This window comes from Pristis pectinata, chromosome 14 (genome assembly GCF_009764475.1).
Source record: "Pristis pectinata isolate sPriPec2 chromosome 14, sPriPec2.1.pri, whole genome shotgun sequence".
NCBI classification, from domain to species: domain Eukaryota; kingdom Metazoa; phylum Chordata; class Chondrichthyes; order Rhinopristiformes; family Pristidae; genus Pristis; species Pristis pectinata.
The window spans coordinates 43739890-43861785 of record NC_067418.1 but is presented as its reverse complement, the minus strand read 5'-3'; the positions used below and the strand labels follow the sequence as shown (position 1 = coordinate 43861785).

The following is a 121896-nucleotide window of genomic DNA, read 5'->3' as shown; positions in this document are numbered from 1 at the left end:
TACTGATTTGAGAGGTGCTGCAGAAGAAGTCTTGGCAAACTGTAACAGTGCATCCTGTAACTAGAACACCCTGTAGTTGTTGCTGGTAGAGGGATTCTATGCTTGAAAGAGTTCTGCAGAACCTGTCCTAACCGTGCCAAGCATGGCTTTGAAATGCTTCTTCCAAGATACTGTAAAATCTAAGTACATTAAACACTTTTTCAACCTGCTGTGAAGCAAACTTTGGGTTTGCTCCATTATCAGGACTTACTATTGATGAATTAAGCAACAGATAATGGAGCTGACAATACTTTATATGTTCAAGCTATACTCAAGAGTTTAAGAACATTATCCATACCTGACACTCCATTGGGGGAGTGTTGCATTTTCAAAAGTGCCGTACGTTCAGATGAGACGTTAAACCAAGTCCTTGCATGACCCCTGATGTGGGTGTCTAAGATCACACAGCACTATTTTGAAAAAGGGAATTTTTTATTGGCAAATATCTACTTCCCAACCAATACTATGAAGAGCAGAAGATCTGGTTAATATCTCAGGGGTCTGTAGAACTTGTTCTGTGCCAAGTGGCTGCCATATTTCCTACATCACAAATAATAACATCGGACAAACACTTCATCGGGAAAGTCATTTGGGAATCCAGAAGGTGTGAAAATTGCTATAAAAATGAAAGTCCTTCCATTTTTTTCTACACAGTCAATTAATTAAACCAAACTCCTAAATATTTTAAAAACAAACAGAAAATGCTGGAAACACTCAGCAGGTCAGGCAGCATCTTTGGAGAGAGAAACAGAGTATACATTTCAGATGAATGACCTTTCATCTGAACCCCTAAAGATTTTACCCTTGGATTTGGGATATATTTGGAACAGGTCTCCAAGACCATAGTCCAAGCCCAATTTCCAGCTGAGCTGCACGCAGATGTAAAACCCACCCTACACGATTGAATCAGTTGAGTAATTTTCCTGGGTCGGGTTCAATGGAATGTGAACAGGTGGATGTGTAAAGTGAGACTGATCCAAACCAGTCTGTTTTCTGCAATGCATTCGTTTAAAATTACCTACCTGTTGGAGCTGGATTCATCCAGGCATGTGGAGAATATTCCATGACTAAGGCATAAACCAGGAGCTTGACACAACCCAGGACAAAGCAGTCCACTCAATTCACAGCCTGTCAAGCATCATATGCATTCACTCACTGACCCATACAGCTGCAGTATGTCCACAGTGGCGCAGATAGATAGAGCTACTGCCTCGCGACACCAGGGATCTGCGTTCAATCCCAACTTTGGGTGCTGTGTGTGAGTGTGTGTGGGGTTTGCGTGTTCTTTCTTGACCACGCGGGTTTCCCCTGGGTGCTCCGGTTTCTCCTACATCCCAAAGTTGTGCTGGTTGTTAGATTAATTGACCACTGTAAACTGCCGTTAGTGTATAGGTGACCAGTAGAATCTGTGGGGGGAGTTAGTGGTTTTGTAGGAAGAGTAAAAAAATGGGATTAATTTAGGATTAGTGTAAATGGGTGATTGATGGTCAGCACGGACCCGGTGGGCTGAAGGGCCTGTCTCTGTTTTGTATCTCACTGTGACACTGTGACTCCATGAGTTACTTGTCCAGGGTATTCTGACAACACCTCCAAAACATGTGACAAGAGCTTCAGAGACACAGTTGTGCCACCACGTGCAGTGTCCCCCTCCATGTCCTGCACCACCCTGACTTGGAAATACATCACCGTTCATCCACCAGCACTGGAGCTCCCTCCCCAATAACTGCGTGAGCCCCTTCACCAGAAGGACTGCAGTTGTTCACCACCATTTTCTCAAAGACACTTAAGGATGGCCAATAAATGCTGCCTTCACTAACAAAGCCTAGATGGCAAAAAATGAATTAAAAATAAATCAGCAATAACTGATCCCTCAGCAAAATATACAACTAAGTCCTTAATGTTTAAATGAAATTACACAAACTTTATTGAAATAAACCCTGAGTACTTTAAATTCTGTTACCTTTTTCTTTCACTCAGCTTTGTGGGCTGAATGGCCTGAATTGTGCTGTAATTATTCTATGTTCTAACATTGTTTCTCTTTTGGCTGCACTTGGCAATTTTTGCACAACAGTCACATAACTTCATGTGGGAGGGAGATCTCCCACTTAACGTCACAAAATTTGACCCTCACAACATTACCTAAAGGCCCAATACTGACTCTGTTGTGATCACTCATCAACTTGATTTCCTGTTTTACAGACACCATCTGAAAGCACATTTTGTTCTTATTTTGTTTGCAAGCCCTAGCCAAGTAAATGCCCTTTCTTTCACTGTGTATGTAATGTCGCTCTGCACTTTGCTGTAATTGTTCTGAGTCTTTTCTTCTGCACTTATGGAGAAAGACGAAGGCAAGATGCATACTTTGGCTTCGGTTGAAGTTCTATGCTCATCAAAACAAGACATGTCAGCCCTGTGGATTGAAATGAACTTCCCATTTATTGTTCCTAGTGTCAGCAGTGGGCACTGACAGGTCAGGATCAGGGTAACCAGATGCAAAGTAGAGATCCCCCTACTCTCCCATCAGTGCTGTGGCTCTGCATAGTTCTCAGTCTTGCTTGAACAACGTTGAAGGGAAACTTCCTTCCATCCTGACTTTTCCCTGTTCATTGTACCAGGCACACTTTCAGTAAGTAAAGTTTCAATTTGCTCTCAGTGGTACTGCACCAATGGCTGGTGACCTCTGTGATACTTCCCAGGAGGCGAGAGGTGCACTGATATGATGAGGTCCATACAGCCACCAGAGTCATTAATATACAAGATGCATTTCAGGTGTCTGGGGCCATTAATGCTCATGGCAATCTTGAAGACCAATAATTTTTTTACTGTATATTGCACAACTAAGAAGTGTCACCATAGAGGTCCTAGAAGAGGAACACCATCAGGCTTAGCAAGTGGATCATCAGCCTGAAGTGGATGCAAGAAGTAACCCATTGCTGCCCAATGCAGAAATTTGTTTGTCTAGCATGGTGGAGATCTCCTGACAATGTTTGCAAAGCTCCGTCCTCGGCATTCCCTTTCGGCATAGTACGATTAACTACATACTGCTCCATGCTCAACAAAATCCAAAGCTTTCAATCACATTACCTGATTTAGTCACTTATTTATTTCGGCACAGAAGGAGGCCAATCAGCCCATTGGGCCCTTGCTGGCTCCCAGCAAAGCAATCCCATCAGTCGCATTCCCCCTGTTGAACACCGGGAAAGCAGACACCTCAGGACAGTAACTGTCACATATTTCCAAAAGCAGTGTGGTGTTTTCAAGATATTTGCATCAGCCTGTTCTCTGTGTTTGTGTGTGTGTGTGCGTGCGTGCGTGCGTGTGTGTGTGTGTGCGCGCGTGCGCGCGTGCGGCTTCAGGTATGGAATGAACCAGAGTCAGTTCTGTTGCTTCTTTAACATGCTTTGAATGTCTGTCGCAATTGCGAACTATGAAGAGGCATTCCTTACAAACCAGGACCAACAGGGAGAGAGAAAGGAGACTTCTCCTCATTGTCTCTGGGTTAGATTCAATGTCAAGTACCCACACACAGTTCCATTGTGACACACTCTGTCATGCATTCTTTGTTAAAGCATATCCAAGTATATTTGCTGTGATTGAAATTTGATGCAAGTTATAGGACATTGATGGCTCTGACCTGACCTTTACCCAAAAGAAAGATCATGGGAAACAGGGAAGGAAATTTGTACCTTCAGGGCAAGGCTAGATTTCAACCGTTTCGCCATCCTTGCCCCAGCTCTGACCCAGAAAACTATCGTGAAAATTTCCTGGGTCAGGGCTCACTGGATATGCACAGCAGGCTGCTGATAGGATTCTTCCCATCAGAAGCAAGCCTGCTACAGTAACAACATGGATTTTGTCAATGCTGTCTCAGAAACATCATGGCAGGAAGAGGAAATCCAGAAATATTGTAAAAGCACCAAATAGATTAGAAAAACTGTCCCATGGGAGCCCTTCTATAAATGCAGGACACTCTACAGTTCATGACTCCAATGGCAGTCAACCCAGCTTCAATGGTCTATGGGGATAAAGTGGGACTTATTGGATCATTCTTATAGAGAACCAGTACAGGCTCCCTGGCCTGAATGTCCTCCTCCTGTGCTGTATGAATCAATGAAATCTTAGCTCCAATTTCCTGAAATAAAATGTTCGGCAAAAATAAAAAAGGATGATTTATATACCTAAGAGGGCTGAAAAACTAATCAGAGTAATTTAAACATATATAATCTTTGAGAATATCCAACTAAATTGCTTTCATCGTAAAATGGGAAGTGCTGGTAAACTGACCAAGTTCAACAGCGATGTAACAATCCTGTAATATTAGCCAATAGATGAAGAACAGCGGCAAAATTCAGAATACAAACCTTGCAGAATTGGCTCCCTGAAGTGAGCAGGCTGGTGGAAACGATTCAAAGGAAGACAATGAATCAAAGCAGGCATACAGAAAAGCAAGGAACACTTGTAGGCAGGGAGTCATTTTCAGATAGTTTTGGTCAGAAAGCAACATTCTCGTTCGACAATTTCCATGTTATGAGCCAATTGCAAATTGGCTTGCTTGCTCCCTTCATTCTTTGTGTGTAGAACATAAACTTTATTGCTTCTTAACTTGAGCCAGCACCCTGTATGTGGTAGCTGCATTTGCTGCTGAAACATTTATACCTCTTTGTTACTTCTAGTCTCACCTTTATCAAAGCTCCCACGACCATAATCTCAGTGCACTATTCAGAACTTGAGCTCATCCAAAACTCGACCCTAAGTAGCACCAGGTTCTGTTCACCTTTTATCTAGTTCTTCCTGTGCTACATTGATTCCCAATCAATCGCCACCTCAGTTTTTAAATTCTAGCCTTGTTTTCAGACCCCTCCAGTGGTTTAGTCCTCCATCTCACTCCTACCCTGCTTCAGCCCAACAACTGTCTAACATTGATGAAGACAAAGAGACTGCAGATGCTTGAATCTGGAACAAAACCAGGATGCTGGAAGAAACATTGATTTACACCTTTTGTCTCCATAGATGCTGCTGACTCGTTGAGTTCTCCCTGTTTTTTGAACCATCTGAAATCTTCATGCATAACCGATTCTTGCATCTTAAAATTCCCAGATTTGGGATTGCTCCAGCACTGGTACTCTCCTTTCAACTGTCTGAGCTCTGGAATTCCCTCCCTAAATCTCTCCACTTTAGAGCTCTTTTCAAGTGCTCCTAAAACCTACCTCTTTGGCTAAGCTCTTGGTTATCTCTCTAACTGTTGTGTATTGTCACGGTTTGTCAGCTATCACTCCTGCAAAAAGCACTGCAATGTTTTGCTCCATTAGTTGGGCTGGAAAACACAGGATGTTTACTTGAAATAATAAGCTTCCATTTAATTTGCCACTTATATGCAATAGTTAAGGTCACAGTCGTCTTGGTGTTTTGATATCTTCTTCTGCGTTATACATTTTCTTATCTTCCTTAATGCCAGTAAGGCTGAAACTGCTCGGCTCTTCTTCTTTGGATTGACGATGACTTACTTCCACTCTAGAACTGTGGGTTCTGAGGTGACTGATGAGGTCAATGTGGGAACTGCAGACTTTTCCCCAGATGGGATGGGGTAAGTGGTTTGTGAGGGTGGTGCACTTCTTTTAATTGGGGCCTCTGTCTGCTCCTTAAGCCAGGGACTGAAATTTCTGAATACCATCCTGAATGCTTCTTCCCTGCTTTGACTGGGCATGGGCCAGGGAACCCCTTGGGATTGTTGCAATTCTTTCAAGGAAGCTTTGAGAACATCCTTGATTTTTTGTGCTCTGCCCACATGGTGATCTGTTCCTGTGACAGAGCTCAGAATACAGTATCTGTTTCAGAAGTCTGGTGTCAAGTACGTAAATGATGTGACTTGTGCAGCTCGCTGAGTGTAACCCAGACTTCAGTGCTCTGAGGTAGCATGGGCAATGGTTCAGTTATCTGTCCAATGAATTTGGAGGATTTTGCACCAGCAGTGTTGGTGATATCTTTCCAGTGCTTTGAGGCGCCTTCTGCAGGAAATCAAGGTCTCAGAAATGTATAGTAGAGCAGAGGTCATGGTACCTGGTAGACCAAGAGTTTTGTGGTCTAGGTCTTCAAGCACCCTTATTCTTGGCTGTCCAAAGTCTGTGCTGGTGTACTGAAGGTGAATGGTGAATTGCATTACTGAGATCTGCTTGACTGAGAGGTGGCTCCTGAGATATGAGAAGTTGGCCCTGTTTTCGTGACTTGGATCTTGAAAGAACGATGGGAGCAGATTCAAGAGCAGCTTCCAAAAGGGAGCTGGATCAATACCTGAAGTGGTGAAGTTAACAAGGCGATGGGGAAAGAGCAGAGGGGTGGGATTAATTGGAGAGCTCTTTCAGACACTGATCTCTTCCTGTGCTCAATGATTCCATTCATCGAAATCTGAAACCTTAACCCGAAGTGCAGGCACAGAATATCTGAATGTGATGGATTGGGAAAGATCAGCTTTTCCATCAAATACGGTCACAGTCAGAATCCATGCATACCATGACTTCCTTTAAGCCCCTGTCCACCTACCAGCTATCCCGCCTCTTTGGAATGGTGAAGGAAGACCACAGTGAATTTAGTGGGAAAAGAAACGGGGAAATTTCCTAAGATTGCAGGTTTAAAGGAAAAGGTGTCTTCAGGCATTTCAGCAAAATGCAAAGACAAAAATGGCAGGAGGGTAGGGGAGGTGGTCAAGGAGAACAGGTTCTCGGAGAAGGATTGAGATGCGTCAGAAGCGAATTGCAGATTGTGAAGATTAGGTTTTGAAATGACAGTCTGTACGGAAGGAAGGTGGCACTGCAGACCAGAGGTCATAGAGTCATAGAGTCATACAGCAAGGAAACAGGCCCTTCGGCCCATCTGGTCCATGCCGACCAAGTGCCCATCCAAGCTAGTCCCTTTTGCCCACGTTTAGCCCGTATCTTCCTGAACCTTTCCTATCCATGCACCTGTCCAACTGTCTTTTAAAAGTAGATGAAGAGATTGGAAGGGTTGACAGGATTGGAAGCTCTGGGTGAACGAGAAGAAAACTTCTCTGCATATCTTACTCCCTTTTCAGAAGGAGCATTGACAAATTGCACTTACCTGAAGACTGAAGATACTGAAGGTGAATCCATGCTCTTTGTTTTTGAGTAAGTTGGCTGAAAACTGCAATGGCATTAGGATAGTGATGATCTCATTTCACAGTCAGATAACAGCAAGGATGAGAACAGGCTGGTTCAGCCTCGGAGCGCTGCCAGTGCCAAGAAATGAGTCAGGGTGAGGGTGACCTTTTCAAACAAAAAAGATCCTAAGCACAGATGTTGAGATGTTTTCATTTGTGGGAGAGTCACGAACGAGGGGACATGGCTCCAAAATAAGGGGCCGGTCATTTAAAACTGAGGTGTGTAGAAATTTCTCCTCTCAGAGATATTGGTTTATTATTGCCACTTGTACCGGGGTACAGTGACAAACTTGTCTTGCGTACTGTTTGTACAGGTCAATTCATTACACAGTGCAGTTACATTGAGTTAGTACAGAGTGCATTGATGTAGTACGGTAAGAACAATAACAGTGCAGAGTAAAGTGTCACATCTACAGAGAAAGTGCAGTGCAATAAGGTGCAAGGTCACAACAAGGTAGATCGTGAGGTCAACCCTCTGGAATTCTCTGCCCCCAAGGGTGGTGAAGGCCAGATCATTGGATGTATTTAAGGTGGAGGTAGATAAATATCTTGAAAGATTGAGGTACTGAGGGTAATGGGGAACTGTCACAGAAGAGGAGTTGAGGCCAGCATTGACCTACTATAATATTGAATGGTAGAGAAGTGTGGAAGGGCTGAGTGGCCTACTCCTGCTCCTATTTTGTTGTGTCCTTGTGGACTCAGGACTGGAGTTTGTGAAGGGACCAAGGACTGTGGTTTCTGATTCTCCAATGTTAAGCTGGAGGAAATGTTTCCTCCCCCAAAATTAATGTCTGTAAAACAGTGAGGAGGTCGAAGAGAGCTGAGATAACACATGGTGTGGTCATGTGGAGACTGTCACTGTTTTTGGTTGATGTTGCTAGGAGACAGGACATCAATGAAAAATAAGAGGTGGGGGAACTAATTATTCCTTGGGAGACACCAGATGTCAGTGTGGTGTGGATGGAGAAACCGTTATATGAGATGTAGGTACAAAGGCCATTTCATCACTAAATATTCTTTTCATTTCCATCATTAAGGAAATATGTATAAAAGGAAGGAGGTGATGTTAAGTCTTAATGAAACACCCATTTATGCTCAGGTGTATTATTGTGCACCATGCCTTCGGAAGAATGTCTAAGGAAGATCTCTCAGTGGGATGTAACTTGGAACGAGAACACCACTTGTGTGGAAAGACTGGAGAGCTGGAGGAATTCTAAGTGCTGTAAACTTATGGGGAAATTTATAAGAGGTGTGTAGGACAGAGGAGATTCTGCTGAAGCAACTAAGGAGATTGTAGGAAGACAGAAGAGACGGCAGATGCTGAAATCTGGAGCAACAAACAATCTGCTGAAGGAACCCAGTAGGTCGAGCAGCATCTGTGGGAGACGGAAGGAACTGTCGCTGTCTCGGGACATCAGGATTGTAGGAAGGTTGGGTATCAGAGGGGAGAGATTTCAGGGAATTTGCAAAAGAACTAAAGTGAAGGGAATTTTGTTATTTGTAAAACTAGAAGGTGGAGTGAATTGTTAAGAGGAAGCAAAGAATGTGTAAAGGGATTGAGGAAGGTTAAGCCACAGGGCAAGAAGGTGACAGATATAATGCTGAAGAATGTGAGGTTGTTCACCTTGGTAGGGAACATAGAAAAACAGAGTATTTTTAAACAGTAAGAAACCAGTAAAGGTGGAATCTACACATAGGTAGAAGAAGCAACTCGGAAGGAATGGAATTGTATTTCCCACTTTCCACAAGCTTGCAGTGTTCCTGTTTGAAGGGAAGTGCAAGCACCCTGCATTCCATCAAACCTGGCAGACTCATCGCAGTCCATCCAAGTTCCTCAATCTCCATTACGAAAAGGAACAACCTTGCAAGTTGATGGTGCCATTCATAACCTCACAATGTTCCCAAATATCTTGCATCCAATAAAGAAACTGATTTGGTGATGGCACTGACAGATAAACACAAGACACAAGAGAGACAGCAGATGCTGAAATCTGGATCAATGCACACAAAATGCCGGAGGAACTCTGTGGGTTCAGGCAGCATCTATGGTGGGAATTGGACCATTTTCCTCCATAGATACTGCCTGACCTGCTGAGTTCCTCCGCCATTTTGTTTGTGTTACTGACAGATAAACATTGGCCAGGATACTGGGATGAACTTTATTCTTCCATGTGATCGTGTGACCTTTTACATCGATCTGAAGGGCAAGGAAAATAGGGCCTCGGATTAATGGCCCGTCCTGAAAACTGCTCCTCCAAGACAGCAGCATTCTCTCAGTGTTTGGAGAGAGAGGCAGAGAGGTTGTCCTATCATGGGTGGCTAAAGAAATTAAATCTATATTCTTTGGTGTTGAAAAGAATGAGGGCTGATGTTATTGAAACATATAAGATCCTGAGGGGTCATGACAGGGTAGATGTCGAGGTGCTTCCAGTCATGGGAGAAACTCGAATAAGATGACATAGTTATAAGTTTAGGGGGCAGTCACTTAAAACTGAGTGGGAACTTATTCTGCTGGTGAATCTCCGGAATTCTTTACCCCAGGGAGTTGTGGAGGCTGGATCGTTGGACGTATTTAAAGAGGCAGTGGATGAAGTTTTGAAAGATCAGCAAATTGTCGATTATTAGGAACTGGGACGGAAGAGATGAGGCATGGGGGTGATGATCAGTGAAAGGATTGAGGGCCTGGGTGGCCTACTCCAGCTCCTTTTTATGCATTGTGCTGGAATATAGGCTCTAACCCACTACCCCAAGGGCATAGAAGTCCTCCCCACTGAATCCAGGAGATCATCCACTGGTTCATGCCTTGCTGCTCTGGGGGAAAACCTTGTAATTAGTGCCCCAGCGGATAACCAAGGTATTTTACACGCTACTAGGACTCTCTTACCCCCACTGGTAATGGTTGGTAATTATTCTTATCTGGGTATTAGAGAAAGAAAGAAGAAAGGGGACCTGGTCGGACGCAATATCGATCGACGCAGTTGTCAGAATATCAAGAGGTGCAAGGTGGCCGAGAACAAAGGGAGTGCTTTCTGCCATTAGTTACTCCCAAAGCTTTTACCCAATTTAACACTTTTCAGTCGGTTGTTTTGAAAGGTAAGTTTCTATCACGTGAGCGTGACGTCGCTGTCGGGGTAATGTAAATGTTTTTTTCCAGCTCCAACTAGTTTCAAAAGACTAAGAGAGCGTGAAGAGGAGGTGGAGAGACCGAGAGAGAGAGATCGATCACTGGGAGTCTGAACTGAGGCAAGACACCACATTATCCTCCAAGTAAGTCAGCATTGGGATGGATGGCTCTGCGGTGTGAAAGAAATGATGAATGTTCAGCTCTCAAAGAGAATATTGAGCGGGGAGGGATCGCACGGGTTGCATTGTGTGGGGTGCAGTGAATCAGGGAGTCGGTGCTCGCTAGGGTTATCATTGAAGAGCGCACTGTTTGCCGCCGGAGTCGAATACAAGAGTTCAGACTCTTGCTGGGATTGGAAATTTGAATGGGAATCTGTCCGGGGAGAAGTTCTCTCTCACAGGGGACTGTCTAATGGGAATGCAACGTCCCCACCCCCCCCCCCCTTGTTTTCCCAAGGGGGTTCCTGTTGCAAGGGGTGGGAGTTCGGTGAGCAAGTGGGGGGAAGTGACTGGGGGAAGAGCTTTGGTTTTGGTTTTCGCGGGTTCGGTGCGCGGAATCTCATTCGAGAGCTCCTCTTAGTTGGCTGGAGCGGAAAGTTGCCGGTGCTGGGTCAGGACACGGCCCCGGGGGTCGGGGGTGTCAGCAGTGTGGATGGGTCCAAGAGACGAGTGGAGACTGGGGGAAGAGTGTGCTGGCGGGATGATGCTTGGGCTTGTTTAACCAACGCTGGCGTTACAATGCAGAGTAGTAGTTCGCAATACTCCGAGTGTGGGGTCTGATAGCCACGGCTGAGCCCAGTCCTCTCCTCCAGGTCCGGGAACATAGGGAGAGTGTTGGGACATTGGAGGGGGCGATTTCACTTGGAGGCAATGGCTGAGATGAATTGGGAGAGAAATTGAATGGGCGGGTCTTGGGGCTTTGAATGGGAGGATGGTTCAGCGTTGGATGGGAATATCTTGGCGGAGGATCTCTGGGGTGATACCAGGTGGGGAGTGAGGCAGGGGAACATCGGATGGGAAGGTCGAGTTCGGTGGATGGGAAGATCTGGGCGGATTGGACGGAGTCCATGGGGGGATTAGATGGGAAGAAAGTTATGGAGAAGTTAGTGGACGTGTGTGGACGGAGGAGTGACTGGGAAGATAAGGGGGTAAGATACAAGAGGGGATTCATGGTGAAGTGAGTTCCGCACAGCCCTATCCCCCTCCTGGCCAGTTCACTGTGGCTTGCTGTAAATCCCATGTAATCTCTTCAAAAGCCTTTAGGTTGGCTGGTGTTGGAGGGGGACCTTAGACTCTGAGTTTATCTGAGATGCGGTGAGGTTGCGTTAAAGCGGTCCTCAATATTACCAGTGCGGGGTTCTGGCTGAGGCCAGTCCTCTCCCCCCGAACCCTCCCCAGCGACAGTGGGATCCTCACCAAAACCTGGAGAGACGGGGGAGGGGGAGGAGATTGGGGAAACAAATGGAGGGGGGCGCGGCGAGGGAAGGTCATTGGATAGGGGACCGGAGAGTGTGGAAATCGATGGGAGAGGGCGAGGGAAGGACTTAAAATGCAAATTGGAGGGGGAACTTTTGGGGATTGGGAAGTGAGAAGGACCAGAGGGGAATGTCCAGCACACTGAGCCGACTCAGCCCTGGGCTGGGTATGGCTCTAGAGTTTGGGATTATTGAAAGTTGGGAGTTATCTCACCCGGTAGGGTTAGGAACTGGAGAAAGAGAATGGGCTTCTGTAAATGCTGGATTTGGGGATTTGGTTTCACACAAATGGATGACTTGAGATGCTGTTGGTTTAGATTAAGAGTTATTAATTACCTCAGCCACCGACAGACACCATAATGCCACCCCATTGGCAGTCCTTGGAGAAAAATATTCAACCTTCTGCTAATCAGAAACCAGTTACTTGCTCCCATTGCCGATTTTAGCACCAGCCTGTGAGGAATTTGCCTTCTGAACTTCCCTGTGTAGACACCATCTCTAGTTTGCAGATTCTAATAAACCAAACATGCATTGAAAGAACTAGTAAGCTGACAAATAAATCATTCTTGCTTATTGTCTTCCTTCCAACCCCAGAAATTAGTTTGCCCTCCTCCCCATTACTGGCTCCCAGTAACGTAAGGGCCAAATCATTTTGCCCAGTGACAAAGTGTGTGCAGTGAAGTCCTGTACTCTGTGGGTGGTGATCAATAGGAGCCTCTCTCATTCCATCCTCATGGTTGAATAGAGTATTTCTACCCCTGCACTAGAGACCAGCAGTGAATACTTCTCGGGAGTGTCATTGCCAATGACAAGGGAGATCTATATGAAAATTGGAGCAATTTTTATTTTAGGAATACATGGCTTAAACTTATTTCCAGTCAGTTGGAATTCATTCATGTTTAGGTACTATAAAGAATTTGGTTTTAGAAAGCATCAATTTCACAATCTTAGGATGTCTTGAAGCACTCCTTTAGTTCTATCACTGTAGTAAAGTAGGATATAATTGTGTTCCTTTGTGAGTTTTCCTCCACTGTTGAGGAGGGTGATTGAGAGTATTTTGGCTTTGTTTCAGCTTCAAAGAAAATCTCCCACTGTGTTGAGAAACACTATATTTTCAAAAAGTGCAAGCTGTAAAGTTATGATCTTTTCACTAAAGGCAAGTAAGCAGTAATAAAATATGTGGATGTCACAATTAATTTAGTGAGTAACTCTGAACAGCCTGCTTTGAAATAACACTTTGTGTCAAATTAAACTCATGGACCTGTGGTTAATTAAAGACTGAGGAACATTTTAAATCGTTGATGTACATTTTCTCCCCAGGTTCAACTGAGGGGGTGGACAAAATTGCTCTAAGAATTGGATTCAGGTCATTTGGAGGCGTCTGAGGGAGGCAGATTTTGACACCTTGTTTTTTACCCCTGTGGGGATCCTTGACCTTACACGGGCTTGGTTGTAATTGGGAGCTTGCTGTTAAACAGAGATAACTGCATAAATAGCTCTCACGAATCCTAAATTCTCTACCAAATTTGCTGAATTTCTAATGTTTGAAATGTTCATACAAAATGTGAATATGGAATCCATTTGTATTTGAAATGTTCTTACAATATCTTACAAATTCTCATTAAAGTTTGATGTTTTGCACTTCTCAAGTTGGGAAAAATGCAGGAGAATTAACTTGCTAACTGTATTAGGTTGTTTGGGAATGTGCTGGACAGCTAAAGCAGTGCTTCAGCTGCACATAGGAAATGCAAGTTAGAACTGGATTGAAGCAGAATCAACTGCATCCTTTGCATCAAAGTGTGTGCCAGCCAGCAAACTGTTTCTTCTCCTCCCCCCTCACCGTCCCCCACCATTTGAATGTAACTCTAAACCCTTCACTCAAATAACCCAAGCATTCCATACACTGTGGAGAGTATAGTTTTCTTCACATACTTTACAGAAGTTTATGGCACTACTGCAGGTTCAGTCCAACTGGTCTGTGGTGGAACCTGTGCTGTTGAGTTTAACCCCTCTATTATACGGTGTTGGGAGCCAACCAACAAAGATAACTTTGCTGGCAACTTTGAAATGGATGGCATTTAGTTCAGAAAATATTTTATTGCTTCCTGCACTGTACAGTACCTGGGAATTGCTGTTCATTGAAGTACGCTTAAGAGAAAAATAAAACTGTACAGCTTTGAAACTGTGCTGAGTATCCATTACCTCCCTGTGGTTAACACGAGTTGAAATTCTTTGGTGTGCAAAATGGCTATAGTTCTTTTTGAATTTGTGGGCTGAGTCTTTGTCTCAATTACATCTATCCTTTGCATGTAGTAATTTATCAATGAGAGGTACTTCCATTTGTTCTGCCCGAGATTTACAATCCATATTTTTGTTGTTTGGGGTATTGGTGATGGCCTGGTGTTTGAGGGCGGGGCACATTTGATGGTGGGAATCAGATGTGTCGAAAGAACAACAATAAGAAATTCTTTTGCAGGCCATTAACGGTAATCTTCCAGATATGCAGGACGAGAAAACTGGTTTCCAGTTTTGAAACTAAGTCTAATTGACCAGCCACTTAGGACGGACAAATGTTTCCAATTTTCTGCAAGTTGGGAGATAATTGTGTGATATGACTACAGTGGGATAGAATGTAATTTGGCAAAGCCTACCCTCTTTCTCCTAGAGGCTGTTGAGTGTTCCTTAAGAGCTCCTTGAACTGCAAACCTGAATTGTCAGCAATCAAATTAATCCCTGCTCTTTACAACTCCCTTGACTGATTGCTGAGAGGCATATGCATGAGTAGGCTAAAGATTTTTCTCTTCCAGTTGGATAACACATAGAAATGTGCTGAATGAAGTGCATGGAGAATGCTGAGCTTCTTCCTGGGATTGCACAGCCAAGATTGGAAGAATTGCAATTACAGCGTAAAATCTTTCCTCCCTGGAACCCTGCGTTGGAATCTCTCTCCTGGCTGTGACTTGATGTAGTTTACAGAACCCCTCCCTCAAAAGGGCTGAACTCTTTCACTCAGTGCTGCAGCAGCTCAGAGGTTAACCCGCTGATGATTGAGTAGACACTATGCTCCAGATCTAATCTGCTGCCTTTCTGTTTTGAGCTGCACTAAGTTCGTCTTTCATTTTTTCTACTGATCTCCCTTTGGTCTTCTTTGTATTAACTGACATTATGTTGAATTTTGGGGGTTAATATTTGCAGCTTAAACCAAGTTGCTGGCCAAAATTTAATGCATGAAGATGCTGTAACATCTAGTCCGGACCCAACCAATTACTTAGGAGTAAGACCTCCCTGGTGAAGTACTCCATTTTCCCCTGTGAAAGCCATGCCTTGGCTGCATGCCCTGTGCTCATTTTTTCTGAGAAAGTGCACTCAGGTGGGAAGGATGGCTGCAGTCCTCTGATAGTTTGGTGCTGTTGTGTTTCACATAGTAGTAGAGATTTAACCAATGTGCATGTTGCAAACTTTTTGAACTAAAAGCCATCTCATCCCATCAAGCGAAGAAAAGATGGAGTCTTAACTTGCCAGGTGAAGGGGACCAAAGGATCCCCTGGACCGATGCATATAGCAAAAAGTGTTAACTTGGCCAAGAGTGTCTCTGTGGATCTTGCTTGTAACTGCATATGACGACAAACCAGCAGGGGATCACACACACATTTAATATCCTAACTCTTCGATGAACTTTGTCTTGGTTTATGTATCCTCAAAAGATTGTGCAGTTGCAATTAATTTGGCAAGTCTCCTCAATAATAGGGCTAAGCCCCTCTGCAGTGTGTCAGCCCACATTGTTATAATAAGTTCTGTGTGAAAGAATGTTGCTGACATAGAGTTTTCTGGGGTCCATCTAAGCCCTTGGGGTAATCCGCATTCGGCTTGATGCAGAAATGTCAGAGTGTCACAGCTGTTTGTGGTATATTTTTGTAAATGCCTGATGCATGCTGGCGATCCATTCTATTGTCAGAATACAAGTCTCAGTATTTATGAATTGGCAAGCTGCCTTGTAAGAGATTTTCGATCTGATCGTGGCCCCTTTAAAATTCTGTTCCCTTTAGCACTGGCACTTTCACACTGCTGATCTGTAATTCTTTCTTCAAGCCCTTTTGTTTATATCTATCCTGGAACCAAAGTGCTTTCAATCACTGAGCCAGGATTAAGGTTGAAAGGTTGGCATTGACATCACTGGCACACTGGGGGTTTGCTTTTTCTTTAAAAAAAGAATAAAATCAACTCTCCCGGGAGAATTATCGATCCTTGCTGGGAAAATCCAATTGCTGTTTAGAAGGATTAAGGTCAGTAAAACTCTTCAGAATGAAGAGCTGCAAAAGGTTTCTAAATGGAAGGTTTGATCTTATAATATTCATCGGTTCTCCAAAAGAAGTTGGATTCAAAGTGCAGCTGCAAATTTTTAATCATGTAATTTAGTTTTAAAAACATGGTACTTCCAGAAGTGCTAGAATCAGGAGTTTTTGAGAAAATGTAGCAGCTGCTTGTTAGAAATCTTTAAACTGAAGCTGCTTGAAATGGTATCAAGTGGATGGAGAGTGGCTTCATCTAATGTGTGTCACACTCTTATCCGTTTCAGCAACTTATGTAGTCCCTAACTCAATGAATACCAGATCAGTAGAACTCATAAGTAGGTAATTTCTCCTGCCAGCCCTTGGTGCAGAAGCAAACAGTTAAGACTGAGTATGTTATCTCACATTGCGGTTCAAGCTGCCCTATTGACTTTTTGCAAAGTATTAAACTGGAGAATCACGCCATTTGGTCACACACTTGCCTGCTGATGTTTATGCTGTGCCTGAGCTTTCTCTCACTTTATTCCACCCTTTCTGTGTCCTGCCTCATGTGTGACCTTGTCTGCCCTTAAATGCAACAGTGCTGGGCACCTCAATCACTCATTTGGTGGTACAGTCTGTGCCCAAACATTCTTTTGATAAAGATATTTCTCCCGAAGTTCCTGTTAAAATGTGGGTTCCACTGTTGGTCAGCAGTGGATCAGTAAAGCTTCCAGTTTACCTCTTGGTATTACTGCTATTCAGTTTGTCTCTTAAATCTGTCAAGATTTTAAACAGAACTGGCGGCTAGGAAGACCAGTGGTAAGGTGCAGGTGGGGTACATGTGTATTTTTGCTTAACCCATTGTTGGGCAAGACAAATGATGGACAACCAGCCATGTGTGCTCATCTCAATACAGGTGGATACACTTCACGTGTTTATTTATTTACCAGATTTCCAGCACCATTCTGCAACCAGGGAAGTAAAACAGTCTAAAATAAAAAAAACATTCACACATTCATTTTGTCATCATTTTCACTAATCTAGAGGCAAAGTGGTTGAAGTCCACATGCAGATGATAATTCAAAGAGTGGATTGGGGTCACATGAATAACAATGCACTCTATTACTCTTTTTATGTTTACTCATCAAAAATGCAATTAAACACATTCAGATTCCCAGTTAGCAGATGTTTAATGCATCAGATGGGACTGAAAGATTGTGACTAAGTAGATTTGAATCTCGCTTTTTGTGTTTAATTTGTCTTTCAGTTGCCAAGCAAGAAAAGCGTTAAAATGACATGATGGATGAGCTTTGTTGAAAGCTTTTTTTGTTATATGAAGTGGCTGGTAAAAGGGTCTTATGCTCCTATGTATCCAAGAGTCATGCTCCCCACCAGCCCCCACAACTCCCAAGAGACTCTGATATGTAACAGAAACTTGTCTAGCGACTCTATATGGAATTCCTCCTACATTAGACAGGTTAATCCCAAGGAGTAAGGATGAGGACAGACTTCGTTTTTAATGATTTCTTCTAAAAATATTTCTTTAAGGGTTAGGATTAGGCTAGATGTTTTATTCTTGGTGGATTTTTTCAGCGGGGGGTGGGGGTGGGGATTGCGGATAGGCAGATATTAACAACTGTTGGTTCCTAACCTGTGGCAGAAGATTAAAACACCACCCTGCAGAAATAAAGCCAGGTTAATCACTTCTATACAAAAACAGTTCCTTTGAGATCAGTTTAATTGTTGCCTGATTTTTGACTTTCAGGGTCTCCATCTAATTCTTGAAACTAGTTAACCTTGTTTCATTTGTGAGGCACTTGTTTGTGTCTTGCAGTGAGCAGCATTGTGATGTCCAACGCTTTCATTCTGTAGTCAAGAGTGGACCCCAGAACTAAAGGTACATTGTTATTGTCTTATGGGGAGAAATGTTGTTTGACCTTTGGCCTTCTTCTGTAAACAGCTCAGTAATTTGGCTGCGAAATTACATAAAAAGAACTGGGTATCCTGGCTGACTCATTATGTTGCAGTTGAATTCCTTTGTCTTCACTAGGTCTGAATCCTAGAACTCCTTCTCCAGCAGCACTGTGGGAGAGCCTTCTCCATCATTGGTTTAAGGGGGCTGTTCATTATCAACTTCTCAGGGGCAATTAGAAATGGGCATAAAATGCTGGCCTTGTGAGGTAGCAAATAAGTAAAAGGGTTTTGGTGAAAGAAGTTCAGGGGGGTGGGGGGTGGGGGGTGGGGGGAACACTGCTACAATATGTGGGTGACCAAAGTGCGTATTGTTTACAAAGTGGTATTAAAACCACTGGAAGGTTGAATTTATTGTTCACTTTCAACAAGGGACCTGCTCAACCATTTCAGAAATCGTTTAAGGGTCAACTGATAGGAATGTAGGACCACAGTAATATATTAGCCAGAGTCAATGAGGGCAGAAGATTTGCCTCCCTGAACAACATCAGTGATTTAATTGGGTTTTTAACAATCATCTCAACACCTTCATGGCCAATACTACCAAAACCTGCAATGTTTTTTGTTCCTACTTTTTTTGAATTAAAGTTAAAATTCTGAAACTGCAACGATGGGATTTGAACTCGCCATTATAAATACATCAGGAAAGCTCTAGCACTGTCCAGGAACATAAGCACCTCACCACCCATATTCATGCATTAACAGTGACGTGTGCTAGGCATCTGCTGCTAAAGCAGTGTTCTTTTTGTGAAGTATGTGGATCTATCAGTGGGAGAGAGGTGGATCTGTGCCTGTCTGAAAGGAAATGCTTGTTCATAAGAAGAGTGTGAAATGATTTTATGTACCTTGGAGGAATTTGCAAGGAAACTGGCACAGAACATGTGTACACGCTTACATGTTGGAGTTAATGTAGTAGAAGTTGTTAACATCACCTTTCCCACGGTTCATACATACTTGGAAAGGTGAACTATTTCCAGTCCATTTAAACTGCAGACATGTTGCTCAGGTCTTCCCAAGGAGGTTCTGGAATTTTGAGGTAATTTCTTGGCTTGGAGCCACCATCTGCACAAGATCATTGGGGAGTGCTGATGTATTAGCGAGAAAGCTTACTCCATCGATGATCTTTTCATTGAGATTGTTGGTGTTGAGAGTTCAAAGGCCGGCCTGAAATTTTGTGGGGACAAGAGGGGAAACATTTTATCTATATTGTCCCGATCGTGGAATGACTGTTCCACCATCTTAACTGGGAGCTGGAAAATGTATTGGCCTGGCTGTCAAGTGCCACCGTTGGGCCAGAGCACGCTGTGGCGACTCACCTTACTGGTATCGAACCGCCTCCCGAGATCGCGAGCGTCGTCGGAGGCCCCGACACAAGATGGCGCTGGGCCCTCTTTCTTCTCCATCGTTGGGCTAGGAAAGCCCATGCGTGGTAAGGTCAGGTGACCCACGCGTGACGTCAGAGCGGGAACTGAAGCGCGGGAAGAGTTTCGGTATTAAAAGGCGCACCGTGCCCCTGTCGAGCAATCGACTTCTGACTCCAAGCAACAGAATCCGTGTCTTTATTCTATAGTAGTGTAGCTAGCTGCTACAATGCATTCTCCTAACTGCAGTCCAACAACAATCAACAAAAGGCTTTTTCCAACTTAATGAGGCAAGGGACAAAGTAAAATAAGCACCCAAATATTGAAGATCTGACCATTGATCATTTTTTTCATGGAACAGATACAGAGAAACTGTACCGTCCAGTGAGTGAATCAAGGAGGGACACTCATAAAATGGAATCTGGACATCTGGGAGGGAAGTCAGGAAGCATTTTGCAACAGAAGAGTTATTGGAAGTCGATACCCAGTCAGTCAGTCTTTTAAAACTGATGGAGACTTTTGTTAGGTTGGGAGAGTGAGGAGATATAGAGGGTGGTAAAGAGGCTCAGATCACAACTGGTCTAATTCAGAGCTGCTCAAACTTTTGTGCTTGGAAGCCATTTTCAGAAAACTACAAACTAAAATTGTTAACCATGCATCTGTGCGCCAAACATGCAATCCACAATGGCTTCTAGATGTGTGCAATGATACCATCTGGTGTACAGTATCGTTACAAGCACAAAATCCTACCGTGAATTTAAGAGCCATGAGCACTGAAGCAACCCTTGGCCAGAGGTACAAGATCTGCTTCGGTGTAAGTTAAAGGCCTGGAACTTGCCTGGACAGTTGCTGGAAAATCTGGCGAGTCCATCATCCACCAGGTAGGTGCCTTCTTTAACTTTCTTCATTGGAGATCTCTTCCCACCTTCCCTTCCCTTTGACGCCAATATCGTCAGTGCCAATACGACCCCACCCTTTCCAATCCTCTCTCCAAACCTCCCCCCAGGTCTTGGTCCTCCCACACCCACCAGCAAGCCTTTCCCTAATCTCCATGATCCATTTCGTGTTACTTTCTCCATTGTCTCCGATCTCCACTTACTGCACTAATGGCAGATCATGCACGATGCCTTGGACCTTGTCCATGATAGAAATACCCAAGTAAGAATTATTCAGCAGGCCGAGCCAAGAGATGGCACCTTAGTATGGGCATCCTTGGGCAGCACAGTGGCGCAACTAGTGAAGTTGCTACCTCAAAGCTCCAGTGACCCAGGTTCGACCTTGACCTCCAGCACTGTGTGTATCGAATTTACCTGCTCTACTGGCGAGTTAACTCTGGGTGCTCTGGTTTCCTCCTACGTCCCAAAAACCTTCAGGTTGGTAGATCCATTGCCCACTGTAAATTGCCCTGAGTATGTAAGTGAGTGGTTGAATCTGGGGTAGTTGATGGGAACATGGGGAGAATAAAATGGGATTAGTGTAGGATTAGTGTAAAATGGGTATTTGATTAAGACATGGATTCGATGAGCCAAGGGGCCTGTTTCCATGCTGTATTACTCTGTGTCTATCTGAATGGCAGGAAAGGCGACAGTGGTAGTGTTGTACCTATGTTGCTGTTCTTTTTGAAAGGGACGGCAGATTTTTTTATAAAACCAACCAACCTTTTCTGGGGGGAGTTGATGGGAATGTGGAGAGTAATAAATTGGGATTATTGTAATGGGTGCTTGATGGTTGTTGTGGAATCGGTGGGCCCAAGGGATGTCTAGAACATTCTTTATATTCGCAACATTTTCTTTCTCTTTTAAGATTAATACTTGATGAAAATAAGGAGGTCTAGCTCTTACTACCATGGAGGAGTGCCTGGTCAGCGGAAAGGTTTTGTGAATTGACTTTCAGTGACTGTATTGGTATTGGTTTATTATTGTCACTTGTACCGAGGTGCAGTGAAAAACTTGTCTTGCATACTGATTGTACAGATCAATTCATTACACAGTGCAGTTACATTGAGGTAGTACAGGTAAAAACCATAACTGTACAGAATAAAGTGTCACAGCTACAGAGAAAGTGCAGTGCAATAAGGTGTGAGGTCACAACAAGGTAGATCGTGAGGTCAGTGTCCATTTCATTGTATAAGTGAAAGCACTGTGACAAAATTAGTGAAATTCTGGCCTTTGTTCTCTCTCTCTGTCTGCCTTCCCTCAAAAATGGTGTCGACGGTTTTAATGCCTCAAATATAATGCAGTCCTTGAGTCTGAAATCAACTTGCACAGTCCAGTACTGAGGCTGTATAAATGCCAGCAATGTTTATTAGGTTGGGATCCAGAATTAATCTTTACTTGCCTCTTGTTCGACAATCATGCATTCTTTCTGTTTTGAGGCTAATGCAAAGTACTAATTCAGTATTTCTTCTCTTCCCTCACTCTCTGTGACCAGCATGCTTCCTTTATCTCTCAGCTGCTCCATCCCATTATGGACCCTCTTGCTGGCAAACTTGACCATTTTCAGTAGAATGTGATAGAAGTTCGATTTTGCCCTAAGTAAATGGAAATTGTGCCTGTCATGTAATTGGATGGGCATTTCCAGATGCCATTTACAGTAACATGCCCAACCTTTTCCCTCAGGACATGTGCATCTAATGATGTCGTTATTCATACCACACCCATTTCCAGCTTTCCTGATATCGACTGGATCTCAGAAGCTCCACCTACGACTGTTGTGGAACAGTTTTGGCACAACAAGGAGTGCATCGCACTTGTTGGTTGCTCTTCTCTGTATCTAAGGAGATGCAGTGCTGACACTGGGACTCCAGACTGGGCAGCTTCACCAGTGTCAGCAGGCAGATCAGGCACTTTCCAAGGTCTACAGTGTGGACTAACAGGGAGTGTTGTCTCCAACATTTCACTCATTCTGTGGTGACATCACTGGCAGCTCTCCATTACTAAAGGTGTTGTTATGGCCATAGCTGATGACTCAGGGTGGGACGAGGACCTCAGGAGAGGAGGCAAGACACCATTTCGTTCTCCGATGAGCATGCTCAGGTTCACCAAGGCTGCCGTCACTGAGATCTATGACTTTCTCCTGGAAGACCTCCATCCACGCTGTCGTGTCTGGCTTGCTCTCTCCATGGAAGCCAAAGTCACGTTGACTATGATTTTCCTCGGTGGAGAATCTTTCCGTTGTGGCCGCAGCAGATCCCTCTCATTCTCCCGATCTGCTCACTGCTGCTCTGGCGAGACCTCCCAGGCACAGGGAGCTGACTTCATCTGCTTTGTTTGCGCTGAGTCGCCTAAGCATTGGGGCTTACCAGCATTGCTGGCTTCCCTTGAATGCAGGCAGGCACTGACTGCACGCAAAGTCTCCCATAAATAAACCGGACCTTCCGTCAGCAGGGAAGGTTGTCACTCGGTCAATGTGGTGGATCACCAGAAGGGTTTCTGGATGGTCAGTGTCATGTTATCCAGAAGCATACATGACCTCTTTATGCTGAGGGAGCCCGTATTGCCTGCTTATGTTCTGAGGGCTGGATTATGGGAGACAAGGGCTACCTTTAGCTCCCATGGCTGCCCACGGCAGCTGAGAGCAGGATACAAGAAACACCAAGGTCCCAGGAGGCACTGGTGTCCTTGAGATGAGATGTTGTTGCCTGCGTCAAGGTGTGGAGACTTCATCGTGGTGCGCTCCCGTACTGCACAGTCTCACACAGCGGCCCTTGCTGGGAAAAGAGCAGCATGGCGTCCTGAAGCCTGGACACCACAATGCAGAACCTAGAGAGCAGCAGGAGTGAAAGGAGGTAGAGGGAGAACGGAGCCCACCATCCTCGTTCAGAAACAACGGGCTCATCTCCCAGCAGAGGAGGCAGGCACTGTCACCAGGGCATGTATGGATTTCACTGATACAGAGATGTTTCTCCGAAGGAGCCTAAAACTCATAATTCCTGGTGTAAGAATAGTTACCCTTCCCACTCTCCAATCAATATTGTGCACCAATAATTAGGCAAGGGTGCCCATATCAGAGACTGGAGTAGAGAAAGCTATGAGGGGGATTAAAGTGTTTGTTGTAATTATGTGGTGTTTCCTTAGTGGGATTTCTTGCGTAGGGCAGTCAATAACAAAGTTATAAATTCAAATGTTGCTTGTATCGAACCACAAGCTTAGCGTGCGGCAGGTTTGTGGGCGAGGTTTCCAAAGAGTGTAATTGAATCGGGACTGAGTGAGAGGGAAAACTGAATAAATATCTGAAGCTGAGGTATTGGGGAACGTGTGGGGAGTGGATTTTAGTTTGCAACAAAGACCGACACCTGCAGAGTGGAACCATGAGCTCTCATCCCTCCTGCTAACTTTTACAGTGAAAGAAGGGAACTATTGTATGACATAAACAAACAGGTAAATTGCACTGTAAATACGAAACCATGAAATTAATGTACCATGTCACTTTACTCTGTAAATTAAACAATACCCAGTCACTTCCTAATTTATTACCCATATTACCAATGGAACTTTCTTAGTATGAGGTTATTGAAATGACAGTTGTGGGCTACATTTTATACTCTGGCAGATGTAACAGTCTGCTAGTCTCTAGGAAGCAGTTTAGTGTCACATTTTCTTTGCTCAGCCATATCACTAAAGTTACTTTTAAAAATAGGCAGTGGAAAAATGTGATTTGCTTGCATGGCTGTAGAGATTACAGACCTCAATCAAACATTCATATCCTATCTGCTTTGGTCCTATAGACTGAAGGAATTGAAATAAAGAACAGTTATATTTTTAGGGTGCAGAGGAGATTCACCAGGATGTTGCTGGATTAGAGGACTTCAGTTATGGGGAGAAATTGGATAGGCTGAGTTTGTTTTTCCCTGGAGCGAAGGAGGCTGAGGGGTGACCTGATAGAAGTGTGTCAAATTATGAGAAGCATAGATAGGGTGGAGAGTCAGAATCTTTTTCATGTGGTAGAGGGGTCAAAAGACAAGGGGGCACAGGTTTAAGGTGAGAGGAAGGAGTTTTAAAACGGACCTTAAGGGGAAGTTTCATACACAGAGGGTGGTTGATATGGAACATGCTGCCAGGGGAGGTGATGGAATCAGATACAGTCACTACATTTAAGAGGCACTTAGACAGGTACTTAAATAGACAAGGCAGACAGACCTAATGCAGGCAAATGGGATTGGTATAGATGGGCAAAGAGGTCAGCAGGGTCAGTGGACTGAAGGGCCTGTTTCTCTGCTGTATATAACTCTTATGATAAGATAAGATTTCTTTATTAGTCACATGTACATTGAAACACACAGTGAAATACATCTTTTGCGTAGAGTGTTCTAGGGCAGCCCGCAAGTGTCGTCACGCTTCCGGCGCCAACATAACACGCCCACAACTTCCTAACCTGTACGTCTTTGGAATGTGGGAGGAAACCGGAGCACCCGGAGGAAACCCACGCAGACACGGGGAGAACGTACAAACTCCTTACAGACAGCAGCTGGAATTGAACCTGGATCGCTGGCACTGTAATAGTGTTACACCAACCGCTACACTACCGTGTTGCTGCTATATAACTCTTATGACTGTATACTTTTCCTGTTAACCAAGGAAATTGCAAGTGTTGCCATCAGGTGATCTAAATCTGATGTAAGCACAGGATCTGAAAGAGCACTGTGGCATGAAGTCCCAGCTGACTGGTTATATTTTGCAGATAAATGTTTGGACACAGGCTGCCACATTGACCTGTATGGAGTTAATGACACAGGGCAAAAAGGAACTGGAGGTTCTGTGAATAGATGTACATTTTTCTCTTGGCTGAATTCAATTATTCATTGTTTCCTGTTCTCTGGCTTTTGATGCTCTGTATATCACTCCAAGCAATTCACCACCAAATGTTTCCCTAGGGAGACAGCAGGATGCTTTAGAAATCCAAGCACTTGGCTTAATGTACGGTCTGTTTTCTTCGGTTTGATTTTTTTCAGTGAATGATTAACCAGGACCTGTATTTGAAGTCTTGATTTAAACATAATCTAAATTTGCTTTGTCAAGATGACAGATGTAGCACAACCCATAACGGGCCATGGGTGTTTAGATCTGAAATCTAATTTCCCCTTCATGTGTGTGACAATGGAAGCCTTGCTTGGTGAGGTGTGACACTGCTAGGCAGTGGGTCTGGTATCTGCTCTGTAAATGCTGCGATTGAGTGGGGAAAGGCAGAGGGTAGATGGAACCAATGATCACGTTGACTGGGGCGGCACATTGGCGCAGACAATAGAGCTGTTGACTCGCAGTTTCAGGGACCCAGGTTCAATCCTGACCTCAGGTGCTGTCTGTGTGGAGTTTGTACGTTCTCTCTGTGACTGCGTGGGCTCCCCCCGGGCAAGCCGGTTTCCTCCCACATCTCAAAGACGTGCGGGTTGGTAGGTTAATTGCCTGCTGTAGATTGTCCCCTAGTGTGTAAGTAAGTGGTAGAACCTGAGGGAATTGATGAGAATGGAGGCGGGGGGGTTGGGGGGGAACAGGTTACAGGGAAAATTAGTGGGGAATGGGATTATTCTGTGAGCCAGAATTGACATCTGGCTTTCTTTTATGCCATGAGGAAATATGAAATATGGACTGTAGGACAAATGAAAGGAGTTGACGTTGACACCAATTGTCCCCTTGTCTCTCGGGCACCATGCTGCCAGGATTGATTTGTAATCCCCAAGCACCAGAGATTAATATCCCACATATTGTTGTGAGTATCTAGGGAGTTGTCACATTTGAATAAAATATGTGCTTATCTTCCTTCTTTCAACAATTTTGTGTATTAGTTATACACATTTAGAAGGAGAGATAGGTTTTACGTGATGGGAGCCTTGGAGGTGGAGGTCATGTGATGACACCTACAGCACCACAGCCAGAGTTTATATCATCTGCTGCTCAATGTAAGGTCACATAGAATGGAAGTGTCATAGTGTCCTACAGCACTGGAATAGGCCCTTTAGCTCACCCAGTCCACACCCACCATCAAGCACCCACTTGCAAAAATCCTCCTCTAATTCCATTCAATTTCCATTTCACGCTTCTCACATTTCATTCAATTCCCCCAGATTCTATAATTCACCTACGCACTGGGGATAATTTACAGTGGCCAATTTACCCACCTGCAGCTGTATAAAACTTTGGTTCGGCCACATTTGGAGTATTGCGTGCAGTTCTGGTCACCCCAGCACAGGAAGGATGTGGAGGCTTTGGAGAGGGTGCAGAAGAGGTTTACCAGGATGTTTCCTGGATTGGAGTGTATAAGCTATAAGGAGTGGTTGGACAAACTTGGGTTGTTTTCTCTGGATCATTGGAGGCTGAGGGGGAGACCTGATAGAAGTTTATGAAATTATGAGAGGCATAGATAGAGTAGATAGTCAGAGTCTTTTCCCCAGGGTGGAAATATCAAATACCAGAGGGCACAGGTTTACAGTGAGAGGGGGAAAGTTTAAAGGTGCAGGGCATGTTTTTTTTACACAGATTGGTAGGTGCCAGAACATGGCTGCCAGGGGATGGGGTAGGAGCAGATACGATAGCAATGCTTAAGAGGCATTTGGACAGATATGTGAACAAGCAGGGAATAGAAGAGTATGGACCATGTGCCGGCAGATGGGATTAGTTTAGATTAGTTTAACATTTGGCAAGTGGGAAGAAACTAGAGCACGCAGTCAAAGGGAGAACGTGCAAACTCCACACAAACAGCACCGGAGGTCAGTATTGAACTTGGGTCTCTGGAGCTGTGAGGCAGCAGTTGTACTAGCAGTGCCACAGTGTTGCCTGTGATTCAGTGATATTCAGCCTTTATAATTCAGTCATTTTTCATGCTGCTTTTGGTGTGGGGTAACATGATTTTCTGCTTCATGAAGAGAGTTTTTGCTATTGGTTTATGTCACTGAAAATAATCATGGACACTTGCAAAGATTCTCCCAACCTCCTTTTATAATGCTATTGTGGTGTGCATCTCCATTGTCATTATGCTAGATATTGGCAAGATGCTGTGGAAATACTGCCTTCGAGCCCTTGTACTTTATGACCTCTTGTCAATAAAGGCCCAAGTGTGGACCCTATGCAGAGGAACATTTCTGCTGCAACGGGGAGTCTCTTGGCAAGGTTCTACCCTGAATAAAAAAAATTCAGATGCTAGAAATCTGAAATAAACACAGGAAATGCTGGAAAACACTCAGCTGGTCAGGCAGTATCTGTGGAAAGAGAAACAGTGTCAATGTTTCAGGTCCCTAGACTCTTTATCAGAAGTTCGGAAGAAGGGTCACCAGACATGAAACATTAACTGTTTCTCTTTCCACAGAAGCTGCCTGAGCTGCTGAGTGTTTTCCAGTATTTTATACTTTTGTTTTCTCTGCCCATAATAAGTCTGCTGCTTTTAAAAAAAAGTTGCACATTCTATCGTGAAGGTTTTGACTTCACTCACTCCCCAATCTGGCAATAGATTTGATCCATTAACAATTCATAAATGTCCTTGCATACAGTCCTTTGAATACCATAATGCAGCGGGCTGTACACTATTCCCTATCCTGGTGGTCAATGGGGAAGCTTGTGTTCTCCCCCTCTTTAATCCAGTTGTATTTGGATGATTTTCCCCTGACACACCAGCTTGAAATACTGCCTGCTGACCCCACCCCCTCACCCAAGGATCAGTTACTGCTCTGTGCTTATTTCATTTGCAACTCTTGTTTTTCACACAAAGTAAGAATAACAATTTACCATCCCAATGAAATCTGGCCCTGTTGGAAAAGCCTGGCATGATTAATTCTGAACCTTGTATAGAACTGAAAGGGTTGAATGTCATTTTGGACGATTGGGTCTGAAGTTAATTAAATGTGACTATTGTAATATAATTGACTGTGCGCTTGAATATACTCTGACAGTCTCCAGATTAGAAAAGTCCTTTGAGCGTGAAATGGTTTTCATCTGTCTTCAAGTTTCCCTGGTGCTGGTTCCCAAACTCTTGGAAGTTGATGGTACTGTCAGGGGCCCAATGGTTAAAAGCAGCTTTTCCATCTTGGTGCTGTCACATTGTATCTAAGGAAAAGTTTGACACTGCTGTTCTTTTGCAGGCCCAAGACCAGCTGATTGATCTGCAGCTATGTGAAATAAAAGGAGCTTCTCTGGGGTTTATTAAGAGAAACAAATGCAAAGTTGTAGCTTCTTGCATGAAGGGGTTGGATGTGTGGGGGGGGTGGGGTGGGAGGCAGTAGGAGGATGGGAAAGTTGCATTAAGGAATATGGGAATGTTTTAATTGATGAACAATGCAAATATGTGGAATGCATTAAAAGTTCTTGTCGAGAATCTGCAGCATTTTACAATGAGGCCAAGCTTTCTTCCTATTAAAATTGAAGGGAGTCAAGGAAGCTGCTGATTCATTGTATGCTGGGTTTGTGCGATTGATGTCATCAAGTTTCACCCTTGTGCCCCCCTCCCCACTCCCCCCCCCCCCCCCGCTCCCCATCAAGGAGTGCTGTGGCTTCGATCCTAAGCATGCAGCACCACTTGGTGATGTCCAGGTTGACATTTCTGTTGGATTAATCCTTAAGACTGAAAACAATTTAGCATTTGGATTACATCAATAATTTTAAATCGAATAATGTGAATATGTCAGGAAGCTTCTTGATGTGTTGCTCAGGTGGCTTTGTTGTAATGACTGTTTTGAATGACTTAACTATCTAATTTACTAGCATTCTTGATATTAAAGTGAATGGCTCAGTGAAAGGGGTCCTTACTGTTCAGTTTCATTACAAGCTTGTTTGGACAGTGTAGAATATACTTCATGTACTTGTTGTGAGGAGGAAATTTTTGTTGCATCTGTCCTTCAATTCTTTTTATCAAAATTATTTAGGAATTTTGCCCGTTTCTTTACTTGATGCCGATGCTAAGAAGTATCATTTTATGGAATAAAATAATTCAGTTTCTTGTGGATTTCTCTATGTGAAAGTGACCTTAAAGGTGAACTGAAGATAGAGTGATGGAGAACTAATCTCAAGGTTTTCATTTGAAATGAAAGCTCACAACAGACTTCAAAGGTCCTGAACTTAAAGGGTGAGTTCGCTCCAAATGGTCAGAAGAATCCTTTAAGGAAAAGGTGGATGATATTGGACTAATCCTGTTCCTTCACCAAGGGCTTTTTGACTGAAGTGAGTGGATCTGTTTTTCACTTTAGAAAAACTTGCATTGAGAGCAGGGTCTTCAAATCTCAGATCAGTGCACACAGCTCATTTCCTCCTGCAAGGGTACAGTGTAAAAACATGTGGAGGGTATTAACCTTAGAACACTTGTACCATGCTGTGCTTTGTGAAGCTGGATTTGTAATGCTGTGATAATGTAGATGGGTCCTGTGACCTGTAGTCAGATTGAATCAAGGAAGCAACAACGTGCGAAGGTAAATTGGCACTGACCGGGTTATTTTTGTTTAAACCCTAATACTTGGACCAGCTCTACAGAATCAGAATTTTCTACCAACTTTAGAAATCCTCCTGGTGTTTCGGTGCTCATCAAATTCCCGTGTTAATAAATAGTGTAATTGTCTCTTCCACACGCCTCCCCCACTCCCTGCCATACTTCCAGAGCTAATAGAAGAGAAATAAATCCTTATCAAGCTGTTTGTGCAAATACCTTCTTTTTATTAATTCTTAAGATATTGGCATCGTTTGAGAAGGCTTAATCCCCAGCATTAAGTCACCCTGATTATCAACTGAATATCTTGCCTGATTACTCCAGAATCAGTCACTCAGACTATGGTTAACTGGAGACAAGACTGGATGAAGATAGTGTTTGTCCTTCCCTGAAGAATGTTAGTGAATCCCCTGAGCTTTCATAACAATCAGAACTTGTTGCATGGATCTAAAGAAACAAACTGATTTCAAATTCTCAGACTATGCTAGTAGAACTGTGGATTCTCATACTTGGAAGTACAATTCCAAGCCTCCACTAACATAGTCAATACACTATTACACCTGTAGTATGTCATAGAGAATAGTTACTTATGAGCAAGAAGGATGAGTTGATATTTGTTCTCGAAAATAATTGGTCTTGGGTTGCAGACAGCATTGACAAGGCTACATTTATTGCCCAACCCTGGGTACCCTGAGGGAATTTCAGGAACACAGAAAGATTACAGCATGGAGGGAGTCTGTTTGGCCCATCATCCTTGTGTGGTCTCTATGCAAGAGTGGTACAGCTAGTCCCACTCCCCAGAAATCCTATAGACCAGCTCCCTTTTGAAAACCATGGTTGAATCTGCCTCCACTACTACCCATGGTGGTGAATTCTGGAGCCTGAGCCATTTGCTGCATAAAAGGTTTTCCCCATGCCACTTCTGTCTTTTCTTCCCCAGTTGCCTCTTTTTAATGGTTCTTGACTCGTTCGCCGATGAGAAAAGTTTCTCTCTTATTTACTCTGTATGGACCCTTCATGAATTTAAATACCTCTGTCAGATTACCTTGCAACCACTTCTATTCCAAGGAGAACAACACCGGCTTCTTCAGTTTATCCGCAAAACTAAAGTCCCTCATCCTTGTAGTTACTCTAGTGAAACTATTCTACACCATATTTAAGACGTTCATGCCTTTCCAAAGGTGTGGTGTCCAGAATTTGATGCAACACTTCAGTTGTAGTCAAACCAGCATCTTATAAAAGTTCATCGTGATTCCCTTGTTTTACCCACTGAAATGTAACACTTAACATTTTTCTGCATTGTTTCTTCTGTCACGTTTTGTCCATTTTGTATCATATCCACTTTGCCATTCATAATACTTCCAAATGTTGTGTCATCTGCAAATTTGGTGATTAGAGGCAAGTCCAAGTTGCTATATCAATAAAAGCAGTGGGCCAGGAACACCACAATACATTTCCCTCCAGTCTCCCAAAACGCTGTCTGTTTCCTGTCACTTGGCACATTTTCAATCAATGCTGTTGTCTTCCTACTTCATGGGCTTCAGTCTTAGTAAGTGGCACTTTATCAAGCGCCTTTGGAGAGTCCATCAAGGACAGATCGCTTCCCTATTGACCCGTTCATTCATCTCATCAAAAAACTTCCAATTAGTTAAACATGATTCGCCTTTAGCAAGTACATGGCAGCTTTCCCCAATCAATCCATTTATATGTCCAAATGATTGCAAATTTGTCTTGATTGTTTTTAATAATTTATTGGCATTGGTATTATCTTGTTCTCTCTCTTTGGCCCTCCTTCCTTTCTCACTTCCCCTCTGAGCTACCTGCAGTAGCCTGGTTCTCATGTGTTCAGAACCTGGTATATGTCATATGCATTGTTTTTATTCTACTTTCTGCGAAGCTTGGGCTTTAATTGCCCTACCTCTCCCCGGACCTAAACTGTACCTGAACCATTTACTCCTTAAAGGCCTTCCATTGTTGAATACAGTTTTTCCTGTCAATACTCGTAACAAATTTATCTAGGTCAGGTATGATCTCATCCCATTGAGATTGGTCCCTCTCCAGTGACTAATTTTACCTTAGAGAGGACCATGTATTCTTCCATTGTTCTTCTAAACTCTATGATAGTATAGTCATGATTCTGCAACTGTTCCCCATTGACATTCATTCCCCATAAACAAGGGAAGCAATGCTTCCTTCCTTGTTGAGCTGGAAATGTACCCATCAAGAAAGTTTAACAGGACACGCATCAAAAATTCCTCCCACCACCCTCACCAACCCTTGCGTTCATTCTGTTATTTCTCTCCCAGTCAATATTTGGATGGTTGAAGTCCCCCATCATTCATGATTCTTAAGCTTTTGCACATTTCAGCAATGTTGCTGCAAATTTGCTCCTCCTATGCTTTCCACTGATTCAGAATAGTGTCATGGAGAGATGCATATTTTTATTCTCTCCACATTCTCATCAACCTCCCCTCCTGGATTCTACCACTCACCTACACACTAGGGGCAGTTTAAAGAGGCCAATTAACCTACCAATCTGCACATCTTTGGGATGTGGGAGGAAACTGGAGCAACCAGGCCACGGGGAGAACATACAAACCCCACACAGACAGCACCTGAGGTCAGTATTGAACCCCAGTCTCTGGCACTGTGAGGCTGTTCCACTGTGCTGCACAACAGTTCCAGCACAGTAATTACACCTCTGTTATTCCTTATGTCTAATACTAGATGGCATGCATTTAAGGTGAGAGGGGGTAAGTTCAAAGGAGGTGTGCGGGTCAAGGTTTTTTTACACAGAGGGTAGTGAGTGCCTGGAATGCCCTGCCGGGGTGGTGCTGGAGGCAAATACAATAGAGACATGTAAGAGGCTCTTACATAGGCACATGAATGTGCAGAGAATGGAGGGATATGGATATTGTGTAGGCAGAAGAGATTAGCAAGGTGTTTAACTACTAGTTTAATTAGTTTGGCATAACATCGTGGGCCGAAGGACATGTTCCTGTGCTGTACTGTCCTATGTTCTATGTCTAAACAGAGAGATACACTGTCCTTGATCATTCCAGCACATCGTCTCTCTGGAGCACCGCCATATTCCCCTTAATCAACACTGCCACTCCCACAACCCTCCTTTCGTTCTTCCCCACCCTGCCTTCCATGAACATCTTGCGCCTAGTAATCCGTAGAACCCAATCCTGTTCTCTTTCACCCAAGTCTCCTGTATTGACGCAGCATTATAATCCCATGTGGTTAATTATGCCTGGAGCTCTCCAGATTGGTTAATGCACGTCGTATGTTTACATACATTCACTCTAACCTTATCATAGACCTTCTTGTCGTCTCCCTTAGTCTGGTCCTAACTAAAACAGAATTATTTCTTGCTCTGGTCTTAAGTGTCTCTCCCATTCCTTTATCCAGCCTTCTTTTCAATGTTGCCTGGTGTCCATACCCCTGTCAAATTAATTTAAATAGTGCTCTCCTTCATTCCCCCCCATACCCATGCCTACCCTCCCCACCACCAGAGCACTGAACCTACCTGCAGGGACATTAGTCTCAGTTCTATGGAGGTGCAACCAATCTGGCCCATATCGGGCGCCTCGAACTGGTCCCAGCCATCCCTCCCGCACCATCTAACCAGCAGCACACCTATCAGCATTACTTCCCTCTTTCCTGCTCGATGGAGTGTGGTGCTGAGAATCTTCACGTCCTTCCTAGCAATCCGACAGGGTCAGAGATGACTCGCTTCCACCTCTTGCGCCCGTGTGGAATTTGACAGTTTCATAGATTTCACCACTAATTTTCACCCTGCTCGCCAATTTACTCGGACTATCTCTGACACCTCTCTCTCCTTCCTCGATCTTTCCATCTCCATCTCAGGGGATCCCTTATCCACCGACATCTTCGACAAACCCACTGACGCCCACAGCTACCTCAATTATAGCTCCTCCCACCCTGTCTCTTGCAAGGACCCTATCCCTTTTTCTCAATTTCTCTGCCTCCGCCGCATCTGCTCCCATGATGAGGCTTTCCACTCCAGGACACCCGAGATGTCCAACTTCTTTACTAACCGTGGCTTCCCCCCTGCTGTGGTTGAGAGAGCTCACACCCTCATCTCTGCCATTTCCCGCACCTCTGCTCTCACTGCCGCCCCTCCCAGACCCAACAGGGATCGTGTACCCCTTGTCCTCACATTACATCCTACCAGCATATGTATCCGACACATCATTCTGCGCCACTTCTGTCATCTCCAATGGGACCCCACCACCAAGCATATCTTCCCCTCCCCACCCCTTTCTGCCTTTTGCAGGGACCACTTCTCTGCCACTCCCTAGTTTACTCCTCCCACCCCCGTCCATCCCTCTCCCTCCCCAGGAACTTTCCACTGCCCCCGCCATAGGTTCCCCAACACCACCTCCATCACGGACCCAAACAGTCCTTTCAGGTGAGACAGAGATTCACCTGCACCTCCCTTAATATCATCTACTGCATTTGATGCTCCAAGTGTGGCGTCCTCTACATTGGTGAGACCAAACGCAGACGAGGTGACCATTTCGCAGAACACCTGCACTCCATCCGTAACCGCGATCTGCATCTCCCCGTTGCCAGTCACTTCAACTCCCCCTCCCACTCCATCACAGGTATGTCAGTCCTCGGTCTCCTCCATTGCCAGGAGAATTCCAAGCGCAAGCTGGAGGAACAGCACCTCATTTTCTGTCCTGGAACCTTGTAGCCTAATGGCATGAACATTGAATTCTCCCACTTTAAGTCATCCCCACAAACCCCCCCCAACCATACTTCTTCTTTTCTTCCTTTTCCTAGCCTCTCTCTCTTTTTCTACCCCCTTTTTTACCTCCTTACCTTTGACCCATCCCCCGGTGGATCTGCTCTCCCCTCCTCCCCCGCACCTGCCTATCACTATCTCTTACCTGCATCTACCTCTCACCAGCCTGTGCCCACCCCGCCTCCCCTCTTCTGTCCACCTATCACTGCTCTGCTTTTCCCCCCTATATATTGTGCTTCCCCTTTTCCAATCTTCAGTCCTGAAGAAGGGTCCTGACCTGAAATGTTGACCGCCTGCTTTTCTCATGGATACTGCCTGGCCTGCTGAGTTCCTCCAGCATCATCGTGTTTTTCATCCAGATTCTAGATTTCTTTTAAAGCGGAGTGCTTACAATCTGAACATTACCACCTTTGAGGTTCAAGGTCTTAAACTCTTTCCAGACTCCTTAAAATCTATCCGCAGGATTCATCCTTTTTTTTGTTACTTATGCCATTAATACTGATGTGCGCTGCAGCTTCTGACCCTGCACCCTCTCAGTGATGTTCTAGGGTGGACACATACCTCATGCAGGTGATTGACAGCTGCAGAATCGCCTACCTGCATTAAGTGTTAGCTCCTCGTATTCAAGCCAGAGCAGGTAGGGGTGGCACTGGGGAACCAGATGAAAATTTCGGCAGCTTTATTGACTTTATAGCATTGAACTTCATGAACCTTTGGATTGCTGCTCCAGTTTATAACATGTGGTTAATTGGGCAGATTTTTAAACCTTATCATTGTCTTATCAGTGGCAGCAGGCAACGTGGTCGGTCTTGGAGTGACAGCAGTGAGCTGAAGTAGTAACTGAAGGAAGCAAGGAGGGATGCATGTGGCTTGCAGGCATTGCAGTGGATGTTGGGACCATTTGACCTATTCCTGTTTATAGTCTTGTGGCCTGTTCTGACATTCAGTGAGATTGTGGGTGAACAATGTTCCCCATATCCCTTTTTAGATTTTGTTATCACATATCTATGAATCTCACAGTGCAAATTCACAATTGACTGAGCCTCATATACTGTTTGAAGAAGAGTATCTCAAATTTCTCCCACCTTCAGTGTGTGGATGTGTTTCCAAGCTTCATTCCTGCAAAGCCTGCCTCTTTTGTTTTGGACTGTGCCTCGACTCCTGGGCCTTTCATCTCAGCACTCCAGTCACCGGCACCCAATGCCTGCCTTGCCCAACCAGCGGAAATAGTTTTATTTCTATCTACGTCCCCTGTTCTCTTTAGTAATATCATGAAAACTTCACATACATTGCTCTAAGTTTCAGGGAACAGAACCCTACTTCTCCTCATAACTTAACCCTTGTAATCCAGATATCAATTTGGGAAATCTATATTTGTTCCATCAGAATATCTTTCCGAGGAGTGCTGCCTCAAGCTGCTTTAGGGATGGTGTAAACAGGTCTTTGTGTAATCCTAGCATAACACTTACTCCTTTATCCTGGGTTCTGTAAAGTACAACTTCTTGAGCACAATGTACATTAAGATATCTTTATTGGTCACATGTACATCAAAACACACAGTGAAATGCATCTTTTTGCGTAGAGTGTTCTGGGGGCGGCCCACAAGTGTCGCCACGCTTCTGGCAGCAACATAGCATGCCCACAGCTTCCTAATCTGTACGTCTTTGGAAAGTGGGAGGAAACCGGAGCACCCGGAGGAAACCCACGCAGACACCAGGAGAACGTACAAACTCCTTACAGACAGCGGCCGGAATCGAACCTGGGTCGCTGCCGCTGTAATAGTGTTACGCCATTTTGCAAAGTACAATCTTTGATGGAACCACCCTAATCTGAGCCTGCATGAACCTACTGAATGTAGTGTCGTGGTTAGCGTAACACTATTACAGCGGCGGCGACCCAGGTTCGATTCCGGCCGCTGTCTGTAAGGAGTTTGTACGTTCTCCTGGTGTCTGCGTGGGTTTCCTCCGGGTGCTCCGGTTTCCTCCCACTTTCCAAAGACGTACAGATTAGGAAGCTGTGGGCATGCTATGTTGGTGCCAGAAGCGTGGCCCCCAGAACACTCTACGCAAAAAGAGGCATTTCACTGTGTGTTTCGATGTACATGTGACCAATAAAGATATCTTGATGTACATTGTGCTCAAGAAGTTGTACTTTACATTGTAAACAACCTTGCCCCTTAGGAAGCTACCATACACCCTTCCCTCACAAGTTTTGGATGAAAAATGCTCATACACTTCTGAATTGTGTATGGATGCAAATTTTTTTTTGGGTCTGCATTCAGCACATTGGTTAATGATAAATCTTCCTGGTTTGTGCAGTGAAGCCTGTCTCCTTTCTTCGCTCTATTTATGTCTTCTCCCATTTCAGCACTCTCAGTCACAGTTAGTCAGTGGAGATTGCTTTGAAGGATGCGATATGGAATTGCTACCCTGCCCACTGGTTGATTAGCAGGAGAAAGAGTACATTCTGACAAGCCAACATTTAAAAAGCCTCCTGGTGTTTCCAAAGCCGGGTATTGCTTGGTTAGTAAGTTTAGCTTTCAGTGAGTTTTGCTAAGATGCTGGGGCTTCCTCTCATTGAAGGAGCCCGTTTCCTAAGATCATTTGTTCTGTTCCCATCTGTCCCAATGCATTCACTAAAGTTCATGCAGTGATGTACAAACCCTTCAATGACTGTGTGTTCCTTTAAATCCAGCTATCGCATCACTGCTGAGAGATTAAGGCTAGATCTTCTCAGCAGGGGCACAATTCTTCTGTGTGAATGGCCTCGCCATCAGTAATAGGGGAAGATTATTCGTGGTTCTCCCCCGCCCAGCTGATCTGATTACGCAGGAAGTGCTTTTGAGTACTTGATCTGGCCCTGTGGATAAAATGAATCCCTGGTTATTCTACACAGTCTTTAAATCTTCATACATGGAAACATCCCTTCATTTCTATGTCTTAAGCAGGAGGCTGAAAGAAAATCACTTGCAGTTGCATCTAAGTAATAAACTTTATATCTTCAACAACTTTATCCTTCTAAAAGCACAGAACAATGATTAAGGTGGCGGTTTGTCATTCAGACTTCCAGGAAGAAGAAATTGTGTCTGAATATTTTAGACACAAAAGAGATATCCAAGATGAGGTCTTTAGTTCACTATCAGCCATTAGTACTCAATATTGAATTTAGCATTTCCACTTTGTGTCAGAACCATTCAGTTCTAATGTAAGGTCATCTATCTTAACTCAGTCTTAACGAACCTCCGCTTTGTTAGGAATTTGAGGAGATTCAGTATGTCATCAAAGACTCCTACAGATTTCTATAGATGTACGGTGGAGATCATTCTGACTGGTTGCATGACAGCCTGGTATGGAGGTTCCAATGCACAGGATCGCAAGAGTCTGCGGCGGGTTGTAGACTCAGCCAGCTCCATCACGGGCACAACCCTCCCCACCATCGAGGACATCTTCAAGAGGCGGTGCCTCAAGAAGGCGGCATCCATCACTAAGGACCCTCACCACCCGGCACATGCCCTCTTCTCGTAACTACCATCGGGGAAGAGGTACAGGAACCTGAAGACCCAAACTCAACGATTCAGGAACAGCTTCTTCCCCTCCACCATCAAATTTCTGAACGGTCCCTTAACCCATGAACACTACCTTCTTATTCCTCTGTTTTTCACTATTATTTATTTTTGTATTTTATAGTAATTTTATGTCTTTGCACTGTACTACTACTGCAAAACAACAAATTTCATGTCATATAAGTCAGTGATAATAAATCTGATTCTGATTCTCCCTCCACAGATGCTGTTTGATCTGCTGGATACTTGCAGCATTATCTTTTGTTTCAGATTTCCAGCATATGCTGTCTGCACCTTACAGTTCCAGCATGTTTAGTTTCTTATTGTCCGTTTTTCATTTATTAAGTAGATGGCTGCAGTTGTATAAGTCATTGGTGAGGCTGCACTTGGAGCACTGTGTACAATTTTGGTCAGCCTGCTATAGGAAAGACATGGTTAAACTGGAAAGAGTGCAGAAAAGGTTTATGAAGGTGTTGCCAGGACCAGAGGGCCTGAGTTATAGGGAGAGGTTGGCCAGGCTAGGTCTTTATTCCTTGGAACATAGGAGAATGAGGGGTGACCTTACAGAAGTGTTTAAAATTATGAGAGGCATAGATAAGATGGACGGTAACAGTCTTTTCCCCAGGGTAGGGGAGTCCAAAACTAGGGGGCATAAATTTAGGGTAAGAGAGGAAAGATTTAAAAGGGACCTGAGGGGCAACTTTTTCATGCAGAGGGTGGTGAGTATATGGAACGAGCTGCCAGAGGAAATGGTTGAGGCAGGTACATTTAAGAAGCACCTGGATAGGTGCATGGAGGGGCGGGTATTAGAGGGATATGGGCCAAACGCAGGAAATTGGGACTAACTGGGTGGGCACTGTTGTTGGCATGGACTGGTTGGACCAATGGGCCTGTCTCCATGTTGTTTTGCTCTATGATTCTATGGCTCCAAAAGATGGAGAAGGGCTGTTTCTTCTGGCCAGGAATTTGAATGCAAGTGAGGAAAGAGGTTACATGATTCCTTTTAAGCAGTGAAGTGTTTTGTCACAAGGAGCCCCTTTCAAGGGAAGAATACATATAATAAAAGGAAGGGCAAGTTGTGGTTTCATTGGCTGTGGAATAACTCCCAAGTTGTACACATCTTTGGTGGGATTCTGTGTGTAGATATAATTCTCCTGAGGTATGCAATCCATTCACCTGAAACCTCAGCCCAGACCATCTGGGTGATTTGGAAACAAAACATTGTTTTATTAGCGGTAATCTATGGGAAGCCGGGGAGCTGGGAAAAACGGAGGAAGTTCACAGACCGTCAGCAGGAGAAACAAAGCAAATGGGTTCATGAAGAAATACTTCCTTTGTCAGCCATTGTTTGTTCATGGGTTGGGTACTGTGAATGAGGTAGAGCACCAGTTGGGGTTCAATAAATTAAAATCCATGGCAGCTCTACTCAGTGTGAACAGAAATCCAGAGCCCGTTGAGTTACAAAAAGCTTTTATATCGTCTCTGCGCCATAAACCACTTCAGATCCAGGGCTGTGCTGTTTAAACAGAATAAATATGGACTAATGTCATACCTTTTGTGCTGAGTGCTGCTGGTATTCAGTCAAGCTCACAATGGGCATAATGTACAGTTAATCTTAAATCAAAGCGTTCTTTTTTTTAAGAGACTTTAGAAGAAACTTTGCTTAATTTCATAGTCTGCATTTTTTGAGATGAATGCAGCATGGAATGTATACATTGTTTACAGATTTCCTCAGATCTTTGTGAGATTTAATGCTGACAGGTCACTCCTTTACAAGAAGGCAAAACTGACATCTGAAAATTGGACTTTAGAGAGAAGTAAGCCTTAGCAGGATCTTGTCAAAGTTTAGTAAGTGGCATATGCTGTCTGCAGTATGTTTAGCACCGGACTCTATTGCCATTCAAACTCATTTGCTGAAGGAGAATAGCCCTTTCTTAGTAAATGAAAACACTAGACACCATTACTGGAAACAAGTCAGCGGGGTTTTCTTTAAGAAAAATATACTTGTTGAAGAAACAAAGCTGAAATTTGGCTTCTATGTGGGATCACTTTCTCAACACAGCTTCCCATTTTGTTTCATTTGAACCATTTGTAAGCGACAGGGCTCAGGAATTGTTTTTCAATGCACCACAATTGTTCAGTCCTCTGAACTGAACATTTAAAATAAATAAATAACTTGAGGCCTCGTGGTGGGGCTTATTAAATAACTCAATTCATGAGACTGTGGTGAGTTGCTTCAAGCCTGTGGTGCTGGACAACCGTCTGCCCCATCAATTCTTATAATATATCTTCTGGGTTGGGGGAAGGGGAGGAACATTTCTATTGCAGAAGTGAGGTGGTGCAGAAAGTTGCCTGCACATTAGCATTATTTCAGAGTGTGACATGTCCTTTGTTTTAAATAGGAGTGTTAAGATTAGTGGTGGGTGGGTCTTTGTCCAGGCCACCTGGGAGTCTGCCAGTTGTTTCCAGTGAGTGACTCCATTGAGCGCTGAAGGTTTACTTTGCTGTTGAAATGTCTGAAGACCTCATAGTTCGAAGTGTGTTGGCGGGCAGCTACAAAAAGTTCACATAGATCAAATGGGAGGTGGACACTTAAATTTACATTCCTTAAGCTCATTCAATTTTTGTTACTTTGGTTATTAACAAATATAAATCAATTTGATTACCATGTCATTATATTACTCTGTTTTTTAACATACCCCAAATTTCTATTTGGACATTAATTTCAGAGCCTTAAGTAATTGTAGCCTGCTATTGTGTTTTCTTCTAATTAAACCATCATTTCAATGGATCCAATCCCTCTCTTGTATGGACTTACATTCAACGGAGACTTGCATGTTCTCAAATTGTTGATGTGTTCACATTTTCTTTCCCAGCAGAAATCTTCTATCTGTGCAGGCTGCAAATATTGACTGATGGCTTTTTGAATAAAAGCTGCCCCATGCCCCCGAAATAGCTGATCACGGAAAAGCCAAGCCTTCATTGTAAGCTTAAGACATGAGGCAACATGTCATTACCTGGACTTTGCCGTTTATGCAACATTCCTGGAGGGAGACCATGCCTGAAGGCAGAATCCAAATGATGGAAGGAACAAAACAGGCTGTCAGTTTCCAAAGGTAGGGGTCAAGTATGTGTGCCCCGCCAGTAAAGTTTATGTTAAAAAATAATTCATTTAGGTTAATTTGTAACTATTCTAAATCTCACAATTATGATAAAACACAACATTTGAATTTGCATTTGATTTGCTTCCTCAAAACTAAGTCCAGATCAACCATTCCAGATGCAACCAGCTCCCTATCTTTTTAAAGGAGTGCTCTTTGTCCATCACTTTGGCCTCCCAGTTCACATGGACGCTCCTTTCCCTGCTCAGTGCCTCCTGGCAGTTGTCCCCACCGTGTTCAACAGAACAGCTCCCTATTCTTTTCCTTCCCATTGGCTACCCAGCCCCTTCCTCTCCCACAGTTTGCCCTCAGCACTACTGTCACTGTCCTACAGTGCAGTTCACTGAATGTCACAAGCACTTAGATGTTTCTGAAAGCAGCTTTAGTTCTGTCACCTTGACTGCTATGTGAGCCATTGGGGGTTTTTTGTTCGGAAAGTAGTTGAATTCTTAGAAACGATTTAGTGGGTGTGCCTGAAGTAGTTTCCCACTCCTCCAAAGTTCCATTTTAATTGGTCTGCCAAAGATGACTCCGTAACCAGCTGCTCTTCTGCTTATCTATATGTAAATCTTGAGGTCCCAGGTCCTTGTAATCCCCCTGATGCTGGAGCTATCCAGCCAGTATAGCTGATACTAACTGTCATTACAGCAAGTTAACCTGTTATAGGGAGGGACCAGTGAACCTGATGATTTAATAGAAGGCTTTGGATTAGATTCTCTACTCCAATGAGATCGTTCTTGGCTATAGAGGCGTCTGCCTTGAAGCATCCGTTCCACGTGCATTAATCTCTACCTCTGCCACCTTCATTGGAAGCTCTGTCTGATTAAAAGACTGAACGTTGACCCCAAAGGCTGGCTTGGGACAGACATCCATACTTGATGAAGAGACACTAGTCTACAGGGTGTCTAGCTCTATATTCAACACAAAAGGACTTCTACAGATGTGTGCATGCGATTGAATGCAGAAAGGAAGGCTAATGTTATGATGTCCAATGGATATAAAAGTGTCCCTTTCATTTCTACTTTCCACCCTTTGCCATGTTTCTCCTTGCTCTAGACTGGTTCTTAACGTGAAGGCACTCCATCTGATGATGTTACTGTATGATCAGGACTGATAGGAGCCTCTGGTTTCAATTCAACCGTGGAAGTTTGGATTGGAGGGCTTTAGTTATGGGGAGGGATTGGATAGACTGGGCTTGTTTTCCCTGGAGTGAAAGAGCCTGAGGGGTGACCTGATAGAGGTATACAAAATTACGAGAGACATAGATCAAGTAGCTAGTCAGAATCTTTTTCCCATGTTCGGAGTTTTAAGGAGGGTCTAAGGGGGAACGTTTGTTTACATGGAGAGTTGATGTGGAAAACGCTGGTAGAGAAGGAGGTAGAATCAGATGCAATTGCTGTGTTTTAAGAGGCGTTTAGACAGGCACTTAAATCAGCAAGGCACAGAAGATAAGATCTTTTTATCAGTCACATGTACATCGAAACACACAGTGAAATACATCTTTTGCGTTGTGATTTTTCTGGGGGGCAGCCCACAAGTGTCTCCACGCTTCTGGCTCCAACATAGCATGCCCATAACTTCCTAACCTGTACGTCTTTGGAATGTGGGAGGAAACCGGAGCACCCGGAGGAAACCCCGCAGGCACGGGGAGAACATACAAACTCCTTACAGAGAGTGGCCGGATTTGAACCCGGGTCGCTGGCGCTGTAAAGCATTACGCTAACCACTATGCTACCATGCCTGCCACCCTAATGTGGGTAAATAGGTTGACGTGGACATGGTGGACCGAAGGGCCTGTACTGTGCTGTACGTCTCCATGGCTCTATAGCAGTTGCCTAATGAGTGTGTTAAATAGTTATAGCACAGTGCCCAAGTGCCCACTTCTGACATGTACTACTGCAGACTTTGGTAGCGCCAGGTCTGGGGGCAGATGGTGGGGAGAGAGGGTTGAGTGTGGAGACCCTGAATGGCACCTGATGGAACAGGTTGGGTGGGTCAGATGGGTGATCAGACAGGCAGCCAGGAGGAATGGGGTTGGTGGGTGTTGACAGAGCAATGGCAGTTAGGATGGGGCCAATCTGGGACAGGGTTCTGGCAGGTCAAGGGGCCAGAAATGGAGCTTGGATGGGGAGTGGGCTGGCTTTCAGGGGTGATGGCACTGCCTGTCATCGTCAGAGTGTGGTCAGGCTCTTTGAATCAGTGCCTGGGGGCTGGTGGTTGGCTTTCAGTATTGGGCCCTGGAATGGATTGGGGTAGGGAAACCAGTCAGTTCGGGCCTGGGATGGGGATGGGTTCACGGTCATGTGAATGGCCTGTAGAGGGGGAGATGAAGGTCCAACTCAGCAGACCTCCTAGAAGGAAAGACCTTTCGTGCACTCTGTCGGGATTTGTCACAGTGAGGGGTGAAGTAGAAGGGGTTCTCTTGGGAGGGAAACTTGGAGTTGGGAAAGGGTTAAGGGTTTGAAGGGAGTTTGCTGATCAATAGGTAAAGGGGTCAGGCCTGCCGTTGGGAAAAAAGGATCCAGTAGGGTGTTTGGCTAATGGGTATGACTGAGGATTGGTCCCTGTGGATCACTGAAGGGATTGGAGGGGGAATGAGGGAAAAACTATTAATTGGGAAGTGGAGGCAATGTCAGTCATAAATCTATAGGATAGGGTAGATCGTTGCCAAGGGCTGTTAATTGGTTGGGTGGGTTTGGTTGTCGGGTTGGGGACTAAATATCGATGGTTCATGGTCTGTATCATTAGTGCTGAGACAGAGATGGTTGAGAGCATCAAACTGTAAATATCACCAACAATCTGTCCTTGTCCAGCCACATGGATGCTATGGCCAAAAAAGCACACCAACATCTCTATTTCCTCAGAAGGCTAAGGAAATTCAGCATGACCCCGATGAGTCTTACCAAATATTATAGATGCACCATAAAAAGCATCCTATCCAGATGCATCACAGCTTGGTATGGCAACTGCTCTGCCCAGGACCACAAGAAATTGCAGAGAGTTGTGAACGCAGCCCAGTCCATCGCACAAGCCAACCTCCCATCCATTGACTCCTTCTACACTTGCTGCTGTCTCGGGAAAGCAGCCAACATAGTCAAAGACCCCAACCACCCCAGTCATACTTTCTCCTCCCCTCTCCCATCAGGGCAGAAGATACAAAATCCTGACAGTACAAGCCACCAGGCTCAAGGACAGCTTCTATCCCACCGTTACCAGACTCTTGAACAGACCTCGTACGTGGCAGGATGAACTTTTGAACTCTTGATCTCCCAATCTACCTCGTCGTAGCCCTTGCACTTGTCTGCCTGCACTGCACTTTCTCTGTAACTGTAACACTATATTTCGCATTCTGTTTTCTTTTTACTACCTTGATGTAATTATGTTTGGCATGATCTGTCTGGGTGGCATGCGTAACAAAAGCTTTTCACTGTATCTCGGTGTATGTGACAATAATGAACTGATACCAATAATTGGTGGGCGAGCTGGGATCTGGTCAGCAGACCATTGTATAGGATGTGGTGAGGGGCACTATTTGGGGTCGAGCTGCTAAGGCACATTTCTTACAGAGGATCTACCTGTGTGGGTTCACAATGCTGGGCTTGCTCAGTTGGTGATGAAGCAAGACTCGTGTGTACCGAGGAAGCCCGGTTCTGCAAGAACACCCCAGAGGACACAGGTCAGTTGTGTACAGATAGAAGCCTGAGCTGCGGACTCTGAGCCTGCAGAGCCCTTTGTTGGACACTATTAGATAAGATAAGATCTTTATTAGTCACATGTTTGTTTACATGGAGAGTTGATCTGGAAAACACTGGTAGAGAAGGAGGTAGAATCAGATGCGATTGCTGTGTTTTGAGAGGCGTTTAGACAGGCACTTAAATCAGCAAGGCACAGAAGATAAGATAAGATCTTTTTGTCAGTCACATGTACATCGAAACACACAGTGAAATACATCTTTTGCATAGTGATTTTTTTTGGGAGGCAGCCCGCAAGTGTCGCCACGCTTCTGGCGCCAACATAGCACGCCCACAACTTCCTAACCCGTACGTCTTTGGAATGTGGGAGGAAACCGGAGCACCCGGAGGAAACCCACGCAGACACGGGGAGAACGTACAAACTCTTTACAGACAGCGGCGGGAATTGAACCCTGGTCGCTGGCGCTGTAATTGGCCTTCTTCCGCGTATCAGATAAATGGAGGTTCCCGCAGGAAAACTGAGGACTTCGTACAACTGCTGGCACTTCCCCGATATTTCATTCTGTTTTAATTTTAAATTAAAATTGAGTTGCGTGGCACTCAAAAGTATGGTGCTGCACCATCCAACTTCCAGGCACTTCTGGACTGTAATCCTTGTTGGGTTGACTTTGTTTAATATTGGGATGGCAGGTATAGAGAGGGAGGGTGGAAGAAGGGTTGAAATCATTGCCCACGCTTTAAGGCTTCCAAAATTGCGCAGTGCACAATCAGAATCTAGCATTCTCATCACCTTAATGGTTGACAGCACAAAATTTGTTGCAGTCTGTTTCTCTGAAGGCCTGGGGCAAGGAATTTTGCCTTGATGTGGCCTGGAATAATCATATTGACTTGCCAGTTATGTTGTTGCACTTTGTAAATTTGAGTTACTTCATTGTATAATTCAAGGTGACAGGGCTGTTTTGATGCACCAGCGAATAGACTGTAATCCTGAAAAGGGTTTGTGTCTGCAGCGCACAAAGAAATCCAATAGGCCAAGAAAAGAAAGCAAAGCAACAAGGCAACCATTATCGCTGGCTTTTCAGTGACCATTGAGGCTGACCTGCCAAACCATCCTCGTGACCTGGTTTTGTTTCTCTTTTGATTTTCAACTTGTTCTTGCTGGTGGTGTCTTAACAGCCACGTTTAAGGTTTTAGACGTTGAACGCTTGTTGCTACAAGTTAGCAGCTCAAAGCTGTATCAAAGGATTTGCACCAGAAATTGTTTAAGTGCGAGGGCCTGTCGGTTCAGAAGGAGCCTGTGGTTATTTTTCTGTTCTTTGTGTAGACAGAATTCCACAGATGTTTTCTTTGGTACCCACAAAGATTCCTCCAGATCCCCATAGTCTGATGTGCTTCTCTGAGCCTTTCTGTCAATTATAGACTGGATTATAAAGTGACTGTGCACAGAACATACAATTTGTTTTGAGTTTTCCTGTATAATCTTAAGATTCTGGGGTTGTTCTTTCTAAAACTGCTGCTGGCAGATATTTGATTTACAATTTTGCAAATAACTTTTTGTGTCTGTCAGTTGCCACTGCAGATTTTAAGGCCAGTTTCTGAGTATGGACTTTAAGCAGTAAATGTAACTGCAGATTGTTGCTTGAGTTTGTTGAATGACTTCAGTGTCAAATATCCCTAGCAAACAGTTATCTACACAGCACATCCTCATCCCTGTCAGAACCTTTTCTGAATTCACACTTCGCCTTGTCTCAATGAATTGATTGATTTTTAAAATTGGAGCACTTGGAAACAATGATATATCGAGAACAAAGGGAAGGATTTGCCTTTCTACAGCACCTTCCTTGCTTGTGTGACATGTCAAGGTATTTTACAGCCAAGTGAAATACTTTGAAGTGTAATCAGTGTTTCTAATGGAAGGTATACATAAATGTCAGTGAGATGGTGTCAAGTTAATCTATTCTTTGAGGTTGGTTGAGGAGTAAATACTAGTCAGGTCAACACAGCCACAACCCTCAGGCTCAAGACTCAATTGAATCAAAGCAAACAGCATTTACCTATTTGCTCAGCTGCCCATTGTCAGAGATTCTTGTTTTGTTGTCTCAATCCTTTTGAAATGGATTCCCCACTTCCATTGTCCCTGCTTATTTACTCTTCTGTTTCATGACCCAGGTTAAGTTGTTCCAACTGTGAGACACTCCAATAAGATGAAGTGTCACCAGCATTTCCTCTTTGCAGGCGTTCTCTCAGGGTCAGGGATGTTTTCCAGAGCTGGCTGATAAGGCCAATGTGGGATCTGTAGACTCTATCACAGATAGTGCAGGAGGCGCAAGACAAGTGGAGGGCATGGGAGTTGATGCTGCCCTTCTGTAGTTTATCCTGGGCTTCTGTGTCCTTTTGATGAATGGTCCAGCATTCTCAGTGTTGAGTTTTATGCCTGGTTTGAGGTCTTAATAGAACAGCTCAGCACAGTACAGTTCCTTCAGCCCAAGGTGTTGTGCTGACCTGTATAAACTTTATCCACATTCAGTCTATCCCCTTCTCCACCTCCCATAAGCCTTCTATTTTTCTTTCATCCATTTGCCTATCTAAGAGTCTCTTAAATTGCCCTATCGTATCAGCCCCTACCACCCCCCATCCCCGCAGTGCATTCCAGGCACCCACCACACTCTGTAAAAAAAACCCACCTCTGACATCCCCCCTGAACTTTTCACCACGCACCTTAAACGGGTGACCTCTAGTATTGGCCATTACCACCCTGAGGAAAAGATGCTGGCTGTCCACTCTATCTATGCCTCTCATAATCTCATATACCTCCATCAAGTCTCCTCTCATCCTCTGTATCTCCAAGGAGAAACACCCTAACTTGTTCAGCCTCTCCTCATAAGAGATGTTCTCCAATCCAGGCAACATTCTTGTAAATCTCCTCTGCACCATCTCCAAAGCTTCCACATCCTTCCCATAATGTGGTGACCAGAACTGAACACAATATTCCAGATGTGGTCTAACCAGAGTCTTATGGAGCTTCAACATTACTTTTCGGCTCTTGAACTCAGTCCCCTGGCTAGTGAAGGCCAGCACACCATATGGCTTCTTAACCACCCTATCAACTTGTGTGGCAACTTTGAGGGATCTATGTATTAGAAACCCAAGATCTCTCTGTTACTCCATGCTGCTAAGAATCCTGTTATCAACCATATACTCTGCCTTCAAGTTAGATCTTTCAAAGTGTGTCACTTCACACTTCTCCGGATTTAACTCCATCTGCCACTTCTCTGCCAAGCTCTGCATCCTGTCAGTATCCTGTTGCAACCCACGACAACCTTCTACACTACCTACTACACCACCAACCTTTGTGTCATCTGCAACCTTACCAACCCACCCTTCCGCTTCTTCAAGTCACTTATAAAAATCACAAAGAGCAGGGGTCCCAGAACAGATTCCTGCAGAACACCACTAGTCAGCGACTTCCAGGTTGAATTCTCCCCTTCTACAACCACCCTCTGCCTTCTGTGGGCAAGGCAATTCCAAATCCACACAGCCAATTTACTATGGATCCCATACCTCATGACCTTCTGGATGACCCTACTATGGGGAATTTGTTAAATGGCTTGCTAAAATACATATGTACCACATCCACCGCTCTACCTTCATCGATCTGTCTTGTCACTTCCTCAAAAAACTCTATTTGGCTCTTGAGGCACAACCTGCCCTTCACAAAGCCGTGTTGACTATCCCTTATAAGACTATGCGTTTCCAAATGCTCATAAATCTTGTGCCTAAGTATCCTCTCCAATAGCTTGCCCACCACTGATGTAAAGCTAACTGGTCTATAATTCCCAGGATTATCCCTTTTACCTTTCTTGAACAATGGAAAAATATTTGCCTTCTTCAAGCATTCTTTTCGTTGGACAGTCAAAGATTATGCTGGCACCTTGAAGATGATGGTGAATTCCACCACTGATGTCTGCCTTCGCTGAGATGTGACTCATGAGATGTGGGAAATAGTCCACATTTTCCAGTGTCTTGTCATAGGTCATTATTGTCAGAGGGTGGTGTTATAAGGTGAGGACAGGTTGGTAGAGGACCTTTGTTTTGGAGATGTCAACTGGAAGGGTCATTACCTTGTATCCTACAGTGAATGAGTGGAAAATGACTCTAAGTCCTAGTCAGACTCATAAGACTCTGAACATGCACATAAGTAAGAATCACTGGACCATTGCGGCTTGATGACTAGAGTTGGTGTGATCTTAGTTCTGGAGTGGTTTCTCATTTGTCCTGTAGATTAGCTCTACCCCAGTGAGAAGCTTGGAGACACAAGAGACTACAGATGTTGGAATCTGGAGCAACACATGATGCTAGAGGAACTCAGTAAGTCAGGCGGCATCTATAGAGGGAAATGGGCAGTTGACATTTTGGATCGAGACCCTTTATCTGGACTGAAAGAAAGAGGGGAGATAGCCAGTATAAAGAGGTGAAGGGGTGAGCAAGAGCTGGCAGGTGATAGATGGATCCAGGTGTGCGGAGAAGCCCCCCCCCACCTCACCTGGATCCACTATTACCTGCCAGCTCTTGCTCACCCCTTCCCTCCATCTTTTTATTCTGGCCCCCCTCCTCTCTGTATTTGTCCAGATAAAGGGTCTAGACCTGAAACGATCACTGTCCATTTTTCTCCACAGATGCTGCCTGACCCGCTGAGTTCCTCCTGCATCTCGTGTGTTGCTTGTTAAGAAGCTTGTTGGGGGTGAGGCACAATCTACGGCGAAAAATATTGGGAGAGGTGGTGGGGTAACGACACCGGTCTGCACTGGGATTGGGTCGTTGGTTAAGACCACTGCTTGCTATCATGAAGCAGAAGTAAAATAGAGATGAATATCTGTAGGCAGGAAAATTGAAGAAGCAGACTCCACAGTGCCACTCTTACTGAATGGGGCAAAGCTCTTCTGACTTCAAAATAGTCATGTAAGTAGTTGAAGGAACAGCCTGCTTTCCTCTTGAAGTTGTTGCATGGTGAAGATTGTGCTCCCTCTAACTCCAGGTGGACAGAATTCACACTGTAAGTTGGGGAGCAACTCCTCGGCCACTAAGGGGCGGGGGGGCAGTTCAGGAGGACCCTGGTGATGACGGATCAATGGCCCCATAAAGAGATTTAACGCTGAGGTTCTGATCAGATGTAATACCAGAGCTGAAGACCTAGGTAGCCGTGACAGGGCCACTGATTCTGGGGCTGAGCAAAAGATCGAGTTTGGAGTTGTAGAGCTGGAGGAGGTTGCGGAAATAAGGAGGGGGCGAGATCACGGAGGGATTTATAAAGAAGGATCTTGAAGTCAAGGCATGGTTTCATCGGGAACCTGTAAAGGTCAGTGAGCATAGGAATGATGGGGGAAGGTCCTTGGTATGAGTGGGGAATGGGCAGCAGGGTTTGGACAATGCCAGGTTCACAGGGGGTAGAGTGAAGTAAGATAAGGTAAGGTTTCTTTATTAGTCACATGTACATCTAAACACACAGTGAAATGCATCTTTTTACTTGGAGTTTTCTGGGGGCAGCCCGCAAGTGTTGCCATGCTTCCGGCGCCAACATAGCACGCCCACAACTTCCTAACCCTTCGTCTTTGGAATGTGGGAGGAAACCGGAGCACCCGGAGGAAACCCACACAGACACAGGGAGAACGTACAAACTCCTTACAGACAGCGGCCGGAATTGAACCCGGGTCGCTGACGCTGTAATAACATTACACTAACTGCTGTACTACCGTGCCTGCCTAAAGTACCGTGCCTGCCTGATGTTTTGAAATGGTCAGGTCTGGGAGCAAAGACCTAGATGAAAGTTTCAGCAGTGGATGAGCTGAAGGGAGGGTGGCGTTGGGTGGAGATAGCCAGTCTTAATAAAAAGTGGATACTTGGATTGATGCTCACCTTGGGATCATGTTTGATATTGTTCCTATAAAGTGTATTCCAGCAATTTGCTACATTGCAGGGACTATATCGATACAAGTTGTTGACGGGTGACTCAGTGGTGCATGTGGTTGAGCTGCTGCCTCACAGCTCCAGCAACTGGATTCGATCCCAACCTCCGGTGCTGTCTATATCACGGCATAACAGGCAGGAAAAGACCACCCAGTCTACCAAGCCTGATGTGTGTGGACTTTGCACATTCTCCCTGTGACGGCATGGATTTCCTCCAAGTGTCCCAGTTTCCTCTCACATCCCAAAGACGTACAGGTTGGTAGGTTAACTGGCTGCTGTAAATTGCCCCCAAGTGTGTCTGTGAGAGGGGGAGTCTGTGGAGGTGGTGGGGTAGAGAAGTTGATGAGAATGGGGCAGGGGAGAATAAAATGGGTTCAGGTAGAATTAATGTAAAAATAGGTGGTTGATGGTTGATGTGCACTGGGGCCGAGGGGCCTGATTCCTTGCTGTAACTCCATGACTCTTATGTCTCTCCCAGTGGCAGACAACAGGGAGACCTGTCTGCAGTTACCGCAGTCACACTTGCCTCCTTTCTTGGAAATGAAGTGTGGGCAGCGTCTCGGTGAGGTGGACTGTACCCAGGCTGATGTCTCAACAGGAATTACACCTTGTATCAAAGGTGCCTTGTTTCAACCTGATGATGTTTCAAATCTGTTTCTTAAAATAACAGATCAATTTGTCTTTGTTCAATATTTAGATTGTCTTTAGAATGTAGCCAGATTAATTATCTCCAGTTCCTCACAGTTGTTGACTCAAATAACAATTGATTAAATTAGCTGCAATGTACTCGTGTTGACTTTTCCGTTTGAGTATCTCTTGCTAGTGTTAAATGGGAATGTTTATTGTTTGCTGTGGTGCTCTGTACCTCAAACACTTACACACACACACATGTCACACACACACATGCACATGCGCACACACACGCACACACACGCGCACGCACGCACACACACATGCGCACGCACGCACACACACACGCACACGCGCGCGCGCACACACACGCACACACACACGCACACGTACACACACACGCCCGCACACACACACGCGCACACACACATGCACGCACACACACACACACACACACACACGCACACACACAGGCTGTTGATGGATACCAAGTCTTTTTGGTTCTCTTATTTCAAGGGCTCTAACCTTCTCCACACAGCTGGCAACAGCTGTCATATTGTGTGCTCTGTGGTGTCATGACTTTGCAGGTGGCTGGGGTCACTCTGATAAGTAAAATGATAGGACCACAGCAGTTTGGTTTTCCCCAGCTGGAGTTCTGCATAGTGTTTACACACAGCTAGTTCTTCACCTTACATTGGATATCTGTACATCAATTTGATATGAAGTCTCTAGCCTCTCTCCAGAACTAATTTAGTGTTAAGCAGCAGATACTTATTTCATTCATTCAAGGGATGTGGGCTTCACAGGCTGAGCCAGCATTTAATTACCCATCTCTAATTGCCCTTGAGAAGGTGATGGTGATCAACCTTCTTGAACCTCTGCAGTCCTTGACGTGTGGGTATTCCCACAATGTTGTGAGGGATAGAGTTCCAGTATTTTGACCCAGTGACGGTGAAGGAACGGCCGTATATTTCCAAGTCAGGATGGTGTGTGGCTTGGAGGGCAACTTCCAGGTGCTGGTGGTACCATGCTTTTGCTTCCCTTGTCCTTCTAGCTGTTAGAGCTTGCGGGAAGGTGTTGTCTAAGGAGTCTTGGTGAGTTGCTGCAGTGCATCTTGTAGATGGTACAAACTGCTGTTACTGTGCATCGGTGGTGGAGCGAGTGAATGGGTGTGGATGGGGTGCCTATTAATTTCCTCTGCTGGGTAGGTTAAAATGGACGTAAAGGGAAAAGATAGGTTGAGTCCTCAGAAGCTGCCCTTGTCTGGTGGTAAAGGCTATGGGTTTGGGAGGGACTTTTGGTGTAGATGAGATGAGTGAGCAGATTTAAAAGATTTACTGCTGTGATTTCCATTTGTATATTTTGCTGGGATCTGGGTGTGACTGGTGAGCCAGAATTTATTGCCCATCCCTAATTCCCCTTGAGAAGATGGTGGTGAGCCACCTTCTTGAACTGCTGCAGTCCTTTTGGTGAAGGTACTTCCACAGTGCTGTCGAGTGGGGAGTTCCAGGATTTAGATCCAGCTCTGATGAAGGAATGGCGATATATTTGCAAGTCGAGATGGTGTACAGTTTGAGAAGGGGTGCTGCACGTGGTGGTGTTCCATGCCCTTGTCCTTGGTGGTAGAGGCTGTTGGTTTGAGAGATTCTGTTGGTATAGTCAAGGTGAGTAACTTCAGTGCATATTAAGGGTGGTGGATAGGACACCAATCAAGTGGACTGCTTTGTCCTGGATGGTGTCAGGTTCTTGGGAGTTGTTGGAGATGCACTCATCCACATGAGTGGAGAGTGTTCCATCACATTGCTGCCTTGTGCCTTGTAGGTGGTGTCACCTGCTGCAGGATATTTAGCCTTTGGATAACCGCAGTATTTCAGTAGCTGATTGAATTGAGTTTCTGGTCAATGGTGACCCCCAGGATATGAACAGTGGGGAACTCAGCAATGGTAATGTCATTGAACGTCAAGACTAGGTTGGAAGTGGTTATTGCCTGGCACTTTTGCGGTACAAATATTACTTGCCACCTATCTGCCCATACAGGAACACTGTCCAGGACTTGCTGCATGCAGGCATGGACTGCTTCATTTGCTGAGAAATTTCAAATGCAATCGAACATTGTGCAATCATCAGGGATCATCTCCACTTTGACCACATGATGGAAGGAAGAGCATTGATGAAGCCATTGGACACTGCCCTGAGGAACTCCTGCAGTGATGTCCTCAGATTGGGAGGATTGACCTTCAGTCATGATAGGATTAAAGTGGGTCAACTGTATTAAATGTGGTATCCATGCCCCAAAAAAAGCCTGGCTATTGCCCTGGTTTATCAGAAGGCACATCAGCGTCTTTAGTTTCTCATTGACTTTCATTGGCCTTTCATTAATTAAGCTCTTTTGGCACAGTGGTTACATTACTGGACTGGTAGTGTTTGACTGAGTGTGATATTAAGGAATGTGACATTAAAGACAACATGGGCATTAAAGGGAAAACACTCCATTGTTTGGATTGTCCAGATGAATGGTCTCGATCTGAAACATCGACTGTCCATTTTCCTCCACAGGTGATGCCTGACCCACTTGAGTTCAGATTTCACTCCCACTGTGGTAGCTGTGGATGCCTAAATTCAGTTAATAGCCTGGAGTTTGTAAAAAAAAAGATCTTGTGTCATATGATGAAAATTATGACCAGTTTGTTGTAAAACCCCACCTGATTCACTTGCCCTTAAAGTGAAGCTATTTGCTATCCTTACCTGGGCTAACTATTATGTGCCTCTAGATCCACAACAATGTGATTGACTTTGAAATGGTCCTGTAAAACCAAGCAGACTACCTTGCTTCCACCCAGTCACTGAACTCAGGAACTGCAGTGTTGATCCCAGCCCAGTCAATCCGGCAAAGTTCTCCTTGTAACCCCAGGGGCTGGTGCCCAAAGAGGGAGAGCTAATCAAGCAACAATGTAATATAGTTGTACTCACAGCATCACTAACGTATGACGACATGCCAAACTCCCCATCACAATCCCAGGGTACATCCTGTCCCACTGAGTTCCACTAGAGAGAACGGCCTCAGAGATCCTCAACGTTGACTTGAGAACCCGCGAAACCTCATGGAATCAGGTCACATAAGGGCAAGGAAATCACCTGATGGCCACCTATTGCCTAAGCTGATGAATCAGTGTTCATCCACATTGAACAAGCTCTAAAGGTAGCAAGAGCATGGCGTTTACTCTGGGTGGAATTCACTGTCCATCACCAAGAATGGCTTGGTGACGTCATCACTGACTGAGTCATGAGGGGCATGTGAAAGACACACAGTGAGTGAACCAGCACGAGGCAGAGACCTACCTGAGCTCATCCTCACCAATCTCCCTTCAGCAGCTGCATTGGTAGAAGTGACCATCGCATATGCCTTGTGCAGACAAGTCCATTCTACACAGCTGAAGACACCTTCCATGCATGAGGCACTATGGACCATCAGCACCAGCAGAAATGTACACCACCCACAATCTGTAACCTTCCATTACCATTAAGCCAGGGGATCAATGCTGGTTCAATTAAGAGTGCAGGAGGTAATGCCGGGACCTAGAAATGAGGGGCCAAGCTTGTGAAGCTGCAACACAGGATTACACATGAAACAGTAAAGGCTGTGTGAAATAGACAAAGCCAAGTGACCCCACAACCAATGGATTGGATCAAAGCTTTGCAGTCCAGCCACATCTAGTCTTGAGTGGCAGTGGACAATTAAACAGTTGAAAGGAGGTGGAGGTTCCAAAAACATTCCCAGCTTGTGGGTACTTAAAGGCAAAGCTGAATCATTCATGGTCATGTTTAGCTGGAAGTGCCAAGTGGATGATTCATCTCCTGAGATCCCCAGCATCACAGGAAAAGGTCTTCAGGCAATTAGACTCACTCCATGTAATATCAGGAAATGGCTGAGAGCGTCGGATGCAGCAGAGACACCTGGACCTGACAACCTCCCAGCTGTAGTACTGAAGACCTGCACTCCAGGGCTAGCCAAACTGTTTCAGTATAGTTATAATGCTGGCATTTGCCTGACAGTGTGGAAAGTTACCCAGGTATGTCCTGTTCACAGAAAGCAGGACAAATGCACTCTGGCTAATTACCGCACCCCCCCCCCCCCCCAAATAGTCTCCTCTCAATCAGCAGCAAAGTGATGTTGACAGTGCTTTAACAGGAGCAATAACTTACCAGTATCCTTATCAGTGTGGGTTTCACTAGGACCACTATGCTCCAGACCTCATCACAGCCTTAGTCTAAATGTGGACCAAAGAGGCAAATTCTAGAGGTGAGGTGAAAGTGACTGTACTTGATATCAAAGCAGTGTTTGTCTGAGTGTGACTTTAAGGAACCTTGGTGAAACTTGACATCATGGGCATGAAGGGGAAAACACTCCATTGTTCGGATTGTCCAGATTAATGGTCTCGACCTGAAACGTCGACTGTCCATTTTCCTCCACGGGTGATGCCTGACCCACTGAGTTCCTCCACCAGTTTGTTTCTTTGCTCCAGATTCAGGCATCTGCATTCTCTTGTGTCCCCAATGTTTGGATTCATTGCTTCCATGAAGGGAGATAGTAGTGGTTGTTGGACGTCAATCCTCTCAGTCCCAGGACTCTTCTGCGGGAGTTCCTCAGGGCAGTATCCTCAGCCCAACCATCTTTAGCTGCTTCATCAATTACCTTCCTTCCATCATTAGGTCAGAAATTGGGATGTTCACTGCTGACTCCACAGTGTTCAATTCCATTTGCAACTGCTCTACAGATGAAACGGTTCAGCTTGCACACAGCCAGACCTGAATGACATTTCAGGCACAGACTGATAAGTGACAAATAACATTTTCACCATGGAAGTGCCAGGCAGTGAGCATCTCCAACAAGGGAGAGGTTAACCACCTGACCCTTGACATTCAATGATATTGCCACTGTAGAGTCAACCACCATCAACATCCTGGGGTCACCACTGACCAGAAGCTCAATTGGACTAGCCACATAATACCTTTCCTACTTGGTCAGAATTGGGTATCCTGTGGCAGATGGTTGAAAAGCTGAGATGCACCTAAAGTTTTTCAACCATCCACAAGCACAAGTCAGGAGTGCGATGAAATAGTCTCCACTTACCTGGGTGAGTGTAGTTCCACCAAAACTCGGGAACCTTGACACCATTGAGGACAAAGCAACCCATTTGATTAGCACCTTACCCACACCCTAGAGATTAATTCCTTCCACCACTGGTGTACTGTGGCTGCAATGTATGGCTACAGAAATGCACTGTAGTTACTCACCGAAGCCACTGCAACATCATTTCCCAAACCCACAATCTTTACCAACTGGAAAGGCAAGGACACCATGTGTATAGGAACAGTCATACCAGCAGATTCCCCTCTGAGTCACTTACCATCCCGATGTGGAAATATGTTGGCATTCCGTCATCATTACTGGGTCTAAATCCTGCAACTCCCTATCCAATAGCATTGTGGGAGTACCTTCGCCAGAGGTGAAGATACTCCCACCAATGCCCAGTGCGTTTTACTCACCCAAGAGGGTCACACTTATACTCAGTGTGTTCTGCTCACCCTGCGATGGTCACACTTATACCCAGTGCGTTTTACTCACCCGAGAGGGTCACACTTATACCCAGTGTGTTCTGCTCACCCTGAGATGGTCACACTTATACCCAGTGTGTTCTGCTCACTCTGAGAGGTGATAAGCGGTGAGAGCATCAACAAACCATTTATTAACAAACAGGATAATTACAATGAAGCAGAAATGAGTAGTACAGTTAGATACATGATATATCCAGTGAACTGCTTCATAGAGAACTCATGATCCTAGCAATTCTTTCCAGTAGTTTCTGTTCATCCCACAGGACATCTCTGCCTCAGGTGGAATCATGAGTCCTGGATTTAAGTGTTGCTCCCCAGTGACACCTCATTGGGTTTTGGCTGTTGAGGCAGGCTCATTTGAAGGTGACAGATTGTTTTTGATGATCAAACAAATAATATATTAACCTTGTCTGTCACAAAACATGAAAATCAGTAATTTAAATGGGAACAATAGCCTAAAGGCAATATGATGGTTTTGCTTATGATACCTGAATGTGCAGGATCCACTTAGTGTCTGATTTTTGTTTGCAGCTTAAACATTCACTTCCATTCCTGAGGCCACTGAACTAATCCCACAGCTCCCACATTCCCATGCTGTGTACTTCAGAGTGCATGTCACTCTGTCTTAGAGTCACAGAGAGATACAACATAGAAACAGACCCTTCGGCCCACCAAGTCTGCACTGACCTTTAACCACCCATTTACGCTAATCCTAGATTGATCCCACTTTTTATTCTCGCCACATTCTCATCAACTCAGTCCAGATTCAATCACAACATACTGTACACACCAGGGGCAATTTACAGTGGACAATCAACACTCACGCTTTTGGGAGGAAGTCAGAGCACCCGCAGGAAACACAGACACCGGGAGAACATGCAACCTTCGCACAGACAGCACCGGAGGTCAGGATTGAACCTAGCTCCCCGGAGCTAACAGCGCCTCATATTCCGGTCGTCTACAACCTGACGGCGTGGACAATGAATTCTCCAACTTCTAGTAACCTGCTCCCCTTCTGTCCCTTTTCTCTGTCCTCTTGATCTACCCAATCCTTCCTACACTCACCCCAGACCCATCACCTGATTTTTTTTTCCCCTCGTTCACCCTCTCCTTCTGCATCTGCCCATCACCCACACACTCCTCCCACTGGTTCCGCTCCCCCTCCCCTACGGCTCCCATCTGCCTTCCCCACCCCCCGTGCTTGATTCCATGCTCCACCTTCCTGTCCTATCAGATTCCGTCATCTTCAGCCCGTTGTCACCTCCACCCATCACCTCCCAGCTTCTGACGCCATTTCCACTCACCACCTGCCTATCACCCCTCCTCACCTAGACCCACCTATCGCTTGTCAGCTCTGCTCCAACTCTTCCCTCCGCCTCTTTATACTGGCTATCTCCCCTCCATCTTCCAGTCCAGATGAAGGGTCTCGACCCGAAAGGTCGGCTGTCTTTTTCCCTTCCACAGGTGCTGCCTGACCCGCTGTGTTCCTCCAGCATCTTGTGTGTTGCTCCCTTAGCTCTGCGGCCTTGCCACAGTCTGTTCCGACTAAATCATTTAACATCAGTGTGCCTGGACTTGAGTTATGAATTGTTTTCTGAGGAATGTACTGAGGCCCGGTTTTTAAAAATAATAATGAAGGTGTTAAAGCAATGTTATGTTTTGTTCATAAAAAAATCAACAGGCACTTCATTTAAACCCGTGCCTTGCTCCCTGAAGGCATCTATCCTAGCTGTTTTCTGATCACTGCTCTCCTGCCTCAGGGAGCTGCTTGTGGTGGTGATTATACTTTTATCTCTGCTCAGCACCCCAGATACACTAGTGTCGGAACGTCAGTCCAGATGGGACACGCAGGCAAACAGTACATCGCTGCTCATTGAAGCTTAAGGATAATCTTGCGGCAGGATTATCTACGGACACTTTTCCAAATGCGGGATCTGTTCCACGACGTTGAACCTTAGGCAAAAGCCTAAATTTTTAACGTGTCCTCGGACAGCAGAAGAAAGCCTTTGGCCAGAGTTATGGGATGGCCCAAGGAATGAAAACGAGGGCTGACTGATAAACAACACCCATTTGAAAGTCTGGATTTAGCAGCCAATTTTAGTCCTAATTTCTGATGGCAGAATAGTCTGGACCAGTTGAGCACAGGGTTAAGCACTCAAGCACTGATTGGATGGAACTTCTCCAGAGCATCTACTTGCACTGAAGGTACGAGGTATGGCCGAGGGAAGGGGAGCACAAGTTCTTTTTGGCCGATGTGTTGAAGGACTGGAGGAAGAGGCTTGCCCTGAACCCACAGGGTTGAAGCACATCACTTTGTCCTCCTTCCTTTCTGCTCTTTTCCTTGCCCTGTCATTGACCGAGCAGGGTCGGAACTTAAATGGTATTGCTGCAACTGGGGTTATGTTGTTGTAATGGACACCAGGGCAGTTGCCAATAGAAATTCAAGACGAGCTCAACTTTTGTGGGTGTGGGACTGGTCTATGGCCAGATATTGAAGCTCAAATCACTCTGCTTCCTGTGGACAGACCTGAGTAATACACAGCCACATATTCATTTGGGCAATAAAGTCAGTTTGCCTCAGTTCCTCTACAAATGACTTCCACAAGAGGCAGTACTCACACTGATGTTTTTCAATGCCGTTGAAGTAGCACATATTAGCAAATGCGGATGAAGCTGCCATGACAACACAAGCAAGCACCTTCAGTAACATTGAGTCCATCTCAAATAGTCCAGGAAATGAGAGCTCAAGCCAAGGCCATAACCCACACGATCACAGGGAGAACGTGCAAGCTCCACACAGACAGCACCGGAGGTCGGGATCGAACCTGATCACTGGAGCTGCCTTGCAGTAGTTCTGTTGGCTGTGCCACCCTACTCGTGGGCAACAGTTAACCACAGAAACCTACTCAAACCTATTTTAGAGTGATCTTTCCATGACCAAGGGAACGAGCAAGGCACGGTAGGGAAACTGGCAAGCAAGTACTTGGAAGCATCAGCATTAGTGCTTCGGACATCACTAAAGGTTCTTTGGTACACTTTGGTCAACCATTGTATAGCAACATGCACCAGAAGTAGCTACACTTAACTACGTCCTGCTAAATACTACAATGCCGTGTGTTACTCGAATCCTCAAACTGACACCCCCCCCCCCCCCCAAACCTGCTGGCTAACTGCGCACTCTCACACCGTTCTTCATCCATTTGCTGCAATGCTGCTGCTGTCCAGGAAGTTGCACAGGACCTCAGCTGCAGCCTTCAGCTTGAGGTCGTGCATGCCGAACCTTCAGTACTGCGACTTCACTCTGATGAAGCTCGGAAAGCTCAGTGGAGTTCACAAGGGCACAAGCAGCCTGTGATGGAGGCAATGCAGAGAATCCTTACGTTGCATCTTTCACGAGGCTCGAGGGCAACCCCAAACTGCACCCACTCAAACCACGGCAGAGGAAGTTACTGGATGCATGAAAGGAAGATTATAAAGTGTGTAACGGACCCCGCCCCCCCAGAGCAGATAATAACTCAGTGCCTGATTCACAGGCCTGTAATTAACATTGATTCCAATTGACTTTGCTGTGAATTCTCGCAGTTGTTACAATGCAGCATAGCAGATGTAATCTTGGCAGCTAGCTCTTAAAGGGGCATCTAATGATAATCTTCCAACCACAGTGGATTGCTGCCAATAAATGAATGGCTGTAGCAATGATGGGAGGCTGCTGCCCAGAGGTTACAGGGATTTGGACAGAGAGGTGAGGAACAGTGCTCACAGGATGGATGTTCTTTGTGCAGGGGTACATGGAGATCCTCCAGAACTCTAGCTGGGTACTCCTGGCTGCAGATTGCTGGAGATGTCTCTGCAAGGACTTGATGAAACTCTGCATGAAAATCAAGAATCAACAGATTCTGGAAATCTGAAATAAAAGCAGAAAATGTTGAAAATACCTCATAAGTCAGGCAGCATCTGTGGAAAGAGAATCTCTGCACTTGGGCATTTGTCTGCATTTCGGGCTTCCCCACTGTCCATTCTGCTGGCTCCTGGGGGCTAAAAGAAAAGTAGACGAAGTCAACTCTCCTTAAATGTGGAGTTTGGTGACCTCCCTAATGCAGCAGTGAGCAGCAACCTGTGCTGACATCAGTAGCAGTGGCCTGGAATGGTCCTGAGGCTGGGAAACTGGGAGATTGACTGTGACCCTGAACTCCATGGGCAAAGCAATCCAGGCACACACATGAAGCTATATTTGAGCTTGTAGGAGGTCACAGATCTCAATGGGGACAGAGGAAATAGCTTAAGAGTTGGCACATTAAATAGCATGGGTTCAGGGAAAATGGGTCAGTCAAACCTGGTTGTTCTGCAGTTAAGTAAATCTTGTAGTTATTCAGATGAGTGAGGTTGAAAATCTCACTGAGACAGGTTTTTGTGTGTTCCACTACAGCTGACATCATTTAGGAGAGTTTTACAGTCAAACAGGGACATGAATATACCAAATGGCACAAGGGCAGCCAAGAATGTGCGCAAAATTGCAATACTCAGTGCTCACCTGATCTTCAACAACACACAGCTGTTTTGGAGTTGACCAAATGAAAGTGTGTAGAATCCATACACAATGTTTTAAAGTTGTGTTAAGTTCCATACTACACATGATGGATAGTTTACTAAAAGGAAGGAAGGTGTTCTATGGATCTCAAAATCAATTTGATAATACATCTTGTTGGAGGGTCACTGTAAACTACAGAATCAGCATTTCAAGAGTTAATATCCAGTTGTTTCACAGAGGACAGGAGATTATTGGTAAAATGAATAATCTTATTTAATGTCTCTTATGTTCGACTTTTTGTACTGCATATTAAATATGTCCCAAAGGTTGTAATGGGACATTGTGCAGTATTTGTGAAGTGATAATCATTGAACCCAGAAGCTGGGCTGGAACCTCAATGCCTCAAGCAATCCTGTTAGTGATGGGTTTTGCTTTTCTGCCCTGAAATTCCAGTTATTCTGGCATTTCAAAGTTTTCAGTTTGAACAAGTACTAAACGCCTTCATGCCTGAGGTCTGAAACCACTCACAGGTGAAAATTCAGAGGTCACAGTGCTGAGTATTTTGCTGCAAGGCTTGTCTTAAGAAGGCAAGCATGTAGAAGGCGACAAGTGGCTTGGAGGAAGGAGAGGCTGAGGTGGTGGAGGTGAAGAAGCCAAGGAATTTGGATCCAACTGTACCGAGACTAGACTGATCCAGCAGATTGCATGTTGTGTAGATAACTGGTGTGTGGATGTATTGGTGATACATTATCGCTTGACAGACTCATGCCAACCTTTGGGATAGTGATCGAACACCTCTGATGCTGCCTCCCTCCCTAGCAGCAGTGTGTTCTGATAATATTTCACAGTGCCAACTAAAACCTCTCAAGGTTTATTTATTATTATCGACCGAAAAGGTTAAGCAGAAGGGAAAGAGGATGAATGCACAATATGGCGCTGTAGGTAGTGCACAACCCCAGTGACCCAGGTTCGATTCTGACCTCCAGTGCTGTCTGTATGGAGTTTGGATGCTCTCCCTGTGACTGTGTGGGTTTGGCTCCAGTTTCCTCCCAGATCCCAAAAGCCATGCATGTTGTTGGGTTAATTGGCTGCTGTGAATTGCCCCTGGTGAGAGTGTGTGGTGGGAGAATCAGTGGGTGTTAGTAGGCATTTGTGAGAGGGTGGGTGCAGGGAAATAAGCAGGGGGAGTGGGACTGATGACATTGTTCTGCTCTGAGACCCAGTGTAGACTTGATGGGTAGAATGGTGTCTTTCTCTGTCCTAAGCAAATACAGAAAAGGCATACTTAGATTTCTCAACTTCAGAATGCCCCAAAATGAATCAGCCAACGAAGTATTTTGTTGAAGTGTGGACACTTGAAATGAAGGAACCATGACAATCAATTTACAGTTAATAACAAAATTGCAGGGTTTAATAGTTGGTATCTGACGCCTTAAAAGTGTCTTGAGTTTCCAGTGGGAAAACGAATGTTGTGAGGAAGTCTTCACCACACCTTTTTCTGCCATTCCCCCTCAACCTTTCCCATGGTCTTGAGATTTTTCTTGAATAAAGTAACTTGTCAGTGTCCCCTTGTTCATTAACATGATTGAACGCTACATGTTTATTTTCAAAAAAGACTGTCTGCTGCCTTTGGGACATCCAGCTGGCGAAGATTAAATGATTAAACCGTTTCACCGGGAGTAGGGAGTGATGCAGGCTGTAATACAGTGTGTGCTAAGTAGTCTACCCTTCCAGTCAGCGAATCAGGGCTGGCTAGTGCCAACTGATCATGCACCTGGAACCCTAGTTAACAACGATGACTTGTTCAGGATTGACATGCTGGGGACAATCCCGGTAGAAATGTTGCATACTTCATTAAGCCTATCGGCTTCTTTTACTGAATAAATGCCCTTCATGTCTGCAAAGCACGATTTAAGTCAGCTTCAGTCCAAAGGTTCAGATGGGCTGACTTTGAAACGGTCCTGCTTCCTATACCTGTTGTTTAGTGGTTCCCAAGTGTTTCAGAACGATCAGCACAGTGAATGGGTGAAACCTTATAGAAGGCAATTCTTGATTTTATTTGTGATTCTCTGCACTTGACCACTTATTGATGACTGTGTGTGCAGTCTCGTAGAGAAAGACTGTTATGTATTGTAGCTGATCTTTTCATCTTTAATCCAGGTACCATTATCTCATCAGATCAGTGGAATATTTCCCTCTTTGCAAAGTTTGGAAAACTTATTCATTTCATTTGAACTGAAAGTCAGAATTCTTCACATGCAAGAGAAATGGCAAGCTCTATTGTGGAGCCCTTGGTTTAGGTGACTGTGCAAAGGTCACCATTGATTCAGATTCAAACCTCATGGTGTACAGCAGGAAGCTGCTATACAGCAGCCAATCTTTCTTGGATTGATTAAACGTTTTTTTCATACAGAATCTGTTGACAGTTTAAACCACGAGGGTAGACCTTTGTCGATAAATTTATAAATTTATGTACTGTCCTCCTTCAGGTCAGACATCACCTGAGAAAATTAATTAACAATTAAAATTGTTTCAGCCTGAACTTAAATTAACCGGCTCAACCAGAGAAAACCAGCCTGTATTTAATTGGTAATTGGTTTATTATTGTCACATGTATCAAGATACAGTGAAAAGTTTTGTTTGCGTGCCATCCAGACAGATCATTCTATACATACGTAAATCAAGGTAGTACCAAAGGGAGAAAAAACAGAAGGCAGAATATAGTGTTACAGTTACAGAGAAGGTGCAGTGCAGGTAGACAAATGAAGTGCAAAGGACATGACGAGGTAGATTGAGAGATCAAAAGTTTATAAAACTGACCTTGCTAACATGACAAATGAAATGATTCTTGGCAAACTTGTGGTTAGTTTAAATGCAGGCTGATTTTCTCGATTTAAGCTTTCTATACAGGCTGGTTTTCTCTAGTTGAGCTGATTAGTTGAAATACAAGCTGGTTTTCTCTACATGAAACAATTTGAACTATTATGTAATTTCCTCAAGTATGTCTGATTCTGAAGGGGAGAGTGCATAAATTTGGAAAACTTCACCGGTAGACCAAAAGAGGAATAAAGTTGCCTATATATAAGTCACCAGCAATGACAGACTGTTGATAGTAGAATAACAAATCATTTGACATTACAGTCTTTTTATGTTATTCAGGAGGGTGGCACTTTGAAGCTGAACAGTCACAGATTCCATTCTCATCCCACTGAATCTTGACACGTTAGTGAGACCATGTACTGTATACCGACCGGGGTGCCTCCTAAGAGCCCATGCCCTCTTTGCTCTTCCTCAGTCAGTGATGGAGAGAAATGTGGAACTGACTTATAATCTGTAATGACATTGTACTAAATTGCTTCAGTCATTTCCTATCTGACGAATAAGATCCATCTCTTAAGGTGAAAGTAATCCGATAACAGGGTACCGGATGCAAAGTGGTTGATGCAATCAGTACGGATGGGTTAAGTCAGCGATATTATTATGACCGTATTGGTTACAAATTTACTTTCACTCTTATCTGCCTCCCTTGGTGCTTACTTTGTGAGAAAGGTTTACGTGGCCCTTTGAGAAGCCATTGTTGAGGATGTCTGAACAGCAACAACGGGGACAAGATGTTAATTGTCTATTGTAGGTGGTCTGGTGGCTGTCTTGTCCCCAGCTGACGGTTCAGGCTTGTGGTCTTCATCTGCAGAAACCATGCCATGCCAACACCATTGACGCTGTGTCTTTGGACAAATGAATCCACTGGGAAATGACCCAGGGTTGTTGTGCTTCTTCCCAGAATGCAGCTGCGTGTCCTTTTCTCGCTGGTGTTCGTGCTGGTGGTTGTCCTGATGGCAGGAGGCTCGGAAGCTGGAAGGAACAAGAAAGGTGAGTGAAGCATAGCAGAACCAGTAGGTTCTACTTTGTGTTAGCATGGGGTGCAAACAGCAACCCAGTTTTGGACGCTATTGTTGAGGTGAAAAGAATTTCCGGCTAAATCTTGAAGTATGGACCCTTAAGATTTAATTCTGAGCAGCTTTGCACTCCTCATGCCTGTTCTGTGCCTTTAAGGTGGTCTGACTTCACTCCCATCCATTGCAGACACACATATCGTTTTACGTTTATCAACGTGGATGTCATTTTAACCAAACTCCCTTGGTGAATTGAGACAGGTGTGAAGCCCAGCAGTCTGATTCCTCTGGGCATCTAAGATGTCCCTTTTCCCCTACACCAGTACTCCTCCTGGGTGTTGCAACCACAAGAGGTGGCTGGGAGCTCCAGAAGTGCAACCTGGAACTGGGATGTCCCTCATCCCTCGGTAGTTCGGCCCATGCACTTGAGAACAACAGCTGGCTGTATCTCTGCAGCCTGCTGTCTGTTGTGCAGTGTTCTGAGCTGGGAAACCGGAGACCTCACCTGTTGTGGTGTTTGGAGAAATGGTCAACACGTAACAGGTTGCCTTCTGCTACTGCCAATGTAGTCAGCCCTGGATTTGCAAGTACACTTGTAGAGTCATACAGCACGGATACAACACCACTGAGGCCACACCGACCATCAAGCACCCATTTACACTAATGCTATTCTATTCACACCACACTTCCATCAATTCCCCCTCAGATCTTACTGTTCACCAGGTGGGAGGAAATTGGAGCACCTGGAGGAAACCCATGGCCATAGACAGAATGTGCAAACTCCATAAGGCAGCAGCAGTGGTCAGGATTGAATCCGAGTTGCAGGATTTGTATGGCAGCAGCACTGTGCCATCCTGGCTGTGCCTAATGGTGGGTATGGAGAGGTTTAAGGTCAGGCTGTGAAAGTCTTCAAAGGCAGGGACCAGCATCCTGGCACTCAGGATCTGAAAACTGATGCAAAGGACACTGTCCCTTCAATCTCTTATGACCACAGTCTGTGCTCCAATGAGGCATCCACATGGTTCCTACAATGAATGAAAAGTTTAATTCATCAGGTCAATAGCTAGCAAACTTAGATATACATCAACTGATAGAAGGGTTGGAGGACAATTGAGGAACAAAATGATTTCACCAGAAGAGTCAAGAACTCACTGCCTATGAGGGTCACAGAGGGAGAATCCCTCGTCAGATTTTAAATGTGCCTGGTTGAGTAGTTGGAAGAGTCATGACCCACAAGGCTGTAGTGAGCTAGGAAATGGGAATCACCAAAATGGCTCCATTTTTGACAGGCATGGACGTGATGTGTTGAATGGCTCCCTTCTGTGCTTTAAAGTACCATCTTCCTATGATTGTTAGTTCATTGTTGGGATCTGGGCATCACTGACAAGGCCAGCATTTGTCCTTAGGAAGGTGGGGGTGAGCTGCCTCTTTGAACTGCTGCAGATATTAATATTAATTAATATCATTACTGTTCATTACTTTTTCATTAATGTTCATTACTCACCTCTTCCTGGAAAATGAAATAGCTTACCAGTCTCACATGCTCAAAGACTTGCACCTTCATCAGGGGGTATTTAGAAATCCAATCATACGATATCTACCATACCAAGCAGCACTTCTTCAATGTGTTCAAATCAAAAGGAAAGGACCTCCATTTCCAAAGCCTTGATAAATCCTTAATGATCATTGGGTTTGCCTTTAAATAGCACATTCCTTATGCATTCAGCCATTGACCTACAATTAAGGCCAAATGAACTGACCCATAATTCCCGGGCTCTGGCTTATTACCTTTATTAAATATCAGGATCACAAAGAGTTTTCTTCATTCATTGTTAATAACTTCCAATGAAAATAGGTTGTGGTAAAAGATCATTGACCTGAGATGTGAATTCTGTTTTTCTCTCTCAACCGATGTTGCCTGACCTACTGAGTATTTTCAGCATTTTTCTGTTTTTATTTATTGTTAGCAATTTTAGATCTCAATAAGCTGCTGTCATGTTTTGCATCCCCTTCCATTTCTTTTAGAAATCTAGTTCATCAGATGCAATAGTTTGATCTTCCTTAAGAATCTTAATCCTATCACTATCTACTTTAAATTAGCTTCTTGGGTCTTAAATCTGGGAGGCTCTGCATTTCCCAAAGCTGGTAATTACCTTCAGCACAGTACATTACCTTCAAAACACATGCAATGTATCCATTTAAAAAAAACAATGCTAGAAATGCTGAACAGGTCTCATTAGAGGAAAGCAGATCTAATGTTTCAGATCTTTCATTAAATCTTTACCTTACAGAATCTCCTAATGCTCTTGTTCACCCTCTATCTTGTAGCACAGCTGAGTAGAGCTCGTGGCCATGGCAGTATCTACTGACAACCCCAACTTTTGTCTTGGTGCTCTTTTGACATTTTGAATGACTGGTTTTAGTAACCTAAACTACCAATCCCTTATCTCCTGAATTTTTTACTTCAGATCACATTTAACAGAATTGATGGACCATGATAATTATTGCAAGAAAGTCATAGAGCACAGAAACAGGTCCTTTGACCCAGAGTCCATGCTGACTGTCAAGCACCCATTTGCACTAATCTCATTTTATTCTCCACGTGTACCAATTAACTCCTAGATTCTATCACTCACCTACACACTAGGGGCAATTAACAGTGGCCAATTAACCTACCAACCTGCACATCTTAGGGAAATGGGAGGAAGCTTGAGCACCCGAGGGAAAGCCACGTGGTCACAGGGAGAATGTGCTGACTCCATACAGACAGCGCCTAAGGTCAGGATTGAACTTACATCACTGGAGCTGTGAGGATGTGCCACCGTGCTGCCTAGGATTCTTTGTGACATCCCTTAAATTTAATCCAAACACTAACAGTGCCATGAGAAAAGATGGGAGTATAGTGTGGATTTGTTTTTTTAAGAAAGGTATATTCTTCAGACACTGATTCTGCACTCAACCTTCAAATGGAAGTGTTCCAAAATGTGGAATCAACTTCCAAGTAAGGTGGCACGAACCTTGAAAACAGTTGCATTGTTAAGAAGTCATTGGGTATTTTGATGGTTGGTTTTTATTGGAAGAATAACCTGAGATAGGCTGAATGGTCTTCCTCCTTTGTACCAACCAGCAGACATGATCTACTTAAGCTTTGTTGCAAAGATCTGAAAGAAAGAGGCTTGAACTGTTTGCAGTCATCAAGTCTCTTTCAACACCTTTCCCCCTACCCATAACAAAATCAATCGGGCAACCGTGGTATTGTATTCCATTCCAGAAAGAGGAAAGAAATCCAGCTCAGCCTGCAAGGAGTGGGAGTGGGGAGCGTGTGAGCCCGCATCAGGGGACTGTGGCACTGGGCTTCGTGAAGGAACCTGCAAGGAGAACGATGAGACCAAGATCGTGAAGTGCAAGGTGCCATGTAACTGGAAGAAACAGTTTGGAAGTAAGTCCTTTTTTGAACAGCTGGATTTGCTTTCTTCAGACATTATAACTTTCTCTCCACCTTACCCCCCAACAAAATGCATCATTTCCAAAAATCTGCACTCAGACCCCCAGCCTAAGGCAGTTTTTAATCAGCTAATGGGAGGTGTATAAGAGTTACAGGAACTCCCTGATAATCTTAAAACCGGGGAGGCAGAGGGAGAAACATGCCTTGTGTGGTGCACATTTTTATTAGGCCAATTACCCTTGGCTCCTTTACTCAAAGTAATGGGTTCACTTTACCGAAACCATATGTTCTTGGAAGCAATTAGCCATCTGGTTCATATTACAGACTCATAGACCCCTATTGTACGTTATTTCCAGTGGCTACTTTAAATTGCTCACTGCTGGACAGTACAGCTCTGAGCCTGGTGCTTAATGAATGGCTGTTGCAATAATGGGGTAATTTTAAAGTGTTATCACACCACTTCTTTTCTTGGTTGGGCAAAATTACATTTCTGCCCTCTGTTTAGGCTACTCAGATATTGCACGATAAATGACTAATCATTTGTTTGCTTTTTCTGGCATCCTGCTCATTATTTTCATCTGCTCTTTCTTTACACACGCTCCTGCTTCCTTGCTCTTCTGCTTTTTTCTGCTCCTCTGCTGGTCTTGCATGCATTCACCCTCACTACATGTGCCTGCTTACTTTCACTCTTGCCTTTGTAATGGAGTATAATGGTAAACGTGGCCAAAGACTGAAATCTGGCTGTTAGACCTGGGTGACTTTCACCCATACTGCTTTTCGGGGTGGCTACCGAACGTAAGTGATTGACCCTCCGAAGCCAGGGAATCAAACCGGCAGGTCCTGACTTCCTGACCTGAAACTATTTACACAGGTGACTGCAAGTACAAGTTTGGAAACTGGGGAGAATGTGACACCGAGACTGGCCTCAAGACTCGCAATGGCACCCTAAAGAAGGCTCTGTTCAATGCGGAGTGTGAGCAGTCAGTGAAGGTCACAAAGTCCTGTGATAAATCCAAGTCAAAAGCAAAAGGTCAGTGCTCACCCTGCTGAGGGAAGGTGCAGGAACTGTGTATGTAATGTCTGCTTACCTCTAGGTAAGTGGCTCACGGTATTGAAAACTCCACCCTGCAACCAAGGAGTTTGCAATTGTTCATCAGCAGAGATACATGATCTCAGAACATCTTATTGAAGAGTTACTATTACCAATGCCCTGGGTGTTTACTTGATAGGGTAACCACTTGGGATAGTAAGTAGTTGCCACTTGTTTAGGGCTGTTGTGGGGAGTAAGAATGTGCGGGACATGGGTTGAGTGTTTTGGAGACGGCAAATTTCACTGCCATGTCCCGTTTTAGGTAGACAGACCCGATCCCAGCATTTGCTGAAGAAACTTGTTGATAGCTTGTAGAAACTAAAGCTAAAGAATACCATTGGAGGTGGGAAGGCTGGAATAATCTCAGTTCCGGTTTCTTCAAAGACCTTGATGCTGCAAAATGTCAAGGTTCAACCTAATAATGCCAATTTAAATGTAAAGGGGAAGTACACTGTTAATGGCAAGACCCTTAACAGTGTTGATGTACAGAAGGATCTTGGGGTCCAAGTCCACAGCTCCCTGAAAGTGGCTGCACAGGTTGATAGGGTGGTAAAGAAGGCGTATGGTATTCTTGCCTTTATTAGTCGAGGCATTGAGTTCAAGAGTCGGGAAGTTATGTTGCAGCTTTATAAAACTCTAGTTAGCCTGCATTTGGAATATTGCATTCAATTCTGGTCGCCCCATTATAGGAAGGATGTGGAGGCTTTGGAGAGGGTGCAGAAGAGGTTTACCAGGATGCTGCCTGGATTAGAGGGCATGTGCTATAAAGAGAAGTTGGGCAAACTTAGGTTGTTTTCTCTGGATCGGTGGAGGATGAGGGGAGACCTGATAGAAGTTTGTAAGATTATAAGAGGCATAGATAGAACAGAAAGCTGGTATCTTTTTCCCAGGGTCGAAATGTCTAATGCTAGAGGAATGCATTTAAGGTGAGAGGGGGCAAGTTCAAAGGAGATGTGCAGGGTAAGTATTTTACACAGAGAGTGGTGGGTACCTGGAATGCGCTGCCAGGGGAGGCAAATACAATAGAGGCTTTTAAGAGGCTCTTAGATAGGCACGTGAATGTACAGGGAATGGAGGGATATGGACGTTATGTAGGCAGAGGGATATGGACATTGTGTAGGTATTTTATTGCTAGTTTAGTTACTTCAGCACAACACCGTGGGCCGAAGGACCTGTTCCTGTGCTGTACTGTTCCATGTTCTATGTTTAGAGAATTAGAGAACTGCTGCTTAGAAAGTTCTTCTTAGGATGGTGCAGGCAGCCATGGAGAAGAAGGGTCTTGGTGGGTGGGGAAGGCCGGTGAGGGAGAATATCATTGAAGAAAAACTGATGGCTAAATTGTCAAATGCATTCAAAGCAAATGGCAAATTTTGGCCAAGCATAAGAAGGGAAGGCAGCTGCACAGATGAACTCCATTTTAAGTGATGAAAGAATCTGATAATCACTTTGTGCATTGACCATAGGGGCAGGGCAGTAGAGAAGTAGAACAGCACCTTATAACAAACAGGAACCTAGGGTTGGTCTGACCTTGCTGCTCCCAGGTTGATCCGACTGCTTCATGAGAATGGCAGGCTGGATGTGAAGAGGATGTTTCCTCCTGTGGGAGAATCTAGAACTAAGGATCACTTTAAAAATAAGGCGCCACCAACTATGACAGAGTTGAGGATAGATCTTTTCTCTGAAGGTCATGACTGTTGGGCATTCTTTTCCTCAAAGAGCAGTGGAAGCAGAATCTTTCAATATTGTTACAGTTCTTGCCGAGCAAAGTGGTGAAAGGTTATCAGAGGTAGATGGGACTGCAGAGTTGAAGTTCCAGTCAGATCAGCCGTGACCTTGTTGAACTGTGGAGCAGGCTCGAGGAGCTGAGTGGCCTACTTCTGAATTTGTACGTTCAGAAGTAGGATAGGGTGGTAAAGGAAGCGTGCGCCATGCTTACCTCCATCGGCCAGGACATTGAGTATGGAAGTCGGGAAGTCACATTGCAGCTGTATAAAACTTTGATTAGCCTGCATTTGGAGTATTGTGTACAGTTCTGGTCACCATGCTATCGGAAGAAATGTGGAGGCTTTGGAGAGGATGCAGAAGAGGTTCACCAGGATGCTGCCTGGATTGGAGTGTTTCAGCTAAATGGTGAGGTTGGATAAACTTGGATTGTTTTCGCTGGAGAATCAAAGGCTGAGGGGTGACACGATAGAAGTATACAAAATTATAAGAGGCATAGATGGGGTAGAGAGTCTATCTTTTTCCATGATGGAAATGTCAAATACTAGTGCGCATAGGTTTAAAGTGAGAGGGGGAGAGTTTAAAGGAGATTCGTCAAGTATATTTTTTACACAGAGAGCGGTAAGTGCCTGAAATGCTCTGCCAGGGGAGGTGGTAGATGCAGATAGGATAGAAGCTTTTAAGAGGAGCTTAGACAGATGCATGAACAGACAGGGAATAGAGGGATACAGACCATATGCAAGCAGATGGGATTAATTTAGATAGGCCTCAGGGTCAGTACAGACACGGTGGGCTGAAGGAACTGTTCCTCCACTGTATTGTTCTGTGTGTATTAGTACAAATGAAAAGGTCCTTGTCCTTGGTGATGGCTGTTTCTTCATTTTTAGGTTTCCAGAGAAAGTAAGGAACCCTGATATTGAGTGATAATTTGACCAAAAACAATCTTGTAAATGGCAATAAATTAATAAATAAAAAATGGATTCTGTATTGCTCCCAAATCTTTCGATGTTGTTGATGAAAGAGTTATTTTAATTGGAGATCAAAATTAAATCTAGGTAGGTATGGACTTAAAGGAATTTAAAAACAATGTCTGAAGAGGATCTCTGGCAAGAAAACTCTTTTAACAAACGCTAGACTAGATTCTTCATTGAAGACATTCCAATATTAGAAATTGTTCATGGCAGAGGTTAATAAGGATCAGCATAAGAAAAACCCCGTCAGCCAAGCAAGGAAATGAATTCAGATTGGCTAATGACATTAAGGTTAAAAGGTCATTTCTGAGGCCACAGACCGGTGAAGGGCAAAGCAGGAAAAGACAATAAAGAATGCTGATTTTATCAGTGGATATCAGAAAGTGCCGATGCAGACATTGCTGAACGGGGTGCGTTAGTTCAACATTTTATATGGTAGAGGGGCAGAGGGTGTCAGGTCGGGAATGGAGGGTGTAATACAATTAACCTTAGCAAATAGATCCCCGAACATAAAGAACCAGAGTAAGAAAACAGAATGAAGGAGATTCATGCAAGGGCAATTTTAAAGAATTGTTTGGTATTTAAACAGTTGTTGGTGATAAGGGAAAGAATGGAAATGTGAAAGGCTTGGATTTTAGAGAAACAAAGTATTTCAGGGAAAAGTTTGAAAAGGAGCAGACTTGCAGCCATGCTAGAAATGAAAATCAAAAATCTACAGGTATCAGAGATCTGAAATAAAACAGAGAATGCTGTAAATGCTCAATGGGTCAGGCAGCATCTGTGGAGAGAGAAAAACAGATAGCGTTTTGTCAGTTGACTTGCAGATGTGTTAAATGGAGTAAATTGGATGAGTGAGGGAACACAAAGGGGCTGGTGTGATTGGGAAGTAGTCCGAGCAGAGAAATGTAGTGAGAGGAATATACTGACCTGTAAGTAGTAATTGTATTCATAAATCATTTGTCTGAGAGAGGAATAGGATATCAGCAACATAGTTAGCAACTGACTCGTGTGACTGAGGATGGAGGTGAGCTTTGCGAGAAATTCCAGGAGCCACGGTTACATTGGGTGCATGTCCATGTACTCCGGAATAAGAGGCCAGCAACGGGAATCTTGAGGGATTATTCATCACTGATGAAATTATGGAAATCCAAAGGTCATGAGAGGTGTAGAAGTGGACTGCTGGCTTGCTGTCACTTTACATTACACCACATACAAGGATGGACCTTGTGTAGGTAGAAGGGTTAGTTTAGTTAGATGTTTAATTACTAGTTTAATTAGTCTGGCACAACATTGTGGGCCGAAGGGCCCGTTTCCTGTGCTGTGCTGTTCTATGTTCTATACAAAGTCGTCAAGGTCAATGGTTCAGCCTGGGTTTGGTTTCAGCCCGGTTTGATGGGATGATTGCCTGCCTTTTTGGAGGTATGAAGGGATATGAGAGTGTAGAGTCTTCAACACATCTATCTAATTATCAAATGTACTCAGTGACTGAGTCTCCACAGCCTTCCTGGGTAGAGGATTCACAAGATTCACAAACCTCTGGGTAGAGAAATTTCTTCTTGTCTCTGCTCGGAATGGCCCCTATTTTGAGGCTGTGACTCCTGTCTGCAAGCACCAGAGCCAGGGGAAACACGAACTCCACATCTACCCTGTCAAGCCCCTTAAGAAATTTGTACCTTCTCATGAGATCTGTCAGTCAGGTGACATTAGTATCCCTTATTGCACCAATCTGCAGGACATTGATCCGTTGTAGTGCTCTTGGCCCAGGGAAAAAAATATTTTTTTCGAAAAAAAAGCTAGAATTCAAAGAAAAGTTTAAAGTTATTATTTTACCGATTTGTAGGTTGACTAGCTTGCTAAACATGGCCATGCAGTTCACAATGAGTCAATTATGTCAATAGGTGCTTGGCCAATAAGAGCACAGCATGACATCTTTGAGTGCTGATTGAATTAGCAGTTTTGTTGCAGGAATGCATCCTAAGTGATAAGTGAGGTGCCTGTGTGCAATCTTAAATTCTCCTCGTATGACAAACCTCCCATTGCCAGGAGTCAGAAGACTAACCAGGAGAACATTAGCTGCTTGTAAACTGAGCAGGGTTGTCATGTGGTCCAGACACAAGGAAGTTGAATGAGAAAGTTGACTTTCTAAAAACCTAAGTACCAAATCTTGTTCTTTTCTATCTTTTTGTGCAGGTAAGAAGGGAAAGAAGGGGATGTGAAGATCTTCTGAGAAATTTGACAGTATAACCCACCTTCTGTTGATCTGAGCTGCAACACAATCTATACAGCCGCCCCTCACCAAAATACCTTTTACCAAGCTTTGTTGTAATCTTCTAATCTGTAGAATTTAATGTAAAGGAACAACCTTTTTAAATGGTTGTTTTTTTTTCTATTCTTATTGCTTTATAAACTTGAGACTTTGGCATGTGTACAGTACATTTCTGCAACAATATAATTTCTGTGTAGAATGCCTTACAAATCTTTAGGATTGTAGTAGTTTTTACTTTGTATCAATTGTCCTTTTAAACCCCTTTCAAAATGATTTTTAGTGTCTTGGTGTTCTTTGCAGAATTTTAGAACATTCACTTTCCTGGTCTTTTTTGACCTTTGCATCTGAATGCATCCAGTATCCTTTTTTGTTAAAATAAATTGTAACTGTTTCTTTTAGATTTGGACTACAGAAAAGTGTTAAAGCAGTTGGTGATATGATCAAAAGTGGCCATTTTGCTATACTGACATTGTTGTGTTCTTGACAATGCATGACATTGACACATTGTGATCTTTAACAAAGCCACACAACTAAAACAGGAAACTTTTTTTCAAAGCTGTGAATTGGAGATTTGGAAGGCATAAAGTAGTTAATGAAAAATAATACATTTCCAGACCTAAATGTTTGCCATTTACTGAACAGATCTTGGATGAGAGGTTTTTTTCAATAAAATCTTTTTATAAACGTATGCTTTTGTGCTTTCTAAGGTGACTGATGGTTGCTTGTTTCTAATAGCTCAATGAATATTCAATCTTGTATGTAGGTTCAAAAGGAAAGAAACTATTGTGAAGTTAAGAAAGGTATTGACAATATTATCTTCAATTCATAGATGTATAATACTCAGGATCAGACATCAAGAAAGATTTGTAACTTTTTTTATTGTTCTCTATATTTTCCTATGACACTTTGATAACCCTATTCATCTCAGAGTCATAAGATTAGAGGCAGGTAGAGCCATTGCCTCACAGCAGAGAATTGGGTTCAATCCTAACCTTGGGTGCTGTCTGTGTGGAGTCTGCACATTCTCTCTGTGACCACGTGGATTTTCTCCAGGTGCTCTGGTTTCCTCCCATATCTGAAAGATGTGCAGGTTGTTTGGTTAATTTGCCACTATAAATTGCCCCCGGTGTGTAAGTGAGTGGTAGAGTCTGGGGAAGTTGATGGGATTAGTGTAAATGTGTGGTTCATGGTGGGCACAGACTCAGTTCGTGGTTGGCACAGACTCAGTAGGCCAAAGGGCCTGTTACTGTATCTGACTCTGAGGTTTAAATCAGACCGCAGTACTTGAGCATAATATTTTGACTGCAGTTTGGAATATGGTACTGTTAGAGGTCTCATCTTTTAGAACTTACATTAAACAGTTTTATTTGCAGTTAGGGAAAAGCCCAGCTCTGCAGTATGTTGTTCCAAATTTTATTACCTTCTGCAGACATTTACATCTTCACTATCTTTTTCTAATGTAGTGAAAATTGAACATGAGAGCTAACAGTCTGGGACTATAACTGAAAGCTCTTCATCTGCAGACCCCAAAGTTTCCGGTACTTTAAAGATCTCATGAAAGATTTTTAGTCTTATACTAAAGGATTAGTATCATCAAATGTACAGGTCATATTTATTCTACAAATTTAATAGAATCCACTGTGCGTAAGACTTGTGTTCAAATCACCATGACAAACAACCCGAAAGGAAAAATCAGAAGGACGATAAAAGAAATTGTACTGCTTTCTATGAACGTTTCTTTCAATATTTTTATCTATTTGAAACTAAAGTTTGTGCATCAATTGGAAGGGAATAGTATTCTGTTTCTGACTGAGATTAGAAGAATGGAGGTGTCAGGTAACCAAGGGTGGTGGAATGGTGAGAGGCAGATCACACATGATCAGTCAGCAGCCCTGCTAGAAGAGTGATATATACAATTGGGTTTTTAGTGCTTATATTTAAAAATGCACCTCTTGTTTATACACGTTGATTACAACCAGGATGAATGGGCAGTAGTTCAAAGGCAAAATACTGAATATTTGAAATAGAATCAGAGAATGTTAGAAAGACTCAGAAGCTCAGGCAGCATCTGTGGAAAGAAACAGGGTTAATGTTTCAGGGCAATAGGTTGGGTGGGATGGGGTGCAGTTATAAAACAAACATGAGGTGATTAAGAGAGTCTTCTCACAGAATTTCTGGAATTCTCTTCTCCAGAGGAATGTGAAGGCTGGAGGTATTTAAAGAGGAGGTAGGTAGATTTTTTGAAAGATAAAGGAATTGTAGGGTTTGGAGAGCTAACACAGAGATGAGGCCTGGGGCAGATCAACTACGATCACATTGAATGACAGTGCAGGCAGGAGGGATCAAGTTGCCTAATCCTGAATCCATTTTCTTACATTCTTAAATGTGCGACAATGGGCCTCTGATACCAGGTTGTTACTTGAGATGGAAATCCAAATGGAAAAGCAGAAATATAATCAAGGATTTTCTTTTCTCTTATGATTACCATCACATCATTTTGCAGCAGCCATTTTGAGAAGTGCTGCTGGTTGTCTAAGTGTGGGCTTTGGTGAATACTGGGCCTCTTGTTCCTTTTTTTTTAAGAAGAGTTCCAGCAACCAGAGCACTGGGGGGGGGGGTAAGGGCCAGCAGCTTTTTTTAAAAAAGTTTTCTCTTTTTAAACAACATTTTAAAAAATTTTTTCTGATTGGCTAAGGGTGTAGTAACTCGGCCAATAAAGGGAAAGTAGGGTTCAGCAGAGCAGCCATTTTGGGAGGGGCTGCTGTCCTGTCCAAGTGCCGCTGGTTGCCCAAGTGTGGGCTTCAGTGAAAAATGGGCCTTTTTTTTTGCAGTTTCAGCAGCAGAGGGGAAGAGCCAGCAGCTTTTTTAATATATTTTTAAAAAAAAGTTTTTTTTAAAACAACTATCTTTGAAGTTGTTTCTGATTGGCTGAGTTATCACACCCTTAGCCAATCAAAGGAAGGCAGGATCTAGTGGAGTGGCCATTTTGGAAGGGGCAGCAGTTGAGTCGCAGTGCTGCTGGTTGTTGAAGTGTGGGCTTCAGTGAATACCAGGCTTCGGTGAGGAGGGCAAGCAACACTTGGGTAAGGGTTTTTCTACTACTTCCTAAGCTAGTCAAACATTTTCCTCAAAGTTTTTAGATGTGGCAGGTGAGCTTACACCTGTGTCATGCTCCTCCAGTGTAACGTGGGAACTCAGGGAGGCTGCCAGAGTCCCTGATGACTGTGTGGGATGTGTGTCCAGCTGTGGCTCCTGACAGACCGCATGATGGCAATGGAGCATCAGCAATGCTGAGAATATTGTGGATAACATGTTTAGTAAGTTGGTCACACTGCAGTTTAAAGTCCAAGGAAAGATAGGGAATGGGTGACCAGCAGGAAGGTAGTGCAGGAGTCCCCTGTGGTCATCTCCATCCAAGACAGGTATACTGCTTTGGATACTATTGGGGGAAATGGCTCATCAGGGGAAGGCAGCAGTAGGCAAGATCATGGCACCGAGAGTGGCTCTGCTGCACAGGAGGGCAGGAAAAAGAGTGGCAGAGCTATGGTGGTAGGGGATTCCATGGCGTGTGGAATGGACAGGAGCTTCCATGGCTACAAATGGGATTCCTGGTTGGTATGTTGCCTCCTGGGTGCAGGGGTCAGGGATGTCTTGGAGTGGCTGCAGGGCATTCTGGAAGGGTGAACAGCCAGTTGTCGTGGTGCATGTAGGCACCAATGAAACGACGTTGGGGGGGAGGGGAGAAAAACCAGGGTGCAATCCTCCAATCTGAATTTAGGGAATTAGTAGATTAAAAAGTAGGACATGAAGGTAGTAATCTCAAGATTGCTACCTGTGCCATGTGCTAGTCAGAGTAGGAATAGCAGGATAGTTAGGGTGAATATGTGGCTTGAGCAGTGGTGCAGGAGGGAGGGTTTCAGCATTACAACAGTTTTTGGGGAGATGCAACCAGTACATACTGGATGGACTGGGATCAATGTCCTAGGAGGATTGTTTGCTAGTGGTGTTGGGGAGGGTTTAAACTGATATGGCAGGGGGAATGGGAATCAATGCAGAAAGGCAGAAGCAAAGCAGAGACCAGAGCAAAAGTTAGAAAAGAGAAAAGAATGGAGTGCCAAAAAAAAGTCAAATGCAAAAGGCACAAAGATGATTAGATTCTAAAGGGACAATGAGCGTAAGGGCACTTTATTTGAATGCCTGTAGCATTCAAACAAAGTTAGTGACTTGTAGCCCAAATCAGTACAAAGGGGTATGATTTAGTGGCCATTTACAGAAATGTTTGCTGAGTGGAGATGATTGGGAATTAAATATCCAGGGGTATCAAGTAATATGGAATGATAGGCAGGAGGGTAAGGGAGGTGGGGTAAGTGCTTGCAACTAAGGAAGAGATCAGGGCAATAGTGAGAGACTATATAGGATCTAAGGAGCAGAATGTTGAATCCATCTGGGTAGAGATTAGGAATAGTAAAGGGGGGAAAAAAAACACTGGCAGTTGTCTATAAGCCACCGAATAATACTACAGTGGCACAGGCAATAAACCAAGTAATATCTGATGCATGTAAGTTGTCATGGGGGACTTTAACATCCACATTGGGTGAATCAAGTTTATCGAGGCAGCCTTGAGACTAACTTCATAGAATGCATCTGTGATGGCTTTCTTGAACAGCATGTTAGTGAACCTATCTTAGATCTGGTCCTGTGCAATGGGAGGGGTAAAATTAATGATCTTGTAGTTGGAGATCCTCTTGGAAAGAGTGATCATAGTATGATTGAACTATTGCTCTCTCTATTTGCATGAGAAATTCAATCTAAAACCAGTGTATTATGCCACAACAGGATGAGGGAGGAGTTGTTGAGCATGGACTGGGACCACAGGCTATATGGTGAAACAGTGGAAGACTTTCAAAGACTTTGCTGTGCTCAACAAAAGTATATTCCGGTTAAAAGCAAGGACAGTAAAGGTAGGGAGAGCTGGCCTTGGATAACTAATGAAATAAAGGAAGGCATCAATCTAAAGGCTCATGCATACAAAGTTGCCAAGAGTCGTGGGAAACTGGAAGATTGGGGAAACTTTAAAAAGCAACAAAGAACCACTAAGCAATCAATAAAGAATGGGAAGATAGATAGATTATGAAAGTAGACTAGCACAAAGTATAAAAGCAGATGGTGAGATTTTTTATAATTATAAAAAGTGGAAAGAGTGGCTAAAGTGAACGTAGATCCCTTGGAAGATGAGAAGGGGGAATTAATACTGGGTAATGTGGAAATGCCTGAGGCTTTGAACAACTATTCTGTGTCAGTCTTCATGGTGGAGGACATGGCTAACATGCCAAAGAGAGACTTATGGATGCAATGGGAGGTGAGAACCTCAATATAATTGCTGTCACTAAAGAGGTAGTGCTGAGAAAACTAGTGGGCCTAAAGGTAGGCAAGTTCCCTGGTCCTGATGGAATACATCCCAGGGTACTGAAAGAAATGGCAGAAGTTATAGTAGAGGTATTTGTGATAATTTACCAAAGTTCTCTGGGCAGGTCCCAGCAGATTAGAAGACAGTGAATGTCACACCACTTCTCTTTTTAAAACAAAAGGATGTTGGCAGAAGGCAGGTAACTACAGGCTGGTTTGCTTAACATCTGTAGTCAGGAAAATGCTTGAAGCTATCATGAAGGAAGAAATGTCCAGACATCTGGACAGAAATGGTTCTGTCAGGCAGACAGCATGGATTCAGGAAGGGCAGGTCCTGTTTGACAAACTTACTGGAATTCTTTGAGGATATAATGAGCGCAGTGGATAGAAGGGAACAGGTGGATGTTGTATACTTGGATTTCCAGGTACATGTTCGATAAGGTGCTGCATAAAAGACATCCATAAGATAAGGACACGTCAAGTTGGGGGTGCAGGGTATGTATTGGCATGGATAGAGGATTGGTTAAACAGAAGGCAGAGAGTTGGGATAACTGGGTGTTTTTCTGGTTGGCAATCGGTGTTGAGTGGAATGCTGTGGGGGTTGGTGCTGGGCCCACAAAACTGTTCTTGATGTACATTAATGATTTGGAAGAGGGGACGACGTATAGCTGATGACACGAAAGTGGGTGGAAAAGCAAATTATGCAGAGATTCTGCAGAGAGATGGATAGATTAAGTGAGTGGGTAAGGGTCTGGCAGATGGAGTACAATACTGGTAAATTTGAGGTTATCAACACTGGAAGGAAAAATAGAAGATCAGATTATTATTTAAATGGTGAAAGATTGCAGCACGCTGTTGTGCAGAGGGACTTGGGAGTGCTTGTGCATAGAATGCAAAAGATTGGTGTGCAGGTGCAACAGGTGATCAAGAAGGCAAATGGAACGTTGGCCTTCATCACTAGAGGGATTGAATTTAAGAGCAGGGAGGTTATGCTACAACTGTACAGGGTGTTGGTGAGGCTGCACCTGGAGTACTGTGTGCAGCGCTGGTCTCCTTACTTGAGGAAGGTTGTGCTGGCTTTGGAGTGCAGAGGCAGTTCACAGGGTTGATGCTGGAGATGAGGGGGTTAGCCTATGAGGAGAGAACTGAGTCACCTGGGACTATGCTCACTGGAATTCAGAAGAATGAGAGGGGATCTTATAGAAACACATAAAATTATGAAAGGGATAGATAAGATAGAGGCAGGAAAGTTGTTTCCACTGGTAGGTGAGACTAGAACTAGGGGTGATAGCCTCAAGAATTGGGGGAATAGATTTGGGACAGAGATGAGGAGGAACTGCTTTTCCCAGAGAGTAGTGAATCTGTGGAATTCTCTGCCCAGGGAAACAGTGGAGGCTACCTCATTAAATATATTTAAGATGCAGCTAGATTTTTTTGTATAGTAGGGGAATTGAGGGCTATGGGGAAAAGGCAGGTAGCATGGCCAGATCAGCCATGATCTTATTGAATGGTGGAGCAGACATCATGGGCCAGTGTGGGCCTACTCCTATTTGTTATGTTCTTGCTTAACACAATTTCTATGTGCTGAAATATTCAGCATTTTGCAGGGCAAGACAGAAAACTTAATGGCTTGATAATCCATTCAAGATCAATGAAATTACATTGTAGGCAACACCTTCCCATGTTCTGATCGAAGCCACGTTCTACACAGAACTATGATCATGAGGGTAATGTGTTGTTGAGAAATGCACTTGGAGATCTCTTGGGTTTGTAAAGTTGATATTTGGAGGGAAAAGGGGACAAAGTGGGGAATAAATTATCTCCAATATGGGCTTTTTATAAATTCTTTCCACTTGTGTCCCTGGTGTATAGGTGAATGGGAGAATCTGGACAGGTGTTGATGGGAATGTGGGGAAAATAAAATCTGTTAGGGTAGGTTTAATGTTTAAACAAAAATAGTAACTTGATGGTCAGCTCAAACTCGCCAGAATGGAGGATCTGTTTCCATGCTGCTTCTGTGAATATTGATGACATCTTGCATCACACACTTTTGAGAAAGTCTCCATTGCTGCTGTGCAAGTTTTCTCACCACAGGCACAGACTTGCATAATTCATCATACCTATTGCTGCAAACAATGTGTGGAGCATCTCATCTCATCTCATCACATCAGTGCTTGGCTCTTACAGTTTTGGATAGCAAGAATGTTGAAAGTCTGAAATGACTGTCCAATTAAGGTGCTCTTTTTAAGATAGAGGGAAAATGTCTGGAGAACTTTCATCTGTCTCAAATAATCAAATGAGGATTGTAGACATCAGTCTGCTTCAGTGTCTTGGGTGGACTTCAAGCATCCGGTCACACAGCACTCTGTCAATACTACATTGAACCATTGACCTGCCACCATTGTCTAAGGCCAGAAGAATTCCAACCAGGCCAAACTGATTCTGCACAGCAACTACATCCTCCAAGTGTAACTGTCTTCAGGCACATTTAAACAGTATCTTGAATAAATTGCTCAGAGCCTTGGAAATGCATCATTAATGTTTTTAGTGCAATTACATCTTCTATTGGGGGGGGGGGGGAAGGTGGACAGAACACACAAGAAGCTGCTATTCAGTGTCAAAATAGCTTTTCATAATTCTTCACAAAAATGCATGCTTTTAATCAAGGGTGCTCAAGTGTGAAGCAGCATTGAGGGAATGAAAAAACCCATGTTAGAGAAAGTGGGTAATTGGATCAATTAAGTAAATTACACTTCCCTATTTAGGGTAATAATTGGAAAGATCCTTGCTGCCAACTTTTATAGGAACAACTGTAGATGCTGGAAATCTGAAATAAAAACAGAAAATGCTGGAAGCACTCAACAGATGGGCAGTATCTGCAGAAAGAAAAACAGATAACATTTCATATCAGAGACCTTTCATCAAACTTACTACAACAGTGTGGCGGGGGATGTTGGTGAGCTGATTCAGCAGAGCCTGAGATATCTCACGATCCTACAGTAGCTGCTGGCTGGCTTATTGAAAAGCAAGAGATCGGTGTTGCATTTATGCACGAGCCCAAAGGATTCTTTCTCTAGTTCAAGCAAATATTCACCCCATTCAGGGGATTTTATTTCTTGTTGCGGTGTGAATGTAGCCAGCATAAAGAACCCTGGTTGCTGCAGTGGTTCTGTTTGTTATTTTGAAGCAATGAGCGCACCTCCTTGGGTCCAGGAAAGAAAGGATTCCTTGGTTGAAACTCTTGCCCCTAGACTGTGCAAATTCAATGGTTCATCAGGGTCTTGAAACACTCAATAAATTTAACCTGAAAACTGGAACTAACACTGCTGCCAATTCTACCAGTTGTACCAATAGGAATCTGGTTAATGACTCTTGTGATAAAGGGGACATTTAACATTGAAAGTTCTTCCACAGTGTTTTGTTTTCAGCAGACCAGAGTTTATTAACTTATTTTGGTTGAAATATCTTCATAATTCTGATAAATGATACATTTTAAAAATCACATTCCTGGGGAGGCCCATTTACTTTTTAAGGAGTTAGGATTTCTCAGTTAATATTCTCTGCTCAACAGAGAACAGAACTAACTCCTCCAGTCTCGTATCTGAAGTTCCTGCTCCCTGGTACAATAGCAGTAAATCTCTCCTGCACCCTCTCCCAGGCCTCTTCCATCCTCCCTAGAATGTGATACGAAGAACTAGCATAACGTTCCATTTAAGCCACCACATCAACCTATAGTTGAGACTGATTTCAATCAGGTTTGGAAATTTACACCAGGATTAAAGATTTTTCACAGTGGTTCTAAACACTAGTATCATGGTGCAGGTTTTGGTGAGAGGCAAGTGTATATTATTTTATTTAAAGTTTATCCTTATTTAAGTTGATAGTTAAAGCTAGTAACATTCATGGCTAAATCATTCCAGGCTGTTTTTTTTAAGCAGAAGCTTACAGTTTGCAATGAGGAGGTAAACAAGGTACCTTGAAGGGAATTGTAATTGTGACCTTTTCAAACGGAAGCCAATTAATTTCAGCTGACAGGACCAGAGCTGTCTGAGTGGATTAAAAAGGAGGTTTTTAAAAAGGAGAAAAAACATACTGTGGTTTTTCAATGGTTTCGGAGTGCTGGGTATTTGGGGGCCACACTTTGGGAACAAAGTTTGAATTTTATTTTAAGGTACCCTTTCTAAATTGAAAGTATGGTACCAGAGGTCAAATATTGGTATTTCATCACACTTTGCTTGTAAACACTGGTGATCAGGGCAGGGCTATCTCTTCCTCAGTAATGCATACAGATGCTGCCTCAGCTCATTAGAGTAGTTTGAGCTCCTGTCCCTGTGTTTGGAACTAGCTCTCCATAGATATTTCATTGACAACATTGCTTCCAGTCACAGCCACATTGACCTCTTTCAGGCTGCATTGTTAGGGGTTAACTTGCTTAGTATGATGCAGAAGGAGGCCATTCAGCCCATGTTGGCTCCCAGTAGAGCAATTCCATCAGGCCTGTTCACCCTCTTTAATTTCCTATAACCCATTTCTCTCACATATCCCTCAACATTTTTTTTGGTCACTTGCCTACATATAGGGTAATTTAACAGAAGCCAATTAACCTACTGGAGCACTTGGGGCTGGAAATTGCAGGTAAAAGGTACAAACTCTACACAAACAGTGCTGGTGGTTGAGATTGAACCCAGGTCACTGGAGCTGTGTGGCAACAACTAATTGCTATCCACTGCCGCACAAGAGAAATGACGGGTATCTCAGAACATTTCAATGGCTTATGTTGGGTAGACTTTGAAAATCTCAAACCTAGTTGCCCTTGAACCTATTAGGGATTCAGGAGTTAGGGAATTATGTGAATATAGCAGATATTAATTCAAATGAGAATCAGTCTTCAGTTCTTAATGTAAGTTGCAAGCAGTAATAAGTTTGAATTCAAAAGGACAGCTTTGTAAACAACCAGTACTGCTTACAGAGCACAGGCTGCTGGCCCACAGTTAATTGGAGGTATGTTAATTGGCCAACATTGAAATGGGCAACACTGGCTAAGTTATTTTGTACCACTGTGACAGAGTTCAAGGAAGCTTGCAGATGAGACTGATATTGTCACTTCGCACATCAAACATGGTCACAGGCATATTTGTTCTATCAATAGTTGGGATCATTGTGAACTCAGAGTCAGTTCTCACAGCACTAATGTTGGGTGTCTGGCTTCTCTGTTGTCAGAAGCTTTTAGACCATCCGTCTGAATTACTTTGTACCGGCAAAGCTGTGTGAACATTCAGAGGTGTCTCCCATTGCAAATGTGTAACTCAAAGGAAGCATTGTCAGGCTCAAAATATTGAAGTATACCATCCTATTGCAGCTATTGAAATTATATTGAATCACTTGATGTTACCTTTGTTCTCAAGAGTATAAAAATCTGATGTACTTTGAGTTTGGGAGACTCTACTGAGAGGGTCTCCAGGAGAATGTCTGCTTGTCGTGGTGAATAAAGACTTCTGTATCACCAGCTTCAGTGTCTCTCCAGTGACTAAGATCACCAGTCACAACAGAACCAACCAAATCCTTGAATATCTGAATGTAGGACTGGAGCAGATATCTGACATGCTCCAAGAAAGTGGATTGCACATTTGTGGTTGATTTTAGATTTTGCCTTTCATATTTAGCACTGCTGGCTAGGTTTTCTTGGTGAAACCTGGCAACTAAAAGGACGACAGCATCAAAAAGGTCTTTACACCAGAAGGAGCAAGGTTACGTCATTGGAGCCCACAAAGCTGAGCTTCTCCCTTTTCAGGATTAAATCCCTAAACCTTCAGTCAGGTTGGGGGAACTGCAGAGAGTATAGGCAGATCTTGTGGAATGAAAATCACTCCACCTCTTGGAAAGCTCTCCCTCTGACGGTCAGGGCCATTTCTGTGAACTGTTTGGTCTATCATTTCCATGAAGCATTGGAATGAGGGGGTTGTCCATTGTTACAGGATGCTGAACTTCCCAAATGCAGAGTGAAATTGACCCTACCCTTGGAACCCACTTGTGAACTGTTTGAAGATTATAACCAGTTCATTGAGTAGAAAATGTATTTCATTCTGTCAATGTGCAGTCAGAACAACTTCCATTTATGTCACTCCTTTAAAGCTGCAAAAACTTTTAAGGTACTACACACGAATGTTATTGGCGATAAAACAAACCTCAACACATTTGTTAAGTGACCAAATGCTTGGTCAGAGAGGAAAGTTTCAATGACCATTGTAGTAGAAGGAAAGGTGGGAAGATTTAGGGAGTTCCAGGGCTTAAGCCCTTTACATCTGAAGGCACTGCCACCATTGGTGGAGCACCTTAAATTTGGAAATAAATATGAGGTGAATGAATATGAGTAGAGTTGATTGGGTGGTGCAACTAGCAGAGCTGCTTCCTCACAGCTCCACGGGTTCAAACCTGGCATTGGGTGCTGTCTGTGTGCAGTTTGCACATTCTCCTAGTGCCTGCATGGGTTTCCTCCGGGTGTTCCAGCTTCCTCCCACATCCCAAAGATGTGAAGGTTGAAAGCTTAATTGACCACTATAAATTACTCCCTTTTGTGTGGGTGATGGGATCTGGGGGCAGTTGATGGGAATGTGTGGAGAATAGAAAATTAGTGGGGGATGGAATTACTCTGTGAACTGGCATGGACTCGATGGACTGAAATGGCCTCTGCCACTATCATAAGGAAATGGGTAATATCAAATAATTCAAAGCACTACCGGACTGAAGGAAATGCAAAGGGAGAAGATGTTGCAGGGAATTGAAAACACGGATGGTACTTTTAATCAAAGTGTATATTAACTGGGAAATGGTGGGAGCTGGCAAAAGCAGCTGAAGGGTGGACTGGAATTAGGGTTAAGTTTGGAAGCACTCTATACATGTCAGTGATCACTTGCCCAGAAGCCAAGCAGAGTAAAACTCTGAGACGCAAGAGACAGCATATGCTGGAATCTGGAGCAACAAACAAGATGCTGGAGGAGCTCTGGGCCAGGCAGCATCTGTGGAGGGAAATGAACAGTTGACTATTTGGGTCGGGACCCTTCATCTGGATTATCTCCCCTCTATCTTTCAGTCCAGATGAAGGGTGTCAACCTGAAATGTTAACTCTCCATTTCCCTCCACAGATGCAGCCTGACCTGCTGCGTTCCTCCAGCATCTTGTTTTGTTGCTGGAGTAAAACTCCAATAACCTGTTATCCTGTCCACTGGAGATCCTGATGTTCGGCATCTAGCTCACCTGCTTCTGTTTCTGGCGTTCCCTGTAAACTCATCTGGGTTCACTGGGTAATTTATTCATCATATGGTGTAACTTTTTTTAAAAGTAAAAGTGAATTATAAGTGTGAAGGTCCATAAAATCTGGCACCATCAAGGTCCTGAGAGTGCTGGATTAATGGAGTTTTACTGTATTACTTTTACCAGGGCAATAGGTGTCTAATTAGAGCTTTGGTCTTGTGTTCTTCAGCATTGTAAACCATTGGAGTCTTTTGAACATTCAGTGAAGTTTGAGGGATAGGAGTTAGCCATTCACCTCTCAAGCCTTTTTCTGCCATTCTGTGGGGCAAAGGCAAATCTGTTTCTCAACTCTGCTTACCACAATTTGTGCCTCTGCTTGGAGATCTCATGCTAGTGGTGGGAAGCATTGAGTTTGATGCTCAGTTGCGCAATATATTTGATGGACCATCTGGTCTTGTCCATTTCTTCTTCACCAGATGTTTGTCATGACCTTAATAGATCTTCAGGGGTTGCGTACCCTCATCATTAGGATATTGGGAAATACTGCAGTTTGCTGCTTCCTGATCAATGTTGCTATCTTGGAAGCACTCCTGACTGACTCCCTGGTGAAGGGAGGTGAAACAGTTCATCGGTGTGTGTTTGTGATCACTCTCCAAGAAGTGTCTCTGAGAGCAGGCTTTGCAATTATGAGGGATCTGTGGGTGGAGTTCATAAGGGTTTAATTTGAGTAAGTAGTGGGTTTAATTTGACCCACAATAAAACCATCACAGATCCACCTTTGCAAAAGCAACATTATCGTTTGACATTTAATTCTTTTAAACAATAGCCCAGTTCTTTATTTTGGAAGCATTCCTGTTTGCACTAAGGACTTAATGTGGAGAGACTGGATAGGCCGAGCTTGTCCTCCCTGGAGCAAAGGATGCTGAGGCGTGACCTGACGGAGGAATAAAACTGAGGCATAGATAGGGTAGATAGTCAAAATCTTTTCCTGTGGGAGACGTATCAAAGACCGCATGGGTTTAAGGTGACAGGCAGGAGTTACGAAAGGAATTTGGGAATTTGTTTTACAGAGAATGGATGCTATCTGGAATGTGCTGCCTGAGGAGGTGGTGGAATTGGATACAATTACTATGGTTAAGAGGGGTTTAGACCGAATCTTGAATAGGCAAGGAATAGAAGGATATGGTCCTAATGCAGGCAAATGGGATTAGTGTAGATGAGCAAAAGGCCAGCATGGATGTGGTGGGCTGAAGGGCCCGTTTCTGTGTTGTACCACTCTGACTCTATGGTCCTCTCAGTAATCTTTGCCGATCGGAACCTGTCACGTTCTAACTTGGTTGTTATTGTGCCTTCTCTTAATCCTGAAGTTGTATGACCTTTCACACCAAGTCTCCTGCTCCCCTGAGCAACTCCTTCCAGTTCACTCCTGAACTGAGAATAACTGGAGCCTCACTGCTGGAGCTGTTGGCCTAGGCACGGGTGCTGACATTGGTTTGCTTATCCTTCCTATGAATTTGGAGGACTTTGTGGAGTGGGCCACTAGTGCGCGAACACTGAACTGCAGATAAATGATACCAATCCAATCCCTCAGACGTCAAGATTGCTTTTGCAGCAGTCATACCAGAATCTGTTAATTCCCTGGTGGAGATGCCTCGATATTTCAGATTTTCTTTGTGCATTAGTGTTAACTGTGTCTTTGAGCACTTCTGCCGTGCCTGTAAACCCAAAGGCACCTGGTTCCTGATGGACTCTCAGCCAAGTATCGCTGACCTTCCACTTGGAAATAACCACTTCCTCGTCCTTCATTCCAGTCTTCTTGGTCACTTGTGTTCTGTGCACCTTACTTTCTGAAAGGAGATCCTCCTAACTGAATATTATCAGTTGGAGCTAACAAAGGTGGCTTACTTGCAAAAACATTGAAATATTGGAAAGAGTTTCTGCTTTACCTGAGTCAAGGCTGGTGCTAACCAAAAGGATGACGTGAATTTGAGCCAAGTCAGATATCGGGTATCTTAAGAAACAATGCATGAATTGTCACTACTTGAGAGATGTGCTGGTGTATGTGCATTGGATGGACTGGGATAACAGACAAAAGCAAGACTAGCAGTTTCTGCAGGGAGGGCCGTGCTTATCAAGCAACACTAGGACAGGAATGTGATGTCTGTGCAAAACTGGCTCAACAACTGGCATTGGGAGCTTTTCTTAAAATGCCTTTTTGTTTTGCAAGTCTGTGCTGATTTAAGTTGACTAAATTGTAACATGTGAAAGAATACAAAAAAAACATTTTGGGGACAAGATGAAAGAGATGTGAAAAGTGATAAAGAAGAAAATGTAATTCCATGTTTTGTAATGAATAAGTACTAAATATCTTGTTCTGTTTAAATTGTGTCAAGTGTCAACATAAATCATTGGAAACCAGATCACCAGAGTCCATTTGGTCCAACAAATCTACTTTGGGGGGATATGGGCCAAACACAACAAATGGGACTAGCTTAGATGTGCATCTTGGTGGACATGGATGTTGGGCTGAAGGGTCTGTTTCTGTGCTATATTACACTATGATTCTATAACTCATTCAGCAGGTGACATGGATGAAGGGGAACCTAGATCCTCTTGCTGTTCCCTCACTTCACAGGCAGGGGAAGGATTGGAAAGCTCCAGTCTACGTGCTGTACATGGCTGAAATGCTTTCAGAGCAGGATCCTCACAATTCACGATGAAGATGGATATCATTTGTGCTTCTGAAGCCAAGAAAAGATAAAACTATTGAGCCATCTGCTATTGCTACATCCTATTGCTACTTCCTTATAAGCCCAAATGCAAAATTTAGGACTTTGTTCTCATTAGGACAGAGAGGCCATAGGCTATGGGTACCACTACCACCAGTGGCTGCTCCTTGCTTTTGGCTGGGGAGCAACTTGCTCTCTTAGGAAGAAAGAACATGGTGTAAAGTCCTCAAATTGTGTTGCATGGAGTTCGATCCAGGTGTGGGAAGTTATTTGTTAATGGAAGTCACAACATCTGGAGGAAAGACAACTTAAAATGTGCATTTTACCACTTCTCTCTATAAACAACAACAAATGAAAGAACACAATGTGAAGGGTCTCCCTACCATATGAGAATTCGATGTAATTAAACTATGCCCAATAGAGAGATGGTTCATGTTCCATTGTGTTGTTTTGATGTGCAATTGGTTCTTTGCTCACAGATGAATAATTATTTGGACTTTCTCTGTACATTACTTTTATCTATTTCGACATCATCTTTCACCTGTATTTGTTCACAGGATGTAAGTGTCACTGGCAGTGCCAGTGCCCAACCCTAACTGCCCTGAAATGAGGAGGCAGGTGAGAGTAAACACACCAGTGGGTTTGCGGTCACATAGGTCAGCCCATTGCAAGGATGGAAGACTTCCTTTCTTAAAGGACATGACTGAACCAGATGGGATTTTAAGGTGGCAGCACAGTGCTGCAGCTATTAGAGCTGCTATCTCTCAGTATCAAAGACTGCTATCTGTCAGTATCAGTTAAATCGTGAACTCGGGTCTTGTCTGTGTGGAGTTTGCATGTTCTCCAAGACTGTGTGGGTCTCCACCAGGTGTGCCGGTTTCCTTGCGCATCCCAAAAACGTGTGGATTGGTAGGTTAATTGGCCATTGTACCCCTAGTGTGTAGGTAAGTGGTAGAATCTGTGGGGAGTTGAAGAGGATGTGCAGAGAATAAAAATGGGATTAATGCAGGATCAGTGTGAATGGGTGGTTGGTCAGTGTGGATGCAGTAGGCTGAAGGGCCTGTTTCTTTTCTCTCTCACTCTCCCTCTTGCTCTCTCCCACACACAGTGGATCCATGGGTACCATTGCTGTGACTCACTTTCTTTAAAGAAAATATCCTCATCTACTAAATTCATCATTGGCATGATGAGATTTGAACTTGTCTCTGAATCAATGTTCTAGACCTCTGCTTGCTTGTCTAGTAACTTAACTACTACTTTACTGTGCCCTGCTGCAAAATAATTATCACTTTTGTTTATTTCAGACTTAAGCAGAATAGGTGCCCAACTGGAACCACAGTGAGCAGCACTGGGCAGCACAGTCCTTCATTAAAACGATATGCTGCTCTTGGATTATCCTGGAATGCAAAGACAATCCTGGTTTCTTTTCCCTGCTATCAACTCTGTCCTTGAACCTTTTTTCTTCTTTGATCCCTGCACCCTCGCCACTAATGTGATAATCTCATGGATTTTGTTGCCCCAAAAACCAACAGTCCGCCTGGCTTTGCTGCAACATCACATTCTTTTGCACCAAACTGCACCTCAACCTGAGGCTCTCTGGTTTCCTACTTGATAACCTTACCCCATCTCCCAGCTCATCTTGTACATGAAGCACTCTCCCTCTGTTGGCCCCGTTCTCATTAATATGCCCACTGACACTCTACATCCTCAAAGGCATTCCTTTTATTATCTATGCAATCTTCTTCCAGCTCACTGATACTGACTCACCTTGTTCCAATCTAACTACACAGTCTAAAGGAGGCCAACTCTGAGTGTCCCACTCCCACACACATCTCTTGGGGGGGGGGGGGTGGAGGTGTTCCATGGATCTGTCCGTGGCTCCTTCTTCCTCATTTCTTTATTATCCTTGGTGACATCATCAGCAGGCTTCCTGTGTACGTTCAGCAGATTTACCTGCATAGTGACCCAGCCAATAGAACCACTGCCTCACAGCACCAGTGACCCAGGTTCAGTCCTGCCCTTGGGTGCTGTCTGTGTGGAGTTTGCACATTCTCCCTGTGACTGTGTGTGTGTGTTTTCTCTGGCTGCTCTGGTTTCCTCCCACATGCCCCAAGACGTGCAGGTTGGTAGGTTAATTTCCAATGTAAGCTGGCCTTGGTGTATATGCGAGTAGTAGAATCTCTGGGGAGTTGATGAGAATGTAGGGAGAACTTCTTTAAAAAAAAGGGATTAATGTAGGATTAGTGTAAATGGGCAGTTGTTGGCCTATGTGGACTCAATAGGCAGAAGGACCCTTTGTTGTGCTGCCTCGGAGCCTATCTAATTTCCATATATGTGGTCTTGAATGAGTTACAATTTCCTCCAGTTAAACATGGGTAGGACAAAACCAATTGTCTTCCTCTCTCCACCACAACTGTGCCAGTAATTCCATCCCTCCCCTGAATCCACTCTGGTTTGAGCCAGACCAATTGCTTCCTTGGTGTTCTGTTTGGTCCTAAGCCGAGCTTCTGGTGCCCTATTCTCTATCACAACATCCTTCATCCACGTCATCTTTGCCTCTGCACCATGTTAATGCTCCACTGAACAACTGCCCGCCATCCACCCTCCACAAACATCAGCTCATCCAAAATTAGAAATGGGCTGTTCCTCACCTTGAGCTGAAAATTGTGACTGGTGTATCTCTGCCCTACGTCATCTGAATGCATTTCTTCTGTCCTTGCCAACGCTCCTTGGCTCCTGGTTCCCCCAACACTGCAGAACTTTAATATATTTAAATCCTTTCCCAGCCTCGCACAGTAACCTCCCCTCCTGTGATGATGTCTACTTTTTTTTAAATATATGGCACATTTGCCATTTCTACCATCAGCCCCAGTCTTGCTGAACCATCTGAAATCCCAGCCCTTTGAGTGAGGTTTCTGCTAAAAATCCTTTTTGGCCTGTTCTTTACCTCCTGAAGTGTCATTACATTTCCTTTTTATGTTAAGGACTCAATAGAAATGTCAACTATTGGTGTTCCATTCACCAACATTGGCGGGCAAGTTGGCCTCAAAGCAAGAAATTATGTCTCCTAAATTGCACTTTTTTGGTAAATGCCAACTTTTATTGTTAGTTCTGCGTTGTGAGAGGCAATTCTGCCTTGATTTAGAAAATAGTTGAATACTGGTGATGCAAAATACACAAACAACAGGAATGTCAGGGGTAAGTTTTTTTTTACACAGAGTGGTGGGTGCGTGGAACGCACTGCCTTCAGAGGTTGTGGGAACAGATACATTAGGGACATTTAAGAGACTCTTAGACACATGAACGATAGATATTAGAGCAGGATAAAATGTCGGCACAACATTGTGGGCTGAAGGGCCTGTACTGTGTTGTAGTGTTCTATGATCTTTAAAACGTTTAAAAAAATTGAGATAGTAGTTATTGAAACAAGTTTGGTAGTTAATTAGTTTTCAATCACCTCTCATTTGATCTCTGCAAGTCCCGAACCCCTACCATCCTGGGGGACATTTTGGGTCACTGCAGCTCATGCTTTCTTGGATTCTGAATGGGGCAACATTTCATAACAGGGACACAAGAGGCCGCAGATGCTGGAATCCGGAGCAACAAGCGATCTGGTGAAAGAACTCGGCGGGTGGAGCAGGATCTGTGGGAGGAAAGGAATTGCAGGGTTTCAACCCAAAACATGGACAATTCCTTTCCTCCCATAGATGCTGCTCCGCCCGCCGAGTTCTTCCGGCTGATTGTTTCCATCTCATAATGGAGGCCACCGAATACTTGCTACCTATGGGTGGAAGGGCCTGCTTGCTTGCTGGGTGACTCTATGACCTTCCTCGATATGATGGCAATGAGGAAAATGAAGGCAGAATGAGGGTAAATCGTCCCGTCCCTCAGCCACAAAACACGCTGCAAGGGCGAATGTTTCAGATATTTATGTAAATAATATTAAAGGATGAAAGTTACACCAATTATAGCATGATGTTGAAGATTACAGTAAGTACACTATATACCCCGATTTCTACAGCTTCATTGTTAAACAGTTCAATTCGAAATAACTGATGGATATAAATTCTGACAGTGAGTCGTGTCACCCACGTAAATTTTGCAATGAAAGTGTCGCTGTTTCTGCTGGCTGTTCCCTCTCAGCTTCCACTCGGGGGTTGATTGTTTTGTCAAGATCGCGTTACACACTTAAATGACCGGGAGTGAGGGGAAAGCTGCAATTTAATCTCGGGACCCGGGTGAATGTCAGAGATCCTAAGGAAGGGTTTTGACCTCGCACGTTACATTTCAACCACAGCATTCACTCAGTTGCTTGGATATCTTACACTTCTGCTTTGTTTTATTCGTTGCAATAATTGACTCAGGGCGCTTCGGCGGCTCGACCCTTTCTGAATTTCCGACTGGGGTCCGCCACTTACTGCCACCCGCCTGATACTGCGATGAGTTATAATTACGTCCCCCCCCCCCAAAAAAAAACAGTCCGTCTTTGCTTATATGGTATGTACATGCTTTGCTTCAAGGGGAGAGAGATTTAGAAGTTTGGACTTGGAACTAAAGCACAGTGCAAACCCGAAGCCTCAGGAATGAGCATTTTACAACACGTCCAGTTTTATAGCCATGGTAAACACACACGGCGAACGCTTTATCTTGCATTGCCAATATTCTTGTACTTGCACAGTAACAACTGTTTGAAAGTCTTCTTGAAGGTAATGTTGCAGAGGGCGTAACAAGCTGGGTTCACGGTGCTGTTGATGTAACACAGCCAGTAGCCAATGGTCCAGACAGTCTCGGGGACACACTCCTCGCAGAAGGTGCTGATGAGCACCATGACATTGTAAGGGGTCCACGTTAGGATAAACGCCAGAAGGATCGCAAAGATCGTCCGGGTGACCTTCTTTTCTCTGGCCGCCACTTGGCGCCGCTTTCGGACTTGGCTTCTGGCAATGTTGGCGAATTTCCTGGCCACGTTGCCGGGCTTGTTCTCCGCCACGTTGTGGGTGGCGTTGCCGGGCATGATCTCGATGGCGGTGACACACTCGTTGCCGCTCTGCTTGGTGACTATCTTGATCCTTGACCACTTGGAGCCCTGCATCTTATTGAGCGCAGGGAGCTGCGCGTTCTGCACCACGTCCCCTTTGAGGATGGACGGGGCGGTACTGGCGGAGCTGGATTCGTTGGACGTCTTCTCCTCTCGGTGGCTGGCCGCCCCGGGGTTGGTGGAGGAATTCTCCTCCAACTTCCCATTCTTGACCGTGTCACCGAAGGAATCCGTCGTCGGTTTGGGCGTGTTGTTGTTATTCTGGTGCCTGCTAAAGTAACCCTTGAGCAAGTTGGAAGAGCGAGAGGTCTTCTCTTTCTGACTCTCGGTCCTGTGGCTTTTCATCCTGCTCCTGCTGGCCAGAGAAACTTGGATGTAGAGGACGGTCATGATGACTACTGGGAGGTAGAAGGCTGCGATAGCCGTGCCAAATGTCACGCCGGGGTTGGAGAGGAACTGAATGTAACACTGGCCCTCTTTCACGGTGCGTTCGCCAACAACGAACTTCCAGAAAAGGATGGCTGGCGCCCACAAAATGAAAGAAAGGATCCAAGCCGCCGCTATCATTAGCCCAGCCATCTTATTGGTCCTTCGAGCCGGATAGGTCAGTGGCTTGGTAACGCAGAAGTACCTATCGAAACTGATGATCAGCAGGTTCATGACAGAAGCGTTACTTGTAACGTAATCCAGGGCTAGCCACAAGTCGCAGACCACAGCACCCAGTGGCCAGTAGCCTTTAATAACATAGATGGTGTACAAGTTCATAGAAAAGATTGCAATGATGAGATCAGCGCAGGCCAAGCTAAATAAGAAGTAGTTGTTCACAGTCTGCAACTGACGATTAACTTTGATGGATAACATGACGAGTATGTTGCCCACCACCGTGACCAGGCTGAGGGAGCCAGTTACCACAGATATAAAGACAATCTCAACAGTCTTGTAAGGGCTGGTCTGTACGGTTACGCTTGTGTTTAAGTTGGCTTCGTCATTCTCAAAAGTGGAATTCCCCATTTTGAGCAGCAGGGTTTCTCCAAAGGCGTTATGCAAAGAACCTGAAACACACAGAGAAGCAATGATTAGAGTTACGAAGACCCACTCCCCTGCCCCTTAGTTTTTCCAAGTCTTTCATCCATTGTGGTTTGATATAAAAATCTACAGCTGCTGCTTGTGGTCCAATAGTGAGCATTGCTGAGGTCTCCTGAGGGTGTTGCATATATGGAACCACCTGCTAGAAGAAGTTGTTGAGGCGAATACAGTAACAACACTTAAAAGACACTTGGACCAGGTACATGGATAGGAAAGGTTTGGAGGGATATGGGCAAACAAAGACAACGGAGATTTGCTTAGATGGGCATCTTGGTCAGCATGGACAAGTTGGGCTGAAGGGCCTGTTTCTGTGCTGTATCACTCCATGTCTCTGACGTTTTTTTCTAGTTTACTGTTGGGACATGAATAATTAAAGCATGTTAATGGAAGGGGAGAGTTATGAAAGGCATAGGAACAAGAGCATGCCATTTAACCCCTTGAGACTGCTCTGCCATTTAATGACATCATGGCTGATTCTTATGCCAAAACCATCGATTCACCATGATGCCATATAGTAAAATATATGGCATCATGTTGAATCGATGGTTTTGGCATAAGAATGGCTAGCAACAATTTAGAAACCCAACTTAAAGGTATTAAAGAGCTAACATCAATGATTATCTCTTGTTTTTTTGGGAAAGATTTCAACATTTGCTCTCTCCTTTGCATGCATAAATGTCTCCTGGATGGCCCGGTCCTGTGCTAATATAAAAATCAGAGCACCATAAAAAGCTTGCCCTAGACTGCTCCTTTCAGTGGAAAATATTTGACTTCATCTACTCTATCAATTACTTTCAAAATCCTAAAAACCTCAATTAAATCACCCTTTAACCTTTCACATTCCAGAGAATACAAGCCTGGTTTATGTAATCTTCTCATAATTTATCACTTGGAGCGCTAGTAATGATCTGTTGAATCTCCATTGCACTCCTTCCAAGGTCAACATATCCTTCTTGCAGTGCAGAGGCAGGAATAGCACATAATAATCTAGATGTGGTCTAAGGCTTTGTATAAAGATATTCTCCTGTTTATATTTTGGTCCTCAAACACACATTACATTTCTTTGGAGCCCCAACGTTCTTACATTTTCACTATTCAAAAATACCTGGATCTTTATTGCTTCAAGATGATGACTTCACTTGTATTTGCGTTGAATTCCATTTAATGCAGTTTTGCCCACTTATCACTATCCCTCTGTAATTTTATGCATCCTCTGCACTATTTACTCAGCTACCATTCTTTGTGTCCTTGGCAAACATGGATATAGAGCCTTCTATTTTGTTATTTAGCTCATTATTAATTGCTGTGAATAGTTGATGCCAATGTACAGATCATTGTGGAATACTGGCAGTCACATACTTCAAGTGCATACTTTTATTCCCACATCTGTCTGCAACCAGCTGATCAATATATTTACAAGCTCAATAACTTGCCTTCAACTCCATGAGGTTTGGCTTTATTTAACAAATATGGCTGCTTATGGAGTCATAGTCGTACAGCACAGAAACAGGCCCTTCAGCTCACCGTGTCCATTGCCAACTATTGATTACGTATCTATAATCATTTTTCCAGCACTTGGCCCATAGGCCTCTATCCCAAGGTGATTCATGTGCTCGTCTAGATAAATATTGTGAGGGTCTGTACCATCCCCTCAGGTGGTGCGTTCCAGATTCCAACTACCCTTTGGGTGAAAAAATCCTCCCTTGGATCTCCTCTTAGCTGGTTACTACTTACCTTAAGTTATAGACACTTCCGCTATGGGGAAACGTTTCTTAATCTCAACCCTATGTATGATACCCATAATTTGTTTGAGTCAAACATTGTCTCACCTCAGTCTCTAACATTCTAAGGAAAACAAACCCAACTTGTTGAGTTTCTCCTCATAACTGAAAAGTTCAACCCAGGCAACATCCTGTTGAATCTCTTCTGCATCCTCTCCAGTGCAATCACATCCTTCCTATAGTGTGGTGACCAGAACTGCACACAGTACTCCAGCTATGGCTTAACCAATGTTTTATATTGTTGTACCATGACCTCTCTGTTCTTATATTCTATTTCTACATTGTGGCTATTGAAAGCAAGTATCCTGCATGCCTTCTTAACTAACTTGTCACCCTCAGAGATTCTTGGACATTGTTTACCAAGGTCTCTCTGTTCCTCAATGCACCTTAGAGCCCTACTATTGTGTAAATCCTAGCCTTGTTCATTCTGCTGAAATGTATCACCATGTGGCGACTCACCATACTAGCATTGAACCGGCTCCTGACATCGTGAACATCGTCAGAGGCCCTGATCCAAGATGGCGTGGGGCCCTCCTTCTTCTCCATCGTTGGGCTAGGAAGGCCCGCACGTGGGAAGGTCAGGTGACCCGCGTGTGACATCAGCGCGGGAAGCTTTTGGGTATTAAAGGCACACCGCGCCCCTGTTGTTCATTCGACTTCCGACTTCAAACAATCGACTCTGTGTCTTCATTTCGTAGTGTGTAGCTAGCCGCTACATTGGTGACCCCGACGGGCCCAAACATTTTTAGACCCATGATGTCTGCACAACAAGAGGTACAGGCAGTAGCCCTTAAACTGCCCACCTTCTGGACCCTCCAGCCTCGTGTCCGGTTCGACCAGGCCGAGGCCCAGTTCCAGATTCGCCGGATCACCAGGGATGACACCAAGTACTACTACGTGGTGAGCGCCCTCGACCAAGACACCGCAGCCCAGGTCGAGGATTTCATCCAGGTGCCCCCAGAGGAGGAGAAGTACGTTAAGTTCAAGGCCCACCTTCTCGAGATTTTCGGCCTTTCCCGACGCAAATGGGCCTCCCGCCTCCTCCATCTGAATGGGTTGGGTGACAGACCCCCCTCTGCGCTCATGAATGAGATGTTGTCCCTGGCAGATGGCCACAAACCCTGCCTGATGTTTGAGCAGGCTTTTCTGGAGCAGTTACCCGATGACATCCACCTGCTCCTGGCGGATGCCGATTTCAGCGACCCCCGGAAGGTGGCTGCCCGGGTGGATGTCCTTTGGTGGGCGAGAAAGGAGAGCGGGGTGTCTGTTGAGCGTGTTGCCACGCCATGTACCCAGCAGCCCAGCAGGCCAGACCTGGCAATCGACCGCACCCCACTCACCATCAGGTCTGAGTCACTAACCGACCAATGATGTTTCTACCACCAGCGGTGGGGCGCAGATGCCCGCAGGTGCCGGCCACCATGCAGGTTTCCAGGAAACGCCAGAGCCAGCCACCGCTGATGGCTACAGCAGCTGGTCACCTGGATAGCCTCTTGCATGTTTGGGACAGGCGTTCCAGCTGCCGTTTCCTGGTGGATACTGGAGCCGAAGTCAGCGTCATGCCTCCCAACAGCCACGAGACTCACAACTGCATACCAGGACCCGCCCTCAGAGCCGCCAATGGCAGTGCCATCTGGACCTTTGGCACCCGTTTGGTGCACCTCCAGTGCGGCACCTGCAACTTTACTTGGAAATTCACCCTGGCCGCTGTTGCGCAACCGCCCCTCGGGGCAGACTTCCTTCACGCCAACATTCTGCTGGGGTAAGCATTTGGTACATGCCAAGACCTTCCAAACGTTCTCGACTACCGGCCCCACACCTCGACTCCATCACCATGTCGACCAACGAGTTTGCCAGATACCTGGCAGAGTTCCCATCTGTACTAATGCCCCAGTTCTCCACCATCTTGCCCAAGCACGGCGTCCAGCATCACATCGTCACCCAGGGCCTGCGTAAACAGGTTTCTGAATGGGCCCAGTCCTGCACACACTGCCAAACCTCAAAAGTACAGCAGCATGTCAACGCCCCCCTGCAGGACTTTCAACCTACCCGCCGGAGGTTCAACCATATCCATGTCGACCTGGTCGGCCCCCTCCCAGTCTCCCGAGGAGCACGGTACCTCCTCGTGATTGTCGACCATTTTATCCGCTGGCCGGAAACCATTCCCCTTGCAGACACCTCCACCCAGTCCTGCGCACAGGCCCTTTTGTCAACTTAGGTGGCCCATTTCGGTGTCCCGGCACATATCACCTCAGACAGGGGAGCTCAATTCACCTCCGGCTTGTGGTCTGCCGTCGCCGACTTGTGGGGCTCCCGGATCCACCTCACCACCGCCTATCACCAGCAATCCAATGGGCTGGTGGAGAGGTTCCATCGACACCTGAAGTCGGCACTCATGGCCTGCCTTAAGGGGCCCAACTGGGTGGATGAACTCCCCTGGGTCCTGCTGGGGATACATACCATGCCAAAAGAGGACCTGCATGCCTCGTCCGCGGAGATGGTCTACAGAACACCCTTAGTCATCCCGGGTGAGTTCCTACCAGCCCCTCGGGGGCCAGAGGAAGAATTTGCTGCGACGCTCAACCGGCTGCGCGAGCGGCTTGGCAACCTAGCCCCGATACCCACCTCGTGACATGGACAGGCCCCGACCTGTATGCCGACGTCCCTCCGAGGCTGTAAGTTTGTCTTTGTCAGGAGGGGCGCGCACCGAACACTGCTGCAGCGGCCGTACGAAGGGCCATTCCGTGTCATCAAGAACAATGGGTCTATGTTCGTGCTGGACATTGGGGGGCGCGAGGAGGTTTTTACAATTGACCGGCTGAAGCCGGCTCATTTAGACTTGGACCAACCCGTAGTGGTCCAGCGAGCGTGACGCAGGGGCAGGCCACCCAAGTCATACTTTATTTAATTCTGGTTTTTGCGATGGTATTGCCGGTTGTTGGGGGGGTTATGTGGTGACTCACCGTACCGGCATCAAACCGGCTCCCGACATCGTGAACATCATCGGAGGTCCCGACCCAAGATGGCGCGGGGCCCTCCTTCTTCTCCATCATTGGGCTAGGAAAGCCCGCGCACTGGAAGGTCAGGTGACCCACGCGTGACGTCAGTGTGGGAACTGTAGCGCAGGAAACTTTCGGGTATTAAAGGCGCACCGCGCCCCTGTCGTTCATTTGCCTTCTGACTTCAAACAATCGACTCTGTGTCTTCATTTCACAGTGTGTAGCTAGCCGCTACAACCTCACATTTTTTCAGAATAAAACCCATCTGCCATTGTCCTGTCTGCTTTACAAACTCAGCAATATCATCCCGTAGCCTAAGATGGCCCTCCACACTGTAAACAACACCACTAATTTCCATGTTATCTGCAAACTTACTAATCATAGTTCCTATGTTCACAATCAAATCATTTATGTATATGTATGTGTGTGTGTATATATATATATATATATATATATATAAAATAGACAGTAAGGTTCCCAGCACTGATCTTTGTGATACACCATTGGTCACAGGCTTCCAATCACAAAAATAACCCTCCACTATCATCCTCTCTTTCCAAATACCAAGCCAACTTTGGATCCAATTTGCCAACCTGTTTGGATCCCATGGGCTCCAAACTTTTGGACCAGTCTCCCATGTCGGACCTTGTCAAAGGTATTGCTGAAGTCCACGTAGACTACATCAATCACATTTCTCTCACCAATACACTCTGTTACCTCTTTGAAAAATTCAATCTATTTGGTCACCCTTAACAGAGCCATGCTGACTATCATTGATTTATCTTTGCTCTTATTGTGTAGATTAATCCTGTTGCACAGCTGCCTTTTTCCAATAACTGTCCTACCACTGATGTTAGACTCACATCCTGCTATCCTTCTTGAATAAAGGTGCCACATTTGTTGTTCTCCAGTCACCTGGCACCTCACCTGTGGCAAGCGAAGATTTAGAAATTATCACTTCCCTTTTCTCCCATTCAGCCGAGGAAATATCTCGTCAGTCCTGTTCATCTATAAGCCCACCTCAATATCTCATACCCCCTCCCCTTCAGTTGCAATTTGTTCTAAACTTCCACTGTCTCCCATCCTGAGTTCTCCAATCACATTGTCCTTCTCCATAGCCAATACAAATGTGAAGAATTCATACAAGATCTCACTGCAAGTTGAACAACTTATGGAAATCTAGATTAACTACATCCAGAGATGTTCTCTGTCTACTTCTTCAAAACAAAAAGCATTTTTTTTAGGCATGATCTGCTTTTTCCAAATCTAAGTTGATTCTCCCCAATCAGCTCAGATTTCTGGGTGTTCAGTCATTCTGTACGTTATTGTAAATGCCTATCACTCAACCACAACAGGTCATCAACAAGTCTATGATTTTACTCACTCAGCTTTCTTAATTAATGAAGTTACATTTGCAATTTTCCAATCTAAACAGAGAATTCTTGAATCAAGAAGCTTTGGAAGATTATGTCTAAATTATCTGCAGTTTCTTCACATAATTCCTTTGAGACCCTCGAGGAGAAAACATCAAATTTTGGGGATTAGTCAATCTTTAGTGCCTTTATTTATTTCTAATGATGTTTTCTTCATATGTTAACATTACTAAACTTCATTTCTTAGTTCATTGTTATTTTCTTTGCAATAACAGATATGTCATCTTCTATCTCCACTATGAAGACTGAGACAAAATAATTATTCAGTGTCTGCTGTTTCCATATACTGTATTTATTTGTGATATCTAATTTGTTTTTAAAGAACCTACATTATCTTTGGCTATCATTCTCTTTTATAATGTAATTGTAACAACTTTCTGTGTTAATTTTTATAGCTCTCACAAAATTCTTTCCATGTTCTATTTATAAAGCTCTAACTTTGTCTTGCTTTGATCTTTATACTGTATCTCTCCCAAACCCATGGACCTACACTGGTAATTGTGCTGTTGAATGCATTTTAGTTTTCTGTTAGACCTCTCATTTCTTTAGTTGACTATGCATTATTTATTAAGTAGAACTCTTGCCCATTTGAGGATATAACTGGTTCTTTTTTATATACATATTTATAAAATTGAATATTGATCCTGTTGTAGGTTTATCTTAGCAGTTTTATTTGATGACAGTTTTGATCAGTTTGGAGTCATGAGCCAGTGGCTCTTTATATTAAAGTTGGCCTCAGAAGGTATAGATTCTTACTGTGCACTGTTTCTCCTTTTCAAGCCTAACACTTTGATCACATGGCTGTTAGCTTATTAATTAAGTCTATCTCATTGCTAAGCCTAGTGTGGCCTGCCTTTTATTGACTAAAAAAACATTGCTCCAGGAAACTAACTTCACTTCAACAAGAAATTCACTACTGACAGGATATTCGCTCATCCCCAACCTAAGAAGATTCAAAACTCCCGTTGAAACCGTTCCAGTTTTACTGCAAAGCTCACTAATATTTGAACCAGTACATTCTACTACTTATTGCTATTATCAGGAGTCCTGTAGATAACTCCCATTATGTCTACCTCTTATTCTTCACTCCTATTGACATTTTTGCTGAATGCTTTTTTTTCATTGAACCTCTCTTGCAATATTGGAAAGATATTTATAAACAATAAAATGCCCCTCTTTCATTTTCACTTTTTCTATCCTTTTTAATGACCTGAAAGGTTCAACTATTTAAGTAATTATTTTACCATTCTTTCACACGAAGTGCCTGTACTTTGTGACTTTAGTTCTCTCATGCTCTTATTATTTTAATGTTTTTGGACTATTTGACTGAGTGGTCCTCATTTCATAAAGGTGGTGAAAACCTTACAGATTGTAAAGTACCATAGATCCCATCTGTCCACTCAGGTGGACAACAGAGACCTTGCAATAAAACAGGAAATGCCGAAAACATTGTGCAGGTCAGGCAGCAACTATAGAAAGAGAAACAGAGTTAACGTTTCAGGTCAAAGACCCATTGTCAGAACCGGGAAAGAGAGAAAATGAGTTTTCAGTAGGAAAGAAGATCTTGTACCACTCTTTCAAAGAAGAGCAGGGAATTTCTTCTTGGAGTTCTAACTAATATTTGGCCAACAACCCATTTTGAAAAACCAATTATTATCTCCTTTTTATGGAATCTTGCAGTGCTTAAGTTGGCAGCTGCACCTCACTTCTAAAGTACGTCTTCAGCAGCAGAGTGTAAAAAATGAAAGTTGTCCTGCAGTTGATGCAAAGTCAATTGTTAATTGTAGATTTGAGACCCATAGATTTCTGTGAACTGATAAGGAAAATGGGGCAAGACAGATGGAATTAGATCACAGATGAGGCATGATCTCATGATCTCAAGCAAGCTGGAGAGGAAAGAGGGAACGAAAGCAAGGGAAGGAAGGAATTTCATTCATATAATGCATTTCATGTTATCAGATTTCCTCCCAGTGAAGAGGTTTGGGAATGACACCGATATTATAATTTCACAACTGATAATTTGTGCACAAAGTTCCTAGAAATATTGATATGAGAATAACTATTTAATCAATGTTTAGTTGCTTGTTATAGAATGAATGTTGGAGAGGTCTCCAGTTCACCAGATAACCTATCTGCCTTTTTAGTAGTTGATGTGCCTGCCTGCAAAGTCCTTACTGATGGTGATTCAGACTGATGGGGAACAAGGTCATGGCTGGGTCATATTGTAATCCTGACATATCAAGTAGCATCTTTGGTGTTCACCCGAGAGGGCACATGGGCCTTTATCTAGTTTACATCTTCAAAGGTTTCATCAATATTCATGAGGTAAAGGGCTTAGAAAGAGAGTTTAAAGCTTAAGAGGAGGTTAAAACAAGTTTAGGTCACAAACAATGTTGCAGGAACTTCAGGTGAAAGGAGTTTTAAAATAACATTACAAGTAATGACGGACTTTAATTTTCAGATAGATCAGAAAGGCCAGGAGAGCTCAAGTCTGAAAGGTGGCCAATTTAATGAATCCATTCAACATGGTTTCCTTGAGCAATAAATGCTCATCATTTCTTTAAAACAAAGCAGAATAAATATAAAAAAAACACTGCTGTAGATCAGATAAATCAACACAGAAGAACTTTCTCCACAGAAGAGCTGTAAACAGTAGGAAGATCATGCTGATTATGTTGAAAGAGGAAGGCTTTGGAAACATTCAGGATACAGTTTGAGAGAATTGGTTGGAATCATACCTAGCACAAAGAAATATGGTTCTGGTGGTTGGAGGCCAATTCTCTCAGCCACAGGACATCTCTGCAGGAGTTCCTCAGGCTAATGTCCTAGGACCATCCATCTTCAGCTGCTTCATCAATGACATTCCTTCAGTCGTAAGGTCATAGGTAGGGATGTTCGCTGATGATTACACAATTTTCAGCACCATTTGTGGCTCCTCAGATAATAAAACAGTCCACAACCAAATGCAGCAAGACCAGGACAATATCCAAGCCTGGGCTGACAGGTGGCAAGTAACATTCATGTCACACAAGTGCCAGGCAATGACGATATCCAACAAGAAACAATCCAGCTATCACCTCCTGATATTCAATGGCATTATCATCACCAAATCCCCCTCTATCAATACCCTGGGGGATTTATCAACTTGAAACTGAACTAGAGTAGCCATATACACAATGTAGGTACAAGAGCAGGTCAGAGGCTAGGAATCCCCTGGTGAGTAACTCATCCCCTAACTCCCCACAGCCTGTCCACCATCTACAAGGCTCAAGTCAGGAGTGCAATGGAATATGCTCCACTTGCCTGGACGCGTGCAGCTTCAACAACACTCAAGAAGCTTGACACCATACAGGACTTAGCAGTCTGCATGATTGGCACCTCATCCACACCCATTCACTTGCTCCACCACCGACGCACAGTAGCAGGAGTTTGTACCTTCTATAGGATGCACTGCAGCAACTCACCGAGGCTCCTAAGACAACATCTTTCAAATCCATGACCTCTACCAGCTAGAAAGAGAAGGGCAGCAAAAGCATGGAAACACCATCACATGGGAGTTGCCCTCCCAGGCCCGTGCCATCCTGACTTAGAAATATATCGCTGTTCCTTCACTATCACTGGGTCAAAATCCTGGAACTCTCTCCCTAATAGTATTGTGGAAGTAGCCACATCTCAAGGACTGCAGCGGTTTAAGGAATCAGCTCACCACCACCTCCTCAAGAGCAATGAGGGATGGGCAATTAAATGCTAGCTCAGCCCACAGAGCCCACATCCCTTGAATATATAAAAAAAATTAAAGTTGGAAAAATGGTGAATGAGAGTTGGTAGCCTTTTCCGCTCCTCATCTTTTTTGCTGTGTATCTAGTCAAGTCTGATTGGATAAAAATGTTCTCTCTGCCTTTCAGGAACTGTTGTGACAATCCCAGCATATAACAACAGGATAGGGCAAATGACTGTTTTGAGGCTTATTGATGGGAAATTATGGAGTGCACTGTGATAAGGAAAAGAACAGTCAGGAAAATATCTACTGGCCTGTCCAGCTGTCAAGGCACGTGCACTCTTCACACCTCCTTTGGAAGCTATACGCTCTATCTGTATTTGTATGTTTGGTACAAGTGACTCGATACCATCTCTGAGAGGAGAATATCCAATTACCAGTGAGGGAGAAGATCTTCCTTTCATGAACATTAGCTTCAAAACCAAATTTTAACTGGACTGGGAAGCTTTTCCATCACTACATCAGTTGCATCCACTGCCAGATGTATAAGCCCTTGGCAAAAATGGAAGGACTTCAAACTTAACTAAGAAAACATAGAACGGTGAAAGCCGGCTCAGGTATTGACACTGCGCAGATGTTTTCCAGCTTCTAGCAATTACTGAACTTTCAAACTGATTACCATATGGCCCACCCACAGTCTGAATCACTGTCAGAAAGTACCTTGCTGGATGCCCATTCAACCACATCAAAATAACCTAATCTGAAGCAGAATTTGATTGTTCTGCTTAAACAAATGTGACAAACGCTGTCTCCAACTCACACTGAGCTGTTTGTGCAATCTGATGCCTCCTGGGTTCCTGCCTGGATTATTGATAACCCTGATGATTTATTTTGTACTTGAGATGTGACTAGAACTGATGGAGAAGTTTCATGAGTAATCTGAAGTACCCCTTAGACTCTGAATAAAATAACTTATTGTCAAGCAAAACCCCCCAGACGTTTCAGGTGAATATTCCCATTGCAAATTATTAACAATTTTGCATAGCCATAATTATACTTAGCTGAAATACTGGTGGATAAAAACACACAGGGATTGATTTTGACTATCTGCAGAAGTGTAAGAAGGTTGGTAGTCAGCAGTAATCCCTTTTACATCTCTCTGGATTTTAATTTCCGTTAAAGCCAGCCAAGTGAAAATATCATCTGGCTGTTATTATGCTTTACCACATCCTGGAGGTAAAGCAGAACATGTGATTAACGGAACTCTCGGAAAAATATGCATGTTCCTTATAAATTGTCTCAGGTTTGCACTTTCACTTTTTACCCTGCACTCATTTTATAATCCTTGGCTCATATATCTTTGCAACTCATCTGTCATAACTGAATATCCTTTGCTGGACAATTTAATAACCTCAATAAGTTCAAAGACGTGAATTCTGTAATGATTGAATGAATGGGTGCTATGAGTTAAGGTGGCAGCTATAGTTTTATAATCTGCGTTTCTATCATGAGACTACTTCTGTGGCTCAGTGGTCAAGTGGAGCATGTGATTCACATTACCAGAAGGTTACTAGCTCAGTCTATGGTTCCTGCTGAGTTAGGTGATCTCACTCAGAGCAACCTAAGGGGCACTAACAGTGTGTGTTTGTGTCCTGGACTCAGATAGGAAAAATTGGCCAGGATGCCTCCTCCTGAATGCTATCCCTGTGGGAAAAAGTATTTGGCATATGTACAAGAAGGTCTCTGTGAGCAGTCTGCTTGGCATTCCAAGTCTAAGCACACATAACCACGGTACCAACATCATGGGCGAGTACCCCAACATAAGTCAAGGATGGTGAGATGTTGGGATGGAACCAATGTTATCGATGGGAAATGAGCCACTCCTATTTCTTCCATGCAATATCATGACTTCAGGAAACAATCCAAAATGGTTAAGACTAGAAACAATGAATTAGTTTAGAACTTATAGTTCTGGTTGCATGACAGCTGTAGTTTACACAGCAATTAGATTAACAATCAGTTACTTAGGACTTCATTATGAAAACACAGCCAATATAATAACTGCACAACAGTGTACACATGCATTGAACAGATGCCCAGTGTTTGGCTTGCTGGAAATGTTGCTCATGTATTCCCTTCTGTTGCTTTGTGGTTCATGTAAACACACTGTTATCTGTACACACATCAGAAAACATAGGTTAGAAAGGAACAGTTACAGTTGGGACCATATGGTGCAGTTCAGCACCCAGGTGCTGTACAATAAGCAGTCTATTATTGAACTATAGGAGTGGAACCAATGGAGGAGCTGTGTCAGTGAAAGAGAATCAGGTGTTTCTCGAGCATTATAGCAGCTGTGTAGATATCAGCCACAGCCTGAGTTGTGGAGATTGTCTGTGATTATAGTCAGAATTTACAATGAGAGATAATGATGAGACTGCCAACACTCAAAGTTATAATGTGGAAAATCTGACAGCGACTTCTGGAGTTGCAAATGTGCAATTAAATAAAGAAATTTTGCTGTTGCTGTCAGTGATGACACAGAGTGGGCTATTGCAACCTACATCAGCAGAAATGAGTAACCTGAAGAGAGATTCAAGTGCTTATGATATATGCCTAAAAAGTTCCAGAATATGTTGCATTTTGTTGCATGATCTATATCTAAATATCTAATGCCACACTTAGATAATACTTGTTTCGCAAATTGTCTGGCACTAATAATTTAATTTTGTCTGAGTGAATTATCATTCCTTCAGATAAATATTTCAAAGTACATTGCCTAGAAATTCATCCTTTGCTGGTAGCAATAACACTGCTATATAGTCAATGGAATGGATTTCTGAGACACAGCAGTGTTGTGATGCTCCTGTACAGTACACTTCATTCTACAAGTAGGGAGGAATTTGTGGACCCATGTATTTTAAAATAATAAACGATAATTGTTATTTTACTTGAATTTTTAAATAATATTTCCATGTACATGCTCTGACCTTTAATTTGTGTTTTACAGAGTTCAAAAAGTTAGTTAAAAGTAGTGCTTGTTACTTCTTCTTGTTTGCTATCTGCGCAAGTTTGTCTTTGTGGATTGGCTGCTTAGCCAGAATGATGCCATCACTGTTGCTGGATGCCATAGATGCCTCTTGACATCCAACCCCTCTGTTCAACCCCTACAAAAGGGCAAAGTCCAGAGGCGATTAAATCTTTGTGTGAATCCTACCTCTAGGTCAATAGCCAGTTCCCACTCACCACAAAATCAAGGTTAAGAATACTTAAGTAGAATTGGAAAAATAATCAGTGATGCTTTGGGACTCCAATCCAGAAATGATTTCCCTGTTCCTGCAAGCTGATGTGTTACATAATTTACCATGGGAAAAGTATTTTTATAGCCTTGCTTTGTATACCCAGTAGGGACACTGTGTAAGTGCACACTTCATGCAGAAGTAACGCGCAATGTTTGGATGCCAGTTTGTGTAGAACTCAAACAATCGTCCTTGGGGATTATTTTCCTTCAAATTATTTTTATATTTTGTGCAAGACCTGTTTTGTGAAAGGGAGAGTGTTTTGAAATGTTAAGGTGAATCCAACATAGTCACAGAACAAAATCGCAAAATGTAAAAGGTAGTTCAGTACAATGATGGTCATTTCTCTTGTACTTGGACTCTTCCGCGAGAAAGTTGAATGACAAGAGAACATGCTGATGGGCGATCAGGATTTAGAACATAGAACAATACAGCACAGGAACAGGCCCTTCAGCCCATAATGTTGTGCTGAACCAATTACATTAGTAATAAAATGCCCAACTAAACTAATCCCTTCTGCCTACACACTGTCCATATCCTACCATTTCCCTCACATTCATGCGCCTACCCAAGAGCTTCTTGAACGCCCCTCTCGTATTTGCCTCCATCACCACCCCCGGCGACGATTCCAAGCACCCACCACTCTCTGTGTAAAGTAAAACTTGCCCTGCACATCTCCTTTGAACTTACCCCCATCACCCTAAATGCATACCCTGTAGTATTAGACATTTCAACCCTGGGGAAAAGATATTGGCTGTCTACTCTATCTATGCCTCTCATAATCTTATAAACCTCTATCAGATCTCCCTTCAGCCTCTGCTGCTCCAGAGAGAACCCCCCAAGTTTGTCCAACCTATCCTCATAGCACATGCTCTCTAATCCAGGCACCCCCAAGTTTGTCCAACCTATCCTCATAGCACATGCTCTCCAATCCAGGCAGCATCTTGGTAAGCTTCTTCTGCACCCTCTCCAGAGCCTCGACATCCTTCCTATAATGGGTTGATCAGAATTGAATGCAATGCTCTAGATGCGGCCTAAATGAAGTTTTATAAAGCTCATCATAACTTCCTGCCTCTTGAACTCATTGCCTCAACTAATGAAGGCAGGCATGCCATATGCCTTGTTTACCACCCTATCAACCTGTATAGCCACTTTCAGGGAGCTATGAACTTGGACCCCAAGATCCCTCTGCTCATCAACACCGTTAAGAGTCTTGTCATTAACAGCGTACTGTCTCTTTATATTTGATCTCCCAAGGTGCAACACTTCACATTTGGCCGATTCCTCCCAGATCAATTCCTCTACAGTGATATGCACTTGTGTAGCATTCATGAGTGTGAAGAAATCTGCTCAGTGATATGGTGGGGAGTCCAGGGAAGAGGAAAGAAATTTGGCTGTCTGTATTCACAACTCTGTAAATCCTTGCATGCAGTTAATAAAAGTAATCAAAACGACCAATGGGAATTTCCTCTTTATCTCAAGTGGATTTAAATACAAGTGCATGCAAGTATTGCACCAGTTGAACAGGGTCTTGGTCAAACTGTCTGTGGTATTGCATTTAGTTTTGTTGTGGAAGGCTTTTTAGAACCTCGTCATGGAACATGGGCATCCCTTGCAAGGTCAGCATTCAAGGCCATCCCTAATTACCCACGAGCTGGAAGTAGTGATCTACCTTCTCAAACTGCTGCATTATGTGTGGAGAAGATACTCTCATGGTTCTGTTGATCTACTATGATGAAGCAGCAGAGTGAAGTCAGGATAATGTGTGACATGGTGGTGCTGTTCTCATGCCACCGCTGCCCTTGTCCTTCCATCTGGAAGAGGTCACAGGTTCAGGTTGCTGTCAATAACACCTTCACCACAGTGGATTATATGGATGGCACACCCAGCTGTCACGATTCCTGAATATTGTCCAGACCTACTTTGTTAACTGAGGAGCTGCAAATGGAACCAAACACTGTAATCCTCACTACTTCTGGCCTAATGAGGGATGGTCATTGCCAAAGGTGTTGCTATTGGACACTGTCCTGTGAAATTCTTGCCATCTTAGCCAAGGCTGAGATGGTTGGCCTCCGACAAGAATGACCACCATCCTTGCTGCTAGGTATGACTACAGCCAATGAAGTCTTTCTTCTTCCTGATTCCCACGGACTTTTACCTTAGCAGGGCTTCCTCATGTCACATGGTCAAATACAGACTTAACATCACCTCCCATCTGAGGTTAGATCTCTGGTCCATGTTGGGATTGAGGTTGTAATAAAGTATTTGTACCTTGGAAGTGGAAAATCACAGTTTCACCAAAATGATACCATAGCTCAAAGGGTCAAGTTTAAAGAATATGTTGCATAACCTTAGCACATATTTGTTTATATATAGACTGAAAGTCAATGTAATCAAGTTAATTAAGATGATAATATGATGGATAGACTTAATTGGAGGCAAACATTTTAAAATAAGAGATAAGCTCTATTGGAGTGAAATTAGGAACCGCTTTTCACATAAAAGTTAGCAGAAATCTAAAGCATTCTCCCAAAAATGTGATTAATATTTTGTCAATTGAAACTTTCAGAAATCAGATCTGAAGATATTTGCTGGGTAAAGGCATTGAGAGATATTTAACACTGTAACTAAGTGGAATCAAGGAAACCTTTTGAAATAGTTTGTGTAGGCCTCCAACTGTTCTTATATAAAGCCGATCTCAAAGACAGTGGTTAGATAAAATCTGGAGTCCATGGTCCATGTTTAATCAGCATTGAAGATCATTTGAGTAATAACTTTACCAAGGAACATCGGGGCAACAGAAGTGGAGCAATTAAACTCGGAAATAGTCAAGGGGCTAACGTCTGAAGAGAGCAGAAATCTCAGAGAGGTGTAGAGCTCAATAAGGTTACAGAGACAGAAAGATATTTGTAAATAAGGATGAGGATTCTAAAATCAAACCATTGTTTAAGCAGGAGCCAATATAGGGCAGGATGTGGGCAATAGAGTTCCAGATGACCTCAGGTTTATGGTGGATAGAATAGTCAACCAGAGGCATGGATGAGGATTTTGGAACCAGTGAGCCGAGGCAGAATCGGGCAGTTACAGAGGCAGGAAGGTGGAGTTTTAGTGAAGGGATGGAGTCATGGTCTGACGCTCCTTTCATAATCACTCATGGCACCAAGTGCAGGATCTTAAGTCAATGGATCACCAAGGTGTTCTGACAATGGTGAGCGTCTTGTTCTAGAGAACGTGTGGGCTGCTACAATGACGTAATGTATGGAGTAGACCTATAGATCGCACAGTAGGCATTTGTTCGGCTTATTTGTGACTTGTCATTAGTGATTGGTACTTGTATCTGTCTTAAAATCTCCAAAGTCCCTCCCCTGCTGCTGTTCTACTTCTGCCCCTGCCTTCAGCTCCTATTTGAGTAACAGGAGCCATAATGTGACAGAAGTGAATAGTTGTTGAATATGCTTCAGGCTTTTAAATTACATTGGGTACATGAGGAGAGACTGAAGTGAAAGGGGACTAGATTATGGCCTTAAGGATACCTTAAGTTAAATTTGCACTTAAAGTTTGTGGCACTGACTGTCAACTTAGGCGAATCATTCAGAAAACAGGCAAATTCCTGCAGTGGGTTTTCTATATAACAGAAGGGGGGCCATTTGGCTTTTTGGTGGAGCACTTCAAATGCTGATCCCATTCTCTGTTCTCTCCTCATAAACCTTGCATCTTCCTCTACTTCAAATGCTTATCCACTTTCCCTTCTAAGGTTGCAATGATCTTGACCTCCCCCATTCCCTGTGGCAAAGTCTTCCATTCTCAAACAAACTTCTGCTTAATGAAATTTCTTCTAATCTCTCTCTTCACTCACAGTGACTTAACAACCAGATGACATTGCCTATCTCCCAATAACTTTATGTACCCTTTCAAAATTTTCCATAATTTTAAACAATCTCAGTTCTCTGTTCCAACACTGCTTCTCAAGTCTACTCAATCTTCTTCTTAGGTGGTCCCTTGGGATCGAGCATGTCTTGCTTCCACTTTGGCTCTGTGGGTGACTGATGAGGCCAACGTGGGACCCACTGGCTCTACCACGGGTGGGTCAGGTGGCGGGGGGGATTAACTTGGGAGGTGGTGCAATCCTTCCAGTGTTTTCGTGAGCTTCCATGCACTCCCGACGAAGGGACTCAAGATTCTTGGTGCTATCCTGAATGCATCCAAACACTGGGGACAACTACAATACCATCCTTGACATAACAATGTTCTGTAAGGGTCTTGGGGGAATAAACTTTGATTTTGGCAATTGATAGGTGTCCTTTTCCTCCTCCTATCACAAGAGGTGAATTCCAGTATTCACAAGACTGTCCTCAAACATGTTCCACAACAGTTATCAGTTCAAACCCTTTAATCCATGATACAGTGGAACTAACCAGATCTTTCATAGTAGGGGACATATTTCAGAGCTCAGCCACTGCATTCAATGAAGATACTGGGGTGTTCTACCAATTTCATTTGAATTAATTTGTATATTTTTTTCATGTCCTGATTCTCCTGCAACCCACCAATAATTTACAGGACTGACTAATCTTCCAAGCTGCACATCTTTGGGAACTGGATGAAACTGGAGCACAGGACATTGTGCAAGTTGCACACAGACAGAATCAGAGGTCAGAATCAAACTCAGGTTGCTGGAACAATGAGGCAACTGCAGTGCCACTGTGCCACTCTTTTTAATTCCTAAAATCTTGTAGTTATTATAGTAAATTCCTTCTCCACCCACTACCCTGGGCTCAAAGTACAGATTGAGGATTCAGGGATTCACCCTGGAATGGACTGAGACAAGTGGAATTAAATATCCATCTTTGGATCTATGAATTAAAAGGATTTTGGTACAGCCTGCCTCCAGACTATCAAGTAAGAGATAAGCTTTTTAAAAATATTTCTATCAAGACATGATAAAACATACTTTCCATATGCAACTTTGTCCTGGAATAAACTCCACATTGATCAATGTTTAGTTATGACTAATGACCAGATCAGAGGCAGATGAGACCTTGATCTGAATCATGCTTAGAGAATTTGCACACAGCATTCAAGACAGGAAAAAGAGGGAAACCCAATTTATCAGAGAGAATCCTCTATCCTTAAGTAAATATAATTGTATATAGAATAACAGATGTCAACCACAAGGATGTAATTCAATTATGTGTTGCAGATAACAATATCAGCTGGAGCTTGAGTGGTTTATGAAAGTCAGTTGAACACAGAGGATTGAATTAGTGCTTAGCAGCTTAAGGTCAGATGCTTGGTTATTATTTTAGTAAAGTTGTCCATTCTTTACAAGCAACTGCCTGGTTTCTGAGTGATACAAATATGCGAGGGGAGGTCAAAGGCTGAGGAAGGGGGGGCACATGTGCAATGTGATAAACAATGCAGGGAATATCTGGAGAATTAATGTAGTTGCAAATCAGAGCAAGCTGGACACTAGTGCAGCATACTGTAAAATGGGAAGGTGCTGAACTCTTCCCTCAAAACTCACCATTTAATGGGTGCAAGATCACAGTTGATGGTCGTGTAAAGTCCTATGTTATAGTCAATCTGTGTGGCCGCTTAACTCTTATATCGACACATACACACAAATACGTTCCCTCACATCTGCATCTAGTAGGTGTAGTAGGGCAGGCATGGTAGTGTAGCGATTAGCGTAATGCTATTACAGCGCCAGTGATCCGGGTTCATTTCCCGCTGCTGTCTGTAAGGAGTTTGTATGTTCTCCCCGTTTCTGCGTGGGTTTCCTCCAGGTTCTCCGGTTTCCTCCCACATTCCAGAGACGTACGAGTTAGGAAGTTGTGGGCATGCTATGTTGGCGCCGGAAGTGTGGCGACACTTGCCACTCAGAAACGCCTTCAGTAGCACATTCTCAATAATGGGGGGGAGAAGAGGAGGAGGGGTGGCGATAGTGGTCAGGGACACTATTACAGCTGCAGAAAGGTGGATAATGTAGAAGGATCCTCTCTAGAGTCAATATGGTTGGAAGTTAGGAACAAGAAAGGAGCAGTTACTCTACTGGGAGTACTCTATAGGCCCCCCGGTAACAGTAGGAATACTGAGAAGCAGATTGGGAGGCAGATTTTGGAAAGATGCAAAAATAACAGGGTTATTATCACGGGAGACTTCAACTTCCCAAATATTGATTGGCACCTGCTTAGTGCCAAAGGTTTAGATGGGGCAGAGTTTGTTAAGTGTGTCCAGGACGGATTCCTGTCACAGCATGTTTGCAGGCCGACTACAGGGAATGCCATATTAGATCTAGTTTTAGGTAATGAACCGGGTTGGGTATCAGATCTATCGGTGGGTGAGCATTTGGGGGACTGCGACCACTGCTCCATAACCTTTAGACTTGTCATGGACAGGGATAGGAGCAAAGAGGATGGGAAGATATTTAATTGGGGAAAGGTGAATTATGAGGCTATAAGGCGGGAACTTGAGAGTGTGAATTGGGATGACATTTTTGAAGGGAAATGTACTGTTGAGATGTGGTCGATGTTCAGGGATCTTTTGCAGGATGTTAGGGATAAATTTGTCCCGGTGAGGCAGAGAAGGAATGGCAGGGTGAAGGAACCATGGGTGACAAGAGAGGTGGAACAACTAGTTAGGAAGAAGAAGGCAGCATACATAAGGTGTAAGCAGCAAGGATCAGACAGGGCTCATGAGGAATATAGAGTAGCAAGGAAGGAACAAGAAGGGGCTGAGGAGACCGAGACGGGGACATGAAAAGGCTTTGGCGAGTAGGGTTAAGGAGAATCTCAAAGCTTTTTTCTTGTACGTGAAGAACAGAAGGATGGCTAGAGTAAAGGTAGGTCCGATTAAAGACAAAGGTGGGAAGATGTGCCTGGAAGCTGTGGAAGTTGGTGAGATTCTCAATGCATACTTCCATATTGGCATTCACCAAGGAGAGGGATCTTGATGACACTGAGGACAGTGTTGGTAAGGGTAATGTTCTAGAGTATGTAGATATCAAGAGAGAGGATGCATTGGAGCTGTTAGAAAATATTAGGACAGATAAGTCCCTGGGGCCTGATGGAATATTCCCCAGGCTGCTTCGTGAGGTGAGGGAGGAGATTGCTGAACCGTTGGCTAGGATCTTTGAGTCCTCGTTGTCCACGGGGATGGTACTGGAGGATTGGAGGGTGGCGAATATTCAAAAAAGGTAGTAGGGATAGTCCAGGGAATTACGGACCAGTGAACCTTACGTCTGTGGTGGGCAAGCTGTTAGAAAGGATTCTGAGATAGGATCTATGACCATTTAGAGAATCATGGATTGATTAGGGACAGCCAGCATGGCTTTGTGAAGGGAAGATCTTGCCTCACAAGCCTGATAGGGTTCTTTAAGGAGGTGACCAGGAAGATTGATGAGGGTAGTGCAGTGGATGTGGTCCACGTGGATTCTAGTAAGGCGTTTGACAAGGTTCCGCATGGTAGGCTTCTTCAGAAGGTCAGAGGCTGGGATCCAGGGAGGCTTGGCCGTGTGGATTCAGAATTGGCTTGCCTGTAGAAAGCAGAGAGCTGTGGTAGAGGGAGTGCATTCGGATTGGAGGGCTGTGACTAGTGGTGTCCCACAGGGATCGATTCTGGGACCTATACTTTTTGTGATATTTATTACTGACTTAGATGAGGGTGTGGAAGAGTGGGTTAGCAAGTTTGCAGATGACACAAAGATCGGTGGTGTTGTGGATAGTGTGGAGGGCTGTCGAAGCTTACAGAGGGATATTGATAGGATGCAGAGCTGGGCTGACAAGTGGCAGATGGAGTTCAATCTGGAGAAGTGTGAGGTAGTACACTTTGGAAGGACAAACTCCAAGGTGGAGTACAAGGTAAATGGCAGGATTCTGGGCAGTGTGGAGGAGCAGAGGGATCTGGGGGTTCATATCCACAGATCACTGAAAGTTGCCTCACAGGTGGATAGGGTAGTTAAGGAAGCTTATGGGATGTTAGCTTTTCATAAGTCGTGGGATCGAGTTTAAGAGCCGTGAAGTAATGATGCAGCTTTACAAAACTCTGGTTAGACCACACTTAGAGTACTGTGTCCAGTTCTCGTCACCTCATTATAGGAAGGATGTGGAGGTGTTGGAAAGGGTGCAGAGGAGATTTACCAGGATGCTGCCTGGATTAGAGAGTATGGATTATGAGGAGAGACTAAAGGAGCTAGGGCTTTACTCATTGGAGAGAAGGAGGATGAGGGGAGACATGATAGAGGTATACAAAATATTAAGAGGAATAGATAGAGTGGACAGCCAGCGCCTCTTTCCCAGGGCACCAATGCTCAATACAAGAGGGCATGGCTTTAAGGTAATGGGTGGGAAGTTCAAGGGAGATGTCAGAGGGCAGTTTTTCACCCAGAGAGTGGTTGGTGCATGGGATGTGCTGCCTGGGGTGGTGGCGGAAGCTGATATGTTAGTCAAGTTCAAAAGATTGTTAGATAAGCATATGGAGGAAGTTAAGATAGAGGGATATGTGGGAGGAAGGGGTTAGATAGTCTTAGGTGTGGTTTGAAGGTCGGCACAACATGGTGGGCCGAAGGGCCTGTATTGTGCTGTATTGTTTTATGGTTCTATGCAAAAAGACGCATTTCACTGTGTGTTTCGATATACATGTGACTAATAAATAAATATCTAAATATCTATACCTATACACACACACACACACACACACACACACACGCGCACACGCGCACGCGCGTGCATGCACAAAACCCCCAACACACACATGCACAAAACCCCCAACACACATACCCACGCCCACACCCATACCCACAAATGAATTTACACACACCCATACACACATAGAAGCAAGGAGTTCCCCACACTCCCTCACTCCCCTAACACAGGCATGCAGCAAACACAAGCACGTGCACATATCCACACCCAGATAAACCTGCATTTCCACCTCTACACACACACACACACACACACACACACACACACACACAATATACATAATTCCTTCCACATTCACACCCTCCACAGGCGTTCATACACACATACATGCAGAAGAAAATGTTCATTCCTAAACTCACCACACACTTTTGCACCTTCACACAAACACCCACACTGACATTCCTGTCTACTCGCATACACATGCACATATATGTAAAGGCACACATCTACACATACATGTACTGAAATCCACGTATATCTGCAGCCTCCGATAAATATGTATATACACAAATACGCAGACAAACAATCCTGCACTCATACAGCACCCCTTACCCCTCCCCACAAACACCTACATACAAATTCACACATGGATACAAATGCGCATGCATACATACTGACACCCTCATAAACACACATCATACATCCACACATGCACCTGCATCTAAATCTAAATAAAACCCCAACCTGACTTCATAGATTTCCGTCCACAAGCACATACACAGACACCTCATGAACACAAGACAGATGAAGAGTGCAGAGATCTAAAATAATTTTTTTTGTTACGATTGGGTTTTCATCATTGGGATATTTGTGGATTAAATTTTTTTTAACAAATATAGCTGGTGGTTATTTTTGGAGGCAGAGCTTCAGATGATTAATTGCAGACAACTTCAGATTTCTTTGGGATAGTTAATTGATGTTCTTGGTACTATTAATAAGACAGGAAGGGCTGACAGGCAATCTATCATGCAGACTGACCATTGTTTCACCGGTGCAGATGGCCCTGGACTTAAAGCAATTTATCTTTGTCGTCTTGTCAGGGTGGCGTCGTTAACTTGAGGGAAACCTCCAAACCCCTATTTACGTAAACCTGTCTCTCAAATTGATGATGAGACCAGGTTAAGGAAAACGCTTCACCTCAAAAGAGGAAGGCAGAATCATTACATGTTCATGGCTGCATCAGCAGAGGGCTAGGGTATAAAATTAGTACCGAGGTCCTAGAAAGAAAGATTGGGACCAATATAAGATTGGGTTACTGATTTCTTATCATCAGTTTAACATTATAGAATTATTCAAATCTTCTTGTAATTCCAGGGCATAGATTCAGTAAGGTTTCCTTGTAATTTAACCTTTCAAATCCAAGTATTGTAGTGTAGGAGGGTGGCACAGTAGTGTAGCGGTTAGCATAACACTATTACAGCGCCAGCGACCTGGGTTCAATTCCTGCCGCTGTCTGTAAGGAGTTTGTATGTTCTCCCCGTGTCTGCATGGGTTTCCTCCGGGTGCTCCGGTTTCCTCCCACATTCCAAAGATGTACAGGTTAGGGAGTTGTGGGCATGCTATGTTGGTGCCGGAAGAGTGGCGACACTTGCGGGCTGCCCCCAGCACACTCTCAGTAATGCAAAAAGATGCATTTCACTGTGTGTTTCGATGTACATTTGACTAATAACTATCTTTAAAAAAAAGTATTATTTCGATGAATCTACACTGCGCAGCCAACAAGGCCACATAATTACCCAGGGCTTTAATATTTTGTCTTGCATGTTATTCACAAGCCCCAAGGGATACTGCAGAGTTTTTAAAAGCAAATATTCTTTCCTATAATCTAATCAGCAGGTGATGCTGTGAAATTGTTGTAAATCTTTGCTACCTGGAGTTGGTCACTGTTTCACATAGCTTATCTAGAAGACTAATTCAGCAGTCTCTAATCTGTTGGTACATATAACATTGTACTGTATTAATTGTACCCAATGTATAGGACAATATATACACCATATGACCCTCAACATTTATCTGAAATTATTATATATCCTCTAACACTGCATGTTCTATGAACAGTATTTAAACATACGGTGTATTCAGTGTCCTCAGGTCAATCTGAAGCACCTGATAGCCAATAATTAACTTTTAAGATGCATATTACACATTTTTACAGCATAGAAACAGGCCTTTCAGACATCCCCATACTATTCTTCATCTAAGCCCTTATCCTTGTCTACACCTGTTACTGTTAGTAATCCAAAGGCTGTTTAAGCACAACCTTCTCAGTTGGAATTGGTGCTGATTATTAGAAGGTTTTGTTTAAGACCCTTCTGACCTGGGATTGGCTAGTGCAGGAAATTTTAGGAATTGTCAGGTGTGACAAAGGTCTTTGCGGGATATGTTCAGTGATATTGGTTCAGTGATGGTTTGGAGATACTTTGTCAGGAGGTATTAAATCTAAGGTTAGCTGTTGGGAGGATTGCTCAGCAGTATCAGATACAAACTAACTTCATGTAGGAAGTTGACTGATGGTTTTGCATCTTAGAATGGCTGGTGAGTGGGAATGCATTTTGGTGGGGGGTGTTATTTGTTGGATTTTTGATAGGTTGTTGTGGAAGGTTTGCTGGACAGTATTGGATATGTTAGGGGTGGGTGAGCTGCTGTTAAGGGGTTTCTGATCTGAGATGCACTGGTGCAGTGTTTTCTATGAAATAGAACACTTGGGAGGTATTGATCTGCGTTATATTTGGATGGGAGATGAATAGCAATATCAGATCTCAGGTGGATTTGTATGATCGGTTGTCATGAAGTAACGGTGATAGCTTTGACAAATTATACATGATTAAAATTGGTGTCCGGCATTGTTGAGAGCTACCAGATCCGAGATAGTTTTTGGGGCTGTCACTGATACATTAGATCAGAGTTCAGAGGTCGATTGAGGTGGATTGTCAGGAAGAGTGTAGGAGATTCTCAGTGGCTCTCTGATCTGAGATGGAGTGATAACTGAGTCTCTCAAAAGGTATCTGTATAAATTGTTGTAAGTTGTTGCTGTTTCTGAACTGAGATGGGGGGATTGTTAGAGGTTAGAGAGACTATTAGGAATAATTTAAACTGGGCTAGGTTAGTACAGAAGAGTTTGTAAAGCAGTATTGGATTTGTGATGGATTAGTGACGGAGGGTGTTGTTAATGTCTATTAGATCTGAAGTATGTTGCAAGGTTGGGGGGTGTCATTAAGTAGTTTTGCATATGAAGCAGTTTATTACTGTGGCCTCTCAGATAGCTGAGCTCCCAGGACTGCTAGTAGGAATTAGATCTGGGCTAGACAGGTCTGTGAGGGAAGTGATA

General features: G+C 44.0%; 2 protein-coding genes across 5 annotated transcripts; one reads left to right on the top strand and one right to left on the bottom strand.

Moving 5' to 3' along the window:
• The first annotated feature begins 10162 nt into the window (after positions 1–10162).
• mdka (midkine a) lies at positions 10163–75817 on the top strand. 4 transcript variants are annotated; one of them, XM_052029596.1, is made up of 6 exons: positions 10388–10477; positions 17914–17976; positions 65524–65612; positions 68907–69074; positions 69952–70110; positions 75054–75817. In XM_052029596.1, exons 3-6 carry the CDS (start codon positions 65525–65527, stop codon positions 75077–75079), a joined length of 441 nt encoding a protein of 146 aa, XP_051885556.1. In that variant the 5' UTR covers positions 10388–10477; positions 17914–17976; position 65524; the 3' UTR covers positions 75080–75817. The 4 variants fall into 4 exon arrangements, with proteins under 4 accessions (XP_051885557.1, XP_051885555.1, XP_051885556.1 ...); XM_052029597.1 differs by lacking the exons at positions 10388–10477; positions 17914–17976 and adding an exon at positions 10163–10303; XM_052029595.1 differs by lacking the exon at positions 17914–17976 and having other exon boundaries at positions 10348–10477.
• Positions 75818–95065: 19248 nt separating this feature from the next.
• On the bottom strand, positions 95066–96510 carry chrm4a (cholinergic receptor, muscarinic 4a). Its single transcript, XM_052029391.1, has one exon. It carries the CDS (start codon positions 96412–96414, stop codon positions 95158–95160), a length of 1257 nt encoding a protein of 418 aa, XP_051885351.1. The 5' UTR covers positions 96415–96510; the 3' UTR covers positions 95066–95157.
• Positions 96511–121896: the final 25386 nt, after the last annotated feature.

What these genes read in the sequence shown, in the direction of transcription:
- mdka (XM_052029594.1), top strand. Translation starts at nt 41,149, where the DNA reads ATGAGGCAACATGTCATTACCTGGACTTTGCCGTTTATGCAACATTCC. An exon ending in AGCTGGAAGGAACAAGAAAG is followed by an intron (nt 65,613 to 68,906) that starts GTGAGTGAAGCA and finishes ATTCCATTCCAG; the next exon opens with AAAGAGGAAAGAAATCCAGC. An exon ending in ATCCAAGTCAAAAGCAAAAG is followed by an intron (nt 70,111 to 75,053) that starts GTCAGTGCTCAC and finishes CTTTTTGTGCAG; the next exon opens with GTAAGAAGGGAAAGAAGGGG.
- chrm4a (XM_052029391.1), bottom strand. Translation starts at nt 96,414, where the DNA reads ATGTTATCCATCAAAGTTAATCGTCAGTTGCAGACTGTGAACAACTAC.